Below are 135,768 nucleotides of genomic sequence, written 5' to 3' on the forward strand. Positions count from 1 at the left end.
CGACGAGGCTCTCTTCTGTGGTTTCGGATGTAGAAAATGTTCCAGGAAGTGGCTTCTCTCTTTGGATTTATTCAGGCAGCCCAATCGGAAATTGTTACAAAGGCAAAGGGTGCTGCTGAGTGTGGCCTGCTTGGCGCTACCCCTCTGCTGGGCTCTTGATGGCTTATGGCCTGGGCTGCTGGTCTACCCCATCCCCACGCGCCCAGGGATTGTGGCTCTGGAAAAGGTTTTTCCCCTGGCGTCACTATGAAGGAAGAAAGGATTGAGTCGGGGGAAGAAAGAAGGGAGAACGCTCAGCCTGGGCAGTGCACCCAACTCTACTTCGTTGGGGGGGTAAAGCAGCCCAGCAAAGTCCATAATTTCCTTGCAGCTTTGGCATCTTATCTTCCATTGGAAGGTTTTTGGTCCTTACTTTGTTTCACTGCTGGCAGTGATATTTCTGCGGGTGTTTGAGGTGGGTGGATGAAAGATTCTGGGAAATGCTGCTGCTGATTCTGCCATTTCTTGCTTCTTCCTCTTCCTCTTTTTCTAAAGGAGAGGATGGAGAACAAAGACAACCCTGCCTGTTTCAAAGTAATTTCTAACGACTGGTGACCAGTATGAGCTGAAGTTTAACTCCTGGTGTGAGCTTGAGATGGCTGAAAACATAAAAAGCGTGGCTGGGGGTACAAGGCCACATTAAATCTGGACGCCTTGCAATGAAATCAAAGGCTCAGTCCAGTCAGCAAGTAAAATTGTGCACAGGGGATGCAAAGAGTTTGGCCCACAACCAATGAAATTGGTTGGCTCTGTCCACAATAACTACTGGAGAAATTAACCACGGTTAATCTCGTATAAACAATAGGAGCATATTCTGTTAGTGAAGCAAGTCTGCTTAGCATCTTGCACTAGTTCTATGTGGTTGCTCTCTTTTTATCTGGAAATGCGCTATAGTACGATGGGTGACAAGGAGCACCAAATGAATAATCTGGAGGGAAAATGGGACGGAATGGAATGGAATCTGACAATAGATCCATTTGCGATGCCTTAAAGGTACAAATGCCCATTTGTATGAGTTCAGAGTGGACTCTCAAGAGCTTTTCCAAGTTAAGTGTTGGTGGGTATGCTTCAGCGGTCACATGGAGGAGGTTTCAAAGGACAGGAACATCTTTACCTCCCAGCTTTCCTGTTGCATCAGTAGTCTACACCATTTCCTGCTTCACACCCATTGAAAGCTTCATGAAATGCTGTGGTCCCCTGGAGGAAAATACTAGTTTAACATGAATAAGGGCAACTTAAAGCTATCTCAGCCATCAGTTGGAGGAAAGGTGATAGCAACGTCATAGGACCATTCAGAAAAAAAAGTCTCATTGGGACACATCTGCACTATTATTATCCATGCACAAGTGGAGAGTGGTAACAGTTGACCAGAATATATGAAAACCATATTAAAACAATCATGTTTATATACTCCAGATGGCAGCAAAGGCTTATTCTTCTACCAGTCTATTTTCAACTCCTGTTCATAGCCTACCACATAAAGGAGTTAAGCTGTGTTAGACTGGTAAGTTACAGGATCTTTTAACATTATTGAACCATCATGGTGGCAAAACAACATCAATGAGGTCAACAGTAATGCTAAGATACGGTATAAATTACTAATAGGGACATGCCATATATCTGATAGAACTGGAAACCCACGAATCTGGAAGATACCTAAGTGAAGAAAAGTGTATATGGACAGGAAAAGAAAAGGCTGCTATTATTTCTTCCTTATTTTCTTACAAATTTAATCAGAGAGGGGGAGGGGGAGGGAGGGAGGGAGAGAGAGAAAGAGAGAGAGAGAGAGAGAGAGAGAGAGAGAGAGAGAGAGAGAGAGAGAGAGAGAGAGAGAGAGAGAGAGAGAGAGAGAGAGAGAGAGAGGGAGAGAGAGATTGCTGAATGTAATAAATGCAACATACAATAGGCAGAAAATATCCAAGGAAATAAATGCTTGCTGAATGATTTAACACTGAACAGCAATGTCTGATATCCCTAGAATTTAATGTATTTATGGGTAATGTACAAGAAATAATGATGGGTTTTTTTGTAATATATTTTATTGATTTTTTAAAAAAACATAAATCACTTAATAATTGGTGAACAGTGTGCTGTCTGGGTTACATTTGTAAAACAATCACTAACAATTGATTTCAATAATCCATAATCCACATAATAGTTTTAGTTGATTTCCTCTTTTCCCAAAATATCCTCTCTTGCATACATTGAGTTAATACAATTCTTATTGTTCTGATAGATAATTATATATTCCTAATAGTCCTAAAAATAATAATCACAGCAATATAATATTTCTTTTCTATCCAATCATTCTGGTTGCCTTATCATAGATCCTGTTACAGTCCTTTTTAAAATTTGTTTCTTCCACCAAATTCTAGATATTCTTACTGGTTAAGATTTTCTCAAAAATTAATTACATTTAAGAATTTAACTCTATTTTTCCATATGAACCATCTCACACTTTTACATTTCTTAAGGAATAGATAAAACAGTAGAAAAAAAGAAAGAAAAACAAGAGTAAAGAAGCATAAAAAATAACATACTACTTAAAGTATATATACCTCTTAAGCTAATATGTATTTATTTCCTAAATTTCTTATTCTTTTTAACCATAATTAAAAATATGTTTAATCTTTAAACATTCCATTTAATACATCTAGTCATCTAGTCCTTTAATTCTTATTCAAAACATTTTTATCCATTATAATTTTCTTAAATTCAATCACATTTAAATATCTAAAACATTTCCTTTATCTAAGTCATTTCAACTTTTTTATATTACTCATATCAAGAAAGAGAACAAAAAAGGGAAAAAAGCATACTATGTTATATTTAGAGAATTCATCCCTCTTAGAGTGACATATATATTCCAAATTTTTTCTATTTCTCTAACCATATTCAAACAAATGTTTCTTTTTTAAATATTTTCTCTGGTAAGTCCCATCATCTATTTTCTTAGTTTCTGCTTTAGTCTTTTTCTTTTGCCCAATGTCTTTCTTAATCAATGTATTTTGCTGAATCAAAAAGTTTTTTCATATGTTAGTAAATGTTGCTGTAGATATAAAACGTAAATCAGGAGAAGTGTTTTTGTACGGGACTTCTGCCTTTCCGTGTTGGTTGAAAATCTTTTTCTTTTTCTTTCTCTCCGCTTCTCTTATCATTTCCTTTCTCTCCAATGTTCCTGTTGTGATTCAGGGTCAGCCTGTGGGTTCGGCAGTTGGGTCGGACGACTCAGAGGAGGAGGAGGGGGGTGTTGAAGACCTTGCTGAGGGGGTTGAAGATCTTGCTGATGAGAGCCCTCAGCCAGGCCCCTCCCACTTGGTCACCACGGAGACCCAGCTGTGTGAGCCTGACAGCGTGGATGAAGATGACCCACAGCTGGCCCTGTTCAAGGACGCCCGACGCAGGAGGCAGTCAATTAGGAGTAAACAGAGGAAGGCAATGGGGCTTCTCGGAAGGAGGCAGAGAGAAGCCACGCCCTGAACTCTATATAAGGGGAATGTGTGGGGAGGGTTGGTTTGCTGAAGGCAACCGCTTGGATAGTTCGTGTTTCTTAAAGCTCCTGTTTCTTGGTTCGTGTCTTGTTTGTTTTTGTAGCTATAAATTTGGCAGGCGTAATTCCAGCCTCTTGCCATTTGTAAAGGGGTTGTCCCTGCCTTTTCTGCAGGGCCGGTAGCAGGCTGGTACAGAACAGTTCCTGACATCTCTACAGTCCATTTTATCCAATCTGTTTTCTTCCCGTCAGATTTGTTTTGTAATATTAAGGGATAAATTCTTGTGATTTTTTTCCCCCTAGAATTAAATCATGTTTCCTTATTTTGTTAAGTTCCATCTTTAAGTCTCTATTCTCAATTCTATATCCATTTATCTGTTTTATCTGCTCCTTCTCTGTTGTTGTTTTCTGGGATTTTTTGTTGTTGTAGAGTTAACTTGGAAATAGATTGATTTATATTTTCAAAGTTGTTTTGGATTTCTTTGTGGTTTAAAGTCATTGTTGTTTGAATTAGTTGCAGTTTACTATGTGTCTCCTTCTGTGAAGTATTTATGTTTTCTTGATATGTTCTTTCTACATGTCTCTGATCCATGATAGCCAAGAATCTGAGTTTTCCTCTTCCTTTCTTTTCTCTGCAAATAGCCTTAGAGTCCCAATTAGATAGATATTTGTAATCCAAATAGTTAAAAAAAGATTTTTTATGAAGTTTTTAATTCTCTCTTTGTCTACAGGCCAGATTATTGTCTTTTTTTGTCACAGCTGTTCTTTGTTGTTAAAGCGCCGGCCCTTTGGAACCAGCTGCCTGTACTGCTTAGGACTGCCTCTGACCTTCGCTCATTCCGCCGGGACCTGAAGACCTGGCTCTTCGAGCTTTCTGGCCTGGACTGAGAGTATTAACTGGGGTTTTAATTGTATTTTAATTGTAATTGGGGGTTTTAGTGCAAGGTTAGTGTAATCATTTTAATTGTTTTTAATTTTTGTAACTTGTGTATTGTTTTTTAAAAAAAACTTGTGAACCGCCCTGAGTCCTACGGGAGAAGGGCGGTATATAAGTCTAATAAAATAAAATAAAATAAAATAAATAAAATAAAGCTTTGAAGGTCACAGACACAGATTAGCTTTTCCCAGATTTTGCCAAGTCTTTTATTAAAGTCATAGCTGTCATAGTCTTCATCTGCCACTAGGGGTCAGCAACTATTTGTTTTTCAATTTCCAAAATGAACAATTATCTTTAAAATGAGTCTTAACCATTCAAACAATTTTAGATTTATCCAGATTTAAGTTTTAAGTTTCAGGTTTTATATTTATTTAATTTCCATATATTTTGGTCCTCCATAAAAAGATTAATTCACTGCTTCCATTAGTATAAGGGTGGGGTGGAAATCCCCCTCCTTCCCTTTCAGAGGTATTTTGCTTCTTGGGGATCTTTTCCAGGAAATTAAATGTAAAATAGAAAAGAGAAGATCGAATTCCTCACCCAGTTTCAAGCACACTGTTCACAGTTGCGCTGGTTGGTGCTTTTGGACTTCAGCTGCTAGTAGCTTGGCCTGGTTGATGCAATATGGCCTTTCTCCTGTCGAAGGCTTTCCCTAAGTCGAACGGAATGGCCACCGCCATTCCAGAATCCTTCTTTCTGCACCCTTCTTTCTTCATCACCTCTCTGGAGCGACTTAGACCCATTTAGGGTCCCCTGGCAGGGCAAAATTAGCTGCGGGGGTGCAGAAAATCCGCAAGCCCGCGACTGGTCACTACCACGCAAACTGGAAGTCAGAAATAATGATGTTTGGAGGTGTGTCAGAAGTGAACGTGCCTATACTTTTGTACAATATTATGTTCTTGGCTGAGAATTTGAATGATTTACAGTGAATGTTAGAATGTACGGTGAACAAGGTCATATTTAAAGATTGAATGAGGAATAGAATTGCAAAATAAATGAACAAAGAGTGAATGGGCTGAGAGGAAAGACTGAGAAAGTTGTGCTGTAGTACTAAAATCTGAAAAAAGAGAAAGATGAGATAAAGAATAAAAATGCTTGAAACAAGTGGTTTATAGACAGACTATAAACCAGGGTGGTAGCTTGCTTGTATAGAAAGGTATAGAAAGTTATGAAGAGCTATGATAAATGTTTTGTAAACTACATTTTGCTGTATTTTCTTTCTCATTTCTTGTACTTTCTTACTTTACCATTTTTAATATTTTTGTATGCCTTGTATAATACAAAGGAATAACATGATATATTTGTGCTATATTCTTTCATGGCACTTTTTTCTATAAAAGTATGTATAGGATTGTAGACTTAGTGTGAAATCTGATATGATATGTCTGCCTCCTGGAGTTATATATAAAACAATAAAGGTGGGGTAATCAAATGGACATCTGGAGCTCTACTTGAACATCATCAGTCAATTGTAAAAGGCAGATTTACCGGTACTTGGAACACTTCTAATACCGTCAAGCATCAACATCTACCTATCCCAGATCATTGGGAAGGACTCGATAGGTGGACAAAAATGCCAAATCATGTCTGAACATCTGGCTGAAAGTGTGACGAACCATAATAATTTATCTTGGCACATAGAGCTTGAATGAAACCAGAAACACATTGATCCAAATGGTTTATCCAAGAGATATTGTAGTTGATATTCAGGGCCAAAGATTTAATTATCCATCATAGCAGCAGAACACAAATAATGCAAAGAAGTTGTAAAAGAATGGGCCTGATTTTAGTCAGAGAGATCAAAGACCAATTTATTTATTTTTTTGATACCTCTTTTTCCTTATGCCCTCCTCTCCTTCAGCTACATTTCTGCTGCTTGGTCTTATGCTTGCTCTTGATGTCTATTAGAAATATTCAGTAGGACATAGGACATTATTCTTTCCTTCTAGCAATGGCAATTTCCCATTTGGTATCCATTCTCTATATCCACCCATTCAAGCACGATCCATATTCTAAGCTTTATTGTGCTTCCAAGGTGTTTTGGACTAAAGGACCCATAAGTGATGGCCATATAGCCAATTATAAAGTGCCAATTTATCAAAGGTAAACTGGTAAGGCTGCTCCTTGACATGCTCTTTGATTTCCCAGGATGCTTATTAACAATACTTTAAGTTAGTTGCTTTCCCAAAAGACCACTAGCCACCATGTTTTTATTTTGTAAAAATGGCTACCCAGAGACATTCTCTGAAATAAAATGGAAGCTAGAAGCTGTTTTATTTGTCAGCCTACCAGCTGTCTACTTACTCTTTCATTAGAAGATTTTTTCCCATTAAAAGACTGTAATTTTCTTCTGCACCTGATCAAATTTTATTTTTTTAAATCAAATATGAGGGCGAACCCAGCAGACAGCAAGAAAGGTGTTCACTACCTAGCATACTGCTGTCCATGGCCAATATGGTGCCAATCGCTTGGGTAATGTAACCCAGAAACAGAAACCCATCTATAGGACATCTCTTTTGGAAGCCTGAACAGTATTTCTGAGTTACCTGAAAGCCTAATCTAACTAGTATTGACACATTGCCAGCACTGCCTTTGAGTTTCTCTTATTCGGGAAGGAATACATTTATTATCTTAGGAATTCTGTTACAGTTCTTGCTTCATTCTACCATGTGTAGACAGAGAGGAGGGGATTTCAGAATCACCTCCTAGTAGTTCTAAAAATCCCAAACCTCCAGAAGTTCTTGGATCTCACCACTAAGTGTCACTGGAACCTCAGAAATGTTGGGAAAACAAATCCTTTCCATTGGATTTTATTAAAAATTGTGCCATTGTTTCCTCTGTCCAGCACAGATTTTTGCAATTGTTCCAGTGCACATCAGGTGTTATTTATTGCCATCAGAACAAGAAATAATCACAGATTGGATTTATGCTCGGTCACCAATTTAATGTTTACTAATTTGAAGGCAAATAGCTATATCTCAAACAAGACTCATAACAAAAATTTAAGTTTGAAAAATCTGGAAGCTGTGCACTTATCTCTCTCTATAGTAATCATAATGGTAGTCCTGAGCCTTAGGGATTTTGCTGACAGAACATTACATTTTATTTTCTTTATATATGATTTTCTCCCCATATTTGTCCAAAATAATAAAGACTTTTATTGGACTTGTTTCCCCGAGAAGCTTTCCACAGAGAATTAATTTTTAAATGACTGTGGTTAAGATTCATCATCTTCTACAGTAACTGGTGAAAGATTATGGAAATGTTTTATTTCTTAACAAATAATTTTATAGATCTCAGAGTTTGGAGAACATTTTTTAAAGCACAAAATGGTATTAAATGCACCCTCCCCCTAATTTTTAAACTTTTACTGCATTGTGACTTCTTTCATATATCTCAACGCTTCCACAAAATTATCCGTCATTTATTGTCACAGTGGGTTTTTTGTTGTAAAATCCTTGGTACAGATGATAAAATATGCATCCAAGAAGCTTAAAGCATCATGCATTATGGATTTTAGCCTCTTTTGACTTTTCACAAGACTATTAGATGGATATGACTCATAAGTCTATTAGATGGATATGACTGAGAGGATGTTACTTAGAACTAAATAGAGTTTTAAATCTAGATGTCCCAGTATGATTTTTATTATTGTCTGTTATGTATGTTGTCTCAGACAGACTTTATGATATAAAGCCATCATAGTAAGATTACCAGATGCTGTGGACAAACATGACCATCTAAATTTCCCTGAGGCAGATAGCTGAGCTACAAAGATCTTGATTTGAACCCAGCAGGATTCTTCTCATAACTGTATGTTGTTGTTGTTAGCTGCGAAGTCGTGTCCGACCCATCGCGACCCTATGGACAACATTCCTCCAGGCCTTCCTGTCCTCTACCATCTTCTGGAGTCCATTTAAGCTCACGCCTACTGCTTCAGTAACTCCATCCAGCCACCTCATTCTCTGTCGTCCCCTTCTTCTATTGCCCTCGATCTTTCCCAGCATTAGGCTCTTCTCCAGCGAGTCCTTCCTTCTCATTAGGTGGCCAAAGTACTTGAGTTTTAGCTTCAGGATCTGGCCTTCTAAAGAGCAGTCAGGATTGATCTCCTCTAGGACTGACCGGTTTGATCGCCTTGCGGTCCAAGGGACTCGCAGGAGTCTTCTCCAGCACCACAGTTCAAAGGCCTCAATTCTTTGGCGCTCAGCCTTTCTTATGGTCCAACTTTCACTGCCATACATTGCAACTGGGAAGACCATAGCCTTGACTATACGCACTTTTGTTGACAGGGTGATGTCTCTGCTTTTTAGTGTGCTGTCTAGATTTGCCATGGCTTTCCTCCCCAGGAGCAAGCGTCTTTTAATTTCTTGGCTACAGTCCCCATCTGCAGTGATCTTGGAGCCCAGGAAAATAAAATCTGTCACTACCTCCATTTCTTCCCCATCTATTTGCCAGGAATTGAGAGGGCCAGATGCCATGATCTTGGTTTTCTTAATGTTAAGTTTCAACCCAAGTTTTGCACTCTCCTTCTTCACCTGCAACAAGAGGCTCTTTAGTTCTTCTTCACTTTCTGCCATTAGAGTGGTATCATCTGCGTATCTTAGGTTGTTGATATTTCTTCCGGCAATCTTAATTCCAACTTTTGATTCATCTAGCCCTGCCTTTCTCATGATGTGCTCTGCATATAAGTTAAATAGGCAGGGCGACAGTATACAGCCTTGCCGGACTCCTTTCCCAATTTTGAACCAATCAGTGGTTCCGTGTCCAGTTCTCACTGTTGCTTCTTGACCCGCATATAGGTTTCTCAAGAGACAAATAAGATGGTCTGGTACTCCCATCTCTTTAAGAACTTGCCACAGTTTGTTATGATCCACACAGTCAAATGCTTTAGCATAGTCAATGAAGCAGAAGTAGATGTTTTTCTGGAACTCCCTAGCTTTCTCCATGATCCAGCGTATGTTGGCAATTTGATCTCTAGTTCCTCTGCCTCTTCGAAATCCTGCCTGCACTTCTGGTAGTTCTCGATCCACATACTGCTGAAGTCTAGCTTGTAGGATTTTAAGCATGACTTTACTAGCATGAGAAATGAGTGCAATGGTGCGATAGTTTGAACATTCTTTGGCACTGCCTTTCTTTGGAATTGGAATGTAAACTGATCTTTTCCAATCCTGTGGCCATTGTTGAGTTTTCCAAATTTGCTGGCAAATTGAGTGTAGCACTTTTACTGCATTGTCTTTTAAGATTTTGAATAGCTCAGCTGGAATACTGTCACTTCCACTAGCTTTGTTGTTGCTCAGCTTTTCTAAGGCCCACTTCACTTCACATTCTAGGATGTCTGGCTCGAGGTCAGTGACCACCTCATTGTGATTATCAGGGACGTTAAGCTCATTCTTGTATAGTTCTTCTGTGTAATTTTGCCACCTCTTCTTAATCTCTTCTGCCTCGGTTAGGTCCCTGCCATTTTGGTCCTTTATCATGCCCATTTTTGCATTAAACGTTCCCTTCATTTCTCCAATTTTCTTGAAAAGATCTCTGGTCCTCCCTATTCTATTGTTTTCTTCTATTTCTTTGCACTGTTCATTTAAGAAGGCATTCTTATCTCTTCTAGCTATTCTCTGGAATTCTGCATTCAATTGGGTGTATCTTTCTTTTTCTCCCTTGCCTTTCGCTTCCCTCCTTTCCTCAGCTATTTGCAAAGCTTCCTCAGACAGCCATTTTGCTTTCTTGCATTTCTTTTTCTTTGGGATGGTTTTGGTTGCTACCTGTTGTACAATGTCGCGAACCTCTGTCCATAGTTCTTCAGGCACTCTGTCTATCAGATCTAATTCCTTAAATCTATTTGTCACCTCTACTGTATATTCAACAGGGATATGATTTAATTCATACCTGAGTGGCCTAGTGCTTTTCCCTACTTTCTTCAGTTTAAGCCTAAACTTTCCAAGGAGAAGCTCATGGTCTGAGCCACAGTCAGCTCCTGGTCTTGTTTTTACTGACTGTATAGAGCTTCTCCATCTTTGGCTGCAGAGCATATAGTCAATCTGATTTCTGTGTTGACCATCTGGTGATGTCCATGTGTAGAGCCGTCTCTTGGGTTGTTGGAAAAGAGTGTTTGCTATGACCATCGTATTCTCTTGACAGAATTCTATCAGCCTGTGCCCTGCTTCATTTTGCACTCCAAGGCCAAACTTGCCTGTTATTCCAGTTATCTTTTGGCTTCCTACTTTAGCATTCCAATCCCCCATGATGATAAGAACATCATTTTTTGGTGTTAGTTCTATAAGGTGCTGTAGTGCTTCATAGAACTGGTCAATTTCATCCTCTTCAGCACTGGTGGTTGGGGCATAGACCTGGACTACTGTGATATTGAATGGTTTGCCTTGGATTCGAACTGAGATCATTCTGTCATTTTGAGGATTGTATCCCAGTATTGCTTTTCCTACTCTTTTATTGACTATGAAGGCTACTCCATTTCTTCTGAAGGATTCTTGCCCACAGTAGTATACCTGATGGTCATCTGAATTAAATTCACCCATTCCTGTCCATTTTAGTTCGCTGATACCTAAGATGTCAATGTTCAGTCTTGTCATCTCTTGTTTGACCACGTCCAGTTTTCCTTGATTCATGGATCTTACATTCCAGGTTCCTATGGAGAAAAAATCTTTACAGCATCGGACTTTCCTTTCACCACCAGACACATCCACAGCTGAGCGTCCTTTCGGCTTTGGCCCAGTCGCTTCATTCTTTCTGGCGCTACTAGTACTAGCCCTCTGCTCTTCCCCAGTAGCATATTGGACGCCTTCCGACCTGAGGGGCTCATCTTCCAGCGTCATATCGTTTTGCCTTTTGGTACTGTCCATAGGGTTTTCATGGCAAAGATACTGGAGTGGGTTGCCATTTCCTTCTCCAGTGGATCACGTTTTGTCAGAACTCTCTGCTATGACCTGTCCGTCTTGGGTGGCCCTGCACGGCATAGCTCATAGCTTCATTGAATTACGCAAGCCCCTTCGCCACGACAAGGCAGTAATCCATGAAGGGGCATAACTGTATAGCAGCAAACAAATATGTTTGCATATTCTTAAGGATTTAGTAATGCCATGTCTTTGCATAACTGTGCCGTCATGTGATGCCATATTTTCTCATGAGAAACACAACACTGTAGTTGATCTGCTGATTTTTTTAATAGCTTCCTTGTTACTCTCTTGAGCATTATCCACATTCCAAAGTAGAGAACCCCACTCTTGCTCTTCATTTACTTCCTTTGAATAAACTGATAAGGAAGTTGGAACAAATGTCTTTGGTCAATTCAAATGTTACATGATAGATTTAACAACACTCTCTCATAAGAGAGCCAGTGATTAACCTGAATGCCTAGTATAGACTTCTGCACTGAACTGGGTTTTGGGACTATAGGGGAATTTTTTTTATAAACACCAACCTAGATTTCTGCTAAGGCATCCCTGCATTCACCAATTGCAGACTGGCCTCTATTTCAGTTCTGACATATGGTTGCAACCATATGGTCTGGAGGATTATTGTTATTCATTCTTTGAGGAGGAGTGGCTGGAGTCTTAAGAAGGCATTTTTGGAAATATTTCTTTGTGACTCACCTATGTTGAGGGAGATGGTCCAAGAGAAATTGAATAGCTCTGGAAATCAAGTAGCACTTATTCAGAATAACAGAAGAGGGATGGATCCTGTTAGGTTTGAAGTGAAGGAAAACAACCTAACCTTTATTCTGAGATAGTTGTAATACAATCTCTCAGACCATATGATCCCACACTGTTAAGCAGTGTTAAGTCCTGTGGATTTCAGTTATAGGTTTTAGCAAATTACTATACTTGCTGAACTAAGTCAGGATAAATCTACAGAAGGCAGTGCATGTTTTGATTTGGCTTAGTTGGGGAAAAAGGTCATTTGGCATTTTGCAGTAAAAAAAAATCAGAGAAAATGCTAGAACACTGGAGTGTTGTTTTCATTTTAAAAACCTCTTAGTTGAACTTCAATGCCTGAGAAAATCCTAGAAAACACGATCAAAGAGTGGGTTTCCTGCAAGCAGGAAAAAGATGATTGCTAAAAACAAACATGGATTTGTTAAAGCAGGTCAAGCCAGATTAATTTTTAATGCTTTTTTTTTAATAAAGTGACTAGATTAGTTGCCCAAGAGAACGCTGTAGTATAAAGGTAAAGGTAAAGGTTCCCCCGCACATGCGTGCTAGTTGTTTCCAACTCTAGGGGCCGGTGCTCATCTCCGTTTCAAAGCCGAAGAGCCAGCACTTGCCCGAGGATGTCTCCGTGGTCATGTGGCCGGCATGACTGGACACCAAAGGCGCACAGAACGCTGTTACCTTCCCACCGTAGTGGTCCCTATTTTTCTACTTGCATTTTTACATGCTTTCGAACTGCTAGGTTGGCAGAAGCTGGGACGAGTAACAGGCGCTCACTCTGTTACGCGGCACTCGGGATTCGACCCGCCAAACTGCCGACCTTCTGATCGACAAGCTCAGCGTCCTAACCCACTGAGCCACCGCATCCCTTATGCTGTAGTATAGTGTGCTTAGATTTCAGTAAACATTTGATAAAGCTAATTATAATCTCCTTCTTGATAAAAGGAAGCAATGAGGATGGATGGTCCTGCTACAGATGGATTTGCATCTGGTTGAACAACTGTACCTACAGTATCTTACAAGGGGATGTATGAGAAGGATCTAGGTGACACGGTAGATTGCAGATTAGACATGAGCCACTAGTATACTGCAGCTGCCAAAAGAGCTAATGGAATCGACAGAGATCTATCATAGGAATGAGATCATAGGAAATGACTGCCGTATACCTTGCTGCATTGGTCAGATTGCAGCTAGAATACTGGTCACCATAATACAAGAGGAATGTTAAAGGACCTGAAAGGGTGCAGAGAAGGTCAATGAAGATGGAGGAACACTTGAAGTTCTTATGACAAACAATCCTTTCCGTACAAGACCGTATAATGCGCAGGTGTCCTCACATCCTGGACATAAACTGTTTTAACTTCTTCCCTCAGGATGGCATGATAGATTGCATGCCAAGACAACTAGACACAGGGACAGTTTTTTCTCTCATGCCATCCCTCTGCTGAACACCTAATCCTTGCAGTTGTGTCTAATAACCAGGGCTTTTTTTTGTCATAGAACGCCCAGAACGGAGTTCCAGCACCTTTTTTGTGTGGAAACTTGTAGGGTAGGCAAGGCAGGTTGTATGACATGTGTGAGTTCCGGCACCTTTTTATTTTACAAAAAAAGCACTGCTAATATCTATGTATAAGCCATATAGTGTGGCTGCAGTATTATTTATCCTTCTTATCTTCTTTACTTCCCCCTTTTATTGTTGTTGTTGTTGTTGTTGTTGTTGTCTTTGTTGCTTGTGTGTACACTAAGTGCTTCTGTACCAGAGATAAATTCCTTGGCCAAACTTGGTCAAATAAAGGATTCAAATGCAAAATTAAAGGAACTGGGTATATTTAGCCTAAAAAGAAGATTTAACAGATACATGATAGGTACTCCTTGACTTGTGACCACAGTTGGGACCAGAATTTCCATTGGTAAGCAAGGCAGTTGTTAAGTGAGTTGCACCCATTTTCATGACCTTTTTGTCACAGTCAGGTGAATCACTTGGTTATTAAGTGAGTCTAATTTCCCCCATTGATTTTGCATTTCAGAAGCCAGCTGGAAAGTTTGCCAATAGTGATCACATTATCCTAGGACACTGCAACTATTGTAAATACATGCCATGTTGCAGTGCTCCCAAATTTTGATCACATGACCATGGGGATTCTGTGACTGCAAGGACCACTTGTAAGTCGCTTTTTTTTAGTACATCTGTAATTCCAAATGGTTGATAAATAAAAGACTGTAAATCCAGGACTACCTGTACTTGAAAGGCTGTCACAAGGAGGGGGGTGGTGGTTCAGATTTATTCTTTGTAGCTCCCAAGAATAGGACCAAAACCAATGGATGGGAGCTCTACAGAAAGAGAATCTAACTTGAAATAAAGAGGAATGTACTAACCAGAAGAACTATTAAGCAATGGAAAAGCATGTCTCCTGGAGTTGTGGGTGCTCCATCACTGGAGATTTTTTAAGTAAAAGCTAGACAGTCATTTGTCTGGGCCAGGGGTAGGCAACCTTGGCTCTTTTATGACTCGTGGACTTCAACTCCCAGAATTCCTGAGCCAGCATGGCTCAGCTTGGAAACCTCTCCCTTTCCCCTCAGCATGGCTGGCTCAGGAATTCTGGGAGTTGAAGTCCACGAGTCATAAAAGAACCAAGGTTGCCTACCCCTGGTCTGGGCTGTTAAGAGGATTCCTGCCCTAGGCAGGTGGTTGAATTAGAAGATTTCTGTTGGAATAACCATGATCTCTGTTCCTATACATGTAGCTGGCTAGTACTTTTCTGGCTAGTACTTTTCTACCATGGAAAGTCTTCAGTGAACCATGTGTAAGGAAGTAAGCCATAAACCCAGAAAACAAAGAAACCTAGGAGAGAGGTCATTTGGCTACAGCCAGATAAGGGCATAATCACAGTATTCCTCCACACCATTGGCTATTCCATTTAAGGCAAATTCTGACGCCTCCTGCAAATGATTGGTCATTACTGTATTTGAATCTACCTCTAACACCTATGTCCATTTAGGATAGTTTAGAAGAACACATGTGTAACCATGATTGGTCTATTTGAATAATAATAAAATGTGATTGGTTGCTTTTGCTATAAATAAACAAGGTCCACTGCTCCTCGTGGTTCAGAGTGCGGTCCAGTGTTCAGTGTGCATCCCAGGAGCAGCGGGGCCCTTCCCCCGAGAGATCTCTGTGTCCTTCTTTCATGGGCGCCAACCCTGGGCAGGAGCAGCCTCTGCCCAGCTTCACCAGCAGCTAATTTCTCAACCCGGCTGCAGCAGCAGCAGCATCCCTGCAGATTTCCAAAGTCTCTTCCAAATCTATGATTCTATGAAATATACAGGTACAGCATAGATGGAAAGGGCAGCATCAGCAGTCAGATTTTCGGTCACTCCAGTTTCCATATCTCAAAAGAGCCAGACAAGCAGACATTCTGTTGCCAAGTTGTTACATCAACAATTAAACAAAATCAGGCATTAAGCAATTGTTCTGGCACTTTGCCATACCATGATGGAACAGAAATGGCCATTTGCACCTATTTATGATTCTTTCATGCTCACAGGAATCCAACAGCCAAACACAACCAGTTCTTCCTTTCCAATGTATGAAAAGAGATGTCTCAGCCAATTAATGTTTATCTGCTACCCAGTACTTTTTCCTTAGTTTTGTCCCAAGGTTGTATTTATTCTACCTTCCCCCCCCCCAAAAAAAAAGAAAAGAAAGAAAAGGTAAAGTAAATAGCAAACTTCATATCTGCCCAGCAAGGTGACATTTCCCTAGATATTTATTTATTTATTTTTGGGACTTATATGCTGCCCTATCTCCCGAAGGACTCAGGGCGGCTAACAACAATAAAAATACAATAATACAAAAGTTAAAAAAGAATTAAACTAGCAGCCCCAATAATAAGTTAAAAACATTTTAGATGCAGCTTTTGTACAAGAATCCTTTTACATAGCTATGGTAGAACAACAGAATTGAGGCACCCCTCCAACAGTCATGCAAACACCACTGTCCAAAACATTGGCTCTTCTGCCTGACCCTCTAACTGCTGTAGTTGCGCTGAGAACATTTGAGTCATCCAGAATAGAATACACAATAGCAGAGGTGAAAGGGACCCAGGAGGTCTTCAGGTCCAACCTGAAGACCTTGAGCAGGAGACTAGACCATATCATTCTTGACAAATGACTGTCCAATCTCTTCTTAACCTCCAGTGATGGAGCACCCAGAACTTTAGCCTCCAGTCTGCCAATCATCTTTTGTTTTTCTTCTATGCACTCTTTCTAGAGTCTCAACATATTTTTTGTACTGTGGTGACCAAAACGTCCAAGTGTGGTCTTACCAGGGCAGTATATAAAGCGGCACTAGCACTTCATGTGATCTGGATACTGTCCTTCTGTTGATGCAGCCTAGAATTGCATTGGCTTCTTTTTTTTTTTTGGCAGCTGCAGCACACTGCTGGCTCATACTGAAGGGATTGTCCACTAGGACTCCTAGGTCCCTCTCACAGTTACTGCTGTTGAGCCAGGTAATACCTATATTCTATACCTGTGCTTTTGGGTTTTTCCTGCCGCAATCTCCCAGTCAGGGACCCTGGAAGCAACTGGCTGGATAGAATTTCTGGCCAAGACCCTGAAATCTGGAGAGCAATTCTTCAAGCTAACTTCACCTCCAGCCCCATTCTAGACAGAAGACAAGCAGATAGAGGAAACCATGTAGAAAGACTCAAAGTTGCAATTTTTGTGGTTTGCAAATGGAAGTTCTCTGCATGAAACCCCGAAACCACAGCAGGAAGAAGTCAGAACCAAGTGGTAATAAGTGTATTGAGGCTGTATTGACTTAGCATTGGCAGGTGGAGGAGACTCAATTTTTTTTACAAGCAATCCACCTCTGGTAATGCCCAGAGAGGAAAACGATAATTACCAGCACCTTAAAGCACTCCAATTTACAAAGGTTAATGTCTGGACTCCCTCAGTCTCTATCTCACAATTGCAATCTCTTTCCATCACAGGTATTTAGATAACATTATCCTTAACCTAGCGTGATCTGGTATCTGCATTTTTATCTATTCATGTGTCAGACAATAGGTTCCCATGGAAACGTGGTTAATCCCAGAGATATTCTATGTATCACCTGGGGGTATTAATCCTCCTTTGCTAAATCTCAGGTTTAGGCCAGACTGGACTCAAGGCAAATCAAGGTTCTTTTCACAAAAATCTTAAGAGGAAACCTATAAAGCTATGTCCAACTCCTCCGTTGCTCTGTGCCGCTGGAGATTGGAGAATTTCCCCCAAATCGGTTGCCTTCTCTTCATCTCATGCAGGTACTGCTTATATGACAAAGCAGCAGCCAGCAGAGGAGAAAGGGCGCTAATTGGGGCATGAACTGCTATATTACTGCCCTATCACAGGTTTGCATCACCCTAGCTCTTACTCCTAGAAGAGCAGTGCCAGAAAAGGATCACAACTGGAGTCTCTTGTCTGCAAAATTTGCTCTGTCCTGGTGACAGATCCATAAGTCTCATTGCAAAGTCGTGTGGTCGCACAGAGAGACGGACACTTGAGCTGGGTAGTAGTTCTTTATTTGGGTCGTGAATGAAGCTGGGGCAAAGGGGTTACCTGGCGTCTCGTATACCTGCCCAGGTGAATGGTGACCAATAGATTTGAACCTGGGCTTCCCGCCAGTGCAGGTGGCCAATGGATTTAAACCCTAGCTTCCCGCCAGAGCTGACCATGCCTGGGGCTGTCACGACTCGCTCTATTCTGGCTTTCCCGCCAAAAGCGGTTATAGCCTGGAGCTGTCCAGCCCCCTGCTGTGCTGGTATTTCCCGTGTGTGCTTACAGCATACACTACACCCCTTCCCCCATAGTGAGGACTTTCCTCTGTCATTCAGTTTCCATAACTATATACACTTATTTACAATATTTACATACACAGGGTTACAATTGACTGGCCATCTACCAGAAATAAAGGATTCCAAAGGAGTTGGGCTTGTTTGCTCGTTGCTGTCCCGAGAACATCCTCCCCCTCCTTTAAGAAGAAAAGATTGGCTCATTTCCCACCGGTAGGAATATCAGAGCAGAGCGTCCGTCCATTTCTGAATCCCAGGAGCCTTAATAAGTTGAAAGGAGTTCTAGAGATAAACGATTCCAGCCCTGCCTGTCTTATCAGGAAACAGGAGCTCAGAGCCAATAGATGCAGTGGTTGAAATGTTTGGGACTTACTACTGCTTTAGTTTTGCCCTGGTCATTTACTTCTCTATCTGTCCTATCTTAAAAAGTGGTTATGAAGAGGGGGGAAGCATCTAAAAAAAATATATTTCCCATAAATAACGTTATTATGGACACCATCAGTGTCCAGCTTTGTGGTTAATGCATGGCATCAAGTTTAATGAAGATATTTTGCGGAAGTCCTTCAGTGTTAATCTTACATTGACCCGTGTTCCAAAAGTCACTCTTGTGCTTTCTGTTTTGCAGCCTGGGAAATGCATTGGGTATGCAATGGATGTCTGCCAGGAGTAGTTTTGGCACCGCAGAGCACAGAACCTGGATCCAAATCCAGCACCTCTTTGAGAACTGGCAATCAGAAAATCCCCCTAGGCATCACATAGGTACTGTTGCATTTCCTGGGCTTTACTTTGTAGATGTATTTATTCACCCAAATATCATATAATGCAAAATAAAAATGTTTTTTTTAAAAAACTATGATTTTTTTTTAAAAAAAACCAAATTGTAGAAGAAAGTATAAATATACAGATAAGCAATAAAACAGCCTAGGCTTGTTCTAATAGGTTCTGGTGCAATACACTGAGGACAGAAAGCCTGCAATTCTTTTAGTGATTTCAGAGTGCTGGTTTGACAGCAAGAGGTCCTTGTGTTCTACTTTCTATTACATACAGGAGGAGTTCTAAAATCAGCATATGAAATCTTGTAGAAGAGCCAGTACAGAAATGCATAGACTAGAGACTCAGTTTCTTTAATTTCTCATCATATATTCACTCTGAAATGGGAATGATGTTGTACATTCCTTAGAGGTTAGGCCACTGAAGTAAGCTAGGGAGAAAGCTCTACAATGCCTTAGAGGAATGGACAGCCTGTCCAAGAGATTTAAACATCCTGATTTATTCTATTAGGTTTTCAGGTCTACATTAGTAATGTTTATGGTACCAGACTGTCTTCAAAAAAAGTCATAATCTTGACTTTGGAGTAGCTGATGCTAGTGATAATATGTTACTAAATCTCAACAACTTCTCTAGAGTTCAGCCAGTGTAGTACAATGGATAGCCATGCCACCAGCATGCAGACCATAGTTATTATCTAGGCTGGATAATCTTAGGAAGACTATAGGTGAGTTGGCCACTTACCTTCAGAGCCTATCTTTAGGTATATAGTCAAAGAGCGATTTAAAAAAATAAAATAAAGTAATATATTCTAATGACAATGCTTCTTCCAGGAGAGAAGAGGCAGCTTTGTAATTGCAGCACCCTCAACTGAGTGCACAGACTTGCCATCCCCTTCTCATTCAGAGAATTCCCATCTGCTCAAGCCTAACCAGAATATGAATTTGCAATGCATCCTAGAAGGCTCTCCGAATAGAGTTGATCCTAATACAGATATCTGCTTCCAACATTAGGCTTTATTTGGGTTCTACAAGTTTCCATTTGCACAAAATTTTGCCACTGTAGCAGAAAGAAGACATGAGCTCCTTGCTGGAACAAACCCTCACTATCAGAACAGAAGGAAGCCATGATCTGGTGTAATGAAACCACCAAACACCACCACCACCACCCATAGATCAGCTCAATTTGCAAAACTGAAGTCATATCTAGTAATAGCCTTGGCTAAGAGTACTTCTGAACCAACATGCTGCTCTTATTTTAATAAAGTAGACTCTGGCCACTATCAACGTCATGTCCTCTTTCCAAAGAGGCTTTGAAGAATTTGTGCCTAGTTCTGACATCTTTACATTCCCTTGAAAAACCAAAATAGCCATGTGTAGCTTCACGCCACCCATCTAGCCTCATTCAGTAGCTGGAATCACCCAGCACATTTGGCTAACGTATTGTTATCTAGTTTGTGGTTCAGCATGAATCCAGCCAGTGTGATCACTTCATGGTTATTTGTTCACACTTGGGCAAGTGGATTAATTGAATAAATCATGAATAAGGGAACTATGAACAACCATCTGATTGTTGCTTATGTCCCTGCACCCAAATGGCATAAAATATCTCATCTCATCTCAAGTAGTGAGCCATGCTGGCTCAGGAATTCTGGGAGTTGAAGTCCACGAGTCATAAAAGAGCCAAGGTTGCCTATCCCTGGTTTAGACTCAGAGGATTCCTTTGGATGAAGTTTGATTATTGTACCTGTTTGCTTTTTATAAATGCAGTAAGCGTCTATGGTGGCTGAAAATTAAGCAGAGCTGAAGCTCCCTCAATCATCCATACGAGCAAAAGAAGAGATAGGTAAGCCATAGGTCACCAAGCATGTCAGCATCAGAGATGAGTCGTTTATATTCCTACTAACATACTTCTTAACACAGGTATTGTTTCCATTGAATATAAATAATTTCAGGGCTGGTAAACCTAATTTGTTTCAAGAGGTATCTGAACATTTAAATGATATCTTTCATGGCTACAGCCACAATTAGAGGAAACTGCTTTTTTATGTGAAAAAGCAAGCCATATGGTTGTTGCTGCTCTAGCTATTTTTTTTCTGTTGTACAGAAAATTAGAATTTAATAGAAATACAGTTGGTTTCACCCATTAATGCCATAATGTGGTTATGGTTTAATGTAAGCCTAAGAGATCTTAGGGATGCGGTGGCTCAGTGGGTTAGGATGCTGAGCTTGTCGATCAGATGGTCGGCAGTTTGGTGGGTCGAATCCCGAGTGCCACGTAACAGAGTGAGCGCCTGTTACTCGTCCCAGCATCTGCCAACCTAGCAGTTCGAAAGCACTAAAAATGCAAGTAGAAAAATAGGGACCACTACAGTGGGAAGGTAAGTGTTCCGTGTGCCTCTGGCGTCTAGTCATGCCGGCCACATGACCATGGAGACGTCCTCGGACAACCGCTGGCTCTTCGGCTTTGAAACGGAGATGAGCACCGGCCCCTAGAGTTGGAAACGACTAGCACACATGTGCAGGGGAAACTTTACTTTTACTTTAAGAAATCTTGGGTGCAAGTACTATTGTCATCCGGATTTTTGAAACCCAGATCTGGCAGTCTTATTTAATAGTTGAACTTGTCTATTGCAATATTAGTTTATTGACTAATATTCAGTTTGAACTGGGCCTCACAGTTAAAACAAGATGCATTTTAGTGTAGTAGCAAATGTTTTTCTACAAGAGTACATTAAGTAAGTCTCTGAAGATTGCAGAGATAGTAGCCTTGGAAGATTTACCCTGACAAAACTCCCATATTCTCATCCCCATTAGAAAAACATGCAGACACACTTTTTTCTGTAAAAGCCTTTTGCTGAACTTCTGTGACACCTCATAAAATGTTGCCAACACCTCCCCCCCCCTTGCCTGAGGCAAGCCAGCAATTGGGAAAATCAGATAGCAAAGCCACCAAGAACTCCTGCCCCTGCCCCTGGTGGGATTAACTCCCAAAATAGAAACTGGACAAAAGAAATATCACTTAAGACAAGAAAGGGAACATTGGACAACCATTAAAACACCAAAGAAGGAACCAGCAAACCCACAGCCCTAGGGCAGAAAAAGCATATAAAAATCACAACTCAGGACTGGAAGACCACCTTGCAAGGCAGGAATGCTGAAGTCACTTCTCTGTCCCTTTTTTGCCTTCCTGAAATAAAAGACCTGCTTTGCGGTAGCTGCTGTCCTCAAATTTCGTCGCCTTTCCCCAGCTGGAAAGGAACTGAGAAATTCTTCTGACAATAGGATCATAATGTAATAGTATTAGTACAGAAACAGGGCTGAAATTTTTGGCTTGATTTTTAAGGGTGTTTTTTGGGGGGGTGGGGGTAGAAGGGGAAGAAGTTGAAAGGAATCCAGTTAAGTGCCAAGTTCTGTTTTAATGGGTTTCTGTTTTGTGAATGGCCATTAATAAAGCAACTAATAACTTTTGGTTATCATCTCTCTCACTTTTATTAACATCTTCACCCTAAAACCTCCATGATTTGAAATGCCTTTACCCTCTTTGAAAGCGAGTAGGAAAGATTTCATAATTAAAGAATACAATTATTTTACAAGAACTATGAGATACAAGTTAGCCCTTGATCTGTTTCACTTTATATCACCACCCTTATTTCATTACTATGCCATGAATATGAGATTGAACAGAGCTGGGAGGGAAGAAAATGCAGCCAGCCTAAGAGGAGACAAGAAAGCTGACAAGGCTGGTTTATAGTTCTGGCTAGAGATCAAAGAGGGAGAATCATCCCCTTCTCACTTCGGTCCCTCCCTCTGTCCTCACCCTTATCCAGCAAGATCCTCATCGGAACTACCTGAGGCCTAAAATCAGGACTTCTCATGTGGCTCTGCTGGCATCTTGCCTTGGACAACAGATATCTGCAGAACCAAGTATGCAAGACCACCAAGTTCTAAGCTACAAACAGCAATTAATATTTTTGAAAAGGATGTGGATTTGGAATGGAAAGCCTAGCATCTAGAGGTTTCACCGAATGATAGATTAAAAGCTTTTACCGGAGGAAAGAAAGAGAGAGACTATATTAACAAGTAAATTTTCATCCCATTTGTCTTTTTTTTTTTAATAAAAGTTTTTAAAGGACCAGCCATTATTTCCCACTCAGAAAATCTCTGGTGCCTGGACAAGATTGAGAAGAAATGTTTTGTACACCGATCCTGCAGGCTAAAAACTATTTTCACCATAGTAGAATTCAATGCAACTTGTCCTCACAGAAAATATAGCCACAGGAAAATAGCAATAAACAACATGGCTGTCATAAAACAAGTTCTGCAATAAAGCAGTCATTGCCGGAGAACTATAGATTGGCAACGGTGCTCTGATTAGTGAACCAGAGGCTGCAGAGAGGGGAAGAAAGTTAATATAATGTGATTACAAGGCTAAAAAGAGATTCACAGTCAGCCAGATCCCAGAATGTTGGACAAGCACCATCCCTGCAGGATACTCTGGTTAATAATTGCCTCTTTGTTTCCTGCCCTAGCCCAATGACAGAGATCAAAAATGGATCTGTATTTTCTGGTTGTTCCTCAGCAATAGCTAGCATCCAACTAACATCAGGAAAGCCTAGGATTTCCATAAACTTTTCCTTGGGATGATATTCTTATCTATTATTTGTCAGAGGAAAACAAGAAATGGCCACTCTTCAGCTTTTCTCATGGTACAGAAGTGCAATAATATGCCATTTTATACTATTAAGAAAAAATCTACTTCCCTTTTTTGTTCCAATTACAAAACCCAGAATCCCTGATCACAAGCCATTTTGTTTGGGGCTTGTGGGAGTTGATGTTGAAACCATCTTGTGGTTGGTTAGGGTTAGGAAACCATCTTGAAGATACCATATTCACTGCCACTGACTGAGTCTCCAATTTTTTATCATTCTTTAATGCCCATATACCTCACAAAGCATTCCTCTGGGACTTGACCAATGAATAGTGGTGGGATTCAGCCGGTTAGCATCACTTCGGCAGAACCGGGTAGCTAATTTTTTGTTGCCCAGGCCCAGAATGGACTTTCGGAAGCAGCATACACACAGAGAAACGGTTGTTCACATATTTGAATCCCACCACTGCCAATGAACCTTTACTGTGAAATATACTGTGATTTATACATTTTGTTGACATCTTGTGGCAACTTAGTCACTTGACCTTACAGCAGAGGTGGGCAACCCTTTTGTGCTTAACCTCTTACAATATCTGGTGAGTTTAACCATCATGAGGTTTTTGACTAGTTGACATCAGAGGCTCTTTCATTTGGCTAGATCAAAGAGCTGGATCAGGCTGACAGACTGGCTTTAGATGCCTCTGCAATCCATACAACCATACAACCAATATCTAACAAAGGGAAGGAGCAAGTAGAAATTGGGAGGCTTGCCTACCAACATTCAAGCAGGAAGCCCAGTCAATCATTTGAACCATCTTTGTTGCAATAAACTCTGCACATATCTGTGAGTCTGGAATCTTCTAGCAGGTAGTGTGTAATAGTTATAATAGTTGGTTTAGTTTGGCATGCTGTAGGGGTCTACTTTCTTTTTCTCTCTTTCCCAATAAACTTTTTTTTAATAAAGAGATGTTGCTATATTTTAGGTTATTTTTCCTTAAAATATTCTCCACAAACAAAATTGCCTATCCTTTGTGCTTTTTTTGAATTATACTTAATTCAGAATGGTGTCTTTTTAAATTTTTCTAAAAATGGGCTGAAAGGAGACTCTGAAATGGAAGGGCTAAAAATCCACCAGCTGGATAAACTAGGTGGGATCAGAAAGCTCAGTCTCACTGCTGGGCCTCTATCTTACAGTAAGGCTTTTTTTTTTACTGGGGAATCCTTGAAACAAGAGTTGCATCAGTACTACTGGAGACTTAAATTATCCTTCCTCTCTCAGCCTGTAACACCCCCCTAAGACTCTATTGCACCTCCCTAAAACTCTATGGTCTCAATTTTCAAAACTCAAAAGAAATCACTGAATATAGCTACACATTTTTGTTCCAAGTTCCAGACAAATTTAGCTACCTATTAAGGTCAGCTCCCACTTGGCAAAACAAAGGGCTAAAAATTGTCTCTGTCATTTAAGCAACCATGATCTGGAAGAAAAATGTCGGCAACAAGAGAGAGACTGATATTTAGATATTTAAGATTTTGCAATAGTGAAACAACTACGAACATGTCTTATCGTTTGGGAGGCAGAAGAGAAACAACAGTTGTAGACTCTTAACAGCGGGACAGACTTCTCTGTCTCCCAGCTTTCCCATTCTTTTCCCTTCAAGAGGGACAAACCCTGAGCTCTGGCAGCAAATGAGGAAAGTCCATCCCACACACCCGTTCAGTCTGTGGAAGGCTGAGATAAAACTTCTGCATCCGTTCTTTTCTTGCAAACTCCCTTCCTGCTACTGATTAATAAGACAGCACAGTTCATGCGTAACCCCAACCTTGCAAGGCTCCTGGGCCTTGAAGATTCACAGATATCTGGCTTTGATCAGGTGTTCCTGTTTAAACCAGAAGAAAGCTGCCAACCCACAAATTCCAATATCAGACCTCAGGTAGAAAGATGGGGGAGTTCTCTCCCCACATACCACCTTCCTATCGGCAGCTAAACTCAGGCAGCTAGAACAGGAAAGAAACATAAGGAATTGTGTTGACATCTAACACAAAAAAGTACATCCTTGCTTGGACATATCTGGCTTGAGAGGTTGTCCTAAGGAATTACTTGAATCCCAACATCAACCTTTTAATACATTTTATTACTAATTACTGCATTTATAGTTCACCTTTCCTCTTCAGAGCTTAAGGTACCATATGGAATATCCCTGCCTTCCATATTATCCTCACGATAACCCTGTGAGGTAGGTTGGGCTGTGAGAGAACCACCAACTCGAAGTCAAACTCTGTGGTAGAAAGGATGTGCGGAAAGGATGAGGTAATAATAATAATAAACCTTTATTGTCAAAGTACAACATGTGTACATTGAGATTAGCTGAGCCTCCCCCCCCCCGTGCTCTCTCCCCCCAACACACAGTGACAACAAACCCTCCATCCCACCACACTATGTGAACCAACTACACCACACACCGGCCTCCCAAGTCAATTCTGCATAAGATTATGTCCCATTTAAGCCTAACAGCCCACAGATAAAAGCTATTTTTCAGCCTGTTGGTACGGCTGGCTATATTGCTATATCTCCTACCGGATGGTAGGAAAGTAAAGAGATACCGTCCAGGGTGTGAGTCATCCCTGAGAATCTTCCTCACTCTTCCAAGGCAACGAGCCCTGGCGATGTCATCCAGTGGTGTCAGGGAACAGCCCACAATGTCTTGTGCTGTGCTCACTACCCTCTGTAATACTTTCCTATCCGCGGCTGTCAGACCAGCATACCAAACCACAATACCATACGAGAGGACGCTCTCTATAGTAGACCGGTAAAAGAGGTAGCAAGGTGGGGGAAAAGTGTATGGCATCCATAATAGGCCATTTTGAAAATACCTACCAAATGAAACCAACCAGCTGGCAAGGAAAACAGACTGCCCACAATTTCTTATAACAAAAGGGTGAGAGAGAAAAATTCACAATTTAAACTTTAGGGAGCTCTTTTAGAGAACCAAGCACTTACCTTCCTGTCAGAGCACCATATCCCTAGAGCGGCCTTTCTCAGTGAGCGAGGCCTCCTCTGTCTCAGAGCTCATCCTATCATTTCCCTAACTGTAAACCCTGGTAATTTTCTTTATACAGCAGGCCTTCACAACGTTACCTTTGTTTCATCTCCAGCCCTTGCCTGAGGAAACAATTGAGCACACTTTGTTGACCATGTGGCTAATGACAGTCAGGGGCTGGGATCTGCCTGATTCTTCTGGTCACTTTAGGCTGCTGCAAATATGATCCCTCACCTCTGGTGCTGGCCACTTCCCTCCACGACCATTTTGACTAAGCTGCAAGAGAAACGAGACATCAAACTTCCATGGAGGCATCTGCCCATGTAATGGCTGACTTTGCATTCCAAAGATCTGCCAGAATTGCTGTTTCCTTGCAACATTATTTGAGGGAATTCACTCATTATATTGTTTGCTTCCATGTATGGCCTTCCTGGGTAACTGTTGTAGACTCAGCCTGAAGAAGGAGCATAACATGGAAGACATGCTTATTGTAAGAATGGTTGCTTGCTTTACAAGAAATAGGGACCCCCAAGAAATGAGAAAGCAAATGTTTTATAGAAATTGAGAGTTACAAGACAGGATATCCTAGGGATCTGATTTGCTGGCCAATTTACTGAAGCTAGGCTTCAGTTCCTATACTTGGGTTCATTTCTATCGTTAGGCAAAGTGGGCTTTTCAGGAGGGCAGCAGTGCTGAGGAACTTCATTGTTAAAGATGATGAGACTTTGAGGTGTGATTGAGGACGGAACACTTGGGGTTTCTTATGTTGCAGTTCCAAGATAAGGGCTGCCCTTGGGCTGTGCTGTGAGCTGGTGAGGAGGCCTTTATACCTTGGTTTAAATGGGGTCGCAGGGGAGAGTTGTCTGGGGACAGAGGGGATCAATTTAGAGCTGATAGGATTAGGCAAAGTTATCAACCGAGTTTGACCCAGATCATATCCGAAAGGAGGGGAAAAGTGAAACTTCCATTTTGTTTCGTTAGATTTATTTTTTTCACACTACACCTGCGATTGTATCAAGTGCTTTTCAGATATAGATTTAGTGCCTACCTATCTATCCCTATCCCAGTTAAGGAGACTGACTGGTAACACTTTGTGAGAGTGGAAACAAAATCAAAGGACGTCACCGGTTATATTCCATAACATTTCCTGCCTTAAAACGGTAAGCACAACACCTCTTGGAAGTCTCCCCCTTTCCCTGATGCAAGGAGTGCCCTCTGCTGTCGTGCAAAGACTAGGGCCTCCAGGACTAGAAATGCAGGTAGTCCTCGGCTTACGATCGCAATTGGGGCCAGAGTTTCTATTGTTAAGCAGGGCGGTTGTTAAGTCTTGCCTGTTGTTGTTTTTTTGCGGTGGTTGTTAAGCAAATCATGCAGTTGTTAAGTGAATCTGGCTCCCCCCCCCACTGACTTTGCAGAGCAGAGGCTGGCTGAGAAGGGCACAAATGGTGATTGTCATTTGGGGGGGGCACTGCAACTGTCATAAATACCTGCCAGTTGACAAGTACCCACACTTTGATCACATGATCTTGGGGATGCTGCGATGATCGAAAGTACATGGACCAGTTGTAAGTCTCTTTTTCCCCAGTGGTATTGTAACTTCTAATGTTCACTAAATGAATGGTTGTAAGTCAAAGACTACCTGTAAGGCTCTTGTCCCTTCACCTCCAGCAGATACCCGTGTGTCTATGTTTGCAGTGGTATCATGCTGATTTTTTATGCTTTTATGACGAATAGGTTGGAGTCACCTTCTGACTCCAGGGGTATGTAAACAAACAGATAAATGAATAAAGAAAGAATATGAAAATAGGATAAATATTCAGACTCGCGTCAACTTAAAATAAAGGCATGCCAGTCTTTGCATTCACCACAGCCATGGAGAAGATTGTCATTACTTTGCAACGTTTGACTATTAAAGAAATTACCTTCCACCTTTGGAAGCCATTGGCAGAATTTCTGCAATATAATTGTCACTGCTTTTCCAATTTTATGTGGCAATATAGGAAGTACCATATGGATTTTATTCTGTCCTGCAGAAAGAGCTCTGCTCAAGATGCTAAAATGGCTTGATAATATTTGATAGGTTCCTGCAGGATATTCTCTTTAAAGCTTATCCCTCCTCTTATAGCTGGGAATGAACAGAAAAAGGTGGCCACATTGATAATATATTGCCAATAACTCCCCCCCCCAAGAATGAAAGTTCACAGTCCACTGGCTTGTCTAATGATACTTCCAAAATTGAGCCCAATCCTTAAGAACTGATTAGAGCTTAAGCCCCAACTCACATTAAGCCTTCAAATAATATTTGATAGGCATATAATAGGCTAAGTTTTTTGTGGGGTTAGGGAGGGGGGAGGGAGGAGACTATGGTTGCGCGGGAAAGGCACACCTTCCAGCCACCATAACGCATGCCAGGCCCACGGCCGTTCGCGACGGCGTACAACGAGGGCCAGTCGCCGATAACACCCAGTGGCGTACTGACGAACGTCCCATCCCTAGGATGGTGGGGAATGGCAGAAGGTGCACAGACAGAGGGCCGTATCGTCACCGGGAGTGTCATCTCCGCTCTGTAAAGGCGGTGAGACGCTCCGACCCTCTGTTCTCCCCCGGAGGACCCGGGAGCAAAGGTGCGCACCCTCCCATGCTGAGGCTGGTCTACCTGAATGCAAGGTCCGCAGCCAACAAAGCTCACCTCATTCGTGACCTATTGGAGAGTGAGCATGCGGACCTGGCCTGCATCACGGAAACCTGGCTGGGCCCAGAGGGGGGTGTTCCTCTGGTTGACCTCTGCCCGCCAGGTTTCCAGGTACTGCACCAGCCCCGGGCTCATGGGAGGGGCGGGGGAGTGGCAGTTATCATCAGGGAATCCCTTAGCCCGCGAGAGACCACCGTCCCTCAGATGGTCGGGTGTGAGTCTCTCCTACTGAGATTCGGCCCAGGGGCGCAGCTGGGTCTGCTGCTGGCGTACCTACCACCTAATCGTGCAGCGGCGGCCCTACCCGAGCTACTCGATGTCCTCTCAGAGTTGGTGGTTGAATTCCCAAGACTCATGGTCTTGGGCGACTTTAATCTACCGTCCCTGGGAGGATCGTCCGAACTGGCTCGGGAGTTCATGGCTTCCATGACGGCCATGGACCTGTTGCAAATAATTTCTGGGCCGACTCATGAGAGAGGCCACAACCCAGACTTGGTGTTCTTGTCTGGACGGTGGCGTGATGATGTCGGTGGGGGTGCCACAACTGTTACGCCCCTGTCATGGACCGATCACCACCTCCTGCGGCTAGACTTCCCCCTTGCCACCCCCCACCGTGGGTGCACGGTGCCAGTCAGATGGTACCGCCCTAGGCGCCTAATGGACCCTGATAAGTTCCAGGCAGCGCTTAGGGACTCGCATGCACCCCCTGCTCACAGCTCGGCGGAAGCCTTAGTGGAAGCCTGGGAAAAGGCAGCCACGGAGGCTCTGGACCGAGTTGTACCCTTGCGGCCTCTGACCCGGCGCAGATCCCAGCGAGCCCCATGGTTCACCGAGGAGCTCCGGGAGATGAAGCGTCGGAGACGGGGCCTAGAGAGCCGTTGGAGGTCCAGTCGATCCGAATCCGACCGATTGCGACTAAGAATCCTCACCAGGTCTTATCTCGCTGCGATAAGGGTGGCAAAATCCAACTACTTTTCCACCCTCATCGCGTCCGCAGATAATCGCCCAGCTGCCTTGTTCAGGGTGACTCGCTCCCTATTAAACCAAGAGGTGAGGGAGGAACCCTTGCAGGGTCGAGCCGAGGAATTTGGTCAATATCTGCTGGATAAAATCGCTCGGATTCGAACTGGTCTGGACTCCAACTGGGCTGAGATGGAAGAACAAGACATGGACAGTCTTGTCGATGTCATCTGGGAAGAATTTGATCCTGTAACTCCTAAGGAAGTGGACAGGATTATGAGAAGGTTAAGCTCCTCCACATGCTTACTGGACCCGTGCCCTTCCTGGCTGGCCTATGCAGCTCGAGAGGCGACACGAGGCTGGTTCCTAGCGGTCATCTCTGCTTCTCTGAGTGAGGGTCACTTCCCCACCGCCTTGAAGGAGGCGGTGGTGAGACCTCTCCTCAAGAAGCCCACCTTGGACCCATCCTCTTTGAATAACTTTCGTCCAGTCTCCAATCTTCGCTTCCTTGCGAAGGTTGTTGAGAGCGTGGTGGCGCACCAACTTCCTCAGATCCTGGATGAAGCGGTTTATCTAGACCCGTACCAATCGGGTTTCAGGCCGGGCTACAGCACGGAGACGGCATTGGTCGCTCTGATGAATGATCTCTGGAGAGCCCGGGACAGGGGCCATTCCTCTGTCCTAGTCTTATTAGACCTCTCGGCGGCTTTCGATACCATCGACCATGGTATCTTGCTGCGACGCCTCAGGGGACTGGGAGTGGGAGGCACGGTTCTGCGTTGGTTCTCCTCCTTTCTCCAGGGTCGCTCGCAGTCGGTGCTGACAGGGGGACAGAGGTCGACCCCGAGGCCTCTCGCTTGCGGAGTCCCTCAGGGGTCGGTCCTCTCGCCTCTCCTGTTCAACATCTACATGAAACCGCTGGGTGAGATCATTCGCAGTTTTGGAGTAGGGTACCATCAGTATGCTGATGACACCCAGCTTTTTATCTCAACTCCAAACAATATCAGTGATGCCCTAGACGTGATGTCCCGCTGCCTGAAAGCGGTCCGGGAATGGATGGGGAGAAACAGGCTTCAACTGAACCCGGACAAGACTGAATGGCTGTACGTACCGGGAAACCAGGAGATTCAGAACGTCCCACTGCTTAACATTGGGGACAAGTTACTTCCCCCTGTTGATAGGGCCCGCAACCTGGGTGTCCTCCTAGACTCGCAGCTCTCCCTGGAAGACCACATTGGAGCTGTGACCAAGGGGGCCTTCTCCCGGGTTCGACTAATTCGCCAACTACGGCCTTATCTGGACCTGGATTCCTTACGTACAGTCACCCATGCCCTTGTGACATCTCGCCTAGACTATTGTAACGCTCTCTACATGGGGCTGCCCTTGAGATCCACTCGGAAGCTTCAACTGGTGCAAAGTGCGGCGGCACGGACACTCTTGGGAGCCTCCCGATACTCCCATATCACACCTCTCCTCCGTGCGCTGCACTGGCTTCCGGCTGCCTTCCGTGTGAAGTTCAAGGTGCTAACGATGACTTACAAAGCCCTACATGGCATGGGTCCGGACTACCTTCGGGAGCACCTTCTGCCGATGTCAGCACCCCACCGTCCTGTGCGCTCCCACAGAGAGGGCCTCCTCAGGGTGCCACCGCTCAAGGAATGTCGGCTGGTGGCCCCCAGGGGGAGGGCATTCTCAGTGGGTGCGCCAGCCCTCTGGAACACCTTACCAACAGAAATCCGGATGGCCCCTGACCTCCGTACCTTCCGTCGCGACTTAAAAACTTTCCTGTTTCAGCAGGCTGGCCTGGCATGATAGCGTTAATTGGGGTCCCAGTTTGTGTTCATTAGTGTTTCTTATTATTTTTATTGTTCGATCTGTATACCTTCCTTCCTCTGTACACCGCCCCGAGTCCCTCGGGAGAAGGGCGGTTTATAAAAACTAATAAATAAATAAATAAATATAATGCCACAGCTTAATAACTTCTCTAATTTCAGACTGTTGACCTGGTAGTCCTAGCACCAATGAACAAACACAGGCCTGTGCCTGCTGGAGGAATCCAGCTTTGGTTGCCAAGCATATTCTACCCTGGCATTCTGCTTCTGATGGCGTGCTGTCTACGCCCTTTTCTTGTGCTTGAAAAGGTAACATTATCAAACAACTGCTTGAAATATCTTAGGCCACCCAGTAGCTGCTAAGCTACATCTGCAAGTCTCACAGGACAAGTTGGAGCAGTTCATGCTAACAAAAGGTAGCAACACCTCTGTGGGTGCGTCACAGACAGCGTTCAACCCAGTTCTTCCCTCGTCACTCCCAACTTGCGTCAAAAGGAAGATGAGGTTGGGGCTGTTTTATGTAGGTCATGCTTCCTCCATGGCAGGTTTAGAAAGAGAGTCATCTCATATGCATAATGAACTGCAGTGATTAATTGATCATCACTAGTTCTGAGCAAGGAAGAGGTCACTCCTTTGCTATGCCATTATATGACCGAGAAGAGCAAATTTAGAACTTCTTTATATAAGGACCTGGAGGTAGGAAACTGAAAACAGATCTTGAATGTATGAATGAAAATTCCAGCTCCACTGTGACTTTCTTAGCTGTCTTCTATGGATCGCTTCGCATGTTGCCTGAGCACATAGAAAGGGGGAGCAGAATTGCGCCCGTCAGCTCCATCTGCAAACCTCTTTGTAGGCAGTGGGAGGAGATATGCCTTCAAACACGTAAGGTGTCTCTTTCTACCTTTTGCTACAGGCACAAGGAACAACAATGATTAGCAGACATGTATTAGGCCAAGGCATGTTTTTACAGCCATGTTGTCGGTCTGCTTTTGCACAGATTTGTTCTAGAGGAAGAAGAGAAAATTACCATGAGTGCTCCTAGTTCAATACTGCTTTCACAGACTAAAACATTTTCCACTGGAGAGCACATTTGGTATACTATGGAGAATCACATAAACCAGGGGTGTCAAACTCGCAATGTCACGTGACGTGTTGCGACATATCGCAACTTTTTTTTCCATTGCCGGCAATGGGGTGGACACAGTTTCACCATGACACATCCGTCCTGCAGGCCGGCAGTTTGACACCCCTGACATAAACTATTTGCCATGGGTGGAGCCACCAACAAAATGGCTCCAATGCAGTGGAGAACTTAACTAGCTGCAAAGCTTCAGGACCCCAGAACATTCCCTACCCTCCATCAAGCTCTCTATTCCCAGGAATGGTCATGTTTGGGTTTTTTTGTCTGGGTAGGCAAAATAAAAAAACTCAGGAGCATTTTTGAAAATGAAGGTTAGGCTGGAAACTGCTTTGCTTTGCAGCATTCAATGTCCTTATTCCATTTTTTTTAAAAATTAAAGAGAACCACTTTGGTGTGACGGTAAAGGTGCTACCTAGAAACCAGGAGACCATGAGTTCTAGTCCTGCTTTAGGCATAAAAGCCAGCTGGATGACATTGGACCAGTCACTCTCTCTCAGAACAGCCTACCTCACAGGGTGATTGTGGGGAAAGTAGGAGGAGGAAGGAGTATTGTGTATGTTCACCACCTTGAGTTACTTATAAAATAATAAATGTGGAATAAAAAACAAATAAATCAAATAAATAGACAAAAAACCGAGTGGGCTCAGAGGCATCTATGAGCACACTGGAATTCCCAAGATTACCTGTTTTCAGGAAGGAAGGAGTTTTTCACAGCATTACTAGGAAATGATATGAAAAGCTTTCCTTGATGTTGTTACATATCACACTTACATGTAAAACTGCCTAATAGGGCCAATTGGATGGCAACACAAAATTGATTTTTCCCCCTAGATCATTTCCTGGGAAAGAACCTAAAAAGTGTCTCCACTCACATGATTGAGAGCCAATAAATTGCTAGAGCAATTTATAAACTGTTCTGAAGGACAATTTATATAAAAACATTTCCAGTGTTTTTACAATTCACATGTACATGTTCTTTTAGTCTCAGGCTTCCAAGTGGGAAGAATAGTAACCTATTTTACAGATCAGTGAGGAAAAGTAACTTTATCCATTTATTTATTTATCTTAAAATGCATATGCTGCCTTTCAAAATTGAATTTTCTCAAGGTTTTTTGTAATACATCTAAATTCACAATATACAAGCCCTGAATCATTAATATGCATAATTAAAATAAACTTAACAAATACTTCATCTCCTGTGTTCATCACCTTTTATGATTATCTTTAAAAAGAAAAGTAACATATCTATCCTAAAATAAATGACTATACAGAAATCAGTAGCATAAACATGCCTAAACTAAAATATTATAATTTCAGCAAAATTAGGCTAAAATTCTACACATATACTAGAAAACAAAACAAAATGAACTTAATGGGACTTACTTCTGAAAAGCAATGTATAGAGTGCTGCTGTGGGGACACAGTTTAAACTGGGATAAAATACACTTCTAATTAAATATAAATTTTAGTCCATACAATTTCATTGTAATTTAGCATAACTGTATGCAACTGCTTGGATTGATTAGATTCAAGAATCACAAAATAAATCTCTTTCTTGTCCCTGTGGAAATGAACAGGATATGGTTCTATTTCCATTCCTTTTTCACAAACTATATCCTTCTTCTCTCCCCAATTATAATTATTTAATGCAATAATAACAGAGGAAAGGCATCTTAACTCTGTTCTGTCGCCCTGGGGAGATATACCGTACTTGTTGTAAAAGATGTTAGGTAAAGTCTGTATTTTCAGTAAACAGGCAATTATTTGCAATTATGACTCAATAACTTCAGACTAGACAAATGCTTCTGAACAGCCATCTAGTAGTTGACAAAATTTGTGGTAAGCCAAACCCTGCTGTTGCCAAACTAGAACTGGAAACAAGCAGCAGTTCTAGATGGGTTGGCAGATCCAGACCTGGAGATCATGCTTGGATCTTCCAGAGGCAGTTTCTACTTACTCCCAACTATTCTTTCCGATACTTGTCTACTTAAGAAGTAGACATGCTGCAGTAGTCAACAAGACTGAGCTTGGATTAAGGTTACTTTAAATTATTACCGTGTCCAATCCAGTTTTAGCTCGCAAGCTCTTACAAGCAATTCCAAACTACAAATCTGGAGATTGGTTCCAGGAATCTGCAATGCAACTGGCAAAGGTCTCTTTTTCAAGGAAGGGGAAGAGCAAGTGCCTTTCTCCCCCCCCCCCCGTTTTTCTGGGTGTGACCTCTGCCTTTATAAACTTCACAACTAAAACTATTTCCTGAAAGAGATGCAGTACAGTAGCTGGAATTGCTTCATCTGCTGATGGTTTGGCCGAAATGTAAATATTGCCACAAAACAGCCTTTCTTTCTTTTTTTTAGGGAATGCAATCCTGCCAACCACTGTTAGCTCAAGTCAAAGAGATTTTCTACAAGGCAACCAGTAAAAGGCATGCACTGACCACACTTCCAAGCTCTGTTCTGCCTCAGGAGTGAAGCAAAAGAGAGGGCCCCTGTTCGTGCAAGAGGCAGAAGGGAGGAGAAAGGCAAACCAGGCATGTCTTCTCCGGCGCCAGTTACTGGAAGCAGATGATGGCCATGTTTTCTGCCGTCACTTCTCCAGCCCCACACACTGATCGTTCAGGCATGGATAAGAGAACTGGCAGCCAGAGTGGTTCTCTGGCAGCTGTATCCTCCCACTCCACGCACCCCAATTTCTCCTGCCACCACGACCAAGAGAAGCAGCGGTGAACGAAGGAGATTTTGTTTCTTAAATCCTCCTGCCACCCATGGCAAGAAAAGCCAGGGAGGAGTAAAAAGGGAAGCAAGTCTGGTTGGTGCTAGCTCTTCCAGTGCCTGAAGGATCGGGGGGGGGGGGGGGGGAGGGAGTTTTATTATACAGAGCATATCAATCAGATTGGAGAATTGGAGTACAGCGATGCCTTCCACACCCTACCAATACATATACATTTTTTGTCAACCCTCCAAGCCTTGGCAGTTTAGGGATTTGCTCGTAGCAAATGAAATGGGAGAGAGAACTCTTTGACAGTGGGAGAACCCTGGTACCAAAAGATGAATACTTGAGGGGAAAAATAAATAAATCAAGTGGCCAGGCACTCAAGGTACAGTTTACTAATCCATGTGTCAGAAAGACAAGACAGGTCCTGTTCCAAGCCGGGAGGACGCTGTAGAAATTATCTGGAGGCAGGCATTTTGGAAAGGAGGTCTCTTTATTTAGTTGCCAGAAACTTCAGTGACAGCAGCATGTTTCTGAGTTGGCTGACCAAATGGAGTCGAGAGTGGGTAGGCTTTTATACATTCTTTGGGCTTTGTATTTGAGGTTCTTCCTGTTCCTGTGCAATGTACTTTGACCTGAGCTTGAGTCTGCCCTTTTGGTGGTGGGTTAATCCTATTATGTCCTAAAGGTCATGTCCTGTCCTTGGATTTTGGGTAAGGTAAAGGTAAATTCTTAATCCCATCAGCTGTGGAGGCTGAGGGCATTTTGCTTATGAACACTCCTTTCTGAATGGATTACCAAATCTGCATTTCTAAAGAATGGCCTCCTTGGGTTTCTGCCTGAGGAAAGGGAGACTGGGAGCTTTTTCTGCCTAAGTTTTTACCTTCATTTCTCCTTCAGGGGAAATATTCTATCCTGCCCTTTTAAAATATTCCCCCAAATATTTCACTTTGGGGGGGGGTGGTGGTTGCTGACTCCGTACACATACATACCTACAAATTATATTGGATCAGCTCTGCACATCCTAATTGCCATGAAGATACTTTTGCCTCTTTTTTGCAAAGGATTTGATACCTTTTATGGAAGATGGCATTGCTTGATGGAACATGGAACATGCCAAATCTGTCAAATCTTACAGGATGGGTAGAAACAATGAGAAAAACAAACCTTCAAACAGTCAGAGCTTACCATAAAGAGCTTTGTGGATGACAACCATCATCTTGCATCACACATAGAAGCTTGCCAGTAACAAGTCCAGCTTGCTGAGCAACAAAGGTTACACTGGCATATAGATACACACCTGCAACTGCTCCTGCTCCTGGATCAACTACAGTTTTCAAATGTTCTTCAACAGGAGCCTCACTTAAAGTGTGTTGCAATAAGGTATAGGAAGGAAAGGGAACAAAGTGTTCCAGATGGATCATATGAGCAAAGGGCCTTCTGATCATATCTGCCACCCGCTCTTCAAGCAGGATTTGCAAGTCCAAGAGAACTCCCATTCTCTAAGAGAGTGCCGCATTCAGGATTAAAGATGGAAAATCCACGGCCACCTAAAGATTTAGGGACACGGCCACTCCGTCACAGGAGGGTAGACTTTAAGTATTTTCTTTCCCGTCAAGACAAGCACTGGGACAAAACCTTGACTGGATCACAAATATTCTCTTCTGTTCAATATCATTTGGTTGACCAAGCACAGTGATACATAGCTAGATATCATCAGTATATTCTCCCTGCTATCACCACCAACTGGAACTAGTCATGGAGAAAGGAGGTGAACCACTGCAAACATATACTTCCCATTCAGAAAACTATACCACGATTGATAGCATCCAAAACTGAGAGATCAAAGAATCCGGACAATAGCACCACACCATCCCTTCTCTATTATAGGTAATCAACAAGTACGATCAGTGCCATCACCATGCCATATCCTGGTCTGAAATCTAACCAAAAAATGATCCAGACAAATCACTTCCTCCCTTTGAAGCTACAACGCCCTTCTCCAAAACAGAGGTTGGAGACTGGATAAAGTTGCCCAGTACTGTTGCGTCCAACAATGGCTTTTTGAGGAGGGGACACACCATTGCCTCCCTGAAGGAAGGCAGGAAGAACTACCTCTCACTCAACGCAACATTCACTATCATATGGATCCAATCACAGGGAAACTCCCAAGGGGGGCTTAAGTAGTCCACAGGGATACAGCATATAAATATATAGTATTTATATCTATATTTGTTGAATTATTTCAGAAAACTATCCAATGAATACTGTGTACAAAGGAATTCAAGCATAAACACAATCCAAACCATATGTCAATATTTGTACCATTCTAAATTCCTATTCAATTTTTTTAAAAAATAAAAAACAGGGTGGGAGTTTGGTTTGAAAAGTGTCAGCAGGCACACTTTTCTGAGGCTAAAGGAACCGTGGTCTTAAACCAGAGTTCCCCAACGTTTCTGGCTTTGTGTACTGGCAAGGGAGGGGATGGTTCACGCAAGCGCCCGGTAAGCACCCATGCAGCTCGATTTGCATGAGTGGTGTGCATGTGCGCCTGCCACTCACGCAAATGGAGCACACACGCGTGCATGCTGTTTATGTGAGGATGCACATGCATGCGTGTGTGCTCACCGGCCGCTTAGCAGCCAAGTTACAAAGCCCTTGCGGCCCACTAGTGGGCCTGGGCACACAGATTGGGGACCCCATCTTAAACCACAGTATGTCGGGCTGCATTCAGCATCCAAAATCATTTTCTGTAGCTTAAAAGCAGTACTTTGCAGGTACTGAATTTAAAAAACTATTATATATCTATAGAATCAATATTAAAATATTGGTAATCTGGTTAATTGCTGGAGAAGACTCCCGCAAGTCCCTTGGACTGTAAGACATTCAAACTGGTCAGTCCTAGAGGAGATCAACCCTGACTGCTCTTTAGAAGGCCAGATCCTGAAGTTGAAACTCAGATACTTTGGCCACCTAATGAGAAGGAAGGACTCACTGGAGAAGAGCCTAATGCTGGGAAAGATTGAGGGCAATAGAAGGGGACGACAGAGAATGAGGTGGCTGGATGGAGTCATTGAAGCAGTAAGCGTAAATGGACTCCAGAAGATGGTAGAGGATAGGAAGGCCTGGAGGAACATTGTCCATGGGGTCGCAATGGGTCGGACACAACTTCGCAATAACAACAACAATCTGGTTAATGGAAAATGTACACATATATAGCAAGGCATCAACTTTTGAGCTAGTACATTTGGGAACATTTTGCCACCTGATTTATAGCATTTATATCGAAACAGACAGACAGACCTTTATTGTCATTTTTTACTGTGGGCACAATGGCACACATTAAAAATGAAATTTAGTTGCTTGCTTTCAAAGTGTACATATACCCAACACATTTAAACATACTATATACAACATATGTATAGACCTACACCCTTACTTATAAGTAACATATAAATATTAATCACTATCCATCTTGAATACGTAACAGAAGGAGGAACCTTTAACATTCACAAGGTTAATACACTACTGTATGGAACAAAAACTGTGACTGAAACTGGATGTTTTGCTTTGGATACCACAAAGCCTCCTCCCAGAAGGTAACAAGGAAAACAGGTCGTGAAATGGATAAGTAGTGTCCCAGATAATCTTACAGACTCCGGTCAAGCAACGTTTATATGATCTGTCCTGGATGGAAGGGAAGGAACTGCCAATAACCTTTTCAGCCATCCTCACCACTCTCTGCACCACCTTCCTGCCTGAAGCAGTGATGCTTCCAAACCAGACTGTGATGCTGTTTAACAATCTGTTGTGTACCAGTGAACAAGAGGCCCTACCTGGGGAGAGAGGGTGTGTTTAGGGCTAGCATTTATTTCCAACTGGTCCAGAGCCAATATGGAGCCAATGCTAAAGTACTGCAGGAAAAAAAGTGGGACCTATTTCCTCAACGGATTCGTTTAAAATTACGGGGCCACTGTATGCCACGATACACAGATCAGCTAGGATAGTGCATCTTAAAAACGTTATTTTTTTAAAAAATGAACTGTAAAGTAGTGGCAACGAATGACGCGTTACACACTATCTTTCAAAATGTGGAAAGTGCCCCTTCAAGAGACTTATTGCTGTCCTGAAAATGTATGCTTTACTAACAGGAGCAAGCAAAAGCTTCAGTATTGTGGACGCCAATCGCTCTTTTTTCTTCACACCTTTCTTGCACTGACAGGCAAGAGAGAAATTCTAGCGAAACCATTGAATCATTGGCCAGATGCCAACCCCATTTCACCAATTCCCAGAAAAAAAGCTCAAGCGTCACTAGCCGTTACACAACACCTTCGTTAAATGGAGGCAAAAGCGGAACCTCGCTTTGCACATCCGAGCTAAAATGGCACCACATCCGTCACTTTTTGCTAAGGCTCACGAGCTTCGTCATCCCCATTGGCCAATTTAAGACCGGCCGCGTTCCTCATTGGAGTAGGCAGGTTTCCGCCTCCCTGTTGTTGCTGCCCTTCGGCTCAACTCTTAATCACTCCGAAAGGCATCTTTCCCTCACTACGCTCCCCGTAGCTGACTGCGCATGTCATTTCCTGTCCTGTCTCCTCCTCTTCTTTCACGGAAACCTCGCGCGGCCTTCTTGAGTTCTGATTGGGTTACAAGCAGGTCGGTCACGAGTCAAATTGGGCGATTTAATCATACGCGTGAAGCTTCCGAAAAGTTCGCGCGACAGCCGATTGGTAGACCGCGACGTCAGTTATTCCCGTCTCGTCGTCCTTTCCTCGCCCGTGTTACTCGAACTCTCGGTCAAAAGCTCCACCTCTCTCCATTGGGCGGAGCCTCCCTCAGAGGCGTTTCCTGGAAGGGGTGCCGCCACCGAGCTCTTCGTAACCTGTTTCAATTTTCTTCAGCCGCCCCCCCCCTCCCCACACACACACATCATTCCTGCGCCAAGCCCCGCCTTGCTTTGCTTGAATAGTCGGAGGACACGTCATTCATTGGCAGTACGGCCTTCCGGAGTTTCCTTCAGGCTTCGTGATTGGGCAGAAGGGCGGGAGGCGTGTTCCTGGGCTTGGGCCGTGTCGGCGCAGCTCCCTCCCCTCGCCAACCCTTTGGCGGTCACCGGTGGGGTTAGGCTGCCTCGTCACCGACTTCGCTGCCCCCGCCCCGCCCACCCCTCCGGCACCGCTTAGCTTAGCCTTCCCCGTCAGCCAACATGAGCGGTAAGGAAGGGACCATCGTGGCCGGGCGGGGGGCGCCGCCTTCTTTCTCTTTTCCCGCCCCGCCCCGCCCAGCCCCCCGGGCGGGGGGATCCGAACGGGGGAGGGCTAACGATTCTGGGGAGGGGAAGCCAGGCAGGAGCCGTGGCAGGGGAAGCCTTTGGGGGGGAGGGGCCCCGAGGAGGGGAGCGGGGCTTGCCACGGAGGGTGGAGGAAGCGGCCATGGGAGGGCAAGTCGCCTCAGGGAGGAGGAGGATCGGGCGGGACCAGGTGGGGGCTGGAATTTCTCCGCTGGAGAAGAAGCGGCGGAGCCGGATGAATCCTCCGTCTACCTCTCTCGGGTGGTGGTGGTGGTGGTGCCGGTGCCGCTGCTGCCCGAGGTTGGGAGGGAAACGCAGGCGAGGCCGGAGAAGGAGGCCGGAGAGAAAGTAGCAAGTGAAAAAAAGAAAAGCCTCTCTTGTGTGTCTTGTGTACGTATGTGTGTCCCTATGCCACGATCTACTCCCCCGCCCCCCCCACTCCCCCGCCCTCGCTTCGTCGCCTCAGAGCAGGGGTCTTCAAACTTGGCCCTTTTATGACTTGTGGACTTCAACTCCCAGAATTCCTCAGCCAGCTTTGCTGGCTGAGGAATTCTGGGAGTTGAAGTCCACAAGTCATAAAAGGGCCAAGTTTGAAGACCCCTGCCTCAGAGCTTCAGAAAGCCGAGGAGAGCGAGCTTCGGGCCATGTGCAAAGCGCCTTTCTCCCGGCTGAATCCGGTTTAAGCTGGCGGGGGGAGGGGAAGGGGCGAAACTCGTAGTTCCGGAGAGCCGTGGCGCTTCCAGCAAGGCCGGAGGCCGTTCTGAGAAACGATAAGGGTTAAAGGCCTTCGTTTGGTACCATGCCCCCCCCCCGAAATATTAAGAAATCCACTTTTCCGTAGGTTTGCCTCTGCTCTTAAGGAAAAAAAGGAGGAGGAGGGGAAAAAAGGCAACACCACCCACCACCACCCACCCCCAGAGGCAACAACTCCGGATTTGCTAGGCCTCTTTCCTCTTTCCTCCCTCTCCGGGGTTCTCTCAGGGAGGCGGGCGTCGTTTTTGTTAACCTTGGCGGTGTTGGGAGGCTGGAGACTGAAGTTAAGGAGTCCTTAACTTCTTAAAAGAGGAATTTGAACTGGGAAATCGTTACGTTTGGCAGGCAGGCTTTTTGCTTTGTGTAGGCTTGGTGCAGAGTTCCCTATTGAACCATCTCTGCAAGTCAGAAGTTTGCATACTCCTACGCCCCTTGGGAGGGTGACTCATGCAACTAACTTACTTCCCCTTTCCTCCGAGCAATCCGATGCGTTTTGCGTTGCCTTTTACCCAGGAGAGCCCCTTTCGTTAGGCCCGGACTGCTCTGCCATGCAGAGATGGAGCTTATAAAGAGAGCTGCCGAAGTGGAGCTGTTGGTTTTTTTTGTGTGTGTCTTTTTGTTTTAATAATAGCAACACTTCAGGGAAAACCTAGTATTTTCATGGCGTAGTTTTTTTTAAAGATGTCTAGCCACCTTCACCACAGAAAGACACTTGTTAGGGACGCTGCAAAAAAAAAAGCTGTAAACAGATCTCTGGAATTCATTTAATATACATTTCTGAACCTTGAGATCCGCTTGGTTTTGCATCATGGGATGAGGAAGCGGCGCCAAGGCCGTGCAGGGTGAGGGGAGAGGCTGTAAATATGATGCAATACCCATATCCGCCGAGTAGCAGGAAACAGTTTTGATCCGTACCTTCTCCCAGGGTGTTTTCTTTTTATAAATGATGTGAATGTATATTGTAGCAATTGATAGTCAAATCTGATCTGGTCGTAAGAGACCCTCTTAATATTTTATTCCTAGTCTTAACAATTCTTGATGGTCACACTGGCCCATTTTGTTGTTTTTTTTTGTTGTTGTTGTTGATGTGCAATGCCTACAGCTTATCCGGTATGCTAATGCAAAGTTGCTCTTTACATTTTAATCACAGTTTTTGTTGTACTTACCGTATGTATATCTTGGCCTTTATTCAGAAAGATTGGAGAGTGGTATATCATAATCTTTTCTCATTCTCAGTCATGTAAGATGGCTCGGCTTGTTCACTATTTATTAAAAATGTGAGCGTAGGATTTTTGGAGGTACATTTGAATTGCTCATTGGATTACAGTGTCTTTATTGACACTTAAATTCTGGCTGGCTCAGGAATTCTGGGAGTTGAAGTCCACGAGTCATAAAAGAGCCAAGGTTGCCTACTCCTGGTGTAGTTCATTACGGTGCTAGATTACTTTAAAGACAAATTCTAAATGCAATATGTTTGTACGTATATTTTGTGTGTGTGTATGTATATGTGTGTATGTATCTCTAATCTATAATCACAATGCTTTACTTGGTGTAATACCACTTAGCATCTGCTGAAGGCCTTCATTTTTAAATTTGTATTTTTGAATAAATCAAAAATTCTGGAGATCTCTTGCTGCACAATACGTTACATAGCATGGGAGAATCTAATGCTAAATTAGTTGTGTGCCTTTTTGCTTCCTCTTGAAAAACTACATGCCTTATATTTATTTAACTCTTTTTATTTTTTCTTTCTTATCCTCTAATTTCTCTGCAGATCATGATATTTCAGAAGACATGGTGGTTGTCAAGACTGAGAAGGTGGATGAAGGCTGCAGTAATGATGGAGGAAACTGCGAGACCCAGGTAAGTAAGAATTCTGAGAAGAAGAGATGAGTTGGGGGGGAAAATCACAATTTGCAGTAGAAAGATACCTTTGGCTTTTGATATATGTGGTGATGGAACATTCTCTTCTCTTTCTTTGGGAAAGGTGGGTTACTTATTTTTACAGTTTTAAAAAATCTTCAGTATTTTTGCAATCCTCTATAATTAAAAGTCACGCAAGACAGGTTAGATTACGGGTTCATCAAAATTTTATTAGTATTTCTGTGAGTGTTGGAATTTGTATTTCCTCCTGAAAGATCGTTGGAGTGTAAAATTGCTTAACCCAAGTTCAGAGTAAACATTTCTGAGTAAAATAGTCTAACTTGAGTGATGAGGAATGTATTTCATTAGATGTTGGTTGTTGATGTCTTTATGTTGGTTAGGCCAGAGTGTACAATCCCTGCTGTAGGAGATTGGCAAATCGTCTATTAATTGGCTGCTTCCTTGTGCTCCTTGTTCTTGTTTTGTAAGGTCAACTGGGATGGCCAGATGCTTGACTCCTCCTCTCTTGTTCTTTTATTTCCTGACAGGAGTCTCAGCCTTCTCCTCTGGCCCTGCTAGCAGCCACATGCAGCAGGATTGAATCTCCCAACGAGAACTCTGATAGTTTACAGGGTCAACAGGGAGGCTCAGGTGAACTGGACCTGGCTTCTGCAACTCAAATCTCCCAAAATGCAAATGGCTGGCAGATAATTTCCACTGCTTCCGGAGCTTCTGATTCTCCCAAAGATCTGGGGAATAACAGCAATGAAGAGAACGATTCCTCCTCCAAAAACCGAGCTGCCACCACTGGGCAGTATGTGGTTGCTGCCGCCCCAAATATGCAGAACCAGCAAGTTCTGACGGGGTTATCGGGAATGTTGCCTAATATTCAGTATCAGGTGATTCCCCAGTTTCAAACTGTGGATGGTCAACAGTTGCAGTTTGCCACTGCTCCCACTCAAGTTAGTCTCCAGCAGGATGCCTCTGGCCAACTGCAGATAATTCCAGGAACTAACCAGCAGCTCATTACAAACAGGTCTGGCACAGGCAATATCTTGGCTGCCATGCCGAATCTTTTGCAGCAGGCCGTCCCCATTCAGGGAGTAAACACTCTCTCAGGGCAAACACAATATGTCACTAACGTCCCACTGGCTTTGAACGGCAATATCACCTTATTGCCCGTTAACAGCCTCGCTGCCAGTTTGGCCCCCACGTCTCAGTCGGTCACTCTGAGCAATTCTAGCTCCCCAGAGAATAGCGCTCAGCCGGTTTCAATCAGCTCCTCCAGTGTGGCTGCAACTCAGGCCAGTACTGCCTCTTTTTTCACCAACGCTAACAACTACAGCACCACCACCACCACAAGTAATTTGGGCATCATGAATTTTTCTACTAGCAGCAGCGTGGGAACAAACGTCCAGGTGCAGACGCCACAGAGGACAAACAGCGCTCAGAATGCCGATGCTGTGCAAGTTGCAGTCCAACAAGGACAGCAGAAAGATATTGATCAAAACCAGCAGCAGCAGCAACAACAGCAGCAGCAGCACCACCAGCAGATCCTGGTGCAGCCTCAGCTTGTTCAAGGAGGACAAGGCGGCCAGACCTTTACTCAAGATGCCCTGCAGAACCTGCAGATCCAGGCGCTGCCCAACACTGGTCCAATCTTTATTCGAACGCCCACCGTGGGGCCAAATGGACAGGTCAGCTGGCAAACTATCCAACTTCAAAATCTTCAGGTTCAGAATCCGCAAGCTCAGACAATCGCTTTGGCTCCCGTACAGGGGGTGTCCCTGGGGCAAACTGGGAGCACCAGCACAACACTCACGCCCATAGCTTCTGCCTCTCTACCCAGCGGCACAGTCACTGTAAATGCCACTCAGCTGTCCTCTGTACCAGGCCTTCAGACCATCAACCTCGGGGCCCTGGGATCCGGCATCCAGGTTCATCAGCTGCAAGGGCTTCCTCTCACCATAGCCAACACCACTGGTAAGTAGGGGGTCTTCATAGCGCCTGTTGTTGTATTTCCATGTGTGTTGTTCGCTTTAAATTGCTATTAAAACAAAAGTTTTCATCACGGAAGGAATACATTGGAAGATAAAGGAACGTATACTGAAGGTTGGACGTGGAAAAAACAAGCTAAAAACTGCATTTCTAGTTCTGAAAATTTTCATGTCAAGAAATAACAGGCTTTTCAATTTTTTCTTTTAAGGCTATATGAATCTTGAAAAGCTGAAGGGACTGCATTCAGAACTTTAAAAGTATAGGTAGTCCTTGACTTACAACTGTTCCATTTAGTGACCATTTAAAGTTACAACGGCGCTGAAAAACGTGACTTGTGACCATTTTTCACACTTATGACCTTTGCAGTGTCCCCATGATCGTGTGATCAAAATTCAGATGCTAGGCAGTTGGTTCATACTTAGGACTGTTGCTATGTCTCAAGGAAGGTCGTGTGATCACTTTTTACAACCTTTTGACAAGAAAAATCAATGAGGAAGCCAGATTCACTTTACAACCATATTACTAACTTATCAACTTCAAGTCATTCACTTAGCAATTGTGGCAAGAAAGGTCGTAAAATGGGGGAAAACTCACTTAACAAATGTCTCACTTAACAACAAATGTTGGGCTCAATTGTGGTTGTAAGTCGAGGACTACCTGTATAGTGAGGAGATACAGTTGCAAGAAAAAGTATGTGAACCCTTTGGGATTACGTGGAGTTTTGCATGAATTGGCCATAAAATGCGCTCTAAACGTCATGTAAGTCACAACAATGGAAAAACACAGTCTGCTTAAAATAATACTACACAAACATTAGCTGTTGTCATGTTTTAATTGAACATAAGATGGAAACATTCACAGTGCAGGGTGGAAAAAGTATGTGAACCCCTAGCCTAATGACTTCTCCAAGAGCTAATTGGAGCCAGGAGTGAGCCAACCTTAACTCCAACCAGTGTGATGATATTGGATGTGTTGCTGACAGCTGTCCTGCCCTTTAAAAACACACACCTGTTTTGGGTTTACTGGTCTCAAGAAGCACCGTCTGATGTGAACCATGCCTCGCAGAAAAGAGCTCTCAGAAGACCTACGATCAAGAATTGTTGACTTGCATGAAGCTGGAAAGCGTTGCAAAAGTATCTCCAAAAGCCTTGATGTTCATGTGTCCACGGTAAGACAGACTGTCTACAAATGGAGAAAGTTTAGCACTGTTGCTACTCTCCCTAGGCGTGGTTGTCCTGTAAAAATGACTGCAAGAGCACAGCGCATAATGCTTAATGAGGTAAAGAAGAATCCTAGAGTGTCAGACCTACAGAAATCTCTGGCACATGCTAACATTTTTGTTGACACATCTACAATAAGGAAAACATTAAACAAGAATGGAGTACATGGGAGGACACCACGGAGGAAGCCATTGCTGTCCAAAAAAAATATTGCAGCACGTTTGAAGCTTGCAAAAGAGCACCTGGATGTTCCACAGCACTACTGGCAAAATATACTGTGGACAGATGAAACCAAAATTGAGTTGTTTGGGAAAAACACACAACACTGTGTGGAGAAAAAAAGGTACAGCACACCAACATCAAAACCTCCCCCACTGTAAAACATGGTGGAGGGAGCATCATGGTTTGGGGCTGCTTTGCTGCCTCAGGGCCTGGACGGATTGTTGTCATTGATGGGAAAATGAATTCCAGAGTTTATCAGGACATTTTGCAGGAAAACGTACGACCATCTGTCCGCCAACTGAAGCTCCACAGAGGATGGGTGATGCAACAGGACAATGACCCAAAGCATACAAGTAATTCAACAAAACAATGGCTTCAACAGAACAGACTACGCCTTCTGGAGTGGCCCAGTCAGAGTCCTGACCTCAACCCGATTGAAATGCTGTGGCATGACCTTAAGAGAGCGATTCACACCAGACATCCCAAGAATATTGCTACACTGAAACAGTTTTGTGAAGAGGAGTGGTCCAAAATTACTCCAGATCATTGTGCAGGTCTGATCTGCAACTACAGGAAACGTTTGGTTGAGGTTATTGCTACCAAAGGAGGGTCAACCAGTTATTAAGTCCAAAGGTTCACATACTTTTTCCACCCTGCTATTGTGACTTACATGACGTTTAGAGCGCATTTTATGGCCAATTCATGCAAAACTCCACGTAATCCCAAAGGGTTCACATACTTTTTCTTGCAACTGTATATCTAATATATGCTGTATTTTTTAAAAAAATAATTCTTCCAAGAACTGTCAGTTGTAACAATATATGCTCCTGTTGGGTCCTTAGAGCAGAAGTAAGGGGGGGGGGGAGAAATCTGTGCTCTATTTATTTTACTACGAAATAATGTTCAAGCTGGATTTAGATGGCCATTCATCGTATGAATGGTAACTGACTGTCACTATCTTCTATTTATCACTATATGAAGAGTTAGTCATCTAGCATGATTAGGTACTGTATGTAGAAAAGCTAATTGATCCCAGAACCATTTTGAAATAAGGTCTTGTGGCAATGTGTCAGAAGGCTCCCACTTTGCTTATCTTGGGGTAATTCCATGAGATTTTGGCCACTTCAAAGAAAATGTTTAAATATTAAATTTTCATACAATTTTAGGATCCTATCAATGTCAGCTGGTGGAGGGACCACATACAGTATACTATGGCAACCTTGTGCGCTGCGTGGCCAATCTCCAATTGATGTGTGGAGCCTCAAAATTCATTTGGTAGTGGGTGTAGTAACCTGCATAGAGGGCTAGATTGGCATCTGCTAATCTAACTGTCATACACCTTCCCAGTTGGATGAAACATATGGAAGGAATTTCAAGGCTGTAACATTGTGACACACATTGCCGCCATATAGAATAAGGCCTGTTAGGCAGCAGCTTCTATACATTTGCATCCCATATGTGAATATCTGTGAAAGGGTTGAGTTGAAAAAACAGGTCCTCTGGGATCTGCTGTAGCAGATTGGAATGTATTGGAATTGCAACTTTCAGAATCCCTATCTGGCAGATCCCTCGGAGCCAAAGTCATAATACCAGGGACATCAGAGTAAAGAAGACTGAACAAAAAACCAAGAGTGTAAAATATATTTTGTCTATAAGGTCTTATGGTGTTGTATTCTTCCAAATGCCAAGTGATTGGCTCTGCAAAACATTCATTAATCATATGAGGTCTTTCCCCCCCCCCCTTCTTCTGGTCTTTATTATTGCATAGTGTAACACAAGATGATTAAACCATTAGAGATCATTGAGTTCATAGTTTCCAGAGTTCACTTGAAATGGTTTATGCATTGCTGATTCCCTAATTCAATAATTCTGGGGGTGGAGGAGTAAAACTCTTGTGATTTGAGGATGGCACATACAAAATGGGGGGAAAAGATAGGAAAATGCAAGAAATAATTTAGATGAAGTAGGGAAATAACGCATACAAATTGAATCAAAAGAGCCATTGATCTCAGGGTAATTTCTGGATGGACAACCTAAGCTTTTATTCTACATGCTGAATTGGAACTCACGCTGATGCTAGAAAATTAAAATAAGATGAATTTAATGGCTGAAAACATCTCTTAATGCTAAGAAATTATTGACCCGTGAAAGTAGTACATGATGTGCTTTTAAATCATTGTGTGTTGTATTGAAATTGTTTGAAGTGGGGTGACTGAAAGGCTAGGCATCCCTCCACTGTGTTGCAGATTTTGCATGTATGAGGATAACAGAATAAAGTTGCCTTTCAGAACAAAATGGGGTGTGGGCAGGAAGATATTTATTTAATTTATATTATTGATCAGCATATTTGATGCTCAGTCAAATATTTATACAATTAAGCAAATGTAATGTTAAATGGGCTTCTCATTTTCACCATGTATAGAATTTTGGACTTTTTCATTGCAATGTATATGTTGCAAGGATGTGGCTACTAGTTCTGTTGCTTCTGTGAATGTAGGGATGAAATTCAGTGTGTCATGCTTGCTTGCTTGCTTGCTTACTTTATAGCAGTTTCCGAAACTGACCAGCCTGGATAAGAATTAGTGAATGAGAAATCCAATAAATATTGAGAAGATGAGGGTCAGGAAGCTTGCATTACATTATAGTTGTGAGCTTAAGTTATGAATTTTTGTGTGTAAGGCCAGGGCTTTTCAACCAGTGGTACGGGTACCACCTGTGGTACGTTGGCACCTGGCAGGTGGTACGCGGCCATCCTAGAGGAGTGGTAGGGGGGAGGGGAATGAGCTGAACCAGTGGCAGCACCGCACAAGCCTGAGCGAGAGACGGCTGGAGCTGCAGGGCTGTCAGGGCTCAGTGGAAGCGCCAGGATCAGTGCTGCTTTCCAGCTGGAGCTCGGCGCTGATCCTGGTGCTTCTGCTGAGCCCAGAAGAAGCGCCCATCAGCTGGAACGTTGCAGCATCTCCAGGGTCTTGTGATTTACATTCAGATGCTTGGCAACTGGTTCATATTTATGATGGTCACAGTGTCCCAGGGTCATGTGAAGTGACCAAAACCTGCTGCAACCACCCAGCGGGGGGGGGAAATAAAAACGAAACACCCCCCCCACCCCACCCCCGCTGCCAATCCTCAACAGAAATGCTCACAAATGAAAACCTCGGACAGGAGGAAGAGCGCCACTGGGTGGGCAGGCAGGTGTCTTGCTCGGCTGTGGCTTGGGGGGCACTTTTTTCAGTGCCAATGTAACTTTGAACAGTCATTAAGTGAACTGTTGTAAGTCGAGGACTACCTGTACTTCATCACTTTTTTCCTTTTTTTTTTTGGTCATCAAGTTTTTGACACCTTGGTAGGCAACTGGTGGTACTCAGATGTTGCCATATCCTAAAAGTGGTACAATGGGTGAAAAGGTTGAAAAGCCCTGTGTTAGGCATCAAACTATACAATTTTGGAATCCAGTGACTTATTTGTGGTGAATTCTACATTTTTAAAATGGAGAAAAGATATTCTAAGCCGCCTAATATTTAGAAAACCTTTTTGTAATCAGAATTGGAAACCAGAAAGTGTTGGCTTGTAAGGTTTTCTGAAGTGTTAAGGTTTCCCAGTTACAAGCCACACCATCCACAAAGGCTTGGCTGAAGCCCCAATATGCCTGTAGTTGCCACCAAATGGTTATTTTTAATATGAGTTACTCTTTGTAGAAAAGCCCCGTTTAGTGCAGTAGGAGTTTGTAGCATCAGTAGGAGTTTGTAACATCAGGCTACAAACCAAAACAAAAAACAAAAAAACCCACTGGATCAAAACCGGCCTGGGTGATCTTAGGTCTAGGTCAGGGGTGTCAAACTGGCGGCCCACGGGCCGGATGCATCACACACAGGCCATGCCCACCCCAGCTCCACAAAGGCAAAAAAGGCGTTATACGTCATGATACATCACGTGACACGATCGAGCTTGACACCCGTGGCCTAAGTCCTGCGATTTTTCTCCTTTTCTTAAGGACCACTAATAATTCTGTAATTGTACCAGTATTGATGCTGATGATCCCCATAGCACTAATTGTTTTAGCTCAGCAATAGAGGGCATGCATAATTTGAAATAAATAGTTAAAACATGGGACAGATTAGGACAGCTGTGATCTTATTTTTGAAATGTCTTTTAACATTCAGAGTAGCATAAAGATTTATCCTTTAAAATAGCTACAAGTAGTCCTCAACTTAAAACAGTTCATTTAGGGACCATTGAAAGTTACAGCACCACTGAAACAAGGGACTCGTGATGGTTTTTCACACTTATGACCATTGCAACATTCCCATGGTCATGTGAACAAAATTCAGAAATTTGGCAACTGGTTAACTGACTCACACTTTTTTTTTTAATCCCATTTATATCCTGCCCTTCTCCGAAGACTCAGGGCGGCTTACAATCTAAGAAGCACAAATCAATGTGCTTAGCAATAGCCTTCATTCTATGTATATGCCTGCTTATTAGGGCTTTTGCCCCCCCCCCAAGTGGCATTGTTACAAAGTCAGCTTATTGCCCCCAACAGTCTGGGTCCTCATTTTACCTACCTCGGAAGGATGGAAGGCTGAACTTATGACGGTTGCTGTGTCCTGCTGTCATGTGATCCCCTTTTGCAACCTACTGACAAACAAATTCAGTGGGCAAGCCAGATTCCGTTAACAACCCCGTTACTCCCTTAACAACTGCAGTGATTCACGCAACAACTATGGCAAGAAAGGTAAAAGGGGGCAAAATTCACTTAGCAATTGTCTCACTTAGCAACAGAAATGTGAGGCTCAATTGTAGGGGGGAGGGCTATCTGTATTTGTGAGTAGAAAGTATACTTTGTTGCAAACACTCCACATTTAACATAAAGAATGATGCAATAGATTTGTGCCATTGTTTTTTAAAACTAGCTCTTGGCCAGACATGTCAAATTCGTGACGTCATGTATCGGGGTTATTTCCCCATTGCCGGCAATGGGGTGGGTGGGGTTTCCTGGTGATGGGTCCAGCCAGCGGGCCAGCAGTTTGACACTCCTGCTCTTGGCACTTAAAACTTGGTGCTGTTTTTAAAAAGAGATTTGATAAAGACCGTGAAAATAATTTGTTTGGAAAGCCTGTTTTGTTTGTTTTAATTCCTACTTTACATTCATTTTGGGGGTTACTTTAAACTTAAGAGTTTAAAGAGAGCTACCATGTGCTGATAAACCCTGATTTAATGATACAGCTAGGATAATTTTTTTAGATGGATTGGTATTTTCTTGCCTTTTGTCCTTTTTAATTATTAGGAAAGAGGCATTGGTAGAACAGAGAGATATGTGCACATTCAAGACTTTGCTGTATGTATTATGAGGTTATTGTGTATTATTAAATATACAGATTAAAGCATATTTCTAGATGTTGTTGTTGTTAGTTGCGAAGTCGTGTCCGACCCATCGCGACCCTATGGACAACGTTCCTCCAGGCCTTCCTGTCCTCCACCATCCTCCGGAGTCCATTCAAGCTCACGCCTACTGCTTCAGTAACTCCATCCTGCCACCTCATTCTCTGTCTTCCCTTTCTTCTATTGCCCTCAATCTTTCCCAGCATTAGGCTCTTCTCCAGTGAGTCCTTCCTTCTCATTAGATGGCCAAAGTATTTGAGTTTTAGCTTCAGGATCTGGCCTTCTAAAGAGCAGTCAGGGTTGATCTCCTCTAGGACTGACCGGTTTGATTTATTTCTAGATAATTTCATGTTAAATTATCTAGTTTTTAGGTTACATGTGATTATAATACCTAAAGTTTATGACTGATCCTTTAAAATGAGTTTGACTGATTCTATCCCATTTTGTAAGTTCTCATTCAAGTGCAAATATTATTTTGGCTTTCCCTTTGAATTGGAGTTCAGCCTGCTTAGCTGTTTAAGCTTTTCTGGTTTGTACTATAACAAATGAGAAGAGGGGCAATCCCAACAGAAGGCAAACCTGAACTGAACAAATAAATACAAATGGTTTGTGGTAGAAACTTGTCTGGTATTTTGATCAGTCTGTTAGTAAGAAAAAACATTCACTGAGTAATGAGCAAAATTCCTGGGTAACTACATGTCTTGGAAATGTATAATTGGTATTTTAATCAACAGAAGCAGTTAAATATGGGCAAGGAAACCATAAATGTTCTGTATTTGCCTCTACCATCAACTTATGTCTATATAACTTATTTTTTTAAAAAAAGAATCTCTTTTGTTCAGTGAAATAAATGTTGAAGTGTGCAACTTGTACATAACTCATGAATCTAGCAATGCCAAGGAGTTATGACTCCCCTTCGTGATACTTTCTAGCACTGCAATTTGTAAAAATTCATTTGCAGAGTCTTGTTTTGAAAAATATTTAACCTGTAAATGCAGATACGTTTGGCCAATTGACCAATTTCCTTGTTTTACTTTTTGGTGAGATGCTGGGTTCTTGCCTCCCTTAATGCACAAGATGCTTGATAGTATATAAAGTGCTTATAAAAGGAATTAAGGGTATTTATGTATGGAACTAGTCTAGGCTCCTAGACAGCCTTGCTCTTTCAGTTCTTTGTACAAATATTCAGGATGATGTTCAGCAGAAGTCGTATCCTTATGCTCCTAGCAAAAAACACTTAGATAAAGCCACCCTGTTTTGCATATTTAATGTTTGCATTTTGGATGTTTGATTCTTTTAATGTTGAAGTTTGGTTTTGAAAGCCAAAGTGGCATTTGAATGTGAACCTTGGGTGCAATTAAGTTGTTTCTCTAATGGATAAAATTATGTCCCCTAATAATGTTGTTAGTCCAGATTTTCTGGAGAAGAAGAGTGTGAGAAAAAACTTCAAGCTACCACTTTGGCTAAGAGAAAAGAAAACAAGTAGTGTTGTTGTGTAGGGTGGGGTTTTGTTTTTGTTTTTTTTGCATCTATGATAGCTTTTCTTGAACCAATGTCCTCAGGTTCTGTTGCACTAGAATTCCTGCAGTTCCCTAATCATGCTGGTTTAGAATGATTGGAGCTGTAGATCAACATACCAAGAGAACAACATTAGAAAATGCTAATCCTTGTCGCGTTTCCTTGTTGACGTACAAACTGAACTAAACATGAAACTATTGTGCCCCTCCATAATCACCTCCCTTTACTGATATTTACACCAGGTTCTGTGTGGTAAAAATTGTTTGTTTACTCGAGTCAGACGCATCACAATTAAAATAAGGCATACTATACAACATAACATGTAACACCTCTACTCCGCGAGCTGCATTGGCTTCCGGTTGCCCTCCGGGTGAAATTCAAGGTGCTGGTTATTACCTATAAAGCCCTACATGGCCTGGGTCCGGGCTATTTGAGGGAACACCTGCTGCCGGCATCAAACGCCCTTCGCCCAGTGCGCTCCCACAGGGAGGGTCTGCTCAGGGTGCCACCGGTGAGAGATTGCCGGTGGGTGACACCCAGGGATAGGGCCTTCTCAGTGGGAGCCCCTGCCCTCTGGAACCAGCTGCCGGTGGAGCTGAGGACTGCCCCCGACCTCCGATCATTCCGCCGGGGCCTGAAGACCTGGCTCTTTGAGCTCTCGGGCCCAGGCTGAGGAGAAATTTTTAATTGGGGTTTTAAGTATACAGGGTCAATTTAATATTTTTTAATTTGGTTTTTTTTAACTTTTGTATGGTGGATTTTTTAATTTCCTGTAAACCGCCCTGAGTCCTCAGGGAATAGGGCGGTATATAAATGTAACTAAATAAATAAATAAATAACATTTAAAATATAAAATGCAAGATTAAAATATGTACAAGTTAAACAAATCTTGCCCAGAAACTAGCAACATTGTGTTCCATGAGGTCCTCAAGTCTACACTGATCAGGGCACAGACAGCAGATATACATATGTGGTGTTGTCTGCATGTCACCACAATCGCAAAGGGCAGAAGACACCAGATAGCCCCATTTTGTTCAAGGTATCTCTGGATCTTGTTGTACCTGTGCGCAGTCTACTCAGTGATTTCCATATTTCCCAGCTTTCATCAGACCCGGGTGCCAGCTTTCTCCATTGATTTCATCCAGTGTTAGTTCTTCGTTCTCTTCAAATGTTTTTGAATGATTTTTAAACACAAAATGTATTACTGGAAAGCGAGCAAAGCATCAGGCTCAAGCATAATCTGTATTTCCATCAATTCATCTGTATCATACCTAAACCACAAAGTTATTCTTTAAAAATGGTTTGTATCTGATAACTACATATATTAGTGACTGGAAACCCCTTATGGACTTTTTGCTGGGAAAAATGGGGGAGGGGGAAAACACGTGATTTATGTGTTTGATGATTAGAAAGGGTAAACTATGGAGAGAAGAAAATAATAATGTAACCTGAAGGTAAAATACAAATATAGCTGTTGTTAAGAAGACCAGAAACCTTGCCTTTTTTTTCTTTTGCTGTTTTTTCACCTATTACTTTTCTTTTTTCTCTTTTAAAATTTGTATTTTTAAAAAAGTTTTAATAAAAGTGTGTGTGTGTGTCACAGTCACAGAACTGACTTTCCTGTGGTATATGATGTTTTGCGGTCAGCCATATCCATTCTGGAAGCACCCTTTTTGGGGGGGGAGTGCCCCGCACAAAGGTTTACATTTTGAAAGAGGCTATTGGCCCAAATGTACCCATTGTTTGGGATTTTTTGTCTTGTAAGTATGGTTTATCAAAGGGGATGGCTTCAGGGGTAGGCAACCTTGGCTCTTTTATGACTTGTGGACTTCAACTCCCAGAATTCTGGCTCAGGAATTCTGGGAGTTGAAGTCCACGAGTCATAAAAGAGCCAAGGTTGCCTACCCCTGGTTGAGATGACTAGTAGTTACTTTAACTGAGGCAAATGAAATCAGTAATAGAGCTGTGCAACATTTCAGATCTGAAGGGAGAAAGAGACTTTGGAGCTCCTGAAGCCAAACATTTCCCACATTGTGCAACTGCTGTGGAGGGCAAGCCCCTAATCCTGGGGAAAAGGCATTGTTGATTTATGATGCTGCAGACATCTTTGCGTTTCTTCCAGAGTGCTTTTTACTTTCAAAATTCACACTGCTGCACATCCTACCTAGTTGATACTTTGGGATTGTGAATGGGATTCTCCCCACCCCCCATTAATCAGTTTACTTACAAAATTATTGCACAAAAAGTGTTATTTAATAAGTTAATTCAGCACAGCGATTTTTGTTCAATATTAAAAGTATTAGCATTAGATTGGATTTTTACTCCCTGCCTATTAACTATTAGGGGGGGCTCTCCATGTTTTGGAAATAATTTGGAAGAAGAGCTTCAGCTTCAACGTCAGCCCTACTACTCTCCTCTCTGTATTAAAAACATTTTTTTTTCCTGTTCAAGCCTGGGGAAAATGTAGCTTTAAGAGTTTGTAATAAAGATCTGCTATTTTAAAGATTTGATAAATTAAAGTAGCTTTTTTTAGGGCTTGCACAGAAACGTAACCAAAGGTGTGAGCTTTTAATTACCCGTATATACTTGAGTATAAGCCGACTCGAGTATAAGCCGAGACCCCCAATTTCACCCCCAAAAACTGGAAAAAGTTATTGACTTGAGTATAAGCCGATCCGCCGTTCTGCAAGCCTCCGCCGCCGGCGGAGGCTGGATCCGCGCTCTGCAAGCCTCTGCCGCCAGCAGAGGCTCGATCCGCCATTTTGCAAGCCTGAATACACAGGAATACCCTGTGTGGCCGCGGCTCTCGGGGAAGCCCTGGCTGTCCGCTTCCTCGCTCCACGCTGCCATTCGGGGCCCGCGCGTTCCCCGGGCAAATCGCGGCGCCCAGCAGGCGAGGAAACACGCCCGCTCCAGTCGCCCCCCCTTCCCTCAGGAGACGCGAAGCAAGTGACCGCCCGGAGCTTACCGAGGACTTGCACGCGGCCGAGGCTTCGGTGCTTCCAGGATCACGCGCACCTCTCCCAAGCCGCCACCGTCCGGAGACCTGCCGAAGTTTGGGGAGGTGCCCAAACCTCCCCAAACGTCGGCAGGTCTCCGGACGGCGGTGGCTTGGGAGAGGTGCGCGCGATCCCGGAAGCACCAAAGCCTCGGCCCCGCACAAGTCCTCGGTAAGTTTTTTTGTTGACTGGAGTATAAGCCGAAGTGGAATTTTTCAGCCCAAAAAGTGGGCTGAAAAATTCGGCTTATACTCAAGTATATACGGTAATAGCAGAGGTATTCTGAATCATTTTGTAAGCCTGCACAGTTCTATTAAAATATTAGCACTTAACAAGATCAGTTTCTTATATTGATTTAGCCATTCTTTAAACTTGAAGCGAAGTACTCCCATCAGACAATAACTCCCCTATGTTGTCATACTGCCTTGATTGGCATATATCTAAATTCCTTGTTTTCATCCACAGTGTACAAAAGAGCTGAAAAAGAAACAAAGTACCTTACTTAATTAAATGTTCTGGTTATCCAGCCTCAGTCACTTTTCTTGGCTGCTCTTCTTCAGCATGATCTTCCTCAGTTGAAGTATAATTTTCATTCTGTTCTACAAGGATGCTCTCATTGTGTTATTTTCCACCTGAGGTCCAATGCATTTTAATCCAGCTGGAGGCCAGATAACCAGTCAGTAGTTCGTAGTCTGGGCTCACTGGCACATTAATGGCCCCAAACCTCTCTCAGTGATATAGCTGTGTGGAGAAATGATAAAGCATACATTCATTAGTGACCATTCAAAGTTAGAACAGTGCCGAAAAAAATAGCTTCCAGCTGGCCATCACACTTATGACAAAAGCCCCATGGTAACATAATGCAAATTCAGGTGCCTGGCAACTGGCATGTATTTACGACTATTGCAGTACCCTGGGGTCATGTGATCACCATTTGCAAGTTTCTGACAAAGTCAGTAGGGGAAGTTGAATTCACTTAGTGACCATGTGATTCACTTAACAACTTAAGCAATTCTCTTAAAATTGTGACAACCTCCCCCCCCCCCAAAATAAAAAAAATAAAATCAGGCATGTCTCACTTAATCTTGTTTAATAACAGGTTCTGGTCTCAATTGTGGTTGTATGTTGAAGACTGCCTGTAGTTGCTTTCTGCTTTTTTTTTTAGTGGTTTATAAACTGCAAAATTAGGTCTGTCAGGGCTTTGTAGTGATCAGACAGGTAGTTTTTTTAACTAACCTGGTTGTTATCAATGCTGCTATACAGTCTCTGAAAGCAAATGTCACCATGCTTGAACATTGACTTGAAATGGGATGCAACCTCTCCTTGCTTCAGTAGTAATAAAGGAAAAGAACATGGGATTTTATCGGCAGAACTTCATTGACTGTTAAGAGGAAAATAGTACATGAGTAAATTACTACATGAGCCGTGGTGGCGGAGTGGCTAGAATGCAGTACTGCAGGGTAATTGTGCTGACTGCCGATTGCCAGCAGTTCGATTCTCACCGGCTCAAGGTTGACTCAGCCTTCCATCCTTCCGAGGTCGGTAAAATGAGGACCCAGATTGTTCGGGGCAATAGGCTGATTCTGTATATCACTTAAGTCTGTGAATTGGTATATAGTTAGGTCTAAGTGCTATTGCTATATTGTCTTTGTAAACAAAGTCTAATTGAAATGATGCAGGTGAGTCCTGTATGCTCAGAGTGATTGGTTTGAAATAACCATGGTTGATGAATGCCCTGAAGTTAGCTCAGGGTTGAGCAGCTTCTAGTAAGAATAATTTCTGCCATGATTAGGCTCTTTGGGTTAGTTGAGTATCCAGATTCTCAACCTGACAACAGTGAAATGATTTATTGCTGGGAAGTACAGATATTTTAAAAAAGGAAAATAACAAAATGTTTGGTCAAAGAACTTATATGACATGTTCTGGTTTAATTGTAATAATGGCAAATAAGTGATGAAAAATATTCCTTTCATTTGTATAACATTACTGTGAATTGGAAATAGGAATAAGATATGTTGTGGTTTGTATAGATAGCACAATTCATTTGTTGTTTATTTCTTGCCCCTGTTTTTTGGTAAGTGTGCAGCAGTCGACAAGTGATATCCTGCAGTAAGAAAGAGTATATGTCTTCCAGGATAATGTGGGGTGTTGGCCTAGAAACAAGGAGACTGAGTTCTAATCCTGCCTTAGGTATGAAAGCTGTCTGGGTGACTTTTGTCTAGTCATCCTCTCAACCCAACTCACCTGACAGGATGTTTTCCAGGGGGAAATAGGAAGAGGAAGGAGTATTAGGTATCCTTGTCACCTTGATTTGTTTATGAAAAAGGTGAGTTAAAAATCTTTTTAAAAATAGAAATGCAGCTTAGGAGTAAAAAGAATCCTAAGATTCCATAGAGTTCTTTTAGCTATGATGTTAGCAGTATAGATTACTTCTTAGTAACATCTCAACTTTACCTGCCAGGAAATTAAGATAAACAAGTTTTTAAAGATACACTTGCTGTAAAGAAACAACAAAGATCTCTCCCTGAGCTATATCATAATACAGAGCTTGAAAACTAAACCTAGCCCTTCACATAGATAAAATGCTCAGTAACTAAATCAAAAGATTGCACTCCTGGACTGAGTCAACTATATTTATTGTGTTTGAAAACAAAGATGACTCAGTGGTATATCACCTACTGCCACTCCTTGCAAAGAAAAATTGATAGCATTTATGTATTTAAGCAAACAACTGAACAAATGGGAATTTGAGCTAAACCATTTGAGGACTGCTTCAGATCTGCTTGTATCTCATAGGATGAACTGGACAGCCATTTGTCTGAAATGCTTTAGGGCCGTGGTGGCGAACCTATGGCACGTGTGCCACAGGTGGCACGCAGAGCTCTCACTGTGGGCACACGCGCTGTCGCCCCAGTCCTAGGCCTTCAGCTGGGTTTTATAAAACCTTTTCGCTTTAGCCCTCCATTGCCCTGTGCAAAAAAAAAAAAGTTCAATCAATCAATTTCAACTTTTTGCAGGGAAAAAAAAGATCTTGCAAAGTTGGAATTGATGGATTGAACTTTTTAGTCCCACCCAGTCTGCCGTTACCACTGCAGCCATGCCCACCCAATTGGCCACGCCCACCCAATGGGCACCCGATGATACATAAGCGGGTTTTGGGTTGCAGTTTGGGGACTCAGTCTGTAAAAGGTTCGCTATCACTGGTAGGGTTTCCTGCCTGAGCAGGGGGTTGGACTAGATGACCTCCATGGTCCCTTCCAACTTGTTGTTGTTGATGGTGATCATCACACAGTCAGCCAGATGTTCAGACTGGATTTGGCATTTTTGTCTACCTATCGAGTCCTTACCAAGGACCTGGGATAGGCAGATATGGATGTTTGATGGTATTATAGATGTTGTCGCAGGATGGAAGCAGTTCCTAGTAAGGCCGCCTTTTGCAATTGCCAACCTAGCAGTTCGAAAGCACGTAAAAATGCAAGTAGAAAAATAGGGACCACTACGGTGGGAAGGTAACAGCGTTCCGTGCGCCTTTGGCGTCTAGTCGTGCCGGCCACATGACCACGGAGACGTCCTCGGACAAGCGCTGGCTCTTCGGCTTTGAAACGGAGATGAGCACCGGCCCCTACAGTCTGAAACGACTAGCACGCATGTGCGGGGGAACCTTTACCTTTACCTTAATGGCAAATTTGTCATCATCATCATCATTACTACTACTACTACTACTACTACTACTACTACTACTACTACTACTACATGAATCTGTGTGACTAGTTTTGATTAGAATAGAGTTGTAAGGACCTTGGAGGTCTTAAGCCATGTTGGCCTTTAATGGTAACATCCAACAACTTTACTACTACTACTACTACTACATGAATCTGTGTGACTAGTTTTGATTAGAATAGAGCTGTAAGGACCTTGGAGGTCTTAAGCCATGTTGGCCTTTAATGGTAACATCCAACAACTTTAGTTACACCCAGTCTTGTGTCTGGTGATAACAGGATAAAGACAGAGGTGGAGCTGCAAGCATTATCCATGATAGCCCAAGGTCTTGGCACCAAAGAACTATACAAGCTGGTCTGAATATCAAACAGGTTTTGAGTGCAAGGCACGGGTCAAGAATGACAGGAACATGGGTCCAGAGTGTATAAAGGCCCTGAGACTGTTCTTCTATAGCCCAGGTGCTGGCACAGCAGGTGTGCTGTTTACCTTTGCTCCACTGGTATATTCTCGGGCTAGGTGCCCTGCCACAATCTGTCCTCTCATTATTTGAATCGGGTCTCACCTGCTCAAGCCTATTATCTCCCAAAGCTGCTTGAAGCGCCCATTTGCCTTCTGGCTCTTCAGGTGAATGCTTTATCTCTTTAGCCTCTCATTTAGAAGATTCAGAGAACGCAATAATATACATACAAGCAAAGCAGTGCAGCTCTCAAAGCAGCAGTTTATGCAGAATAATCAAGCAGCGTCCCAAAGTGCTGCCTTCTGGATCAGCTGAGGTTTTTAGGTGGTCTTCGTGGACAGCCAAAGGTAGAGAGCGCATTGCTGCAGTTCAAACGAGAGAAGACCAAAGCATAGTGAAAGTGAGCAGGGCCTTCTAATCTAGGAAAGGCATAGTTGGTATGCAAGATAGAGCTGTGTAGAGGCTCTGTGCCAGCGGTCCCCAACCCACTGCCAGGCCACTGCCTGTTTGAAACCGGGCCATGGGAGAAATGGGCAAGCCCGCAACATGAAGCTCCACTTGCGCCAGTGGCGGGCAAGCAGGCGCGCCAAGCTCCACTGAAGTTCCATTTGTGCAAGTGGAAGGCACGCGCACCCATGCACCACTTGCACAAATGGAGCTGAGCGTGCGCATGCACCTGCTTCTGACATGCCCACACCAGGCCAGGCCGAAATGGTTGGGGACCGCTGCTCTACACAGCAAACCTTTTTAGGATTTAGTTTCTTGATTTGTTGGCTGAAATCAAAGAGTAAAAAAAAAAGCACGGTGTAATTTCTAACCATGTCAATTTGTTGTTCTAGCTTTTCTTAAACATGATGAACATTCAGAACTGTAGATTGCCACGCTTCCTCTCGGAAATGATATAATCCAGTCCGCCATCTTATTTCCATTTTATTCAACTATTTGAGCAAACAAGTGAAATTCATTTGGAGACTGATTTTTGAGGCCATATCAGAATATATCTGGATCCCATGTGAAGGTGATTTAAAATTGTGTGATGTTGCAGTTTGAACTAGGCTACTGCTTTGGTTACATTTGATTTCTCTGGGAATGGTTGGCTTGTTTAGAACCAAGATTAACATTTTGCATGTTTGGGACTTCAGTAATATTTCTCTTTCTTCTGTCCACAATTGCAGCTTTAGTTTGTGATTACATTTGGACTCTTTTGTCTCAATTAAAATTGAGTGTCCAGAAAGGTAAAACTTTAGTATCTGTGAAAGTGAACAGCTGCCAGGATTTTGTTCCTATTATTTGGTCAAAAATCATTAGCGCTTGGCACAAAAATCAAGAAACTTAACATTTATGTGAATCTGGCACAAAAAGATCAGAATCTGTTGTTCTTTTTATAGGTTTCACTTTAAACTGAAGCTTTCTGTGGAGATCTAAATCACTAGAATAAAAGTTGAAATTTTATATACTTTACCATTCATGCATGCTTGAATGTTATAGTTTTAGTGCTTGTTTAGTATCAGGACTTCCTTATTTAAAATTGTTGATGCAAAGTTCATAGTTGTTATCAAGGAGGCCACGTTTATTACTCAGCTGTAATGAAGCAAAAATTATTTCTTTACAATAGGATACGCTGTTGATTTGTCTAAATTCTCCTTTAGAAAGAGATAAAGAGATACTATATCTTTCCTCTCTCCTTGAGGCAAATAATTGAATGTAAAGCTTTTTAAAGACTTTATTTCCAATTGTTTGGAAATTTTCTGGAAGATTTCCACAGAATCTATAAAGTTTGTGGTGTTCACTAAATAAAGGAGAGAAAATATATGTAAATCTACAGAGTTGTAAAGAATTATCTTCTTTGGATGGCCCCCGTTTGCCCCATTCACTTTTATAGGGAAAGTATTTATTTCTGTTTGTAATTATATCAATCGGTTGGCATGTAGATTGCCAGGAACATGCGTCCAATCATATTTTTTGTACTTGTACATGTTACCAGATCATCAGGTAACAGCATGTCATTTTACTAATTAATTCTAAAAGGATGCCAGAGGAAGGATGTTGTGATTTGGAGTAAAATGGTGGTTTAGTATGGCAACAGAAAGCATCAATTGGAAGTAAAGAGGTCATCAATTTAAATCACTCGTTGGCCATCTCTTTTGCAAAGAGCATCATCATAGGTTAGCCTTTACTGTGTAGGTGTTACTCTAAGCTTCTTGAGATAAGTTATATAAGGCAGTGTTTTTCAACCTTTTTTGGGCAAAGGCACACTTGTTTCATGAAAAAAATCACGAGGCACTCCACCATTAGAAAATGTTAAAAAATTTAACTCTGTGCCTATATTGACTATATATAAAGTAATTCTCTTGAATAGGAATCAAATAAACACAAAGAAAGTATTTTATAATTACTTTTCAATTTTTCCCACGGCACACCAGGCAACATCTCGCGGCACACTAGTGTGCCGCGGAACAGTGGTTGAAAAACACTGATATAAGGTATTGTCAACAGTATAAAAGGCTTTATAAGAACGCTTTTGTGGAATCAAGGTTTGTGATGAATGCAGCCTTTAGTTCCTTGTCACCAACCTCTTCTGTGAATCATTCACCCGTTAAAGAATATTCTGTGTTTATCTCATGCTTGGAGTGCTGGCATGCACGGAATGTGTGTTGGAAGCTCCATGTCAGTACTGGCTTTTAAGAACCAAGTCTTCTTTTAAATAAAAACCACACTGCCTGAGCTATGAAGCCATCTTGAAGATGGTTCCTATCCCTTAGTTCAGTTGAAATGTACTTGGCATGTGCTAATTTCCTCAAAAAAGCAGATTGCTTGGCCTGCTGAGTTTTTCGTCTCTTACAATATGTGTCACATTTTTTTTCCCGTGCAAGAAAATAATCAAGCAATGAAACTTGTAGAAGAACAAACTAATTTGGGAAGGTGAGGTGGGAGTTATAGAAAAAGCAATTAGATGACAGCCTGAGCCTGGACCAATAAAATGGAAAGAAAAATTGATAAGCTTCAGAGCTTACCATTCCTCCTGGGCTCTCCTCCCTTTACGAAATGTTTTATATCTTGCAGTTTAAAACTCATCAGCACTGAGCTATAATTTCTATGGTTTTTGTAATTGGATGTTAGCTTTCAGGAAGGAAGAAGAGCGAAGTTAACAGATGATTTTTCAAGTTTATACCCTTTCTGAAATCACCGTAATTAGCCAGCTAGCAGGCTCCAAAGAAATTCTCTGAATATCTTTCTTAGGAGAAGTATTGTTGCATTATTCCCTGCCCTCATTTTATCATCTGGTTAGTTCGCATCTGCTTTGCAGATTTGCTTTCTTGGTTTTTGCTGCAGTCATTTCCAGCTTAAACGGATACTTTAAAAAATGCTTTTTGTTAAGTCCAGCATTTTGCACGTTCCAAAATAAACTCCCAACAATACAACAAGCATACAGACATGCATGCATACAGGAAAAGTCTCAGAAACTCACAGTGTGAATCAAACATCGACATAGTGTAAATATTGAAATACATTTCAGATTATTAATAAGAATGGATTGTCTATTGCAATGTTTGCATGCAGACATTGCAACAGACAAAGATAGCGACTTTTCTGTCATCTAGAGCAGGGCTTTTCAACCAGTGGTACGGGTACCACCTGTGGTACACTGGCACCTGGCAGATGGTACGCGACCATCCTAGAAAAGTAGTGGGGGAGGGGAATGAGCTGAACCGGTGGCAACACCGCACAAGCCTGAGCGAGAGACAGCTGGAGCTGCAGGGCTGTCAGGGCTCAGCAGAAGCTCCAGGATCAGCGCCGGACTCCAGCTGGAGCTCAGCGCTGATCCTGGTGCTTCTGCTGAGCCCAGAAGAAGCGCCGATCAGCTGGAATGTTGCAGCATCTCCAGGATCTTTTGATTTACATTCAGATGCTTGGCAACTGATTCATATTTATGACGGTCCCAGTATCCCAGGGTCATGTGAAGTGAATAAAACCTGCTGCAACCACCCAGCGGGGGGGGGGGAATAAAAACCAACACACCCCACCCCCGCTGACAATCCTCAGCAGAAATGCTCACAACAATGAAAACCTCGGACAGGAGGAAGAGCGCTACCGGGCGGGCAGGCAGGTGTCTTGCTCGGCTGTGGCTTGGGGGGCACTTTTTTCAGTGCCATTGTAACTTCAAACAGTCACTAAGCAAACTGTTGTAAGTCGAGGACTACCTGTACTTCATCACTTTTTTCCTTTTTGGGGGGGGTCATCAAATTTTTAACACCTTGCTAGGCAACTGGTGGTACTTGGATGTTGCCATATCCTAAAACTGGTACAATGGGTGAAAAAGTTGAAAAGGCCTGATCTAGAGGGCCATAGCTGCCTTTGTATGGCATCACTGGGGCCATGTTTCAAAAGTGGAAAGGAATCGGGTCATTTGGGGGAAGGATTCAGAGATTTTAAGAGCAGATTAAGTATATCCAAGGATTAAGCCACTCGTGTGTTGTTGTTTTTTGCTTGTTTGTTTTAAATCCCATTTATATCCCGCCCTTCTCCAAAGATTCAGGGCGGCTTACAATTTAAAGCACAAATCAATGTGCTTAGCAATAGCCTTCATTCTATGTATATGCCTGGTAATGACCTATAAAGCTCTAAATGGCTTGGGTCCGGATCAGCTAAGGGAACACCTGCTGCCGGCATCAACTTCCCATCATCCTGTGCGCTCCCACAGGGAGGGCCTTCTCAGGGTGCCGGCGGTTAAGGAATGCCGGCGGGTGCTCCCCAGGGGGAGGGCATTCTCTGTGGGCGCGCCTGCCCTTTGGAATGATTTACCGGTGGAACTTCGGACCGCCCCCGATCTGCGTTCATTTCGCCGGGATCTGAAAACCTGGTTTTTTGATCTATCAGGCCTGGACTGAAGGGGTTTTAGCTTTTAATATTGTTTTTAATTGTTGGGCTTAATTAATTTAATTTATTTTAATTTTATACTATTTTTATATTGTATTTTATGTTGCCCTGTAAACCGCCCTGAGTCCTTCGGGAATAGGGCGGTATAAAAATTTAATTAAATAAATAAATAAAATAAATATTAGGGCTTTCGGGCATTTTTTTACAAAGTCAGCTTATTGCCCCCAACAATCTGGCTCCTCATTTTACCTACCTTCGAAGGATGGAAGGCTGAGTCAACCTTGAGCCTGGTGGGACGCGAACCTGCACTAATTGCAGGCAGCTGTTGTTACTTAGGGAGGCATTAGCCCACTGCTCCACCAAGGCTCTTTTTGCCTCTAAACACTCCAAAATACTAAAAAAATGACCCAAATGGTCCCCTACTTCCCCTGGAAACCAAAGAAGAGATTCTACTTCTTGGTTATACCCCAGCAGGGTCTGTACAACTATCAGGATGGTAGAAATCTCCATCATATCTAGTTGTGAGAGGTTTTGGAATATTAATTTTAGTTCAAAATGTCATTCAGGTCTGAGGAAGTGTGGTTAATTTAAAGGTTGGTAAGTTTGATTTATGACGTTTGTCTCTGTAAACTGCCTAGATTCACTTGGACAGTAAGATAGGTGGCTCTAAATTTGATAAATAAGTTCCTTGTTTCAACAAACTTAAGATGCCTTTCTCAAATTTTAAATTTAAATATTACGCTTTCCAGTAGTCTGGAAAGTTGAGTGATGGCAACTGGACCTCTTTTCCTTTTTTTGGTTTGAAACATTTCGCTGCTTATCCAAGTAGTTTCTTCAGTGATTACACTGAGTTTTATCATTGTATCTATTATCATACAGTACTGAATTGCGCTTACTCAAAAATTTGAAGTGCAAAGGCAAGAATGAAGCATGCAAGCCCGAGGTGTTGATCATGGCATCAAGAAGCAGTCTAGGTTTCAAAATGCTGAGAAGCCTAATTTCACACATGACACTAGACTATAATTTAATTAAAACAATTATACACAAGCATTTACCCCAAAGGATGGCTGTGTTCTTTCCTTTTGTCTGCTTGCAAACATACCATCACCCCAGAGAATTTGAAGACATTATTTTAGAAGTTAAAAATGTAAAAACAAACTAGGGAGAAAAACAGAAAGGAAGTGAAAGGAAAATTGGGAATAATATTTAGAACAACTTCTGTACAAATGACGACATAGTTGATACATGTTCTTATAGTCATTCTTTATTTTGACTTTCAGGCAGTGAAATTATATATGTGCTTAAATGTCGCTGATTCGGTGAAAGGTCATCTTTTGGCTTTTGAGACAGTAAGCATCCCAGTTTCTTCTACAGGTGATCATAATACCCACCTCAGCCTCCACGGTACTGCTGGCGATGGTTTGGCCGATGATGGAACAACTTTGGAAGAAGGGGAAGCTAGTCCGGATGCCCAGCCACAGCAAGTCCGAAGGATGCGCAGAGAAGCCTGCACTTGTCCCTATTGCAAAGACAACGATGGGAGGTAAGCTTCTGCAAGGAAAACGTGCTGTACATTTTGAGTGGACTCCCAATGCAGAGGTCAGTAAATAAACGAAGGGATTGCCGTAGAGACTCTCCCGCTTTAGTTCTTTAGAAGTAGAATTTTCAGTTTGGGAAGCCTGTTCTGTTGGGAATACAAGCTTTTAAGTCAAAAGCCCTAACATGTATGGAGTTCAGCTCTCTTGTGTATATTGTCCTGCGAGGCAGAAAGGTTCCCCGAAACATGTAATTTGACCGAAGTTGGCACTATTTGCTGGCTTGCAATGTTAATAGCTGATTACGGCAGCCCGAAAGTGGTTTACAATATGTTAAGATCCATACTGCTAAGTTTGTAAAGCCGCCCTGAGTCTTCGGAGAAGGGCGGGATATACCGTAAATGGAATTAAAATAAATAAATAAAGACGCAACATTAAATAATTCCTGTGCTGTATAGATTGTGGGGAAGGGATTACGTCTAGAGACGTGTAACAACAGTTGATTCGATATTTGCTTTGCTCCATGCTAAGTAGCTGCCAGCTTTGTGCGAGTATACATCACTCTCTTTTTTCCTCTTGTGTTAGCAGAGCATTATCTCTCTGAAAACGGTTGCACCTTGCTTTTCCTGAACTATCTGTGCTTTTTCAGGAGATGTAAATAGCTGCCGTAGGGATATGTAACTCGTAGACGTTTTCAAAATGCGAGAGAACAAGCAGTGCGGAGACAACAACGTGTGATTTAAAGATTGTCCAGTGTGCCTTGATCAAGTGTCTTCCTTGACTTTATTCTGGCATTCTAGATCAGGACGTAATAATGCCAATCTTGGTTTTGGATTTGTAGTCGCTTAACACTAACAAAGTAACCTCCACCCGTTTTGCCCCCATTATATTCCTGGAGAGGTTGTGATTAGGACTAGATTTGCACGAAGGAGGGCGACCTCAATTCTAGTGTTCATGGCAACCACCCAAGAAGATGATGGAATAATTCTATGTGACAGTAGCTCTTCTTCCCCTCCCCCCCCCCGCCATGGGGCAAAACAAATGGTAAGCAAGCCAGTTTTATCGGATTAACTCTTTTGTGCATCACCCTTTTCAGAGGCTCTGGGGACCCTGGCAAAAAGAAGCAGCACATCTGCCATATCCCAGGCTGTGGGAAAGTGTATGGGAAGACATCTCACCTGCGAGCTCACCTTCGATGGCATACTGGCGAACGGCCGTTTGTTTGCTCATGGACGTATTGCGGCAAGCGTTTCACACGCAGTGATGAGCTACAGCGGCACAAGCGAACACACACTGGTAAGTGCAAGGAGTTCCTGGGCCCAAGCAACGAGTATTGTGTGTAGCTTGAGGTGAGGGAGAGGTTTCAAAAGAGTTTTGTGTCGGGATCTTCTTTGTTAACCCAGCTATACAAGTAGGGAGGCATTTTTAGTTATTCCAGAATAAATTTGAACATTTTAAGTAAAGTGTATGACACCTTCCCTGGTTTACTGCATGTAAAAGTGGTCCCTAGCACTTTGTGAAGTTTTTGCATCATGGGTATAACATCAAACCTTGTCTACAGTGACAGCTACTGTATGCAGCATTGCTGCTTTTTTAAAAAAAAAATGCAGTGGTAGTTTTGGAACAAACACCTCCTTGCCTTAGGAGTTTTCAAAATGAGATAACATTGCTGTAAAAATGCAGTGGATATGTGGAAACAGAAAGTGCTTTGAAAATAATGTTTCCGGAATGTATTTGTGTTATTCAAAACAACTTGCTGTAATTGTATATATAAAACTGCAAATTTACAAGTGTTATCTAGAAACTAAACAAAATAACCCAGCTGGCGAGAGCATATGTATGATTATAAAACAGAAATAAATATTATCTTTATTTTATTTTATTTGCTCTCTACTTTAAGGGTTTGTAAGCGAGCCTTGAATTGAAAAATGAGAATCAGTATAAAACAAGAGCCATATGAATGGGCAAATAATGGCCAGAACCATGTGGCAACGTTCAGTTGAGTAAAAATTCACCATAATCAATAATAAAACTGGACCTTTTTCAAACTGAAACCTAAGAATTGGTTTTTAAGTTTGTATCTACTATTGTTAATATTGTAATATTTATAATTTTTATTGTAAGCTGCCCAGAGTCACTTTGCAGTGTGTGTGGGGGCGTATAAATTTAATGAATAAATAATAAAAAAAACTATGCAAGGATGTGGCATTTAAAATGTCTCTCTTTTTTTTAGAGGCTACTTTGTAAAAACTTATTTGGATGCCTAATATTTGTTGAAGGTAACAAAGCTGAAATATTTTCATAGAATGGGGAACAAAAGCAAGAGTTTGTAGGCATATGACTGGTATATTTGGACGCTATGTAAGACTGATATCTCTAAGCAAAACTACTCTCCAAAAAGAAGCCACAGCAAAATAGGCTCCCACAATAGGGTTATTATTAATTTTTGTATATAGATGTCCCTGAAGATCTTAGGAAGAGGCTTACATGGATAAAAGCTTCTCTTGATAAAAATAAGGCTCTAAAAATAATAAGGTTTGTACTGCTCTGAGAAACAAATAGAGCTGGAATAGGTGTCATTGAGTTTGCCCTTTGTAAGTATTTTCTGCTAAGTGGCATATGCCCAATTCAGTAGCCTAAACTGGAGGTGACAAGAGCATGAATGATAGCCAAGTCTGGCTGTGGTTTGATAACACTTTTTGCTGATTCTGTCAAAACAGGACATGGTTCCTGACAGGAAGAGGCTGGGCTACCATGTTTTAAGAATGAAACCAGGGGAATGGCTTCATGATTGTTTTCTTTCTTCAGGAGAGAAAAAGTTTGCCTGTCCCGAGTGTCCCAAGCGCTTCATGAGGAGCGATCATCTTTCCAAGCACATCAAGACCCACCAAAACAAGAAGGCAGGCGCACCGAACAGCGTGGGTGCTATGGACGTCTCTGCAGTCTCCATTGATGCGAATGCCTCCACAGAGAGTGCCGGTGGAGCGGCACCTTCCGCCCTCATTGCAACCAATATGGTGGCCATGGAAGCCATCTGCCCAGAAGGCATTGCACGCCTTGCGAGCAGCGGCATCAATGTCATGCAAGTGGCTGATCTCCAGTCGATCAACATCAGTGGCAATGGATTCTGAGGATCTGTCCGATATTGCATAAACGTGGGTTTCTCGAGGTCCAAGAGATGCCTTTTCATGACAGAAGTGACGGAAGATGGGGACTCGGCTGCCACATCTAGCTTTCAGATGCCATTTCTGTCTCCCAGGAATATTGTGTGCAGAATAAGGTCTGCTTGCTGTATAGTTCAGCCTGGTGATGCCTGGGGGGAATACGTGGGAAAAGGGGATGGCCCAGAACTGATTGATTGATTAATTTTGTTTTGCTTTTTCTTCCCTTCCCCCATTAGGTCTCTTCACCTTTATTAGGTACCCCAATGCCATCATGCCTTGGTTCTAAATGTATATGATCATTGAAATACTTTTTAGCAGAAAAAAATCTATATTATTGTTATTATTATTGTAATTATATAAAATTATAAAATATGTTCTTTTGGATGAAAGAGATTAAAAAGCGCTGCAGCCAAAGTCTTTGGTTGTAGTTCAGATGCCTTAACTTGGAACTTATTGAGCTGTTAAACGGCGTTCAGGCTTATGTTCAGATGCTATATTGCATTTTAATTGTAAGTATAAAAACATAAATTTTGCTTTTCCTGTGCTTAACTTTTAGGTTTTTCTCTCCCGCCCCCCCGCACACCCCCCCCAATGTTCTCTTCCCTTATTTGATTAGACACTCATACCTATACCTTTTTTTAAAAAAAAAGCTACTTCCTGATAATTTCTACTTTTCTCTATTTGGAGAAAAGAGTGTCTATTTAAAGTCCCTGTCATCATTTTTTTTTCTACCCAAAGTGATAGGGTCCATGACCCACTGTGTGTTCTGAATTTGCAAGGGAGCCTAAGGAAAGATGAAAACGTGACAGACAATTTATGTTCCTTGCCTTCCAAATGCATGACTTCAACTTTTGGCCCTAGGGGAATTCTTTTTAGTTCCTAGTGTGAAGCGGTGAATCTTCTTTGTTTAAAGGATTTGTGCATGCGTGCCCCTCTTAAGGACACCAGGAATCTTAAGGGTGTGGCGGAGAAGTCTTTATATATGTTAGGGTTCAACTCAAGCCATTGTACTACAGCGCAAGTTGGAACTATAGTATTGGACTCTGTTGTTCTTTGTTTAAGATCTTGACAAAATGCTAAGGCCATGTAGTTAAAGGAAAAATGTAAGTTTGGCTTCTTTTATCTTGAGATAACTGCATTGCTGTGAAACACTAAGGGACTTGCCCAGTTCTTTCCAAATTGACAAATGGCCCAATATTTGGCTCAGTTGCCGGGCGTTCCATTGAGAATAAATTCTGAATTGGCTTTTTTTTAAAAAAAAAAAAATCTATTTGTAACTTCTTTTTAGCAATTTAGTGCTTGCTAGCCAGCCTGCTCCCTTTACGAGGTTACATACGTCCTTATGAGAACAATTATTATGAGGAAATTGCAACAAAGGGAACTAAAGTGGTAGTTCAAATACCAAAGAAATAAAGTGAAGGCCGGTGCTTATGAGATAAAAAGTGACCGGGGTGGGGTGGGTGGGTGGGTGGCAGAAAATGTGATGCTTGAGAGTCATTACAGAATCTCTGTTAAGGAACGGAGCCTTATGACACTCACCTCCCATCCCAGTAAGTCTTCAGAGAGTTTAGGCATCATTCCTAAGACCTCTTTGTGTTTAGCGTGAACCACTTAGACAGGTTTGTTCAGTACCTTACCAGATCATTCAGCTGATCGGTCCTATGTCCTTTTCCCTCTGCTAATTAAAACAAGGTAGCATGACAGGTTTATTTTATTTTTTTTACTAAGTATTGAGGGAAATCTTCCAATTGCTACATAGCCTTCATGAAGCTCCTGCCTCTTGCATACTTCAGTACTTGTCACGTGCAAGGTGAATTCCTGTGCCCCAGAAAGTTCACAAAAGGGTCCATGAATTGTTGCTGGGGTATATAGCTGGCCATTTTTTGTTGTTTCCATTGCTTTGCTCTGAAGTTCTCTCATCACTTCGCTCCTCAGTAGCATAAAACCAGTTTATTGTTTTCGTCTGCCTTCCGTATAAAGTGTTGTGTTGGTAACATTGAGATGCCCCTCTTGCCATGTCCTGTTCTGTTTTCCTTTTTATTGTTTTGTGATCTGGAGCCGTACCGGAATCATATGATACGATATGATATGATATGCTATATATGCACTCATATATTGCAGTGGTTTAGCAGAGCTGAATTACGACATCATTTTTGTCAGGGCCAGGGAAAAAAGATCATTTTTCCTTCCTCAGGACAACGCTGGAGTTAAGATTAACCGTCCCCACAATTGTCCAAGTGCTTTGCATCTGCAGATCCTTGGGAGTCCCTTGCCTGGAGTTGGGTAGCGCTTTCACAGTCTTTTGTTGAGTTTTTAAAAAGAATATTCTTGTTTCACAAATGCTGTTTGTTGAGCTGAGAGAGGATGGACACAAGACCAAAAAAAAAGCATAAGCATCTTAAAGCATATCAAAAATAAGAAAAGCCATGGTGTAAATATTTGACTTCTGTAGTGCTTGTGAATTATTTGTACTGATGAATTGATTTTGCTCAATTTATTTTGGCTGAGGTGAAATTGTCACTTCTTGCTGAGCCTTTTCCCCTTTTTCCCAATGATTTCCCTATTCATTTTGATGGATTGGAAAGGGCAGACTTACACCAGTAACGTAAGAAACATAAAACAAATACAAAGTAATGTACCACCAGGAGGACTGGGTAGGCATGTGTAACTCAAGCATTTTTATTAAGAAAGAATTGCCTTGTCACAGTAGTAGGGATTTGTGGGTCTTCCAGGTACCGCTGTTAGATCAGAGGTAAAGCAGATTGTATTTCTCATATGGTGCAAGCTCAGTATTGCTTCAAAAGCAAGAAAATATTTTAGGGTCTTGAAATTGGATGTTCCAGAGACTCAAGGATTGTAATCATCTGATAGAAGATGATTTTTAGTATGATAGATTTCAAGTACTGTAATACTATTACTAAATTAATTGGATACAAGCGTTAATTGCCATAGTGAAGGGAGCTTGATGTTCTAGATAATTTAGTCCCATATAGTATGCAGCGATAAATAAACTGCCTCATACCCCAAGTTGCTGGCTTATTCCTGCTATTTTAAACCCTCTGCTTCAAGAATGGCTTAGTTGCATTAAAAAAAAAATTGGGGGGGGAGGGAAGCAGTATGATGCCTGTGATGCCACAAGTTGTCATCTGATTTTCAAATTTGGGAAAGTAGAACCGTGTTTTTAAGAAAACAAATAATGCTACAGAACTTATTGACATCTTTGTTTACACACAGAGACTTATACATACACAGTATGTACATGCTTATGAAAGATTGCAGGATAGTTCGCACTATGTGAAAGAATAGCTGATTTTTTTCCCCTTTAAACTTCCCTATAATACCAGATTGTGCTTGTTAATAGCATCCACTCAACTGTTTTCTTAGCAGATGTGGCGTTAATGGAAATGCTGTTATGATCTAATAATTTTTCTTCTGCTACAGAAAATACCACTAGCATTTTTTTCCCAAGTGCTACACTTGAAAAAGCCTGTCTATTCACATTTATTACACACTTTCGCAACTGAGAAAAATGGCATTCTTTTTTAATAAAAAAAATCCACTGGACAGTTTTGTTATTTTGGACATTATTTACTCAGTTCAGTGTGACTTGTAGAAGGAATCCCATCTATAAATCTGTAAATGAAACTTTTTCTCTTGACAGACTTTCTCAGTCTGCTGTCTCAGATTGCCCATCACGGAAGATTTACGAGTCTCTCTTATCAGCTCCTCATGTTTGTTTTCTAAAGAGCAATTTTTTTAGTTTACAGCTATTGCTACAAGTCAGGAAGCCAGAAGTAGGGTTTCCAGTTAGTGATAGAAATCCAATAAATCTCTGAAGTATGAACACCTAAGGAAGGGAAAACAGCTATTATAAATCTCTTCACTTTTGAAAAGGGGGGGGGAACAGAAATATGGAGAAAAGGTGAGCATTTTGATTTGTAATAACCTAAATCTTAAAGGTGGGCTGGGAGCATGGGAGAATTCTGTTTAGGGAATACTGGGGATTCTAGGGCCCTTGGTAGATTGCAGTATTTATTTCTCCTAAGTGGTGTATCTATCTCATTGCAGCACCCAGTGACAATTGCGATTGTGCCTTTTTGTCCTACACTTTTTCTGAGTTTCTGCTAGAATCGGAAGGTATTCTCTGCAACGTGCAAAGTAAATATATGCATGGTATATGCCAAATATTTAGAAGAGTATTGAGGAAAGTGGTCTTTACAAAGATTATATTGCATAGTAGCACTGAATTCCTTACGTATGTGTCCCTTTTTCCCACCCACCCCACCCCAACCTAAAAATGCTCTTTTGGTCTTCAACCAAGGAGAAATGTTCAACTCAGGTCATATATTTTTTTTTCTTCTTTCGTGTATAAGTAATATTGTCTGAAATAGGCTCCTATGTGTACTATCATTGAACATAATAGCAGAAAAAATTTACAGAAAAACATGCAGTAAGTGCCTTTCCTGGAACTCAAAAAAAAAAGAGTCAAAATCAAAAGTTTTCTATGGAAATTATCATTGACTTGACCACCTCATTTGCCTCTTTCACACCTTCAGTAGCACTGTGTTGAAGTTCGAATTTTGCATTCCATTTAAACTCCTGTTAAGGTGTTGTTGTTTTTTATGGGCTTGGGCATGAATTGCCACCCACATCATAGCATCACTTATATTTCTCTTCTGTCGCAAAAGAGCTTTGCTTGCATCATTTAGTTTTATCTCAATAGACAAGAACTCAGATCTTTAAAGTCTTAATGTAACCATGTAACCATGACTGTTTATTGTGTCTGCTTGCGTGCGTAAGAGATGCATACTACTACCATTTGAAATAGTGCCCTGGGAGAAATTTGATCTCTCCGTGTGAGTAGCCATGTAGGAAAGTCTTTGGTGCAGGAAGATCTGGCCTACCTTTTGTTTCCCTTTGGAGTCTTACCATTTAGATTTTAAGAAAAGAGTTGTCCACCCTTTTAAGCGACAGTGCATCCCCATTTGGTACCACCTTCCACTCATTTTCAGTTTGGTTTTATAACATTGTCTGCAGTGACTGTTCTTGTGAATCTGGTCAGAATGATAGCATGATCCCTGGTTATCTGCTGGGTTGAGAATGTCCGTTGCTTCCAAAAGATGGCCTCTGCTTACAAAGGCACCGTTCAATTTTACACATGCGAAAGCTAAAATAACATTCTTTGCTGGTGTGTGCGCTCAGAACAAAGCTCAGTTATTTGTGTGATCAGCACTATTGGCAGATTTGAGTTGTGTTTGAGGGGGGGAAAAGCATCCCTTTCCGGAGGCTATTTTTTTTTAGGGTGAGGCTTGTTGTCTTATTGAATACTTTCCCATCACAGAGGGAAGGGCTTCGTGAATTTTGAAAGTGACTGTCCAGTGAGAGAGGGCAGGGTAGCCATTATTTGGATGTATGCTGCATGTGTGAATGTGTCTCAATTCCAAGAACATTATTAATTGAAGATCATTTAAACATGTAGTTGCAAGCTGGGTCTTGGAAAAGCTTTACTGAGCCTCTGTTTATATAAACTGGCCTTAACATAAAATGTGTACAGAAGAACGCCCCTCTTCCAGATGGCTAAACCTGTTTTAATTTTTATATTATCTTAAAATTACTTGCAATGCTGTTTTTTGGAATAAAATGTGCCTTGCCTTTTATATAAACAAGACTTGTATATAGTTAAGCCAATGCCATCAGCCTTAAAGAGATCTCTGCAGCATTTTGTGCCTTGAGCCAGACTTTTCTATATTAAATCTTGTCACAGTCCAGTTTAAATGGGCCACAAGAGTCCAGTAATTAATTTAATTTTCCTAATCCACTTGGAAAAAGGATGAGCACTTGCTTTCCCCATGTTTTGTGGTGGTAGTTGAGCAGGAGGAATTTCAGCTCAGATTCCATTCAGTAATGCACGTACTCTGATAAATCTTTAACAACAATTTTACACTATCTCCAACAGCTAGTAATTCTCTTCCGTAGTAACATCGTTGCCTCTACATTTGTTCCCAGGAAGTGGGGAGGTGAGAAGTGATCTAAGGTGGATGCATTTTGTTTTTGTTTTTTTTTTTTTGTTTTTTTATTTTTTGTTTTTCTGGTGCTTATAGCACAGCTCTGCAGTCACTTAAGCCAACCTGTAACACTGGCAATAAAATAATTTTGTCTATTCTATGTAAAAGACTGTTTGTTTTATCTTGTAATAATGTATATGCTTTTTTTAAAAAAAAAATCCAATTACCTATGTAATGATGTCTGAAACACTTTTAAAAAGTGCTATTTTTGTACAAAGATTAAAATAGTTTGCCTCCTTTGTATACTGATTACATTTTTTAAATGAAAGGAATAAACAAGTATCTACAGAGTTTGTATTTAATCTGGCTGGCCATATGGATTGTGTATGTCTTTACTCTTCTACTTTGCCCCAGTATTTTGCTATAACTCACTGCAAAATCATGGTTTCATATTGTTTCATGTTTCTGGTTACGTTGCTGGCTTCATATTTTAATGTGGACACTAACAGCCAAGTGTTAAAACATCTAATAGTGTTCCTTAAACATGTTGATACAGTACTGAACTACAGTATCCTCTGCCTTAATTTTCTAAGGATACTTACAGGATCCACATGAGGCTCAGAGTCATGGTTGAAAATAAATGAGATGCTGAAGCAACATTGTCTTATGAATACAATTAAAAAGCTAAAATCTTTCACTACTAAAGTTACACAGTGTAAGAAAAAAATCACATGACAACAGAATGTGGCCAAAATATGTCCCTTTAAAAGTGTTTACTGGTCTATCTTGGGTTAGCCATCAAATTCTTCGGTGCATTTGATAAATCATGTGAATCTAAACAAAACCCTCCTGCTTGATTGTCAAATCATTCTGCTTGATTGTTTTCTGCTTGATTGTTTTCTGCTTGATTGTTAATCACACAGAATTGTTCAGAGGGAAACAATACCCTAATTGAGAACTAGCAAGGAGAAAGCCACTTGTCCTCCAATGCTGGCAAGAGTTAAGCTACAGAGTAAGCAAACCGCACGCTGACTAGCATTGATGGTGTTACAACAACCAAGCTCGTAGGAGTACCAAGGACACCATAGTTCAGTTCTGAGCAACATTTATTCTCTTCTATTGGTAAAGTCACCTAGCTGGCTTTGTGCTTAGGATAGGACTAGGAAGTAGAAATCATGAACTCCTGGTTCCTAGCCTGATGTCTTAATCACTACACCAAACTGGCCCCATAACAACCTTTGGGTGTGGACTTCTAAGAGTACCAGAGCGTAGGAGTTTTGATTCCTGGAAACTCCCGTTTTCTGCTCTTTTGGGGGTTACATTTTCCAATCTATTAAAATACAGTGGTGCCTCGGTACTCAATAGTTTTGAATCTCATCAAATTTGGAGGTAAAAAGTATTTGTCTGCTAGCTAAACTGCCTAAAACGACCCATAAGAGATAAAAAGAGATATAAAGAAACATAATGAAGTGAAAAAGAAGTTAAAAGAGGAGAAATGAGAGGCTTCTGATCTTAATAACAGTTATAGCTACATTTATTTTATTCTCTCTCACATCCCATCAGTTTCCTTCTTTCCATAAACTTCTAATCATTAAATGTATAAATTATTATCAAAATAATAATAATAATGTTGGAAGGGTCCTTGGTAATCTAGTCCAACCCCCTGCTCAGGCAGGAAACCCTATAGGTTGTTCTATTTCCCCCCCCCCACTCAATTTTATATTTTTTCCAAGGTTTGTTCTTTGGTTTGATTTTAGTGGCAATTTACTGTTCATTGTTGTTTCTGCAGGTAGGATAGACACCCGTAGCGTCCCTCTGTGAGGTAGATAAGTAGTTTTAAAAATTTGATCCATGAATCAATAAATAAATTTGCTTAGAGTGCTGGATGTTCTTTTGGATCAAAGTAAGGTTTAAAAAAATGTACCGAATGTTTCTTTTTATTTCCCCTTTGGGAAATCCACAAAATTGTATATAACCCAAAATAATATTAACTGGTTTGGAAATGCTCTTTGTTCAGTGGGGGGAAAAAAACCCAAAAAGCAAAGAAGACACCCTCCGTGATTGCTAGACACACTTCCTGACAGCATGTAAAATACATAACACATGTTCATTTTTTTCAAACAGATGTAGAGATTTCTGTTTTGTTTCGGGGAACAAGAGCATAGTTAATATTGTAAAATGTTCAAATGTCCTTCATCAACTGTGCATGCAGGTTTGGATGTATAATTCTGCTTATTAAAAAACACAAATCGTAATATTTATTTTATTTATTTTATTCGATTTATATACCGCCCTTTTCCCGAAGGACTCAGAGCGGTTTACAGGGCAAATTAAAAAAAAGATACAATATACAGATTAAAATACAATTAAATTAATAGCCCCAACACTTTAAAATTGAATTTAAAACCTTAAAAACCCCTCAGTCCAGGCCAGCCAGCTCAAATAGCCAGGTTTTTAGGTCCCGGCGAAACGAACAAAGGTCGGGGGCGATCCGGAGTTCCACCGGCAGCTGATTCCATAGGGCAGGCACGCCCACCGAGAATGCTCTCCCCCTGGGAATCACCCGCCGGCACTCTTGACCGGCGGTACCCTGAGGAGGCCTTCCCTGTCGGAGCGCACAGGACGATGGGAAGTTGACGCTGGCAGCAGGTGCTCCCTAAGATAATCCAGACCCATGCCATTTAGGGCTTTATAGGTCATCACCAGCACCTTGAATCTCACCCGGAGGGCAACTGGAAGCCAATGCAGCTCGTGGAGAAGAGGTGTTACATGGGAGTATCGGGAGACCCCCATCACAACTCGCGCAGCCGCATTCTGCACCAGCTGAAGCCTCCGAGTGGTCCTCAAGGGCAGCCCCATGTAGAGAGCATTGCAGTAGTCAGTTGTTGCTCCATCACTGCCCCTTCCAGAAAACTCTTAGCTTAATATTTTTGTTGGCCACTGATCTCCAAGATCATATGAAGGAATCATTTTTGCACAAAGAGATAGTCTGCATTACTTTACGTCTTTTTGAGCATGCTGCAATATCTGTCGTCCTGTCAGGGTTCCAAATACCTATTGTTTTTCTTGCATATATCCTTTTGTTCCTTTTGTGCTTTTCTCTGACTTGGAGGCAGAGGATAATTCTCATATAACAATGATAAAAACAAATTGATTTTTAAAAAAAAATAAAAATAAAAAATAAAGATTAAAAGCAACATGACTGGTGCTTCAGGTATAACTTCCAGCTGAAGATACCGTAAAGATTCTAATCAGAGTGCTCTATCCAAAGATGGCTGTTTTTACACTGCAATTAACTCAAGGGGGCAGCATTGCTATGTTGGCTGCAGGAAAGTTGGCCGTCCTTTTACCACTGTGAATAGTTTTGAATACCCAGAATAAAAACTAGGACAAAAAAGTGTATACAGAGGGGGACTGGTATTTTTTTTAAAAAAAAAATCTGTAGAAAAATATTAGTTGTCGGTACTCGGAGAGAATTTGATAAAGGCCTTGGCCGAAGTGTTAATTTTAACTCAGATCCAAGAGCAAAACCTGTTTGGGGCTACCTTGCATAAATCTATGACTGCTTGTAGCTCGTGTACTACAAATAAAACAGCAGGCTTTATAATCCAGATGATATTCTTGGTTGGAAGTAAGAGATCATTCGTCCTTTCCCCCCCCCAGGGTCTTCTGATTGCTGGGGTGCATTGAAAGATTTTGGGTAAATGCCTTTGAGATAACCAAGGTTATTTAACAGCTAATTACGGTGGGATAGCTACGGCCTTCTGGATTAATCCCATCAATCCCAGCAGCACCAGCCAGGTGAGAAAAGAGAACACCTGGAGACCAATGTCTTGCCCTCTGAGCTGGCATAACAAAGCTCTGCAATTTTGAGAGGATTCCTTGTAATTTTACACCACTTCATGGCATCTTGAGAATTCTAGTGCAAAGAAAATAAGACACCCATGTCCTTATTTGAGGGATATTTATTGTTCTTAACATGTGCAGGTACAGGCAAACATTGGAATGACCAGTGCTGAGAACTGAAAAGGGAGGAGTATGCTTTGACTACAGCAAAGTTATTTATCATCCTAAATGTGACAGAGCATTGAGATGATTAGAACAGTAAAGTGAAGTGAAGCCAGTAAATTAATGCATTCCGGCAGAAGTGTTTACACAACCAACCAAAGCTGCTTCAGCTCTGTTTATGCCATTGTGGGAGTATGTTATTTAAGCAACCAAAAGAAAATAGGAGAATTACAGAAACCTTTGTATACTATTGGATGGGGAAATGGTGTTTGAGCCATCTGAGAGAAATATAGTCTTAAGGAGTTGCTTTGGATAAAACCATATAGATCAGACTTCCCTTAACTTTGTGGATATCTTGGACTTTTAACTCCTTAGCCATCATGGCTTAAATGTAGGCTTAAGAGCAGCCCTGATGTCTAGTCAAATGGCCAAGTAGCTGCGAATTCTGAGAGTTGTTTCCCATATTTTTTGGAGATCACCAAGCTTGGGAAATGCACTTTTCCTATGGGAAATTCTCACATGAAAACTGGTCCCCTGCCATCATAGCAATGTTGACTAATTTCCAACAAAATTCTAAATACCTTGGGAATTTCAATGGAAAAGTATGAGATATCAATGTCTTTCCCAATGTCTGTCCCTATACTTTCAGAATTTATTTTATTTTTATTTTATTTTAATTCCATTTATATCCCGCCCTTCTCCGAAGACTCAGGGCGGCTTACAAGCTTAGCAGTAGCCTTCATTCTATGTATATGCCTGCTTGTTAGGGCTTTCACGCCCCCCCCCCCCAGCGGCATTATTACAAAGTCAGCTTATTGCCCCCAACAATCTGGGTCCTCATTTTACCTACCTCGGAAGGATGGAAGGCTGAGTCAACCTTGAGCCTGGTGGGATGCGAACCTGCACTAATTGCAGGCAGCTGGTGTTACTTAAGGAGGCATCAGCCCACTGCTCCACCAAGGCTCTAACAGATTAATAGATTAATAGAGTTGGAAGTGACCTTGGAGGTCATCTAACCCAATCCCCTGCTCAAGCAGGAAACCCTATACCATTTCAGACAATTGACTGTCAAATTTCTTCTTTAAAATCTCCAGTGTTAGAGCACCCACAATTTCTGGAGGCAAGTCATTCCCCTGATTATTCTCACTGTCGGGAATAGATGGGGTCTCTCCTTGACAAGTTTCCATCTCTTACTTCTCGCCTGCCTTCAGGTGCCTTTTTTATTTTTAAAAAAGTTGCCACAGAACATATTCCAATGCCAAAAAGCAGATTTTTAATTATAAATTTTATTAAAAAAAATAGTCTATCTTTTTACACAGGTGTCCATTCAGTCTGTTGATTCACAATAGTGCATGATTAGAGCGTAGTGCTTGCAATCAGATACCCATTCAAATTGTAATCTTTTGGGTACACTGTCTATGAGAAAATGTTTGTCATTACATTGTGGCTCATTTCGCATACTAAGCCAGTTGTATGTAGCAGCTGATCGTAATTTCCCCACCCCCCACATCACTTGAAACATCTATGGAGATTCTCGGTCATCCAGGTCATTGTTATCCCAAAGCTGCTTTTTCACGAGGCAACTAGACTTTCTTGTTTTTCTCTGAAGACATTTCACTTCTTGTCCAAGAAGCTTCTTCAGCTCTGACTGGATGGTGGGGAATGGAAAGATTTATACTCCTTGCAGACAGCTGTTCATTTGCCTTCTCTTAGAGAGTTATTAGTGCTACCTGGAGGCTTATCTGTGTCTTCAGGATCACTTGAGTAGTGTAAATGGGTGTGGAGCCTTAGGACTGTTGTAGATTGGAGATAGATGACCTCATATCCCTCCCCCTCTGTTGAGAGAGAGCTATTCAATTTTGACACAGATGGCCTCTTTGACCCCTCTTTCAAACCAGCAGTTGTCTCTGAGACCTGAGGAGAGCAAACCCATCAGGACAAGAGTCAGCAGTCCATCTGCATTTAAAAGACAAAGTCCACTCTTTCGAAGACAGCAAAATCCACATTTTGGACAGAGAGGACCATTGGTTTGAAAGAGGGGTCAAAGAGGCCAACTATGTCAAAATTGAACAGGCCTTTCTCAACAGAGGGGGAGGGATACGGCATCATCTCTCTCCACTTTACAACACAATCCTTTCAACAGTTCCAAGAAGGCTCCATACACATTTGCACTGTTCAGGTGACCCTGAAGACACAAATAAGCCTCCAGGTAACACTAATGACTCACTAAAAGAATGCAAATGACCAGCCATCTGCAAGGAGTATAAATCTTTCCATTCCCTACCATCCAGTCAGAGCTGAAAAAGCTTCTTGGGTGAGAAGCGAAACGTCTTCAAAGAAAAACAAGAAAGTCTCATGAAAAAAACACCTTTGGTGTCACTTGAAGCATCACTCTTGACCGTAACAGTAAATAACACAGGACATTCATCTTTCTCTACAGTAATTAAAAACTAAACATGGCTTTTTAGAATAATAGTCATAACATAGCCATTATATTCTCTGTCCATTTGTGTGGTGTGCCTATTCTAGATAAGATACCTTTATTGTTATTTTTTACTGTTGTCACACTGGCACACATTAAAAATGAAATTCTGTTGCCTGCTCTCAAAAGTGTACACATACATAACACACACATAGACATGCTACATACATACATATGTATATACCTAACCCTTAGATATAAATACATATAAATGTTAATCACTGTCCATCTTGGATACATAACAGAAGGAGAAAGCTTGAGAGTTCACAAGGTTTATACCGTATGGAACAAAACTGTGACTGAATCTGGATGTTCTGCTTCGGATACCACGGAGCCTCCTCCCAGAAGGTAACAAAGAAAACAGGTCGTGAAGAGGATGTGTAGTTTCCCAGACAATCCTGCTCAAGCAATGCTTATATGCTATGTACAGTTGCAAGAAAAAGTATGTGAACCCTTTGGGATTACGTGGAGTTTTGCATGCATTGGCCATCAAATGCACTCTAAACGTCATGTAAGTCACAACAATAGAAAAACACAGTCTGCTTAAAATAATACTACACAAACATTACCTGTTGTCAAGTTTTAATTGAACATAAGATGGAAACATTCACAGTGCAGGGTGGAAAATGTGAACCCCTAGCCTAATGACTTCTCCAAGAGCTAATTGGAGCCAGGAGTGAGCCAACCTTGACTCCAACCAGTGTGATGATATTGGATGTGTTGCTGACAGCTGTCCTGCCCTTTAAAAACACACACCTGTTTTGGGTTTACTGGTCTCAAGAAGCACCGTCTGATGTGAACCATGCCTCGCAGAAAAGAGCTCTCAGAAGACCTACGATCAAGAATTGTTGACTTGCATGAAGCTGGAAAGGGTTACAAAAGTATCTCCAAAAGCCTTGATGTTCATGTGTCCACGGTAAGACAGACTGTCTACAAATGGAGAAAGTTTAGCACTGTTGCTACTCTCCCTAGGCATGGTCGTCCTGTAAAAATGACTGCAAGAGCACAGCACATAATGCTTAATGAGGTAAAGAAGAATCCTAGAGTGTCAGCTAAAGACCTACAGAAATCTCTGGCACATGCTAACATTTTCGTTGACACATCTACAATAAGGAAAACATTAAACAAGAATGGAGTACATGGGAGGACACCATGGAGGAAGCCATTGCTGTCCAAAAAAAATATTGCAGCACGTTTGAAGCTTGCAAAAGAGCACCTGGATGTTCCACAGCACTACTGGCAAAATATACTGTGGACAGATGAAACCAAAATTGAGTTGTTTGGGAAAAACACACAACACTATGTGTGGAGAAAAAAAGGCACAGCACACCAACATCAAAACCTCATCCCCACTGTAAAACATGGCGGAGGGAGCATCATGGTTTGGGGCTGCTTTGCTGCCTCAGGGCCTGGACGGATTGTTGTCATTGATGGGAAAATGAATTCCAGAGTTTATCAGGACATTTTGCAGGAAAACGTACGACCATCTGTCCGCCAACTGAAGCTCCGCAGAGGATGGGTGATGCAACAGGACAATGACCCAAAGCATACAAGTAATTCAACAAAACAATGGCTTCAACAGAACAGAATACGCCTTCTGGAGTGGCCCAGTCAGAGTCCTGACCTCAACCCGATTGAAATGCTGTGGCATGACCTTAAGAGAGCGATTCACACCAGACATCCCAATAATATTGCTACACTGAAACAGTTTTGTGCAGAGGAGTGGTCCAAAATTACTCCAGATCGTTGTGCAGGTCTGATCTGCAACTACAGGAAACGTTTGGTTGAGGTTATTGCTACCAAAGGAGGGTCAACCAGTTATTAAGTCCAAAGGTTCACATGCTTTTTCCACCCTGCACTGTGAATGTTTCCATCTTATGTTCAATTAAAACATGACAACAGCTAATGTTTGTGTAGTATTATTTTAAGCAGACTGTGTTTTTCTATTGTTGTGACTTACATGACGTTTAGAGCGCATTTTATGGCCAATTCATGCAAAACTCCACGTAATCCCAAAGGGTTCACATACTTTTTCTTGCAACTGTATGCTATGTCCTGCATAGAAGAGTTTTATGAAAGAGTTGTATGCATATGTCTATGTACCTGAATATTTCAATCCAGAGGGATTTCTGTTATACAGAAAATGAGCTAAAACGTAGGAGAAAGTCATTGGATCAGAGCCACAATTGGCCCTGTGCCTCAGTTGCCCTGATCAGCCTCCTCCAACCTGGTGTCCTCCAGATAGGCTACAACTACATCTCCCAAATACTACAATGCTTGAGAAACCAGGGAGCTGTAAAGGAAGCATTTGTGGCACTACTACATAGGATATCTAGCTTCTAAACAGACATTAGCCTAGCCTACACTTCTTCTTCCCTTAACACACAGGGACACGGTGGCTCAGTGGGTTAGGACGCTGAGCTTGTCACTCAGATGGTCGGCAGTTTGGTGGGTCGATTCCGGAGTGCCACGTAACAGAGTGAGCGCCTGTTACTCGTCCTAGCTTCTGCCAACCTAGCAGTTCGAAAGCACGTAAAAATGCAAGTAGAAAAATAGGGACCACTACGGTGGGAAGGTAACAGCGTTCCGTGCGCCTTTGGTGTCTAGTCATGCTGGCCACATGAGCACAGAGACGTCCTCGGACAAGCTCTTTGGCTTTGAAACGGAGATGAGCACCGGCCCCTAGAGTCGGAAACGACTAGCACGCATGTGCGGGGCAACCTTTACACTTCTCCTTCCCTTAACACACAATACAGTAGTTTACACATCTATGGAGATTCTCAATCATCCAGGTCATGGTTGTCCCAAAAGTGCTTTTTCAAGAGGCAACTGGACTTTCTTGTTGTTTTTTTTGAAGACGTTTCGCTTCTCATCCAAGAAGCTTCTTCAGCTCTGACTGGATGGTGGGGAATGGAAAGATTTATACTCCTTCCAGCCTGCTGGTCATTTGCATTATTTTGGGCTAGTCGTTAGTGCTACCTGGAGGTTTATCTGTACCTTCAGGGTCATCTGAGCAGTGCAAATGTGTGTGGAGCCTTCTTGGAACTGCGGTTGTAGACTAGAGATAGATGATGTTGTATCCCTCCCTCTCTGTTGAGACAGGGCCTGTTACTTGTGAGAGTGTGCATGACCAAGTGACAAAATTAGTGAACCAGAGGAACGCTGTAGATATAATTTACTTGGACTTCAGTAAGGCATTTGATAAAGTAGATCACAACCTACTACTTGATAAGATAGAAAAATGTGGGTTAGATAGCATTACCACCAGATAGATTCGTAGCTGGCTGACAGGCCGTACTCAGCATGTGGTCCTCAATGGAACCGCATCTACATGGAAGGAAGTGTGTAGTGGGGTGCCCCAGGGCTCTGTTCTGGGCCCAGTGCTCTTCAATATCTTCATTAATGATTTGGATGAGGGGATAGATGGGGAACTCATCAAATTTGCAGACGACACCAAGCTGGCAGGAATAGCCAATACTCCAGAAGATAGGCTTAAGATACAGAAGGATCTGGACAGACTCGAACACTGGGCACTATCTAACAAAATGAAATTCAATGGTGAAAAAAGTAAGGTTCTACATTTAGGCAGGAAAAATCAAATGCATAGGTATAGTATAGGTGGTACCTTGCTCAATAGTAGTAACTGTGAGAGGGATCTCGGAGTCTTAGTAGACAATCACTTCAATATGAGCCAGCAGTGTGCTGCAGCTGCCAAAAAAGCCAACACAGTGCTAGGCTGCATTAACAGAGGGATAGAATCAAGTTCAAGTGAAGTACTAATACCACTTTACAATGCTTTGGTAAGGCCACACTTGGAATACTGCATCCAGTTTTGGTCACCACGATGTAAAAAAGATGTCGAGACTCTAGAAAGGGTACAGAGAAGAGCAACCAAGATGATTATGGGGCTGGAGGCTAAAACATACAGGGAACGGTTGCTGGAATTGGGTATGTGTAGTTTAATGAAGAGAAGGGTAAGGGGTGACATGATAGCAGTGTTCCAATATCTCAGGGGCTACCACAAAGAAGAGGGAGTCAAGCTATTCTCCAAAGCACCTGAAAGCAGGACAAGAAGCAACGGATGGAAACTAGTCAAGGAGAGAAGCAACCTAGAACTAAGGAGAAACTTCCTGACAGTTAGAACAATTAACCAGTGGAACAACCTGCCTCCAGAGGTGGTGAATGCTCCAACACTGGAGGTTTTTAAGAAGAGACTGGACAGCCATTTGCCTGAAATGGTATAGGGTTTCCTGCCTGAGCAGGGGGTTGGACTAGATGACCTCCAAGGTCCCTTCCAACTTTATATTATTATTATTATTATTATTATTATTATTATTATTATTATTATTATTATTATTATTATTATTATTATTATTTTTATTATTATTATTATTATTATTATTATTATTATTATTATTATTATTATTATATTATTATTATTATTATTATTATTATTATTATTATTATTATTATTTATTAATTATTTATTATTATTATTATTATTATTATTATTATTATTATTATTATTATTATTATTATTATTATTATCTGCAGCTGGGGTAAATTGGCTTATAATTGGCTAAATAGCTTGGAATTATCAGCTATGACTGATCACAGGTCTCCAAATTCTCAGGTAGGCTGTTTCCTTGTCTTGCTTTCTGAAATCCCCAGAGCACAGGGGATGTGACCCGGGTGTCTTCCACACACAGTGTTCTGTAGCAGAGCCATTATCCTTCCCCAGTTGTAGAAAATAGAAAAGGTTTTAAAATGTGAGGAAGAATGAGATGGAAATGTGCAAATGTGCTGAAGTTTTCCTTTGGTCAGAACTATGTTTATCAAAATGGGAGGGGACACATGTCCAACCCTAATCAGCGTTTCAGACCAGCCAAATTCTTTTCTCAGGGTCATCTGTACTTCTAGCTAATTAACTGGTTCTACAAAGCTAAACAACTACATACATTAGACATGGGTAATCAAGATACAATATACGGGAGGTGTATTGTCCCATATTGATAATACTGTACTGCTGTGGTTTTTATGATACTCGCCCTCCAAATTCTAGTCTTGTAAGCATGCAGTGTGCAACATATTAAAATACATCCATCTAAGTGGGTTTTAAGGTTTTCTGATAACCACCTCCAAATCTTATTCTGCCTGCCTCCCACAAGCATCACTCACATCTGTATCTAAACCTGAAAAGATGTCCTTGGCCTATATAGTTGATATCCCAGCCTAGGATATCTCAATTTCTCTCCTTGAGTTTGCAGGGGAGTTATTTTTCTAGGATGAATGCAGCTGTCTTGTGGGAGGTGATTTTTTTTCCTATGGTGTCTCAGAAACAGGCAGATCTAGAAGAGGTTCATTTTGTCCTTCTTTGACTGCATTCATTGCCACCCTCCCCTGTTCGCTTATGGTCACTAGCTGACAGGAGTCAGTCCCATCCCACACACTGGAGCTTGCCAAGTCCTTCCCACCTGGGCCTGGAGGAGAGACACCAAAGCGGGCAAGCTGGGTTTACATACCCAGACCAGGTGCTGCTGGAAAATAGATGGGGTTCCACAGCTTTCTCCTTTGGCTTTTTATGCTGGGACAGCAAAGTAGGTCAATGGATGCGCTGAGTAAAAACCGTAGCTGTGTCTCCTATGGATCCAATGCTCTGACTGAGGGACTGGAGCATCTTCAGGGCTTAATCTTGGAAGATGGCCGCAATGGCACAATCCAGTGTCCTCACAACCAGTGCTGTTTTGGCATCTGGGAACTGAACCATGGACAAATTCAAGCCAAGATTCAAGGTGAGGACAAATGGAAGATGCAACTGGGGAGTCTTCTCTGGGGAGTGAGGGTGAAATGGAAGCAGAATATCAGCAAGCACATTGTGAGTTTTCTGTTTCTGGCTAACAAAATGCAGTTGGATATATATATTTTTTAATCTAGGAATATGTGAGTTAGGGAAATAATTCTGTCTTATGCTCCTGTTCAAAAGTATGAATTTCAGGATCTTTATATTTTTGCCATAAAGCAAGAGATCGTAAAGTACATGCTATGTTCTTCAAGCAGGGTTCTCCAGCTTAAAATTTTACTAACCAATCTTGCTAACCCAGATTGGAAGTGGAGATTGAGTGTAGAAGACAAAACTAAAGATGCAACTGTTATTTCTGTGGTTCTTTGTCTGACATGCATCAAATTTAAAGACACTGTATGTGTGGATAGGAGGGCTTCTAAGGACTGATCTGTGTATTTTGGTGTCCCATCTCTGGCTGATTCCCAGCTGAATGGCTGAACTATACTTCCTGTTGGAGTATAGGAAGTAAAGACATGAAATTTGGAGTTGCCTCAGTGAAATGTATGTTCTTTCCTTGAAATTTGTAGTCATCAGGTATTCACTTACCTTCGTAAATGCATGCCAAAAACAAATGGAGCCTTTTCCATTGATAGATTTATGTTTCTGGTTGCTTAAACCTGTCTTCTCTAAAAGTAAGAAATAGAATGGGTTATAAGTGGACCTTGTATCTCGTAGTTGGGCGCACTTCATTATCTTTCATCTCAGGTACTGAAGTTTCTTATTAAGTGGAACATCAATCATGTTTTATTAAACATAGTGATATTGTTTGGAGAGACTGTTATATTTCTATTCATGGTGAAAGGAACTCACTTTGGCAGGACTTTTGTCTGTTTCATCTTCTCCTTATAGCAACCCTAGAAGGTAAAATAGGCTCAGAAAATAATCCCTAGTAGTTGGCTGAGGTCCACTCAATTAGTTTCATAGCTGAGTGAGGATTTGAATCTGCTTCTCTTAAATTTCTATTCTTTTGACCACTGTCACCCAGGTGTCAGCCACTCTAATAATGTTTAGCTTTACCTCTTTGAAGGTAAGAGAGATCAGGAAATAGAAGGGGTGTTTGCATCTCTAGAAATGTGTTTCCCAATAAGCATGTTGAATTATTTTTTATTTTTATTTTTATTCCATTTATATCCCGCCCTTCTCCGAAGACTCAGGGCGGCTTACAAGTTTAGCAGTAGCCTTCATTCTATGTATATGCCTGCTTATTAGGGCTTCCACACACACACCCAAGCGGCATTATTACAAAGTCAGCTTAATTGCCCCCAACAATCTGGGTCCTCATTTTACCTACCTCGGAAGGATGGAAGGCTGAGTCAACCTTGAGCCTGGTGGGACGCGAACCTGCACTAATTGCAGGCAGCTGGTGTTACTTAAGGAGGCATTAGCCCACTGCTCCACCAAGGCTCTTATATTAATTAATTAATTATAATTCTCAGCCAAAACCAGCTGTGAATTTGGAGAATTATATACCAAAATATCTGCAAAACAGCAGACTGAAGAAGGACTTCAGGTTTGTAGGGTGTTTTTTTAAAAAATCCCCAACTTTATATACTTAAGATCCACTACTTAGGACTTAAGTGTTTGACTAGAAATTCACTGAGCAAATATGCACTGAGATGAACAATGGGACAAGCATAGATAAATGTATTAAACAGTTAAGTATGAGCATTTGCTCTATTGGATATAAAGTAAATAAATGCCTTGTTCAGGAATCTCTCACAGTAGTGAGAGCAAAATTCTCAGCCTTTTCATCCATTTACTCGTTCCTGATTTTCCTCCTCCCCTGAATCCTCCTCTCCCCCCCGCCCCCGGAAATGAGATTCTCTTCATTTCAGCAACCAGCAAAAGATTTTTGAGTTAAACTGAAAAGCCAGTCGCTTGCACATCTTCTGCAAGTCGTCTAGAGATCTGCCCAGTACATTCCAGCCTATTTTTGGCCCATCCCTGCCTGAGAAAAGATTGTGGATTGGCTCTTCTTACAGAGATATCTCTACAGCTCTCTCACTTCTCCACACTAAAACACTCCTAGGAACTGCAGTTACCATGGTGAGCAGCGAGGGAGATAAGGTCAGAGTGCGCACTATGCAAGTGTGTAGCAAAAACACCATTCCTACTTTCCTTGTCTAACAGCCACACTTAACACTGGGCTACCAGAGGCTGGAAGGGGAGAGTTTAGCATTGCCTGAGCTTCCCATTTAAAGGCCCATACTCTTATTTTCTATCATGGGATTCCTTTTGCCAATTAGGCTCTGGTTCCCCGAGGAAAGCTAAGTCTGACGCCACACAATGCTTCCAGAGGAGCAGGGAGTTAAGGAGAGCATCTGGTTTGAAGGAAACAGGGATACTAACAGAGGTCAAGGTCATCTGAAGAGGTCTGACAGGGCGAGGCATTTTTGGTTGGAAAACCTTTTGATTTTCCACTGATCGATTGTGTAGGCTCTTCTTTGCGTAGGAGGGTGGCGAATATCTGTAGCTTGGGTGTAGGATGAGGGTGGAGATTCGTTCCCCCCGAGCTTGTGGGTTAGTTTCCAAACGTTTCGCTACCCGGCTAGGTAACATCTTCAGCAGAGTTTAGGGCAGGGGTCTTCAAACTTGGCCCTTTTATGACTCGTGGACTTCAACTCCCAGAATTCCTCAGCCGGCATGCCCTGGCTGAGGAATTCTGGGAGTTGAAGTCCACGAGTCATAAAAGGGCCAAGTTTGAAGACCCCTGGTTTAGGGATGTCAGTGTCTGTGTTTTTCTGCTTATAAAGGCTTTGTGTGGTCAGTAGGTCTTGTGATGGGTCAGGTGTGGGTGTGTCAAGTTTGGGTCTTGTGATGGGTAGGTCAGGTCAGGTGAGAGTCACTGGGAGGTGAAGTGCCATTTGGGAGTGATTGTGTGGGTTGTTTGAGGATTGGTGCCATCGCTAGTTGTTTGCGCAGTTGATTTGGATCCCGAGGGGTTCGCAGGCTGGTTGTGGGTCGATGTGTCTGTTGATGGAATTGCTCGTAGAGTGCCAAGCTTCAATGAACTGTTCAGTGTGAATTCAGTGTCAAAACCAGAATACATGAAAATCAGCTGGCAGTCAAACGCCACGATCCCGAATCCCTAATCTCTACCCACATTGACACCGAACAGCATCAATTTGATTGGAGTAATACTAGAATCATCAGCCACGTTACCACTCACCAGAAATGTGAGTTCATTGAAGCCTGGCACTCCACAAAGCAATTCAGAAACCAACCCACAAGCTCAGAGAACGAAATGCCACCCTCATACTTCTTTGTATGAGGCTCCTTTCAGAGCATTGCCTTGTGGCAGGCACGTATACTGTATACCAGTGTGGGCAATTAATTTTCCCACTTGAGAAATTGGGACTGTTATGCAATAGGATGAACAGCTTTTGATTAGCTGCTACTGGTAAGATTACATGTTACACCTTGTTTACATTTGATTTCTAATTTCTGACTGACCTCATGCAGGCTGGACAGGGACAGCCAGAAAGCCAAATATGGCTTAGGCCAGGGGTAGGCAACCTTGGCTCTTTTAAGACTCGTGGTCTTCAACTCCCAGAATTCCTCAGCCAGGCACGCTGGCTGAGGAATTCTGGGAGTTGAAGTCCACAAGTCATAAAAGGGCCAAGTTTGAAGACCCCCTGACTTATAAGAACAGTTCCTGCAGTCCCAGTTGTCATCTTTAGATGAATCCTGAATGGTTGTAGCATCCCTCAATCACATGGGCATCAAACGCCCTTCGCCCAGTGCGCTCCCACAGGGAGGGTCTGCTCAGGGTTCCGCCGGTAAGAGATTGCCGGCGGGTGACACCCAGGGATAGGGCCTTCTCAGTGGGAGCGCCTGCCCTCTGGAACCAGCTGCCGGTGGAGCTGAGGACTGCCCCCGACCTCCGATCATTCCGCCGGGGCCTGAAGACCTGGCTCTTTGAGCTCTCGGGCCCAGGCTGAGGAGAAAATAATTTTAATTGGGGTTTTTAATAGTACAGGGTTGATTTAATACTTTTTAACTTGGTTTTTAACTTTTGTATGTTTGATTTTTAACTCCCTGTTAACCGCCCTGAGTCCTCAGGGAAAGGGCGGTATATAAATGCAATAAAATAAAATAAATAAATAAATACATGATCACCATTTGCAACCTCCTGGTGGCTTCCCTATTAACATTTGTTGGAAGCCAGCAATGAAGATTGCAAATGGCAGCCACATGATATCAGGATGCTGTGATATAATTGCAAGCCAGTTGCAAGTACCTGACCCAAATTAACCTGACCATGGGGCTGCTGTGATGGCCACAACTACAAAGACAGTTGTAAGTTCTTCAGCACTGTTGTAACTTCAAACAGCCAGTGAACAAGTGGACATTAAATGAGGACTACCTGTATGCATGTGGTTATTTTTGAGATAGCACTATCCTGTGATTGCTCCAGAAATAGGTTTCCAAATTCTCCAGATTGATTGGTTTTTGTATCTGCAGGCAGCTTTTTGACTGTACCTTTGAAAGGCACCTATTACAATTGTGCAATAAGAGTTGAGAGGAAAATATAAAATGTGCAGATAAAACTGGATTCAGCTGTTATAACACTGGAATAGTTTAATGCTTCCGCTATGCTCTCCATATAGAGCTCTATCCATTATTTTGTGCATGTAGAGCTATTGATTCTTAATAATTCATAAGGAAAGTCCCACATAGAGGAACTTGATATGATGTGAAAACTGACATCATGGCCGCAAATAGATTTCCACATGTAATTATCCTTAGGGAACCTGTGTTAAAGGTTACATGCTAGGGCTGTGGGGTACAATGGAATGTGAAAAGGGACTGTTGAAGTCCACGAGTCATAAAAGAGCCAAGGTTGCCTAGCCCTGGCCCAGGCCATAAAATGCCCAGGTTTAGTGTACAGGTAGTCCTTGACTTACAACAATTCATTTAGTGACCATGCAAAGTTACAACGGCACTGAAAAAAGTGAGTTACAACTGTTTTTTCACACTTAAGGACTGTTACAGCATCCCCATGGTCATGGGATCAAAATTCGGATGCTTGGCAAGTGACTCATATTTATGACAGTTGCAGTGTCCTGGGATTATGTGATTTCCCCCTTTGTAACCTTCTGACAAGCAAAATCAATGAGAAACTCAGATTCGTTTAACAACCATGTTACTAACTTAACAACTGCAGTGATTCACTTTACAATTGTGGCGAGGAAGGTCATAAAATGGGGCAAAATATACTTAACAAATATCTCACTTTGAAATTTTGGGCTCAGTTGTGGTCGTAGGCCGAAGACTACCTGTACAGTCTCAAGTAGAGAAGAAGAATCAGGTCCTAGAGCAGGGGTAGGCAACCTCGGCTCTTTTATGACTCGTGGACTTCAACTCCCAGAATTCCTGAGCCAGCATGGCTCAGCTTGGAAACCTCTCCCTTTTCCCTCAGCATGGCTGGCTCAGGAATTCTGGGAGTTGAAGTCCACGAGTCATAAAAGAGCCAAGGTTGCCTACCGCTGGCCTAGAGGAATGGATCTATTATTTTCTGGCCAGATGTGTTGGGACTATGACTCTCGTACCTGCCCATCCAGAATAGTCTCAGTTGCGACGACTAACATCATGAGCCCAATGCATATGACTACATTGTGGAAGGCTGCTCTTTTGATTTATTTATCAGATTTGGCTTTCATTCAGGAGCTCCTGCCTTCTATTTTTTTCTGTATATTTGGGAAGGATCCCAGATTCCAAGAGGATAGCTTTGGGGATGAGGAGGAATAAATTGTGGAGATCAGACCTTAAACATTAGCGTTTACAGTTGATTCTTGATTCTGCTCAGACAGCCAAACTCAGATCCAGGCAGAACCGTGGACTCCCTGAAGTGGCCTTGAATGTAATTCCTTTCTCTCCCCCTCTCTTTTGAAGTCTCAGTAGGGGTTTTTTTTCCTGGCTGTTAAATAAAAATACAGCAATGAACCAACTACGGCATAGTTGTTAATAATAATAATAATAATAATAATAATAATAATAATAATAATAATAATAATAATAACAACAACAACAACAACAACAACAACAACAACAACAACAATAACAACAACAATAACAATAACAATAATAATAATAATAAAGTTGGAAGGGACCTTGGAGGTCATCTAGTCCAACCCCCTGTAAGGAATAAAATCCAGTCCTACCCATGTTTAATGCGAATGTTGTGGCAGTCCTGTTTTACAACCTTGCAGATCTGAAGGATTCCTTTTAAATGTGAAACTGGGCCCCCAGCATCCTACATCTATGATCATCCCCTCTCCCATGTTTCTGTGTTACTGATGTGACTCTTTCCATGCTTCTGATGGTGGATGAACTAAGACAGGGGTCAGCAACCTGAAACAGTGAAAGAGCCACTCGGAACCGGTTCCCTCACAAAAGGAAAAACTGGGAGCCGCAAAAAATGTGTGCGCATGTGCGTACATGCGTGCATGCGCAGAACAGGGTTTGACTGAAGAGTGGAGCCAAGGCAAGATATGCACCTACCCTGCATATTTGAATTGATTGGTTGAACTTTTTTACTCCCACATTTTTTTTTTGGACTGCACATGGCAGAGGACCGGGAGCCGCAAGAGACGGCTGAAAGAGCCGCATGCGGCTCCTGAGCCGTGGGTTGCAGACCTGTGAACTAAGGGATGCTCCCAGATGTGGAAAGGGGAGGCAGTCATAAGAGGTCTGTGCATGGTTCATTTTCATCCTCCTTGATGGACAGCACAAAAGGGAAAGAAGCAGTGGGGAAATAGAGAAAAGTAGCAAAGTAGAAGAAAAAGCCAGACCTCTCTGCCATAAATTTCCATGAATGAGGTTCACAATTGTACATCTCTGTGCTTTATCAGAATTCTCCCAAAGATTCTGGGTTGTGTGTGTGTGTGTGTGTGTGTGTGTGTGTGTTTGTGTGTGTGTTATCAATCTAGATATATTCATTATGTTTTTAAGAGTGTATTCCAGAAATTCAAAAGGGGGGATAACAACACGACTGTCCACAACCTGTACAACTTATTCAATCTTGTTTAGCAGTCTCCTAATTATAATATAATATATTTATTACACTGTTATTTTATTCTTTTGCTGTTTGTATATTGTTCTTATTGCTGTTTTGGAAGTCTGCAACACACTTAGAGTCGGGCATGATTGCAGTGGCATATTAACCCAGGAAATATGTATATATATGTGTGGGCCTTCAAGTCAGTTTTTGACTCCTGGAGACTGCCTGGACTAAGTCCCTGCAGTTTTCCTGGCAAGGTTTTCCAGAAGTGGTTTGTCATTGCCTCTTTCTTAGGACTGAAGAGAGATTGGCCCCGGATTACCCCAGGGCCCATTAAATCCCACACATTCTTTGGTATGGAATGGCTTGTCCCCAGAAGTTGTGGATGCTCCAACACTGGAGGCTTTTAAGAAGAGATTGGACAACCACTTGTCTGAAATGGTATATAGGGTTTCCTGCTTGAGCAGGGGGGTTGGACTAGAAGACCTCCAAGGACCCTTCCAACTCTGTTACTCTGTTCTGTTCTGTTTTCCTTTCCAACACTTGCCAGGTAAGATTTAATCTTTGCAGAGATGGTTTCGTGAACATTGTCCTCCCGAATTCCCTCCTCTCCTCACTTCCTTTTCCACCCCATTCCGGTCCTCTCCAAACCAGGTTGCTGGATTAGTGAAAAGGAAGCCTGTGATTCTCCAGCTTGTGAGTTTCATTCTTCGGCTGCCATCACCTTGTCCTGTAGGTGCCGTTCTGATCTGTGTAATGCTAACATCAGCTATGCCAAGCCGGGAAACAGAGCAGGTAAGAAAGACATCAGAGGTCAGGAAGGAAGTGGGATGGGTTGGGGGAAGGATGGGGGTGGGGGTGGGGAGGATTTATGGGTCACACAGCAGAACAATTCAGGTGGCAGGGAAATTAAGGGTCTAGTATTGTGCAGAAGGTCTTTCACGTTTCTTTCTTCTCCTTCCTGTTTTTGTCTATTCTTCTCCTTGCCAGCAAATCTTGAGACTCTTTGGTTTTTCCTTCCCGCAGGCTCACCAAGAGATGCAGAGCTTGGCATCTGTGGATAGGTGGGGGCGTGAGGGGGAGGGAGGAGAATTGCCTTTGTCTGAGAAGGGCCCTTAACTCAGGAGAGACCTTGAGGATGCCGAGAGAGCACGCCAGGTCTCTGAGTCAGGCTGAGAACTGCTTACCCCAAAGAGGGGGATTTGCCTGGACAAAGAATAGGCGGTGTAGTCCTATTTATAGGATGTTGTAGGGCCTTTTGAGGCAAGAAAGAGGGACGAGGGATTAATATAAAATGGGAGTAAATTCACTCCTGCATGCTAATGCAGCTTTCTCCAACCCGCTGCTCTCTGGAATTCTGGAAGTTGCAGTCCCAACACTTCTAGAGGACATGAGATTGGATCCCATCACGTTTAGACTTTTCACCTGGCATGACACCGAAGGGGTTAAATTTCATAGAAGAGTTTGGGAAATCCCGTATATTAAAAAGATGACTATCGTGATCTGGCAACCCTAAGAGTTCTGTTCTGTAACTTCTCAAAGCCAACTTATCAGAGATTCTATGACATCCCCCCCAGTCTCCCTCCTTTCTGTCTTGTCTTGTGAATGAAAGAAACTTCCCCATATATTGCGGGTAATGTTTCTTGCACTTTTTAATTTGACAGAGAGCCTGATCCAACTGAAAGATAGAGGGAGGCTAGCAAAGAAGGAAAGGGAAGTAGCCCCTCCCCACAATCTCCATCAGCCCTGTGCTTCTGAAGCTGCTTGTCCTCTGTTGATAAACAGTCTCCAACCATCCTCCACATCCCCCCTCCCCACTGTGATATTTAAATTATTTAAATTTGGAATTATGATTCTTCCCAAATTATGAAGCAGAACAGCAATTAAAATGGAGTTCCAGCTTGGACTTTCTCCTTATTCTTTGGGCTTTACATCAAAGCCTACAAGAGAAGGAATATTAATCGTGCAACCCAAGAGTTGTCTATCATTCGCTTTCGCTTTCTTGGTGGCTGAGCACATTTCAAGAAGAAGAAGAAAAAGAGAACTAGATTCTGTAATCAAAAGTCCTTATAGTTTCTATTTCCCCTTTTGCAAAAACATACACACACACACACACCACTCTGCTGCTCACCATCTCTCTGATGCTCACACACACACACTCACAGCCTTCTGTGGTGGTGTAATGCCATATTATGGCCTTCAAACATTCAAAACCCATGGGGAGGACATAGGAATGTTGGCTGCAGAGAGGAGAAGGAATGGGCTGGTTCTTATAGGGAGGGAAATGTTTGTTTTCCCCCTGCTTTAATTTTAATTAAAACTTCAGAGGAAAGGGCTAGGAGAAGATGGCAAGAAGCAGATACCGAGGATAGGCAGAGAGGTTGGAGATGGGCATGGGGAGGCCCATAGGCACATGGAGATGTGGAGGAGCGCCCAAGACTTAGAGCCAAAAAATATATACAGCTGTTGCTTGGGAAATAGGTCGCAAGAGATTGCTCTCCTCCTCTGAAACCTGACATTTTTCTCCACCCTTCCTCCCCTTATAATATGACATCTGTGATCTCCTGTTCTATCTCTGCAGCCCAGTCCTTGTCCAGTCCCTTCAGGATTGTCTGGATCGCCGTCACCTGCCTACTGATCCTCCTATGTTTCTCAGCATTTCTAGGTATTGCAATTTCAAGGAAAGTATTTGAAGAGTTGGCTGCACAAAAGATAGGAGATAGGAAAAGTGAAGAAAAGCTCCCCTAACAGTCTGGGACACCCCTGGAAAATAGCGACACATTTACAGGATGCACATCCATTATATTGAAAAACGTGTAAAACGCTGAGCAAAGCCCTTAGGGTGAAAATTGGGGGGCACACTAGAAAAATCAAAGAACCCACTGCTGAGTGCCTCTCCTTCCCTCCTGGCCACTGGCCATCCCTTTTACAGGAAGTCCTTGCCTTATGGCCAAAATTTATGTGGCTAAGTGAGACGGAGTTAAGTGAATTTTGCTGCATTTTATCACCTTTCTGGCCACAGCTGTTAAGCGAATCACTACAGCTGTTAAGTTAAGTAACACGGTTGTTAAGTGAATCTGGCTTCCCCATTGACTTTGCTTGTCAGAAGGTCGCAAGAGAGGGTCACGTCATCCCAGGAGGCTGCAACCGTTCGTCAGTTGCCAAGCATCCAGATTTCAATCATGTGACCATGGGGATGCTGTATGGTTTGTAAGTGTGAAAAATGGTCATACAGCAAGTTGCTTTTTTCAGTGATGCTGTCACTTTGGTCACTAAATGAACAGTTGTAAATTGAGGATTACCTGTATAATATTCAGACAGGAGATACCACCAGCCTTGCTCTTGCTTTTCTAGTAGTGATGAGGTATGGTAGCTCTAAGGCACGGGTAGGCAACCTTGGCTCTTTTATGACTCGTGGACAACTCCCAGGATTCCTGAGCCAGCATGGCTCAGCTTGGAAACCTCTCCCTTCCCCTCAGCATGGCTGGCTTGGGAATTCTGGGAGTTGAAGTCCACAAGTCATAACAGAGCCAAGGTTGCCTACCCCTGCTCTAAGGCAGGGATCCCCAACTGGTGGGCTGTGGCCCACTAGTGGGCTGTGAAGGGTTTGCAACCGGGCCGCAGAAATGGCTGGAGAGCACGCAGGCACACACTTGCATCCTCACTTGCGCGAGCAGTAAACAAGCATGCACGTACTTTAAGTGAGCGGCAGGCTTGTGTGCACACCACTAGTGCAAATGGAGCTGCGCGTGCATGCGCTTGCTGGCCACTCACATGGAACCATCCCTTCTCTCCCCCCACTGGTCCACAAAGCCAGAAATGTTGGGGAACTCTGCTCTAAGGGAAAGAAGCAGGCAAATCAGCAAAGTGGCAATGATGTGAAAAGTAGAATCTCGCTCCAGGACCTGTCAGAATCTGTTGCCCAAGCTGCAAAGATATGTCCACATCACTACAACCTTGCCTTAAGACTGTATTATACCAGGAGTTCATAATTATAACGTACATTACCATGAATATGTACGATTGTTTGCAAGAAAATATACTTTTTGAAACAGAACCACGTGGGGGCCATCCTTTTGTGCATACAGTGTAAAATTTGCATTCAGTCATGGAACGCCTGTTGGGCATGCAGAAGATCCCTGATCCAAGTTTCAGCCTACTCAAGTAGAGTTGGAAAAAAAACAAAACCTATGAACATGTTAGAGAACATGTTGCCAATCAGTGCTGACACCACTGAGCTCAATGGATCAGTGATCCGATTCGATATAAAACAGGGCTACCAAGAATTGGGAAGCAAAAAAGCTGGATGACAACTAGGAAACCTTTCGGTTGTTCAATGGGCTTTTGTAATTGAAATTTGATAGCACAACATAAGGGAGCTTCTTATATGCTCGTGGTCAGATTGTATAGCTTCTCTGCCCTGTACTTTTACTTTTCCCTTGAATAGCAAAAATAAAAAATAAAAATAAAAATTCAAATATACTATTTGCCTAATTTAGGAAGGATATAACATTGGAGTATGTCATTGAGGAGAGAATCTCTTTATGTGACCTTTTAGTTCTAAGGCATTGGAAAGTTCATGCAGTGCTACTAAGACCAAAAGAAACTGGAGAACTCAACAAGGTAACTGCAGGCTCAGAACTAAAGGATGAGAAAAAACTGCCCAGGCTAGAGGTTCCAGATCTTCAATTCATTCAGGTATGATTCAGTTTGCGAGGAATCCAAGCCAATAGGAGTCACCACCACTAGGCCTACCAAATCCACTGCAAAAAACCAGATGACCACTACATGACAGGCATTGGAATTTCTGTATCTCTCTGCTGCCATCTAGAGGTCACCTTGAACTCTGCAGGCCACATGTGGTGTTGTTAGTTGCGAAGTCATGTCCGACCCATCGCGACCCTATGGACAATGTTCCTCCAGGCCTTCCTGTCCTCTACCACATGTGGTAGTCCTGCCATAATTTGCTTTTTTCTCTCTATCTTAATGGCAATGTCAAGATAGCAGTTGTTTGGGGTGGTCAGAGGTTTCCTTCACCTGCCTGCAATTCCAAATAAGGCAGTTCCACATTTTGACAACTAAAAAACTATTCAGGCACCAAATTATGAAGCTCTAAGAATGTGTGCCACTGACCAGAGTCCGGTGATTGCCAGTACAGGCAGTCTTTGATTTATGACCACAATTGAATCCAATATTTATATTACTAAGTGAGACAACTGCTAAGTGGGTTTTGCCCCATCTTACGACCTTTCTCATCATAGTTGTCAAGTGAATCACGGCAATTGTTTTGTAACAGGGTTATTAAGAGAATCTGGCTTCCTCGTTGACTTGGCTAGTCAGAAGGTCGCAAAAGGTGATCACATGACCCTGGGACTCTGCAACCATCATATAAATATGAGTTAGTTGCCAAGCGTCTGAATTTTGGTCACATGACCACAGGGGGGCTGTAATAGTCGCAAGTGTGAAAAACGGTCATAAGTCCCTTTTTTTTTAGTGGCGTTGTAACTTTGAACAGTCACTAAATGAACTGTTGTAAGTTGAGGACTACCTGTACTTAATTCTAAAACTGTTTGTTAGTAACAGAATTAGAGAACGTATCTCCCAACCAGCATGTAATAGTTTAGCCTTTCCTCCAGTACTATCTACTTTACTCTCTCGTCCTCTACTCTAGATTTGGGTGAAAAGTAGTTTGGAATCTCTAAGCAAATGCAGATAATTATTTGCTGTAGGTCTGAGAAGATTTCAGTTATATAAATGAAAAAAATAATTTCCAGATTAAGCCTAAAACAGGGGGTCCCCAACCCCTGGTCGGTGGACCAGTGCCGGGCCGCAGCATGCCAGCAACCAGTCTGCACAAACAAGCAGAGCCCCATCCGCGGGATGCAGGCAGCACACAAAACCATGCACACTCCGGTCCGTGGAAAAACCTTTCTCTGTGGAAACGGTCCCTGGTGCCCAAAAGGTTGGGGACCTCTGGCCTGGAAGATGTAAACACAAATGCTCTTCTCATATTTCCTATCAAACTATATATGCATTAGAAAATTTACTTCAATGTGTTCTCTGCCCAACTCCCATGAACTCTGGTTAAAAAAATAAAAAGTTTTACACACATATAAAAATATAAAAACTACTAAAAATATTTGGGGACACATGAAGTTGGCTTTTCTGATTTTCCAAGGAAGGAGAGAGATTCCAACCATTTCTCAAGGAAGAATTTCCCTTAGCACAGGGTGGACTTGAAGTCCCAGAATTCCTGAGCCAGCATGGCTCAGCATGGAAACCTCTCCCTTTCCCCTCAGCATGGCTGGCTCAGGAATTCTGGCAGTTGAAGTCCACGAGTCATAAAAGAGCCAAGGTTGCCTACCCCTGCCTTAGCAATAATAGCATCATGGATAAAAGGGCCCTGATACAGAAGTTGCTTCCTGATGTCTTCACCTGGCATTTAATTGACATTTGGAAAGCTAGAAGCTTTGGTTTGTTAGGAACATGATAGTCCAGTGAAAAACAGGGCATTCACCCACATGTTTGCTACGTCTCAACTGAAGGAGTGCAAGAACACCAAACCCTACAAGTGATAAGTTTTTTTAAAAAAAAAATCTTTTCTCTTTTAGAATGATTTCTAAGGCATGTTTATATCAGATGGATGAGGCAGTAGAAGAGGTGTTTACAAATGCAGAATTTTTCTGCCCAGGTGTGTAATCTCCTGAAACACCTTTAAATATTTCACTATAGTTGGCAGATCGTGTTGGATCTAGTAAAAAAGAAAAGCTAACCACCCATACTTGAAGATTGCCTATCTTGCCTTAGTTCCCCCCACCAATAAAAAGTAACCCAGATATTATACTGGCAAATGTCAAAAGAGTTAATGCTATTTTATCAATACCTTCTAAAATTCCTCAGGTAGCATTCATCTGAAATGGGGAAAAAGCACCCAAATAGGGTCTTATTGCCAAAATCTGATAACAGATTTATATTTGTCTACTGCTTTAGGCAGCAGACAAATATAAACATTTATATAAATATAAGATATAGACAGATAAATATAAATATAAAAAAAGTTTTCCTCTATGACAGAGATGTATCTATACCTCCACTCGCTAGGATTCATCTGGGCACCCCCTTTTTTATGTAAATTGGAATTACCAGACCATCATTGCATTACAGGTAGTCCTCGACTTACGACCACAATTTGAGCACAAAATTTCTGCGGCTGAGACATTTGTTAATTGAGTTTTGCCCCATGTTTTGACCTTCAGTTGTTAAGTGAACCGCTGCAGTTGTTGTGAGTGATATTGCTGTTCAGCGAATTTGGTTTTCCCATTGACTTTGCTTGTTAGAACATCACGAAAGGTAATCACGTGACCCCGGGGCCACTGCAACTGTCATAAATATGAGACAGTTGCCAAGTGGCTGAATTTTGATCACATGACCATGGGGATGTTGCAACAGTCGTAAGTGTAAAAAATGGACATGTCACTTTTTTCAGTGCTGTTGTAACTTTGAACAGTCACTGAGCTGTTGTAAGCCGAGGACTACCTGTATCAGCTGGAAGCTAGCTTTATCTAGAACAGGGAGGTCCAACCTTGGCAACTTTAAGACCTTGAAGGACTTAACTGCTTGAATTCCCCAACCAGCATAGGAAATATCATAGGCAGGGTTAGACAACCTTGGCTCTTTTATGACTCGTGGACCTCAACTCCCAGAATTCCTGAGCCAGCATGTCTCAGCTTGGAAATCTCTCCCTTTCCCCTCAGCATGGCTGGCTCAGGAATTCTGGGAGTTGAAGTCCACGAGTCATAAAAGAGCCAAAGTTGCCTACCCCTGTATAGGGGATAGAAAATAAAATCAGTGTGCAAAGAGCTTGAATTTTCTTGGTACGGTTGAAAAACAACAATCTCCTACATAAAGCATTGCTAGGAACTTAACTAATCCTTTCCCTTAATTTTCTTTTTGGAACAGCTTCTCCATGAAGGGCAGCTTTCTAAACTGTGGCAAGGAACCTTCGGCCAGCAACCTGTGGCCATCAAGGCATTTCCTCCTTTGTGCCACCAACAATTTGCATCTGAGTGGGCTGTGTACAGCCTCCCATTGATGAACCATGAAAATGTGGTACGCCTTGTGACAGCTGGATATGGGGGACCAAGTGAAGAACAGGGTGGTCTCCTGGTATTGACACTGTACCCATTGGTAAGAGCCATGGGCAAGAATGCCTGAAAGTGATTGAGGTTAGATGTTAAAAAATAAAAGTGGTCTTATATATGTCTGCATGCAGAGAGCTAGTTTGGTCTAGTCAGCAGGATTAGGCAACCTTGGCTCTTTTATGACTCGTGGACTTCAACTCCCAGAATTCCTGAGCCAGCCACGTTGAGGGGAAAGGGAGAGGTTTCCAAGCTGAGCCATGTTGGCTCAGGAATTCTGGGAGTTGAAGTCCACGAGTCATAAAAGAGTCAAGGTTGCCTACCCTTGCTCTAAGGCAGCAGGTTGGAAAGAGGGAGACTGGGAGTTCTAGTCCCACCTTAGCCATGAAAGCCATCTGGTTGGGTTGAGGCTGGTGATTTTAGGCCAGTCACTCTTTCTCAACCCAACCAACTTCACAGGGTTGTTGTTGTGGGGAAAATAGGAGGAGAGAGAGAGATTGGATTGTTCACTCCCTTGAGTAATTTGCAAAAAAAAAGTGGGGTAGAAATAAATAAATGAAATAAAAATTAAACATGCCAACTTTCAACAGTGTATACCAAGGTATACTTTCTAGCCTGTAATGTATTCCTGTCATTACAATCACAGCACAATCAAGAATAGATGGATAGTACTAAATCGACTGCTTTGATTAAAGAAAAGAATACAATTAATTTTGTTCCTACTGACTTCCTACAGAAGTCAATGCTTTTTTTCTTTTTTCCTTTATCCTATATTTTTTCCTCTTCCCCTTTTCCTCCCTTTTTCCTATTATTTTCATTTTTTCTTTGTATCTCTGTATATTTTGATAAACTAATACTGAAAATAAAAATATGTGCATTTTGAAAATAAACAAGAAAACAGTTAATCTTCAAAAAAAACCCAAGAACAGAAGTATAGTTTACTTTTTGCCATGGATGTTACAGATGTGGAATTTGTAGGCGTAAATTCAACTTTTCTGGATGCTCAGATTGCTGGGATTTTTTGTGACAAAGAGTACATTTCTACATCTTAAGGCTTTGCTGAAGTATTATGAAACCAGGATTTGTTTTTCAGCTCTATTTCCAAATTATGTCATAGAGTAGAGTGGGATGATGGGGATGTGAAGGAATTGTTAATTGCTAAACCAACTGAAGTAGGCAGCAGTATAATATTACAATAACACATTTAATAAGTAAACAAGATATAAAAATCTGAGCCATCCCCCCAATGCATAATGAGAACCAGATGGTCATGGTTTGCAGCTCCGCTCCCTACAACCCAGGAACTTCTCTTTCATTCCTATTCATTCTTCAATAGCAGACATGTCAAACACAAGGCCTGGGGGGCAGATCTGGCCCGCGAAGTGGTTTCATGTGGCCCATAAAGCCATCCTGGAAACAGTGAGGGAACGGCCCCTGCTGCCTTGGCACTTGCCCCGGTCCCATCTCCTCCTACCAGAGACCCTCAGATCTGTCCCATTCCTGCCCAGGCCCCATAGGCACCCTTGATGCAAATGATGTAGAGCTGGCCACGCCCACCCAGTAGGCCAAATGCACTCTAGCCATGCCCACCCAGTAGGCCACGCCCACCCAGGCCATACCCACCTGCCCCCCCCGAGGGCAACCACAATGCTGATGCGGCCCTCAATGAAATTGAGTCTGACACCCCTGTTCAATAGCAATAGCAATAGCCCTGAGACTTCACAGTGCTTTACAGCCCTCTCTAAGCGGTTAGCAGAGTCAGCATATGGCCCCCAACAATCTGGTTTTTACCGACCTCAGAAGGATGGAAGGATGAGTCAACCTTGAACTGGTCAGGATCGAACTCCTGGCAATGAGCTGAGTTTGCCTGCAATACTGCATAATATCAACAAATAACTCTAGAGTCAAATAAAATAAACTTAGTCAATATCTAAGGAGCTGCCCTAAAGAAGAAGGGATCGACCTATTCTCCAAAGCGCCTGAAGGCAGGACAAGAAGCAATGGATGGAAACTAATCAGGGAGAGAGCCAACCTAGAACTAAGGAGAAATTTCCTTAGAACAATTAATCAGTGGGAAGATGTGCCTCCAGAAGTTGTGGGTGCTCCAACGCTGAAAGCACCTACAACTTAAAGAGCTTGGACGACCATTTGTCTGAAATGGTATAGGGTTTCTTGGTTGAGCAGGGGGTTGGACTAGATGACCTCCAAGGTCCCTTCCAACTCTGCTATTCTGTTATTCTGTAAATCTATGTCTATAATAATGATATCCTCAACTGCAATTAATACTGATAGAATTTCTAGTTTTCTGTTTTTATCCTCAATACTTTAAGCTTTCTAGATAACAGTATGGGGAGCTGTGGTGGCGCAGTGGTTATAATGCAGTACTGCAGACTACTTCTGCTGACTGCCAGCTGCCAGCAATTTGGCAGTTCGATCCTGACCGGCTCAAGGTTGATTCAGCCTTCCATCCTTCCGAGGTTGGTAAAATGAGGACTCAGATTGCTGGGTGCCATAGGCTGACTCTGTAAACTGCTTAGACAGGGCTGTAAAGCACTATGAAGCGGTATGTAAGTCTAAGTGTTATTGCTATTGCTATTTATAAATTTTAAGCGTAGTACATAACTATTGCTGCACTGAAGTCTGCATTGAAATAATACAACCTATCAAACATTAGAAGAAAAAGAAGAAAAACTATACCTGGGCATCAGAGCAGCCTATTATCCAAAATTATTCTGCTATCCTTCACCGTAGCCATTAAAAGATGAATGCTGATGTCAACCATCTTGTGTTTGGGCCTAAACTGAGTTAGTTGCATTTTCTTGAAAGGGATCCCTACGGAACTTCCTCAGCCAGCACATTTGTTCCTGGAATATCAGCATCCGGCTTGGATCATCCCTTGCCAGAGGCCTTGCTTTCTTACATGAGGAGAAATGGAAGGAAGGTAGGACACCAAGAATATCCAACAGGAAGCCACAGAATGATCTGTGTCCTGCAGACTTCCTGATGAACCACTGAGGTACCATCAGGGGATGGAGCTGACTGTGTATCATCTACAGGTAGTATCCAATCTGCAGGATATCCCCATTGTCAGACCCACCCAGATGAGTGAACTACCAAGATGTTAGTACAGGTAGTCCTCAACTTACCACAGTTCATTTAGTGATTTTCCTGAAGTTACAAAGGTGTTGAGAAAAGTGACTTATGACTGTTTTTCACACTTATAACCCCTGCAGCATCCCCATGGTCACATGACGAAAATTCAGATTCTTGGCAACTGACGCATATTTGTGACGGTTGCAGTGTCCTGGGGTGACGTGATCCCCTTTTGTGACCTCCTGACAAGCAAAGTCAACGGGGAATCCAGTTTCGCTTAACAATCCTGTTACCAACTTAACAACTGCAGTAATTCACTTAACAACTGTGGCAAGAAAGGTCATAAAATGGGGGGCAAAACCCACTTAATAACTGTCTTGCTTGGCAACATAAATTATTGTTGTACCTGTATTTATAAAATCCTCAATTCAATATGTAAGTGTTATATTCGACTGAGGATTTTGTAATGAAAGAGGGAACCGCAACTGCAGGGAAGAGCTCTTTTTTATATATATCTTTGGGGGGGGGGTGTCATGGGAGAAGAAACAAATAAGAAAACAGCAATTTTATAATAAGAAATAAGCTAAGAGCACAGGTACAGTATAGGTGGTACCTTGCTCAATAGTAGTAACTGTGAGAGGGATCTCGGAGTCCTAATGGACAGTCACTTCAATATGAGCCAGCAGTGTGCTGCAGCTGCCAAAAAAGCTAACACAATGCTAAGCTGCATTAACAGAGGGATAGAATCAAGATCACGTGAAGTGTTGATACCTCTTTACAATGCCTTGGTAAGGCCACACCTGGAATACTGCATCCAGTTTCTCCTTCCTGATCAAAGGGCGTGTACGTTTCGATACATAGAAATGTATGTAGATATATATGAATTCAAAGCAGGAATATTCCAGTACCCCTTTATTCATATTGGGAAAAAAAACAAAACCCAAAACCAATCTCTTTTGAAACTCCAGCATTTGTTAAGTATAGGTAGTCCTCGATTTAAAACCGCAAACTGAGCCCAAAATATCTGTTGCTAAGCGCGACGGTTGTTAAGTGAGTTTTGCCCCGTTTTATGACCTTTTGGTTAAGTGAATCACTGCAGTTCTTAAATTAGTAACATGATTGTTAAGTGGAACTGGCTCCCCCCACTGACTTTGCTTCTCGTACGTTTACAAAAGGGGATCACAGGACCCCAGGACACTGCAATGGTCATAAATGTGAGTCAGTTGCCAATTGTCTGAATTTTGATCACGTGACCATCCCCAATGCTTATAAGTGTGAAAGTCTTTTTTCAGGTGCCGTTGTAACTTTGAACGGTCACTAAATGAACTGTTGTAAGCTGAGGACTTCCTGTACTGTAAGAGAGGGACAGGCTTCGTCATAGAGCAGACATGTCAAACACAAGGCCCGGGGGCTGGATCCGGCCTGCGAAGTGGTTTCATGCGGCCCGCGAAGCCATCCTGGAAACAGTGAGGGAATGGCCCCCACTGCCTTGGCCCTGGCCCAGAGACCCTCCTCCTGCCAGAGACCCTCAGATCTGTCCCACTCCTGCCCAGGCCCCCTTAGGCACCCTTGATGCGAACGATGTAGAGCTGGCCATGCCCACCCAGTAGGCCATACACAGTCTAGCCCAGGGGTCGGCAACCTCGGCTCTTTTATGACTCGTGGACTTCAACTCCCAGAATTCCTGAGCCAGCTATTTTGGCTGAGGAATTCTGGGAGTTGAAGTCCACGAGTCATAAAAGAGCCGAGGTTGCCGACCCCTGGTCTAGCCACACCCACCCAGTAGGCCACGCCCACCCTGGCCACACCCACCCGGCCCCCTGAGGGCAACTGCAATGTTGATGCGGCCCTCAATGAAATTGAGTTTGACACCCCTGTCATAGAGGTTTCTCTGACTAAGCACCTGCATTTTAACCAAGGTATACTCAACATCAGGAGCCCCCAACCTTGGCCAGTTTATGACTTGTGGACTTCACTTCCCAGAATTCCTCAGCCACCCCTGCTCTGCATAGAGTCCCTCGGGAGAAGGGCGGTATAAGAACAAATAGAGCCTCCTCTACTTTTAAATTTACCTGGGGAAAGCTTAAATGGGAAAAGGTGTTTTCTTCTCAGATAAAGGGAGGAATAGCCAGCTTTTATAACAGTTATCCAAGAGATGTGATTCCGAAGCCGGGGTGAAAGCCACAGTCAAATCTATTTGCTGCTTGGTTGTTGTTGTTGTTGTTTTAATCGAGCTGTTCTACTGCCAAACATGAGTGAATTCCATTTTGGCATTACAGCCAGAGATCCTTCTTTAGACTTTCTTTAGTGACCATCTTTGGATTTTGTAGTGGCCAGTTCCATAAATCACATTAACCTTAGCCCATCAATGTTTAAAATGACGTAACGACAGAGCTAGTGTTAATGTCAGTTGTGAACTTGCCTGGCACACCAGTTTCAGTGACTGAGGCGCGGTGCCATGATTAGACAGCAAAATATCCCTGTTGTACTTTTTAATTGAGCCTTAGACGAAGTTTGCTACTTTGGCACCACGCGAGATGTTCTACCGCTATCAGAGCACACAATCAGAGTCAAGGGGAGCTGAGACTCAGTGACGTTTATAGTGCCAAAGATCTGCCATGCTTGATGTTTTTTCTGACTGCCAGCAGCTATAATAATAATAATAATAATAATAATAATAATAATAATAATAATAATAATAATAATAATAATAATAATAATAATAATAATAATAATAATAAGTTGGAAGCGACCTTGGAGGTCATCTAGTCCAACCCCCTGCTAAGGCAGGAAACCCTATACCATTTCAGAAAAATGGCTGTCCAGTCTCTTCTTTAAAACTTCCAGTGTTGGAACATCCACCGCTTCTGGAGGCAGGTTGTTCCACTGGTTAATTGTTCTAACTGTCAGGAAGTTTCTCCTTAGTTCTAAGTTGCTTCTCTCCTTGACTAGTTTCCATCCGTTGCTTCTTGTCCTGCTTTCAGGTGCTTTGGAGAATAGCTTGCCTCCCTCTTCTTTGTGGCAGCCCCCTCTCTAGGGTTTGGGGCTGAAAGAGACTATTTTCATCCCCTGCCTGATGTCTTTTAAGTGGAAATCTCTGGGCTTGAACCTTATGAAGAGAAAATACCTGTCCTTCAGTTGTTAACCTATCTAAGCTCTTTTTAGCTTGGCTCACCTGACATACCACAGCAGAGACCCCCAACCTTTTGGGCACCAGAGACCAGTTCCATGGAGAGATGTTTTTCTGCGGACCGGAGGGGGAGTGGTTTCATGTGCTGCCTGCATCCCGCAGATGGGGCTTCGCTTATTTGCACGGCTAGGGTTTCTGGCATGCCGCGGACCAGTCCCGGTCCATGGACCAGGGGTTGGGGACCCCTGTACTACACTATGCCATAATCTGGTTTATGAAATGTTTGCTTACTAAGTGATACTAAGCATTATAGATTTTAACCAAACTCTCCTTACCATGCAGTTTCTTCTCATGATTCAGTAAGCCGTGTTTAAGCAAACAATGGTGGCGATGCGTGAATCCAGCCTTCCTTTCTCCACTCTAACTGCCCTCTTCGTGGTTTAATAAGGTGGCACATGATTAAGGTGACAACTTTGTTGAAACTTGTTATTCTTCCATGATGGCAGGACTGCATAAACCTGGGGTGGCCCATCGTGACCTGAGTAGCCAGAATGTGCTGGTGCGGGAAGACAGGACTTGTGTCATAACTGATTTTGGCTTTGCCATGACACTCCCTCTGCGACACAAGCAGTCGAGAAAAGGTCCTGCAGAAGCTATCGTGCACAAGGTACCATAGATGGCATAGGAAATTCAAGAGAGATGCAAATTGTTTGAAATGTGATCAATAGTTCTTTTTCAATGAATGTACTTGCATTGAACTTCAAGCTCCAGGCATCTCATATAAAAACCTCATAAAATGATAACAATCATCACAACACAGTTCAGTCAATAATAACAACAAGAGGCTATCCTATGATATTTATTCCAGTAGAGATGCAGAATCAGCATGTCCGATTCCAGCACCTCATTTGAGGTATCATCACGTCCTGGTAGTATCATATAGTACTTAGAATTACCTACTGCTTTGTAGTGCTTTACAGCCCTCTCTAAGAGGTTTACAGAGTCAGGATACTGCCCCCAACAATCTGGGTCCTCATTTTACAGACCTTGGAAGAATGAAAGGCTGAGTCAACCTTGAGCCCTGTCAGGACCGAACTGCTGGCAGTTGGCAGAGTCAGCCTGCAATACTGCATTCTAACTACTGTGCCACTACGGCTCTCTCTCTCTCTCCCCCTCCCTCTCTCCCCCTCTCTCTCATATTGTACTGTTTTGAAATGGACTATATAAAATTTGGGCATAACCAGTATTTGCTCCAAGCAAGCATTACACATAAGCTGCCTGCATCTTTCATCGGAATTTTCTCTAGGCAGGAGCTCAACGCTACATAGCTCCTGAAATTTTGGACGAGAACCTGAATCTGCAGGACGTGGGCTCTGCACTGAGGCAAGCTGATGTCTATTCCCTGGCACTGGTGCTGTGGGAGATCCTGATGAGGTGCTCTGCGCTTTTCCCAGGTAAACCATTATGGAATTCCCTAAATCCCAGCCTGCAGGGCCAAAGACCTTGGCTGAGAATTACAGACATTGATGTCCAGTCGGTTTGCCTTTGCAACCATTAAATTGCCAAGGTCCCTTTCAAAGAATGATGGGAAATGTAGCTTGATGAGAATTCTCGGCTCCCACCATTGGCTGGCTGTAATGAAAAGACAAAGTGGAACCTGCTGTTTGTGCCAAAAGCAATTGTGATTTGTGTAGAAGAAAAATCCTGTCCAACATTTTAGGGAAAGATAAATGTATGTTGCACAACAGAAGGAGGGAGCCGCTATAATGAAAGCTTCAGTGCAAGCTGGAAGAAAGACTGCAAACTATCGTTGCCCATATCTCTTTATTTTTATTGTTAGTTATCTTGACAGAAAGGTGGTGTGTGTGTTTAAATTTTCTATTACAGTAAAAATAATATGGTCATGGAGAAAATTTATCTATAAGCACATAATCAGTAAAAAAAAAAAACCTCCTACAAGGATATATCTATGAGGATAACAGGAATTAAGTCCAACTTGAGATTTTCTGTATGTCATGGTAAAGTATATTCTTAACTTCGAAAGACCATGGATGAATGCAGAAGTGTCCTCTGAAGAACAGAGAGGATGAACTCCTTTCTTCCTTATTCTTGGAAAACTCAGAATGCCAAACTTTTCTCTATTAAGCTAGTACTAAAGCAACTTAAAGCAAGGTTCTAAGTATGGAGCTTCATTTGAATTCTTCCTCCAGTGTTAAATTTCTTCTCTTATTTCTTGCCATACCATTGCATCATATTCTATCCCTTTTTGGTATCATTATGGTGATTATTATTACTCTGCTGCTTTGCATGTGCCTTGAGAGCTTCTGCACCGGAGACAAATTCTTTGTGTCTCCAATCACACGGCCAATAAAGAATTCTATATTCTATTCTATTATTCTATTCTATTCTATTCTATTCTATTCTATTCTATTCTATTCTATTCTATTCTATTCTATTCTATTCTATTCTATTCTATTCTATTCTATTCTATTCTATTCTATTCTATTCTATTCTATTCTATTCTATTCTATTCTATTCTATTCTTCTATAACGCTCTCTACATGGGGCTGCCCTTGAGGACCACTCGGAGGCTTCAACTGGTGCAGAATGCAGCCGCGCGAGTTGTGATGGGGGTTCCTCGATACTCCCACATAACACCTCTGGTCCGCAAGCTGCATTGGCTTCCGGTTGCCCTCCGGGTGAGATTCAAGGTGCTGGTGATGACCTATAAAGCCCTAAATGACTTGGGTCCGGGATATCTGAGGGAACACCTGCTGCCGGCATCAAGCTCCCTTCGTCCTGTGCGCTCCCACAGGGAGGGCCTTCTCAGGGTGCCGTCGGCAAAGGATTGCCGGAGGGCGACACCCAGGGGGAGGGCCTTCTCTGTGGGCGCTCCTGCCCTCTGGAACCAGTTACCCATAGAGCTCAGGACTGCCCCTGATTTTCGTTCGTTCCGCCGGGACCTGAAGACCTGGCTCTTTGAGCTTTCCAGCCAGGACTGAGAACTTTTAATTTTTAACCTATTGCAATTGGGGTTTTAATTAGAGTTAAGGGTTTTAGATTTAATCCAGGATAATTTAATTTATTTTAATTTGTTATTAACTTTTGTATTGTTACATTGTCTTAATTGCCTTGTGAATTGCCCTGGGTCCTACGGGAGAAGGGCAGTATATAAATAATAATAATAAATAATATTCTATTCTATTCTATTCTATTCTATTCTATTCTATTCTATTCTATTCTATTCTATTCTATTCTATTCTATTCTATGCTGTTCTGTTCTGTTCTGTTCTGTTCTGTTCTGTTGTTCTGTTCTATTCTCTGCACACAGAAATAGACACATACAGTTTATATATGGTACAAAATCATGGTTTGTTCAGCCATACTTTTTAGAGTACAGCACAATTTCTGGATCCAAACAATACAATAACCATATGCTTTACCAAGAATGAGACTGAGCAGCATGATGTTTGAACCCAGCCTTAGACTCTTTAAGAGATAAGGTTGCAGGGGAAGGGAGGCAGCAGACAAAGGTAAGCCCTTTGCTGTTTACCTTTTCATTGTTTCTACTGTTCAGCCAAGCAGTGCAACTGGCAAAGGGAGATTTAACTCTCCTGCAAAGCTTATTCGGCTAAGCAGCAGAAAAACAGTTCTCCCTAGCTTCATGTGTTTTAAAACTTAAGTTTTAATTAAACTTAATTCATTCTACCCATCTTGAAGTTAGCAAGTTTGAGAAAACATTTGTTTTAGCCGCACGGTAAAATAGCAGAGAAATAAGGCAGCAGGGGTCCAGAGTGGGTAATTCTTGGGCAGATGGGTGTGAGAGATTGTGGGGAGATTGGGAAAGAAAAAAATTGGAAAGGAGAGCTAAACAATCAAGAAACGGGAGGCTATTCCGTTGGCAGCTTATCTTATAAACAGCAACTTAGTCCAGGTGGCGAGGAAACAGGGGGAGAAAGCATTGCAAACCCTTCAAAGAGACTCTGCCTGAATGTATTCACTTCCACCGAGGGTGGGAAATTCCTCTCATAGTTTCCCAGATTCTGCACTTACCCAAGGTTAAACGTTAAATATACCTTACAGGTAGTCCTCGACTTAACGACCTCAACTGAGCCCCAAATTTTTGTTGCTAAGTGAGACGGTTGTTAAGTAAATTTTGCTCCATTTTTGCGACCATCCTTGCCGCAGTTGTTAAAGTCAATCACTGCAGTGGTTAAGTCAGTGCCCCAGTTGTTAAGTGAATCTGGCTTCCCCCATGGACTTTCCTGCTCAGAAGGTCACAAAACGTGATCACGTGACCCCAGGACACTGCAACCGTCATAAATAGGAACCTGATGCCAAGCATTTGAATTTGGATCACGTGACCACAAGGATGCTGCAATGGTTGTAAGTGTGGGGGGAAAAAAAGTCGTAAGTCTCTTTTTTCCAGTGCCATTGTAATTTCAAACAGTCACTAAATGAACTGTTGTAAATTGAGGACTACCTGTACTAACGTCTTGGTAGTTCACTCATCTGAGTGGGTTTGACAATGGGGATACACTCCTCGTCTGTTTTGAAACACAAGACTTATTCAGTGTTTTCCACCTTTCTTCGTGACTTATGGACATCATTTTACTATGTTCGGTTAAAAACTGTTTATTTCAGTTTTTGTAAGCTTGGGCTTGTGTAATGCATCGTAGTATCCAGTTACTTTCTGTCTTCTAATGGCTTTTTTCCCCCAATATTCTTCAATTTTTCCAAACATTGTGTCTTCTTCAAAGAGAGTTGCAGCTTCATTATGTGCCTTAAATAAATGAACTTTAGCTTCATTGTTGGTGTTAGGGCAGACTATCCTTGTACTCCGTAATGGGATCCTACACGGAAGACATAATACTTAATAAGCTTTGATTGTTCTTTTGGGGTTTATTCAATCCCTACAGTACTAATGATATCCAATTTTCCTAATATGAATGGTATGGTTGATTCTTTTCTCTCAAAAGGTGAGAATAGTTTTAACTTCGACTGGTGATTTCCCTACCCCCCTGCGTCCCGAAATGAGAATGTACAAACATCTGCTCATTTCTTCCAGGTAGTTTTGGGAGTGGCCTAAATAAGGTGTAGCCTCCGTGGAAATTGAGGGGTTTTTTTCCCTTTGTTTTTTTTTAGGATCAATTCAATTATTACTACTTCTAAGTAAAAAAAAGGGACGCGGTGGCTCAGTGGGTTAGGACACTGAGCCTGTTGATCAGAAGGTCAGCAGTTTGGCGGGTCGAATCCTGAGTGCCGTGTAGCAGAGTGAGCGCCTGTTACTCATCCCAGCTTCTGCCAACCTAGCAGTTCGAAAGCACGTAAAAATGGAAGTAGAAAAATAGGGACCACTATGGTGGGAAGGTAACAGTGTTCCGTGCGCCTTTGGCGTCTAGTCATGCCGGCCACATGACCACGGAGACCTCCTTAGACAAGCGCTGACTCTTCAGCTTTGAAACAGAGAGGAGCACCGGCCCCTAGAGTCGGAAACGACTAGCAGGCATGTGCGGGGGAACCTTTACCTTTACCTTTAAGTAAAAAAAAGGGATTTATTTATTACAGGTTGTTAATAATCTTATGTATTGCATAAGGCTATCACAAGGAGGGGGGGTGAGTAGGAGTTTTTATTTGTATTTGAATCCAGAACTCACCTCTGTGATTGTATCACGTTACCACTAACAAGTTTTGATTTCACAAATCTAGTACAGTGAGGATAAATAAATCTCCTTTATTGTTTTGAGTGCGTATGCCTTTTTGAGGCAGCTGTGATGGCAGAGCTCTGCTGAGCCCCAAGGCAAACGCCTCAGACTGACTGTCCCATGGTGAGAGACCTCAGGACTCTCGCCCCAACTGCTACTATTGAGTAGGAGCAGGAGAAGCGGGGGGGCAGGGGGTGTCCTAAAGCTCCTGTTTTTCTGCTATGGCTACAGTAGCAGGTCTGAGTCCATAGTTATCTCCTCTCTTCCCCCCCCCCAGCTTCTCAGTCTCTCTTCCTGACTGAGAAGAGGTACAGAGGAGTTTGGAGATGGCCTTGAAGAAGGGACCCAAGGGCCATTTTGTAAACATCAGCTTGGCCCAGATTTGGGGTGCAGGCGGGAAGAAAAAGTCAAGCTAGTTGCACCTGGGTAATATAAAAAAGAAAGAGAGAATCTCATTCAAGTTTTCAAAAATTGACTAGCATACCCTGTAATAATAAATAAATAAATAAATAAATAAATAAATAAATAAATAATAATAATAATAATAATAATAATAATAATAATAATAATACAGTAGAGTTTCATTAAGGGACGTGGTGGCTCAGTGGGTTAGGACGCTGAGCTTGTCGATCAGATGGTCGGTAGTTTGGCGGATCGAATTCCGAGTGCCGCGTAACAGAGTGAGCGCCTGTTACTCGTCCCAGCTTCTGCCCACCTAGCAGTTTGAAAGCACGTAAAAATGCAAGTAGAAAAATAGGGACCACTGCGGTGGGAAGGTAACAGCGTTCCGTGCACCTTTGGCGTCTAGTCATGCCGGCCACATGACCACAGAGATTTCCTCGGACAAGCGCTGGCTCTTCGGCTTTGAAACGGAGATGAGCACCGGCCCCTAGAGTTGGAAACGACTAGCAGGCATGTCCGGGGGAACCTTTACCTTTACCTTTAGAGTTCCATTAGTTCACACAGTGTCCTGGGTCTTCCTGAAAAGAGCTGATAAAGAGGAGGCTACAGTGCTGGTATAGACAATTGAGGGGACAGCTGGCTGTGGGGGAGCAGCGGTTTCGCTTCCTTCCCTCCCTCCCTGCTACTTGCCTGCTGCAGCTCCTATCAAGGCCCCAGGCAGTATTAGTTTGTTTTTTGCAAGATTTAAGGCAAAAGGACAGGAGGAGCAAGGTCGAGATCCAGAGCCCCTGTGCTGGCAGCCTCCAAGATGCAATCACCCTCGCCTTCACTATTTGCACATCCCCTACGTTGGTATGCAAGTTTAGAAAGATTTTAAAGCCTATTTTTGAGGAGTCCTTAGTGCTCTCTAAGCTTGGTTTTCTTGCAGATGTTTCATTATGCAAACTGGGTAATGTCATCAGTGTTGATGGTGTTACCTAATGTGGGTAATTAAACCTCTGCAAGGAAACAGCCAAGCTCAGAGAGCACCAAAGGACCCCTCATTTTCAACCCTGAACTACAAATATTCTTGGTAAGCCTATTTTTGTTTACTAACCGGAATCTACTACCTGGCTATCTTCCATTCTCACCTATCTCCATCTCTCCCTTTGAAGGGGCATGAGAGGACCTGTTTTCTGTCCTTCATCACAGTCTCAACCAGTTGCACTAATAACCGAGATCAGTTCAACATGCTGAAGTCATGAAAAGTCAAAACAGCCACTCCTTGCATGTTTGAGGCACCACGCTGTAGCTTGGTCTGATTTCGGATAGTGGCAACAGTTATTCCTGTTTTGTTGCAGAAGGATGAATTTCGCCTACCTTGGATAGCCAGCTGTGCCAAGATATAAACAGGGAGTGGTGATAATGGTGCGGGGTATGCTGCCATCTGGTGGCCATTTAGGAGCACATCCTGCCCTCGATCAACAACAAATGCTGACATGTTCAGCTTGAAAGAATGAAGCAGAACTGTTGACTTCCGGGGTGGGATTATATGATCTTAGTCCTACTGAACTCAGCCTCCTTCTGCTTCCTCTCCTCTTTCCCTTCTTCAGACTTGGTGCCCTTCTAAATCACTTGAGACAAAAGGCTTCTGTTGCTTTGAGGCATCATTTCCCCTCAGTGCTGTGACTCATCTCTGTACAAAGAGAAGGGGTCATTGATGGAGGAGCATGAGCAAGAGCAGCCCAGCCTCTCTGGGCATCATCCAGACCCCCAGTCTCCTAGCAAGACCCACTGCTAAAGAGAAAAGATTGTTGGAGGAGAAAATATTGCATTGTCCAAGCCAACACGTTGGAGCTTCTATCCAGGGAATGGGCAGTGTCCTCCAAGCAGAAGGTTGGATTGGGATATACCAGCTGAGCGTGTGTTACTGAGAGGCCACTAACATTTAATAGAAGTATGCGTCTGCAATATGAAAGTTTTTATCCCTCTAGTCTACAGCACTATTGCTCAACCTTGTCAACTTTCAGATATGTGGACTTCAACTCCCAGAATTCCTCAGTCAGCATACTGGAAGTTTAATTCCTCAAGTCTTGAAATTGACAAGGCTGAGAAACATTGCTTGCTCTACAGGTAGATCGAAGAACTGCACATTTTTTGAGACTAAAAAACATCTTTGCCCTCAGCAATGAATACAAGGCTCAACCCCTAACAGCTGACAGGAGGAAAATAGGCAGCAACACACTTAAGATTCCTTTTGGCACAGTGACTCCCATCAATCGCTTTCTCTTGATAATACTGTATTCAGTACAACAAGCATAAAAGGATAGCTGCTCTGTGTAGGAAGGCCTTTCCTTCTGTGAACCGGCTCAGTGGGTGTCAGTAAACACTAATACCAGGGCAACGTCCTGGGTCTCCCTTTGCAGGTAGTCCTCAACTTACAACAGTTCATTTAGTGGCTGTTCTAAGTTACAATGGTTTCACGCTGACGACCTTTGCAGCATCCCCACAGTCATGTGATCAAAATTCGGCCACTTGGCAACTGGTTCATATTTATGACGGTTGCACTGTCTTTGGGGTGTGTGTGTGTGTGTCATGTGATCCCCTTTTGCGATTTTTGGACAAGCAAAGTCGATGGAAAAGCCAGATTCACTTAACAACTGTGTTACTAACATGGAATTCACTTAACAGCTGTGGCAAGAAAGGTTGTAAAACAGAGCAAAATTCACTCAACAACTCACCCAAAATTCACAGCTGTTTTGTTTCACAACCAAAATTTTGGGCTCAGTTGTCGTAAGTCAGGGGGCCTTCAAACTTGGCCCTTTTAGGACTTGTGGAATTCGACTCCCAGAATTCCTCACCCACGTAGGCTGAGGAATTCTGGGAGTCGAAGTCCAAGAGTCCTAAAAGGGCCAAGTTTGAAGACCCCTGTCGTAAGTGAAGACCTACCTGTACTAACAGGTTGGGACTCTGAACCCAGGGACAACCACTGTCCAGCGATGCAGCAATCACTTGGATGTGAAACTCTGTTATAGAATGGGTACTGTGAAGTGTGAAGAAGTCAGCTGAAGCAATACTTTGCTGTTCATGCGCTGGATATGTTTGGCACACCCACACCCATGGGCGTGCACACACACACAAGACCTGCTTTAGTAAGAGAGCCCATTTTTGTCTCTTCAGAGAACAGCACTCCTGCATTCCAGCTTGCCTATGAAGCAGAGTTAGGTAGCAGTCCTACATACAGTGAACTGCGAAGGTTGGCTGTGGAGGAAAGGCGAAGACCAATTGTCCCGCCAGCTTGGACAAGATTTGGGCAAGTATGTTTAAGCCACAACATACATAGGCTTGAATAGGGGGCAGTAGGCTTTAGACAACCTGTTGGAAGCCACACTCCTAAAGAGGATGGACCAGGAGTTGATTTTAAGAAATAGAATGGGTCCCTTAAAGCCTGCAAGGCTAAGGGAACCCAGCTTGTGCCTTAGCCCTGCCCCTCTGCCAAAAAAAAGGGGGGGGGAAGGAGAGAACATTGGTTGAAAAGTTGGTCCCGTCAGTTCTGGAGGCCACAGATAGGATGCCCATATTTGACTCTTGGGCAATATTTTTCCTGAGAAGCTGAGGAGAACAAAAATGCTGCATAGCTGATGGAGATTTGGGGCTATTAATTGAAAGGTGGACATAGGCAAGAGCCCTGAGGCCCTTTTGCTCTTACAGCAACACAGCAAAACCTTGGACCCAGTCCAGATGCAGTAAAAGGAATGGAAGGGATTAATATATGCTTCTAACACCTGGGATTTTAGTACAGGCCTCTTTAAGAATCTATGATACTCTACTGTAAGGCAGGGATGGGGAACTATGGCCGTTTTATGACCTCTGGACTTCAACTCCCAGAATTCCTGAGCCAGGATCAAGCATCCAGTTCTGGTCACCACAATAGAAGAAAGATGTTGAGGCTCTGGAAAGAGTGCAGGGAAGAGCAACAAAGATGATTAGAGGGCTGGAGGCTAAAACGTATGAAGAAGGGTTGGAGGAACTGGGCTTATCTAGTCTAGTGAAAAGAAAGACTAGGGGGGCGGGGTATGATAGGAGTCTTCCAGTATTTGAGAGGCTGCCATGAAGAGGAGGGGTTCAATCTTATTTTCTGAAGCACCAGAAGGCAAGACAAGAAAAAAAAATGGATGAAAACTAATCAAGGAGAGAAGCAACCTAGAACTAAGGAGAAATTTCCTAAAAGGTGAGCACGGCTTGCTTTCAGAAGTTGTGGGTGCTCCATAACTGGAGGCTTTTAAGAAGAGACTGGACAGCCATTTGTCTGAAATGGTGTAGGGTTTCCTGCTCTGGGTTGCACTAGAAGGCCTCCAAGGCCCCTTCTAACTCTGTTGTTTATGTTCTAAGTCTTCTAGTAGGCGTTCCTGTTGTCTCTTCTTCACAATTGCTGTTCCATCTTCTCTCTCCAGGTGGCTATTTCCTTGCAAGAGCTCCTGGAAGACTGTTGGGACCATGAACCAGAGGCTCGTCTGCAAGCCGAGTGCGCCCTGCAAAGGCTGCAAAGGCTGGGCACTGAGGATCTGGTGAAAGAGTACTGAAGCCAAGGCATGTTAGGCTTTCCACTCAGAATTGCTTACAAGAACTTTATGTTTGGCTGAGAACAGCAAGAGGCCTTTAAGACAAGTCCACCCAGGTCCATTTTCTCAATAGGACCTTACTGGAACATTGTCAGTTGTGGATGCATTTTTATAAGCGCAATCCACTAAATCAACTTGAATTGCATTTGTTAACTACTCTTGGGTGGGGGGGGGGCATCCTATACCAAACCTTTGTAGGAAGTCAGCATCCCCGCCCTCCCCAGAGAATGAAATATTTTGGCGGATATTAAAAGAGGCCGAATATTATATTTCCCCAAAGGAATAATGGAGAAAAATCTTAAAAGGCAGAAAGCAGTCTCCTTACCCCAAGTGGAAATTCAGGAGGCCAGCTCTTTTAGAAATGCAGATTTGGGGCACACCATTCATAAGCAAAACGCCTTCAGCCTCCACAGCTCATGGGATTAAGAATTTACATTCCCCCACCCAAAATCCAAAGAACATAATAGGACATAATAGGGTTAATCCTACACCCTCTTCAGCCCAGCAAAAGACACAAAAGCCCAGCTCATTGCACAACCCAGAAACATTTTCACTTCAAAGTCTCAGAGCCCTATAAAGATCCATCCACTCTCAACTCCATTGGGCGGCTGTCCCAGAACCACCTGCTGCCCGTGGTTCTGCCTGCTCATCAATCAACTGGAACCTTCTTTCTAAGCAGCCTCCATTTTTATTTCCAGCATCTTAGCCTCCATTTTATTTACCCCCAGCTTGGAAATGGACCTGATGGTTTTTCTTTCAACACCTTTGACCCTGGAATTTTCATAATATCAGTTCCTCCAAGTAGCACAATATCTTTCTGGAACGTTAAGCACCCTTTCTTCCAAAAATAGCTCCCAGTGAACCCAACGGGACATTTCTGAATAGATACTGTATGCATGGTTTATAGCAGAGATCCCCAAATCTTGGCCACTTTGTGGCTTGTGGACTTCGAGTTGAAGTGGCCACGGCTGGGGACCCCTGGTTTGTAGCAGGGGTTGCCCGAATGCAAAAATTAGCTTTAAGTGAAGAATTCAGATTCCTAAGAAAGACTCTTATCTGGAATTGCTGAGAATTGTGGAGGCGCAGCCCAACGCATCTAAAGGCATAGAATTGGAAAAGATTGTTTTATTCTCTTGCACGGGGGGGGGGAATCATTCTTCTGCCTGCATCCAACTCAATACCTCTACACCTTCTTTTTGCAATAGTTTGTTACAAAAATTTTGTTCAAGATTGTTTAGGATTATATGTCCTAATTGATAGAGGGACAGTCATTAACCTGAGTCATTAACTAGTCAAGGAGAGAAGCAACCTAGAACTAAGGAGAAACTTCCTGACAGTTAGAACAATTAACCAGTGGAACAACCTGCCTCCAGAAGCAGTGAATGCTCCAACACTGGAAGTTTTTAAGAGGAGACTGGACAGCCATTTGCCTGAAATGGTATAGGGTTTCCTGCCTGAGCAGGGGGTTGGACTAGATGGCCTCCAAGGTCCCTTCCAACTTATTATTATTATTATTATTATTAAGGTGAGATGCATTTTTGATCTGATGGGCTGTCCAGTCTATGCCTGTTTTAAAGGGAGAGAAGGATGGAAGAGGGTCTTCAAGCAGACCATCCAGAGGGGGACTGGGAGGGAATCAAGTCACCTGGTCACCACCACAAGGTAGTGAGGCCTCTTATATTTGTACTATATCTGCAAATCTTTTTTTCTTTCACCCAGGTTTATAAACAAGCACATCCAGGCATGTATATTTCTTAACTCTTTTGTTCTTTGGTGCTCTTCCCCCCCCCCTTTTTTGCCACATATTCTTTTGTGGTCCCTTCTCTTTTCTTTCCTATTTTATCTAGCTTTTGTATTAAAAATAAAAACTTCAGCCGAGGCTGTTTTTAGTTTATTTTTAATCTCTCCAGAATGTAATCTGAGGTCATTGTTGAACAAATATATCACAAGTAATCTAGGTTTTACATTGATTTAAAACAAGCACATCCCTCGCTGCCATTAAGATGCTCCCAAGCAGATGAAAAACATGTGACAATTTTAACACAAAAACCATAATAAAAACAATCATGAAAAAAACCCCAATTTTAAAAAATAAAAATTAGAAAGTTTAAGACATTCACAATTTGATAATTCAGTCAGCAAAAGAGTGGTAGAAAGGAGATGAAGGAATTTCTCTGGGAACCCATCCTCATTCCAGATATTTTGGGACTACCAGTTCCATAATTCCTAGCCAGATTTGGGGAATACACTAAGTTTTATTTTATTTTTTTTTAATTTTAATTCCATTTATATCCCGCCCTTCTCCGAAGACTCAGGGCGGCTTACAAGCTTAGCAGTAGCCTTCATTCTATGTATATGCCTGCTTATTAGGGCTTTCACACACACCCCAAGCGGCATTATTACAAAGTCAGCTTAATTGCCCCCAACAATCTGGGTCCTCATTTTACCTACCTCGGAAGGATGGAAGGCTGAGTCAACCTTGAGCCTGGTGGGATGCGAACCTGCACTAATTGCAGGCAGCTGGTGTTACTTAAGGAGGCATTAGCCCACTGCTCCACCAAGGCTCCACCAAGGCTCTCCAAGTTGGGAGTGTTTTTCCATTTCCTAGTTAAAGACAAGAGAGCCAATGGAATGGAGAGGTTCATGTATTTAAGATGGGATGGGGAGACACGTTTAACCAACTGAGGTTACTCAACAGGGCAACTGACGGAGCCTTTGAGAATCCAGAGATAAAGAGAGAATAAACGAAATGAACAGAATTCAAATATCTAGCAGATTTAACGAGAGGACACACCCAGTACAGACAGTCCTCAACTTACAACAGTTCATTAAGTGACCTTTTGAAATTATAAAGGCACTAAAAAGCTGTAACATACGAACGTTTTTCACACGACCTTTGCAGCATCCCCATGGTCCTATGATCAAGATTCAGATGCTTGGCAATTGGCTCACATTTATGGCAGTTGCAGGGTTCCGGGGTCATGGGATTATCTTTTACCACCCGTTGCCAAGCAAAGTCAAACGGGGGAGGCCAGATTCTCCTTAACAGCGGTGTTCCTAACTTAAGAACTGCAGTAATTCACTTAACAACAGTGGTGAGAAAAGTCGTAAAATGGGACAAAACTCACCTAACAACTGTCTCGCTTAGCAACAGAAATGTTGGGCTCAATTGTGGTCATAAGTCGAGGACTACCTGCAGTGTGTCGAGCGTACAATATAGATAGAGCAGCCATCTAACTTTAAACCCAGCATGGCGTTTTGTTGTAAACCTTGCAGTAACCAAATGTGCAAGATAGATGGCAGCTCTGGGAATTTAAGGCACTAGCATATGGGGCTGGATTACCATGACTTAAAGTACCCCTTTGAGATAAGGCAGCAGGCAACATTCTCTCTGTGTGTATGTATGTATGTGTGTTATTCTCAGGATGATGGCAGAGGCAGAGCCACCAAGTAGTTATGTCATCCGATTCGTACAAGTCTGTTCCATCTAGCAGCCACAATTACAATAAACATGCCAAAGGAAAATTTATTTCCCCAGAGACGGCACTACAACACTGTGAAATTCAATTGCTTTGGTGATAAGATCTTGTGCAGTGCATCTGTTTTCTTTCTTTACCTTGCCTAATAAGGTAAAGAACCAGCCTGGATCACATAGGAGAGTGGAGTAAGGGTAGGCAGAGTTCAAATCTCCCTGTATCCAACAAGTAGACTCGGATGACCTTCCCCTTCCCTTCACAAAGGGAATCACCACACACTCAGCTTCCAGGAAGGAGACTGAGAAGATATGAGAAAGTAAAGAAAGATTCCCTGTGAGATGTTTCAAGACCGCAGGATGAAAGCAAAAATAAAGAGCACAAGATTTCAGCTGCTCAGCTTTTGTTCTCCTTTTGACCTTCAGCTGTCGAACAGAATTGCATTCTTGCCATCTCATCAGAAGAGAAAAGGCCGGATTTGTTACTATATCATGCACCAAGCTGCCTGGCCAGATGCCAACAGCCACCAGAAATGAAGGCCTCTGTCCTTGACGCAGATGCTTACATATACAGACTCTGCTCTTCCTACTGGAGCCCCAGATTTTCTTTATATAGCCGGAGAGAGGGGAGTGAATCACTGTTAGAAACAAACCTGTTATTCTGACACAAGCGGTATTTTGAATATTTTTAGGGGATATACGAACATGCACTGCCGATTTATGTGGATAGCGAGTTACGAGAAGCATTTTCTGTACACGTACTCCCAGAATGTGGAATCCTACGTATGATTTTTGTAAAAACATTTTAAAAGGCTGTAAGTGTAATACCATACAGTGAAATCATTTATTTTTTTGAAATAGATAAAAATAGAATAAAAATGGAGTTAAAAACTAGAATCGTTAAAACAGAACCATCCAGGTGGAAATAATGACTGGAAAAGCTGACATTTTTTTAAAAAAAAAACACTGTGTTTTTAGCTTATCTAAAGCACTTTAGATCCAATTTTGGTATAGTGGTTAAGGCACAAGGCTAGAAACCAGGAGACGGCGAGTTCTAGTCCCACCTTAGCACAAAACCAGCTGAATGACCTTGGGCCTGTCACTCTCTCTCAGCCCTAGGAAGCAGACAAGGGCAAACCACATCTGAAAAACCTTGCCAAGAAAACATCAGGGATTAATAGAGACGGTTGCCAAGACACTGACTGAAAGGCATACAGACACACACACATAAGCAGCCTAGACTTGCCTCTGTGACTGAGACAGCATACAGGTTCATTAAATACATTTTTTAAAAAATACAAATCACATTAAGCCAAATCCAGAGCAGGCCAATTTTCTGAACCGATCCAAGTGAACTCTCTCTCTGTTCTCCAGGTTAAGTAGAAATCAGAAAGAACAGACCAAATCTGCCATCTACAGCAGTTTCACCATTGCGTAATGGTAGAAATAAGCCCAAATGGAGCATATTTTTACAGTAGCTCTAAATGACATTGGTCATTAAAAGTCCCCCCGCCTTCCCGAAGTATATTCATTGCGCCTTTCTCTATCACTCCTCCCCCTCCCTATATTCAGTCCAATAATAGGGAGCAAGGAAATGGATACTCTCCTTGGATCACATTGCTGCAAGGAGAAAAAGGCGTGGATGTCATGTGGGTAGCAGGCTCCATTCCTTAACGCTGGCCAAGGTTTCAGAATGCTGTGGGGCTAAAAATAGATTTTTGCTCCAGGATTTGTAGGAGGCAAGTGCTCTTTAATCTGTGGCTGCATGATGGACTGACTGCACAGTGCAAATAGAACACTTTACCTCATTGGATTTTCAAGGGTTCTCCGAGATCAGAATTAAACCAGGGGGGGGGGAAAACCGAAACCTTGAACTACAGTACATCTAAGGGATATATTTGAACAACTAGAATCTTAGTTTTAAAAATGGGAGGCATATGGAGATGATAAGCACAGGATGCAGGATGCAAAAGGGAAACTGGAATCCAAATTGCTCTTCCGAAGTCACAGGCATGAAAAAAGGGGTAGTATTTGATCACCTAGTCAAGCCCCTATTTTTGAAATCAGTAACTATCTCAGCAGATGTGCCCTTCTTGGGCCCCAATCATAAACTGGTCATCTGCTTCACTGTTTTATTTATTTAGGTGCCTTTCAGCCTTTTGTTTGGTTTGATTCGTTCATTTGTTTGTTTAGCTTCACTTTATTTATTTATCTAGGTGCCTTTCAGCCTGTGTTGACTCCTGGCGACTTCCTGGTCAGATCCTTGCAGTTTTCTGGGTAAGATTTCAGAAGTGGCTTGCCCTTGTTTGATTCCTCTCTCTGAGAGACAGAGAGAGAAAAAGAGAGAAACAGGCCCAATGTCACTCAACTGGCTTTGTGCCTAAGGCAGGACAAGCATTCACGGTTTCCTGGTTTCCAGTGCCTCAACCATGATACCAAATGGTCTCTATTTATTTACCATATTGATTAACATGCCCCAATCCCAAAGGTCTCCTGGCCACAAACAACATCTAACAAAAAGGGGAAAAAACATTGTAATTAAATCTAAATCAGTATTAAAAATAAAAATTAAATATGAAAGAAAAAACAAAGAAACCCAATATAGGCACCCCCTGGCAACTAAATGCATATGAGAATAAAGCAGCATTCACTTGTCTCTCACACCCCACAAACTACAGGATTAAAGGGAACTTTAAGCAGGCCGCCTCTTGATTTGTCTGGATGGACAAATGTTGCCTGCTGTACAGTATCCCATTCCACATCGTTTCATTCAGCTTCTCATAGGATAGTGAATTCACCAAATGTTAAACTGTGGTTTGTTTAATTGTAAGTTTATGAAATAAACCACAGCTGGCTCCAATTATGCAACACAATAAATCATAAACTATGATTTTTAAATCTCAGTGGTTGGGCTAATCAGATGCACTACTAAGCCACAAACAAGCAAAGAAACTGGATCATGGCTTAGCTCTGATGGTAAAACCAGTCTATATGTTATATTGTAATTATGCCTTCAGGGCTTATATACTTTAATATGTTTGGTCTAGAACTGCCTTTCTTAACCTTTTTATCCTAGAGCAGTGTTTCTCAATAACTTTTAAGAAGTGTGGATTTCAACTCCTCTTGAAGGCCAGGGAATTCTGGGAGTTGAAGTCCACACAGATTAAAATTGCTAGGCTGAGAAACATGCCCTAGACTAGAGGAACTGCTGGAATAATTGTCAGGTCTCAGAAAACCCTTGCATAAAAATCACAAAATATGCAATTTCACCAGAGAATTCATTTCTAACCCCATATACTCTGTGTTTTGTAATCTTTACAACAGCAATAAAGCAGCAGATGACCATAGGAGTCACAGCACATAAAAATTTTACCTAGGTGAAGTTCAAGAAGCAATGTTTATTTTTTTCCCCCATCACTGCTAGAGACCCTTGCAAATCCCAGTTGAGAAAGCCAGGGTTAGAGGGACACAACTGGTTTGGGCATGTTTTCTCCCGTTATTTACTGACTTACAGTATTTCTATGGCTAAACATTTCATCCATCCTTCAGGGAGCAGCTTTACCCTTTACAAAGAAACCTAATTCACACAACACATTAAAGTATAATGTGCTTTGCTTGTGTCCAAGTTAACATATGGTTATAAACCATGTTTTAAGACTTAATGTGAATCCAGTCAGTTGGGATTGCTGCAATAAGCTATGGTTAAAGAAAGTATGGTGTGTAATTCAGTGTGTGAACAGAGGCATAAAAAGCAACCTCTTCCCTCTTCAAAATCAAGCCGAAATCCCCTCTTATGCTTATAGCAGTGGAGAGCTATGTACCCTTTATGACTTATGGACTTCAACTCCCAGAATTCCTGAGCCAGCAAGAAAGTCAAGATGGCTGGCTCAGGAATTCTGGGAGTTGAAGTCCATAAGTCTTAAAGGGGGCATAGTTCCCCACCTCTGGCTTACAGGAAGGAGAACTGGCTTCAATAGACAATGATCTTTAGAAAACCATCCTCTGGCTCCTAGCTCAAGTTTTATTCACATCTACTCAGAAATAAGTCAGACAGGAGTCAAATGTGTATCTGGGATTTGGGGAGATAAGAATGGCTTCCCCTTCATGGATTACTGCCTTGTCGTGGCGAAGGGGCTTGCGTAATTCAATGAAGCTATGAGCTATGCCGTGCAGGGCCACCCAAGACGGAAAGGTCATAGCAGAGAGTTCTGACAAAACGTGATCCACTGGAGAAGGAAATGGCAAACCACTCCAGTATCTTTGCCATGAAAACCCTATGGACAGTACCAAAAGGCAAAACGATATGACGCTGGAAGATGAGCCCCTCAGGTCGGAAGGCGTCCAATATGCTACTGGGGAAGAGCAGAGGGCTAGTACTAGTAGCGCCAGAAAGAATGAAGCGACTGGGCCAAAGCCGAAAGGACGCTCAGCTGTGGATATGTCTGGTGGTGAAAGGAAAGTCCGATGCTGTAAAGATTTTTTCTCCATAGGAACCTGGAATGTAAGATCCATGAATCAAGGAAAGCTGGACGTGGTCAAACAAGAGATGGCAAGACTAAACATCGACATCTTAGGTATCAGCGAACTAAAATGGACAGGAATGGGTGAATTTAATTCAGATGACCATCAGGTATACTACTGCGGGCAAGAATCCCTCAGAAGAAATGGAGTAGCCTTCATAGTCAATAAAAAAATAGGAAAAGCAATACTGGGATACAATCCTCAAAATGACAGAATGATCTCAGTTCGAATCCAAGGCAAACCATTCAATATCACAGTAGTCCAAGTCTATGCCCCAACCACCGGTGCTGAAGAGGATGAAATTGACCGGTTCTATGAAGCCCTACAGCACCTTATAGAACTAACACCCAAAAATGATGTCCTTATCGTCATGGGGGATTGGAATGCTAAAGTAGGAAGCCAAAAGATAACTGGAATAACAGGCAAGTTTGGCCTTGGAGTACAAAATGAAGCAGGGCACAGGCTGATAGAATTTTGTCAAGAGAATACGATGGTCATAGCAAACACTCTTTTCCAACAACCCAAGAGACGGCTTTACACATGGACATCACCAGACGGTCAACACAGAAATCAGATTGACTATATGCTCTGCAGCCAAAGATGGAGAAGCTCTATACAGTCAGTAAAAACAAGACCAGGAGCTGACTGTGGCTCAGACCATGAGCTTCTCCTTGCAAAGTTTAGGCTTAAATTAAAGAAAGTAGGGAAAAGTGCTAGGCCAGTCAGGTATGAATTAAATCATATCCCTGTTCAATATACAGTAGAGGTGACAAATAGATTTAAGGAATTAGATCTGATAGACAGAGTGCCTGAAGAACTATGGACAGAGGTTCGCAACATTGTACAACAGGTAGCAACCAAAACCATCCCAAAGAAAAAGAAATGGAAGAAAGCAAAATGGCTGTCTGAGGAAGCTTTGCAAATAGCTGAGGAAAGGAGGGAAGCGAAAGGCAAGGGAGAAAAAGAAAGATATGCCCAATTAAATGCAGAATTCCAAAGAATAGCTAGAAGAGATAAGAATGCCTGCTTAAATGAACAATGCAAAGAAATAGAAGAAAACAATAGAATAGGGAGGACCAGAGATCTTTTCAAGAAAATTGGAGAGATGAAAGGAACGTTTCATGCAAAAATGGGCATGATAAAGGACCAAAATGGCAGGGACCTAACAGAGGCAGAAGAGATTAAGAAGAGGTGGCAAAATTACACAGAAGAACTATACAGGAATGAGCTTAACATCCCTGACAATCACAATGAGGTGGTCACTGACCTCGACCCAGACATCTTAGAATGTGAAGTGAAGTGGGCCTTAGAAAAGCTGAGCAACAACAAAGCTAGTGGAGGTGACAGTATTCCAGCTGAGCTATTCAAAATCTTAAAAGACGATGCAGTAAAAGTGCTACACTCAATTTGCCAGCAAATTTGGAAAACTCAACAGTGGCCACAGGATTGGAAAAGATCAGTTTACATTCCAATTCCAAAGAAAGGCAGTGCCAAAGAATGTTCAAACTATCGCACCATTGCACTCATTTCTCATGCTAGTAAAGTTATGCTTAAAATTCTACAAGCTAGACTCCAGCAGTATGTGGATCGAGAACTACCAGAAGTACAGGCAGGATTTCGAAGAGGCAGAGGAACTAGAGATCAAATTGCTAACATACGCTGGATCATGGAGAAAGCTAGAGAGTTCCAGAAAAACATCTACTTCTGCTTCATTGACTATGCTAAAGCCTTTGATTGTGTGGATCATAACAAACTGTGGCAAGTCCTTAAAGAGATGGGCATACCAGACCATCTTATTTGTCTTTTGAGAAACCTATATGCGGGCCAAGAAGCAACAGTGAGAACTGGACACGGAACCACTGATTGGTTCAAAATTGGGAAAGGAGTCCGGCAAGGCTGTATACTGTCGCCTTGCCTATTTAATTTATATGCAGAGCACATCATGAGAAAGGCAGGGCTAGATGAATCAAAAGTTGGAATTAAGATTGCCGGAAGAAACATCAACAACCTAAGATATGCAGATGACACCACTCTAATGGCAGAAAGTGAAGAGGAACTAAAGAGCCTCTTGTTGCGAGTGAAGAAGGAGAGTGCAAAACTTGGGTTGAAACTAAACATTAAGAAAACCAAGATCATGGCATCTGGCCCTCTCAATTCCTGGCAAATAGATGGGGAAGAAATGGAGGTAGTGACAGATTTTATTTTCCTGGGCTCCAAGATCACTGCAGATGGGGACTGTAGCCAAGAAATTAAAAGACGCTTGCTCCTGGGGAGGAAAGCCATGGCAAATCTAGACAGCACACTAAAAAGCAGAGACATCACCCTGTCAACAAAAGTGCGTATAGTCAAGGCTATGGTCTTCCCAGTTGCAATGTATGGCAGTGAAAGCTGGACCATAAGAAAGGCTGAACGCCAAAGAATTGAAGCCTTTGAACTCTGGTGCTGGAGAAGACTCCTGCGAGTCCCTTGGACTGCAAGGCGATCAAACCGGTCAGTCCTAGAGGAGATCAACCCTGACTGCTCTTTAGAAGGCCAGATCCTGAAGCTAAAACTCAAATACTTTGGCCATCTAATGAGAAGGAAGGACTCACTGGAGAAGAGCCTAATGCTGGGAAAGATTGAGGGCAATAGAAGAAGGGGACGACAGAGAATGAGGTGGCTGGATGGAGTCACTGAAGCAGTGGGTGTGAGCTTGAATGGACTCCGGAGGATGGTGGATGACAGGAAGGCCTGGAGGAACGTTGTCCATAGGGTCGCGATGGGTCGGACACGACTTCGCAACTAACAACAACAACAACAACAAGAATGGCTTATAATTTATCCATGCTTGTTCATCTCTTGTCAACCTGATTGTACACTGCGTGGTGTACAGAAATCTATTTATTTCCGTAGGCTTAGGAACAGCTAAAGAAAAGCTTGTAACCACTTACGATTTTCCCTCTGCTGAAGCCCAGCCTTACATGTCTTATTCTAGCGCTACTTCTCCTGCCTATTATTTCATTGCTACACCTAACTTCAGGCTTCATTATCTTGTAATACCTAAGGTCTCTCTCTGCTCTCTTCTTTTCTTTTTTCTAGAAATTAAATAAAAAACAGGCAACATTTATATGCTGCTTTCAGAATTATGCAAAGGTGCTTGTCTATTTAATTATAATATATATTAGGCAAAATGCTCACAATGGGGGGGGGAATGACTTACTGAGCTCTTGGATTTTCAAGGAAGCATCCCATAACATTTTCTAACAAGTAGCTAGATTCTGTTGGTACACATTATCCTCAATCAATCACCACAGAGCCTTAGTCCCAACAAGTCCATCAATAACTTTAACACCTCCTCCCCTTTATATTTTTATCTGTCATTGCCTGGTCAGCAAAGCAAGATGGGATCTAGGAGTTGCCATTTTAATTTTCCATTAACAGCACTGCAGCACACAATGGACAATTAAGCTGGTAAATCCCAAATTTAACAACCACTAGTAGAAGGGGCCTTTAGGGAATTCTTTGGCATGACATGTGCACTCAACAAGCGGACTATATGTTGCTAATGTTGGTTGTGGAGAAAAATAGAACTTCTATTGTGCTTAGATTTAGCCATATACTTATTTCTAATAATAAGCTCTCCACCTGCTTGCCAAGAGCTTCTGAAATCTGGCGTTAGCACTACCACAGGAAAAGGGGAAATAACCTGTGGGGTTTTGTTTGTTTTTTTTCATTTTTAGGATGAGTCCGTTTACTTCTGGTCATGTTCTGCAGATACCAGCTGCCCCGTTATTTATTTCTTTGTACTGTTTGTAGTCTATGCTAATTTTAAGACCCTGGACAATTTACAACCTTCCATGTTAATATACGTGATGTGTGTATGTGTGCATATGTGTGCGTGTGCATGGATATTGACTTGAAACAAATTAAAGTTGAAACTTTGTCAGTGAACAGATTACTTTTAATTTACCTCTAAGTTAAACCCAATTTAATAAATAGATCTGATGAAACCTCGTACTGTAGGTCTACCTTTACATCTGACCAATACATGATTAATATATATTATTATTAATAATAATAATACCTCCAAATCACAAGACATTGGCTTTATTCTTATTCTTCCCCTCTGCAGTTTGAATATCAAGTATAAAAGACTAAAAAGAGATTTTCGTTGACATCCCAGCCTTTCAACTACCCAAGGAATCAAAACAGCAAAGTTTCGCTGTCGGGCAAGCTTCCACTCCAGTCGCCTTTCTTTCCTCTCGCTTCGCCTCTTTTTAACCTCACACACACCCCATTTTCTGTAAGAGAAGGCAAAAGGCTCTCTCACCCTCTCGTGAAAGATGGCCTCCATGTTTATGTGTCTCCCACCACCACCATCGGCTTCCATACCACATGGTGTCCTTCACAAGGTCTTACCTCGTGGCGATGAGGACAGCGAGGTCAAACTACTTTGCTGCCCTCATCGCGTCCGCAGATAATCGCCCGGCCGCCCTGTTTAGGGTGACTCGCTCCCTCCTGAATCAGGAGGTGAGGGAGGAGCCCTTGCAGGGTCGTGCCGAGGAGTTTAGCCAGCATCTGTCGGACAAAATCGCTCGGATCCGGACCGGTCTGGCCTCCGACTGGGCAGAGTCTGACGGTGAGAACATGGGTGATCTTGTCGATGTCATCTGGGAGGAGTTCGACCCTGTGACTCCAGAAGAGGTGGACAGGATTATGGGGAGGCTGAGCTCCACCACCTGTTTATTGGACCCGTGCCCCTCCTGGCTGGTTTATTCAGCTCGGGAGGGGACACGAGGCTGGTTCCAGGCAGTGATAACTGCTTCTCTGAATGAGGGTAGTTTTCCCGCCGCAAGAAAGCGAAGGTTGGAGACTGGTCGAAAGTTGTTTAAAACAGCTGGGTCCAGGGCAGGCTTCTTGAGGAGGGGTCTCACCACCGCCTCGGTGGTGAGACCCCCTCAAGAAGCCTGCCGTGGACCCAGCTGTTTTAAACAACTTTCGACCAGTCTCCAACCTTCGCTTTCTTGCGAAGGTTGTTGAGAGTGTGGTGGCGCAGCAGCTCCCTCTGTTCCTGGAGGAAGCTGATTATCTAGAACCGTACCAATCGGGCTTCAGGCCCGGGTACAGCACGGAGACGGCATTGGTCGCACTGGTGAATGATCTCTGGCGGGCTCGGGACAGGGGTTGCTCCTCTGTCCTAGTCCTATTAGACCTCTCAGCGGCTTTTGATACCATCGACCATGGTATCTTACTGCGGCGTCTTCGGGGGTTGGGAGTGGGAGGCAACGTTTTACGGTGGTTCTCCTCCTACCTCCTGGGACATTCGCAGTCGGTGTTGGCAGGAGGGCAGAGGTCAGCCTCGAGGCCTCTTGTTTGTGGAGTGCCTCAGGGGTCGGTCCTCTCGCCTCTCCTGTTCAACATCTATATGAAGCCGCTGGGTGAGATCATTCGTGGTTTGGGGGTTGGGTATCATCAATATGCTGATGATACCCAGCTTTTTATCTCCACCCCAAACCACCCCAGTGATGCCCTCTCCGTGATGTCCCGTTGCCTGGAGGCGGTCCGGGTCTGGATGGGGAGGAACAGGCTTCGGCTCAACCCTGACAAGACTGAGTGGCTGTGTGTGCCGGCGTCTCGGGAAATTCAGAATATTCCACCGTTAATTATGGGGGGTGATATTACCCCCCGTAGATAGGGCTCGTAACTTGGGTGTCCTCCTAGATTCACAGCTCTCCTTGGATGATCATATAGGAGCTGTGACTAGGGGGGCCTTCGCTCAAGTTCGCCTGGTGCGTCAGTTGCGGCCCTATCTAGACCGGGATGCCTTGCGCACAGTCACTCATGCACTCGTGACCTCCCGTTTGGACTACTGCAATGCTCTCTACATGGGGCTGCCCTTGAGGACTACTCGGAGGCTCCAGCTGGTGCAGAATGCAGCCGCGCGAGTGGTGGTGGGACTTTCCCGATACTCCCATGTAACACCTCTACTCCGTGAGCTGCATTGGCTTCCAGTTGTCCTCCGGGTAAGATTCAAGGTGCTGGCTATGACCTATAAAGCCCTAAATGGCATGGGTCCGGGTTACATACGGGAACATCTGCTGCCGGCATCAACTTCCCTTCGTCCAGTGCACTCCCACAGAGAGGGCCTCCTTAGGGTGCCGTCGGTGAAAGAGTGTCGACTGGCGGCCCCCAGGGGGAGGGCATTCTCTGTGGGCGCGCCAGACCTGTGGAACCGTTTACCGGTGGAGCTCCGGACGGCTCCCGACCTTCGCTCCTTCCGACGTGACCTAAAAACATATTTATTTGAACAAGCTGGCCTGGTCTGATGGGTTTAGGGGTATTTTAACGTTTTGTAATTTATTAAACTGGGCTATTGTATTTAATATTTTTTAATTTTTATATATTGTATTTTATTGTATTGCCCTGTACACCGCCCTGAGTCCTTCGGGAGAAGGGCGTATAAAAATTAAATTAAATAAATAAATTAAATAAATGGTCCGACCCAACCAATCAGGCTGTGGTATGTATGTTATATATATATATATATATATATATATATATATATATATATATATATATATATATATATATATATATATATATATATATATATATATATATATATATA

General features: G+C 42.6%; 2 protein-coding genes across 3 annotated transcripts; both read left to right on the forward strand.

Annotated features, from left to right (window-relative positions):
• Positions 1 to 40,867: 40,867 nt before the first annotated feature.
• SP1 (Sp1 transcription factor) lies at positions 40,868 to 77,112 on the forward strand. 2 transcript variants are annotated; one of them, XM_081321396.1, is made up of 6 exons: positions 40,868 to 40,976; positions 43,581 to 43,669; positions 44,218 to 45,652; positions 67,435 to 67,603; positions 68,692 to 68,891; positions 70,404 to 77,112. In XM_081321396.1, exons 1-6 carry the CDS (start codon positions 40,970 to 40,972, stop codon positions 70,724 to 70,726), a joined length of 2,223 nt encoding a protein of 740 aa, XP_081177522.1. In that variant the 5' UTR covers positions 40,868 to 40,969; the 3' UTR covers positions 70,727 to 77,112. The 2 variants fall into 2 exon arrangements, with proteins under 2 accessions (XP_081177522.1, XP_081177523.1); XM_081321397.1 differs by lacking the exon at positions 40,868 to 40,976 and adding an exon at positions 41,220 to 41,443.
• An 11,747-nt stretch (positions 77,113 to 88,859) lies between these two features.
• Positions 88,860 to 121,645, forward strand: AMHR2 (anti-Mullerian hormone receptor type 2; the record flags this gene model as incomplete). The annotated part of the gene is made up of 10 exons (XM_081318975.1): positions 88,860 to 89,046; positions 96,754 to 96,894; positions 98,681 to 98,764; positions 100,658 to 100,797; positions 104,059 to 104,286; positions 107,064 to 107,178; positions 110,967 to 111,127; positions 111,767 to 111,914; positions 119,727 to 119,863; positions 121,001 to 121,645. The coding sequence occupies 10 exons, from the start codon at positions 88,860 to 88,862 to the stop codon at positions 121,127 to 121,129; spliced, it is 1,470 nt and encodes a 489-aa protein (XP_081175101.1). The 3' UTR covers positions 121,130 to 121,645.
• Positions 121,646 to 135,768: the final 14,123 nt, after the last annotated feature.

Source organism: Vipera berus (assembly GCF_964194415.1).
Source record: "Vipera berus genome assembly, chromosome: 2".
In the NCBI taxonomy this organism is placed as follows: Eukaryota; Metazoa; Chordata; class Lepidosauria; order Squamata; family Viperidae; genus Vipera; species Vipera berus.

What these genes read in the sequence shown, in the direction of transcription:
- SP1 (XM_081321396.1), top strand. An exon ending in CACCATAGCCAACACCACTG is followed by an intron (nt 45,653 to 67,434) that starts GTAAGTAGGGGG and finishes TTTCTTCTACAG; the next exon opens with GTGATCATAATACCCACCTC. An exon ending in GCACAAGCGAACACACACTG is followed by an intron (nt 68,892 to 70,403) that starts GTAAGTGCAAGG and finishes TTCTTTCTTCAG; the next exon opens with GAGAGAAAAAGTTTGCCTGT.